The 119,701-nt window shown below is 43.0% G+C and overlaps 1 protein-coding gene and 1 non-coding gene across 3 annotated transcripts; both read left to right on the forward strand.

The window, feature by feature from the left end:
- Positions 1-15,324: 15,324 nt before the first annotated feature.
- ARFGEF2 (ADP ribosylation factor guanine nucleotide exchange factor 2) lies at positions 15,325-116,428 on the forward strand. Of its 2 annotated transcripts, XM_007185339.2 has the most exons (40): positions 15,325-15,634; positions 30,086-30,116; positions 30,781-30,904; positions 38,286-38,432; positions 39,377-39,556; positions 39,917-40,151; positions 51,803-51,871; positions 53,515-53,666; positions 57,334-57,464; positions 58,669-58,903; positions 59,530-59,629; positions 60,350-60,489; positions 61,771-61,879; positions 62,580-62,763; positions 64,853-64,964; positions 65,511-65,716; positions 69,670-69,754; positions 69,858-70,029; positions 71,003-71,154; positions 72,227-72,355; positions 73,397-73,555; positions 77,032-77,179; positions 78,319-78,418; positions 80,303-80,343; positions 80,446-80,615; positions 83,193-83,344; positions 91,109-91,281; positions 93,517-93,677; positions 95,372-95,502; positions 95,661-95,790; positions 99,183-99,318; positions 100,170-100,308; positions 100,417-100,471; positions 101,652-101,766; positions 104,683-104,813; positions 108,222-108,390; positions 110,024-110,162; positions 112,043-112,160; positions 112,716-112,862; positions 114,898-116,427. In XM_007185339.2, the coding sequence occupies exons 1-40, from the start codon at positions 15,514-15,516 to the stop codon at positions 114,907-114,909; spliced, it is 5,340 nt and encodes a 1,779-aa protein (XP_007185401.2). In that variant the 5' UTR covers positions 15,325-15,513; the 3' UTR covers positions 114,910-116,427. The 2 variants fall into 2 exon arrangements, with proteins under 2 accessions (XP_007185401.2, XP_007185400.2); XM_007185338.2 differs by having other exon boundaries at positions 112,716-116,428.
- Positions 109,245-109,317, forward strand: TRNAR-UCU (transfer RNA arginine (anticodon UCU)). The gene has a single exon. It is a non-coding gene; the product is annotated as a tRNA-Arg (tRNA).
- Positions 116,429-119,701: the final 3,273 nt, after the last annotated feature.

The raw sequence follows: 119,701 nt of genomic DNA on the forward strand, positions 1-119,701 counted from the left end.
TAGCAAATGAGGAAACTGAAGCCCTGGAAAGGCTGGTGATTTGCCCAAAGTCACATGATACACAGAATAGGACCTAGAGGCAGATGGACTGGGTTCAAACCCCAGCACTGTTACTGACTGGCCACATGACCATGATCAAGTTAAAGCATACCCCTGTGCCTCAGTTTCCCCATCTTTCTTAGCGTTCTTATGAGGATTGAGGGAATTAATACAAGGAAAGCACTTAGAAGGGTGCCTGGAACCTGGGCTGGGACTAGAGTGAGGCAAGTGAAGAACTTGCTTTGGAGCAAAATTTAAGGGGGCACCAAAAAACTCGGTGATTAAGATAAATGATCTTTGTAATACCATATTTTTAAAAAATCAAAATGAATGTAAAAAATCCATGATGGATAAAAATATCCAACATGTTAAATAGACAGGAGCAGTACTACAGACTTTGCCTCTTGTCTCAGGCTCCAATAGGGCCCCACATGGCACTGTTACTGATCCTGTCCTTATAGAAAATGTTGGTATTTTGTTCATTATGGATTTTTCATATTCATTTTGATTTTTGTAAATACTGCATTATAAATATCATTTCTCCCAGTCATGGAGGTTTTTTGGCACCCCCTTAAATTTTGCCTGGCTTGCTTCCACCTACCTAGCCTCAGGCTTGTTTCGCATACAGGAAGCATCCATTGCACGTTTGCCATTGTTATTGCTACTGATTGCTAACTCTGCACCAGGAGTTGTTGTGAAGAGTTTTATAAATATCTATCAGCTCAACAAGAAGAATAAAAACCAGAAACAAAGTTGAAAACCAAGGGACAGGATGGGAGAAAATATTTGTAGCTTATACAAGCAAAAGATTAGTGCTGAAACTATATCAGGAACTCCTACAAATTCAAGATAGGGGAAGAGGATTAAGAAGTACAAACTACTAGGTATAAAATAAATAAGATGCAAGGATGTAGTGTACAGCACAGGGAATATAGCCAATATTTTATAATAACTTTACATGGAATATCATCTATAAAAATATTGAATCACTATGTGGTACACCTGAAGCTAATATACTATTGTAAATCAACTGTGCTTCAATATAAATAAATAAATAAATAACCAAATAAATAAATACCTTAAAAAAAAGAATTCCTACAAATTATTATTATTTTTTTTTTTTGGCTGCATTGGGTCTTTGTTGCTGCACACGGGCTTTCTCTAGTTGCCGCGAGCGGGGGCTTCTCTTCGTTGCGGTGCACGGGCTTCTCATTGCAGCGGCGCGCGGGCTTCAGTAGTTGCGGCACGCAGGCTTAGTTGTTCCGCGGCAAGTGGGCATGTAGGATCTTCCCAGACCAGGGCACGAACCTGTGTCCTCTGCAACGGCAGGTGGATTCTTAACCACTGCGCCACCAGGGAAGTCCCACAGATTAAGTTTTTTAAAGGACAAATGACCCAATACAACAGCAGGCAAAGGAGAGAAACAGGCAATTCACCGAGAAGGGAAAACAGATGATCATCAAATATATGAAAAACTTCAATCTCACTAGTTATGAAATACACATTTTGAAATTGATGTTATCAGGCATTGGCAAGGATATAAGGGCACGGTATTATAAACTGATAGCAGCCTCTTTGGAGGGAAATTTGGCATATCTAGTAAATTAAAATTACACACACCCTCTTGCTGAGCTATTCCACTTCTTTTTACCCCAGGGAAAAACATACCCACGTGTGCAAGGATGTTTATTGAGACTTTGCTCGTAACGGCGATAAATTGGAAACACCCTAAATGTTCTTCAGGAAGAGAGCTGATTAAAAAAAAAAAAAAACGTGATATGGCCAGCAACACCACTCCTACTGGGGGGCCCAGGTCTATGGCAGCATCTCCTATCACCAGCCCTGATCTACAGAAGCCAGCCCCCTGAGCTTTCCACCACCAGATCTCTCTTGTGCAGATAAGTGGAGAATTCCCTGAGCCCGTCTGCAGAACAGACTGGCAGGGCGGGGTTCTAGTGTCCTCACTCTCACAAACCTGCCTTTCTGGGTCTTGGCTCCCTTCCTGCATGGTCTGCTGGGGCAGTCACACATTTTTTCAAGCTGCCCTCCTGGGAGCATACGAGCATCATCCATCTCCTGGGGATGTGCCAAGGGGTTAAATCACAGGAAAATACTCACAAATGGTAAACTCACTCATACGCAATATCATGTTATCTCCCTACACTCCGCCCCTTGATCCAGCGCCCTCTGGACCCAGTCCGTCCACATTCTCCTGACTCTGGTTGGTACACGTGAAACTGATTGTGCAGCCCCTTCAGTGTCTAATCCCCCTCCTCCCTTAGCAGCCCAGAACATCCCCAAGTCGGGCTGTGCTGCAATGTGGCTCTTGGAGATGGGGGTGGATGCTGTTGGTTGGACCTCCTTGTCTAGAAGTGTTCAAGAGAGTTTGGAAGTGTCCTCGGCAAGATGGTGTCAACTCCAGCCTCTGCAATCACACAGTCCTGGGTTCAAGGTCAGGAGCTCAGCACTTCCTAGTTGTGTGGAAATTCACTCATCCTCTGTGAGCCTCTGTCTCCCCATCTGTAAAGGGCAGGGAGTAGCACCGGCCTCAATGGGTCGTTGTAAAGATTAAGTGAGATAACACCTGAATAGCTCCCCACAGAATGCCCACCTAGCTGGGCTGAGACACTTAGATGGGCCCTTCCAAACTTGAGATTCTATAAATAGGCAGACATGCTTCCCAGAAACCAGTGGGGAATTGAAAGCAATGTCAGGCATTGGGGGAGGGGAGGAAAGAGACTTGAGGGAGAAAAGGAAACGCACACTGGGTTCCGCTGCAGCTGTGGTGTGTGCCTGGGGTTCTCTCCAGATACTTCTCTGTTGTGGGTACCGTCTTGTGCATTGAGGGATTAGTAACATCCCTGGCCTCTACCCACTAGATGCCAGTAGCACTCCCACCCCACTTTGTGACAACCTCATATCTCCTGGGGAGCAAAGTAATCCCTGGTTGAGAACCGCTGCTGCAAAATGAATTAAGCCTCCCAGTAAAACCGGGATAATAACATGCTAATACCTGCCTTGTATGGCAGCGGTACAGATTGTGGTTATTATGATGTGTTTATTGAGCACTTACTACATGCCAATGTCTGTGCTGATGCTTGGCATTACTCAGGTCATCTAATCCTCAAGCCTATCCTACGTGCCACTGCTATCCTTATCCTCACTGTACAGATGAAGCAACTACAAACTTCTCTCTTTTCTTCAAATCCAAATTCAACCAGCGCCTCCCAAAGGCCTGTTATGTGCCGGGACCCGGGGAGGTATTGTACGTGTAATAACCTCACTGGTTTCTGGGTGGATTCTGCCAAATGGGAGGCAGTGGCTGGAGGTTGGAGGGTGAAAGGAAGGGAAGATCCAGAGCATTTTTCTCCTCTCTCCGCCTCCAACAGCATCTTCAGCAGCTACTGTGTCTCCAGCTCCTGCCTTACAGCCCCTCCCTCATGGGTCCTGGCTCCCGCTGCCTGTCAAAGCTTCCAGCAGGTGGCCCAGGCTCCCACGCCACCATTAACGCCAACTCCTGTCTTTTCTCTCCCTCTACAAGGGTGGCAGCCTCTTCCTGCTATGGTTAATCTCCGGGCTGCCTTATATGCCCTGTTTGGCTTCTCAGCTCTTCCATCACCCACATAACCAATCCCCTGTATTATATTCCCTAAGTTTGAATACCTAGAGGTGTTTCTGCTTCTCTGATTGGACTCTGCTACATATAGGATCTGGTTTCCTTCCATGCTCTTAGATCAGAATGATGAGCTCTTGGCAACACATGGAGTATGTCTCCTGAATACAAGAATAAATGTGTTTGATAAATGTATTAGTCAGGACTCTTGATTGCAAGTGACAGAAAACCTAACCCCAAATGGTTTAAGCAGCAAAGGGGAATTTATCAGCTTATGTAACTGAAAAGTCCTGAGGATGTACTGATTGCAAGCACAGTTTGATCCAGGGACCCCAATGCTATTGTCAGCATGAACGTGGATGTTTACAGCAGTGAGAAAGGCCCATATAAACTGTAAAGTGCTGTGGGAAAGGCTATGAGTAGTATCCCAGTGGCTTTTTCTCCCCTTCTTCCTGAGTTAGGCACGGGGCTGTCTGGAATCAGACTACATTTCCACAAAACAAGCGATTTGGTGATCTACATAAGATGGTCTCCTTTTTATACTGCTAAGTAAAGACTTTAAGATAAAAGAAAATTAAAGAATTCTTTTCATCATTACTTCACAAAGAAAGAACATTTTAAGCACCGCTACCCACCAAAAAGGGAAAGAGATTAAAATAGAATAAACAGCAGTTGTTTAAGTTTATAAATTTTTCACTACATTGTTGTTTTCCCCAAAGTACCATGAACTGGTTAAAAGAAAAAAGAACAAAAACAAACCCAAAAAACCCTTCTCATTGTCTAGCCAGTTTGTGTGTGTGTGTGTGTGTGCACGCACACGTAGCAGGGGGATGTAGGGTACCCCAGCTCTAGAAAATTCTGAGATTCGTAAAAAGTGGTTCTTGCCCTAAGGAGCTTCAGGTTCCAAGAAGAAGAAGAAGAAAAAAAAAAAAAAACAGGATAATTGCTTTAATCGAGGCACAAGCAACAAGAGAATTTCTCTCTTTTTCAGAGAGAGAAATTAATCCTGACTGTGGGAAAACCAGGTGGGGAGCAGAGATCTGAGTGGGCTGAGATGAATTCTATGAGCCCATAAGTCTGGGAGATAATTTTTACCAGACCAAAGAGAATCTGCAATTCCTAGAGTCTTGGTACCTTTAGGAGCAGAGATTCTATCACCAAATAATCTCTTCCAGTTGGGGCATTAATGAAAACAGTGGGCGGGTTTGGTCCCCTCTCCTCCTGGGCCCCAGAGGCTCTGAGAACCATCACCTCTGATAGGATCCAGCTTGGAATTTAGCCGGCCAGTGCAGGTTTGAGAGGGAAGCTGCAGCCCCCAGGAGGGTTAGGAGATATATGGGGTCCTCGCACCATCATGAAGGACAATAAGGTACCTGGGACAGCAGACGTCAGAGGACTGGGCTCCGTGAGACTCTGAGACCCTGCAGCCCCCCAACTCGTTAGAACCCCTGGGAGAATTCGGGGGCACACCGGGCAGTTGTAGCTGAGCTCATTTTGAGGAGGAATTATCCTCTTAGCTTTCCAGTCCCACAGCTCACTGCTGGAAGCACAGAAATGAGAAAAGGCAACAAAAGAGAAGGTCATAGATTGCGGGGGCGGGGGGCGGGGGTGGGTCATAGGGAGTATCAGGCAGAAGAGTCAGCGAATCAGAATCAAACCTGACTGATTTTCACGCAAGACTGGCAATGAAAATAAATAAGGAAAAGTCCCCAGACTTTGTAAGATGGGCTCATGGAAAATTGTGGTGAGAGAGATTTTTTTCTGATCAGCTCTGGGGAATAAAATAAGTCGGTACCACACTCACACATGACATAGCTATTAGATGTTCTTCTGGTGCCAAGGTAGCTCATGAGAATGATTCTAAGGCAAGAGGAGGAAACCAAAACCTTTTTCCCTCCTTTTTTTCAGGGGGGTGTAAAATGGGACCAGGTGGTGAGTCTTATCAGAACTGCCAGAACATTGGCGCCCTCTGATGGCCATATATATAAATTGCATGAAGGTTGAGGACGGAGGAGGGGTGGAGGGTCTTCTTTCCCTTTTATGAAAAGAGAAATGTTAGATATACTAAGACGTTTCAGAGAGGTTGGCATTGCTTAAGAGGAATGTCCATTGGAAGGGGTACTCTTGGAGTTGGAGTCTATAACACCCTTCTCCTTCTGAAGCCGCCTTTTCCTGCGTTCCCTGGCTTGGTAAACGGCCTCACCACCAGTCTGGTTCCCCAAATAAGAAACCTGGGGGTCATCCTAGACACCCTACTCTCCCTCATCCTCACATTCAGGTGGTTCCTGAGGCCTGATCATGTAACCTTCTAAACTGGTCTTGAATCTGCCTGCTTTTCACCACCTCTCCTGCTGCGGCTCTGGTCCAGGCCACCAACCCGTCAGCTAGAAAACAGCAGAAGTTTTCCTGTTTTGAGTATTCTCTCTTAGACCCATTCTAGCAGGGTGATCTTTCCCTTTGTCATCAAATTATTTTTGATTAAATAACTGTTCTGGTTACCGAGCTACAGATCAAATCACCTCAAAACTTAGTGGCTTAAAACAATAATCAGTACCTCTCACTGTTTCTGTGGGTCAGGAATTCGGCAAGGGTGTGGTTTGGCAGTTCTGGCTGGAAGTTTCTTCTGTGATTGCAGTGTGACAAGGACTGCAATGGCTGGAGCTGGGACAGTGGGAGCCAGAGCAGTTGGGGGTTGGAGGGGCTCAGCATCTTCCTATCTCCACCTGGGCTCTCCATGTGGGCTGCTTGGGCTTCCTCACAGCATGGTGGACTCAGGGCAGTGTGCCTGATTAAATGGCAACTCAGGGCTCAGGCACAAGCGTTACCGCGAGCAAAGTGGAAACTGAACCACTGTTTATGATCTAGCCTCAAAAATACATAACGTCACTTCTGCCCTACTCTATTGGTTGATTTAGTCTCAAAAGCCCACCTGGTTTCAAGGGTTGGGGACATAGATCTCACCTCTCAATGGGCAGAGTGTCAAAGAATTTGTGGACATATTTTAAACCTGCCACAAGAACTAATACTTGGTAAAAATTTAAAATATGATACAGATAAGGCTTCAACCAACCCCCCCCCACATTAGTTTATGTGTTTATTATCTGTTTCTCCACATTAGAAATGAAGCTCGATGAGGGTAAGGACTTGGGCATTTTGTTCACTGCAGTGTTCCCAGTGCCTAGAACAGGGTTCGAGAACCACAGGGTGATAGGACAGAAGGAAATATCTGTCGCTCTCCTCTCTGCCTAGATTAGGCCAAAGCATCCTCCGCCATCCAGCTCCCTCCCTCCTCTGTGGCTCTCCCAAACTCCTGCCCCAAGTCACTTAGTTGTATACTAAGTTGCCACATCTTAAAACACAGCGCCCTATAGAGATGAGCTCAGCTGTGGGAGCCTGGTAGCCTGGATTCAAATCCCAGCGCTCATGTGAACCTGTGTGTGACCTTGGACAAGAAACCTCATAAAGCCTCAGTTTTCTATTCTGTAAAAAAGCGGTACTATTACTACTTATCTCCTGGGGTAGTGTTGAGTTAATTTAAGAAAAGCGCTTAGGGGGCTTCCCTCGTGGCGCAGTGGTTAAGAATCCACCTGCCAATGCAGGGGACGTGGGTTCGAGCCCTGGTCCGGGAAGATCCCACATGCCCAGAGCAACTAAGCCCGTGCACCACAACTACTGAGCCTGTGCTCTAGAGCCCGCGAGCCACAGTACTGAAGCCCGCGTGCCACAACTACTGAGTCCGAGCGCCTAGAACCCATGCTCTGCAACAAGAGAAGCCACCGCAACAAGAAGCCCACGCACTGCAACGAAGAGTAGCCCCTCTCGCCACAACTAGAGAAAGCCCATGAGCAGCAACGAAGACCCAAGGCAGCCAAAAATAATAAAATTTAAAAAAAAGAAAAGCACTTAGGGACTTCCCTGGCGGTCCAGTGGTTAAGACTCTGTGCTTCCACTGCAGGGGGCGCAGGTTCAATCCCCGGGGAAGATCCCACATGCCACTAGGTGAGGCCAAAAAAAAAAAGCAATTAGAACAGTGTGGCCTGGGGGAAGTACCATGTGTGTTATCCACTATTAGCTGTCATATTTCTGCATTGTTAGTTATTTTTCCAGCATATTTTCTTTATTTTTAAGACAGCTTTGTTGAGCTTTAATTCACAGATCATACAATTTACCCATCTAAGGTATACAATGGTTTTTAGTGTATTCACAGACTTGTGAAACCATTACCACAATCTAATTTCAGAACGTTTTCATCACCCTCCAAAGAAACTCTGTACCCATTAGCAGTCATTTCTCATCCCCCTCTCTCCCCAGGGCCTGAAAACCCCTAATCTACGCTCTGTGTCCATGAATCCGCCTATATCCATGATATTTTTTTTCTTGTATTGTTTCACCCTTGACTGTCTTATTTTCCATCCCCAATTATAATAAAGCATAAGATCCAGAGACTCTGTCTTCTTCTCTTTTTTGTCCCATCCTGAACTTCAAACTGTTCTTCACCCAGTGGGTATCTACTGATAAAGTAATAAACTGGTCCTTTGAGTGAGAACAAATACAGAGCACCTACTATGTGCCAGGTAATGTGCTAGGTGCTTTATATATACATTGACTTATATTATCCTCACACAAACCCACGAGGCAGGCACTTTTATTATCCCCATTTTACTGATAAAGAAACTGAGACACAAGAGGGTGAGTCACTTGCCCAGAGTGACACAGCCAGCAAATAGGCAAAGTCAGAATTCCAACCCAGGGACTTCCCTGGTGGCGCAGTGGTTAAGAATCCGCCTGCCGATGCAGGGGAAACGGTTTCGAGCCCTGGTCCGGGAAGATCCCACATGCCGCAGAGCAACTAAGCCCATGCACCACAACTGCTGAGCCTGGGTGCTGCATCTACTGAAGCCTGCACACCTTGAGCCTGTGCTCTGCAATAAGAGAAGCCACTGCAATGAGAAGCCTGCTTGCTGCAACTAGAGAAAGCTGGTGTGCAGCAACAAAGACCCAACGCTGCCAAAAATAAAAAAAATTTTTTTAATTAAAAAAAAATAAAAAAAGAATTCCAACCCAGACCATTTGTATCTGGAGTCTGCACTCTTTACCACTGCACCGTACTTTCTCTTTTGAGGCCCTTTCACCTGGAAGGGCCATCCTTGTCCTTCTGATTTATCTAAAGATTACCTGTGGGTACACATGTGCCATGCTTTTGGCCACTCTGTCTATATTTGGGGGACTTCCCGCCTCAAGAGTGGAAGGCAGAGCCAGACATGATCTCCAGCCTCCCTCGCAGCAAAGGGGCTGGCACGTGGCCTTGGCTCTGCTAATCAGCCACACCTACACCAGCCTTCAATTTGGAGGTGAGTGACTTGAAGAAGGCCCACCTAAAATCCATCAGGTAAGAGTAGCGGAGAGGCCTGCAGCTTGCAGAAGTGGGGGTCCTGGAAATGGCATCCCATGCCCAGCCTTGGCCGTGGAGCCTGTACCCAGGATGGTGGCAGTGGATCTTTCTGGTATAGCCCAGCAGTGAAATATAGACATTGCATCCGGCTGCAAAGCCTCCAAACCTGATTTTCTGCCCCTCCCAGAGTTTCTATCAGCTTCTTGGTATATTTTAATAAAACACTTTTCTGCTTAAATTATCTGGAGTGAATGCTGTTGTTCACAATTCAGAACCTTGTCTGATACACTCACTGTCTAGGTATTAGTTTCTTCCGGCTGCTATAACAAATTGCCACAAACTTAGTGGCAATACCAGAAATTGATTACCTCACAGTTCTGGAGTCCAGAAATCTGAAATGGGTCTCACTGGGCCAAATTCAAGGTGTCAGCAGGGCTGTGTTCCTTTCTGGAGGCTCTAGGGGAGAATCTGTTTTCTTGCCTGTTCCAAATTCTAGAGGCGGCCCACATCCCTTGGCTTGTGGTCCTCTTCCATCCTCAAAGCCAGCAAGGGCATCGCTCCGACCTCTGCTTCTGTCATCACATCTCCCTTCTCTGGCTCTGACTCTTCTGCCTCCCTCTTTCACTTATAAGGACACTTGGGATTATATTCAGCCCACACAGACGATCCAGAACAGTCTTCCCATCTCAAGATCCTCAATTTATACAACTGAAACTAACACAACATTGTTTATCAACTATACTCCAGTATTAAATAAAAACTAAAAAAAAAAAAAATCCTCAGTTTAATCCCACCTGTAAAGTCCCTTTGGCCACGTAAGGTTATATTCACAGGTTCTAGAGATTAGCATGTGGGTGGGTATCTTTGGAGAGTTACTGGTCTGTCTACCACCGTTGGGTTCCCCAGAGACTCATTCATTCTGAGATAAGGATTTGGATGCACATGGTTTATTTGGGAAGCATCAGTAGGAGAGAGGGGAAGTGAGACAGGGGAGGGGAGGAAACCACAACAGGGTGTGCGGCCAGAGTTGTCTCTTCATCACTGGGTAGCTCTCCCCAGGGTGTCAACCCACTGGCATTTCTGGTGTGCCCTAGGCTCAGCCAAGCACACATCTGGGTCCAGGGAGAGCGTTCAGGCCAAGGGTCTGGCACATTTAAAAACAAAAAATACCAAAACAGCATGTAGCAGACCCTGTCAGAGCTCCAGACGTCTGCCCTGGGTACTCACCTCTCCTGGCTGCAGGAGGCTGCTTTGCATAAACCATGGGGCTTGGCCAGCCTGTGAGCAGGACACAGCGTCAGAGCTGATGCCCCCAGAAGCAGCCCTTAGTCAATGATGGGTGGGAAGTTGGTGAATGGATACACTTGCTTCCCCCATCCCTTGGCTGGGATAACTCTGAGACATGCCTACACTGGCTCCCAGAATTCTCCAATGGGATGGAACCCCAGATGCCCTCAGTGATGACGGGCTTGATAGCACACCTGTGTTGGCTGCAGCCCCACTCCTCTGCTGCTGTGTCCTGGCATCACCTCCCCAAACACACTTGAATCCTTGTCTTGGGGTCTTCTTCTCAGGGAGCCCAAACCAAGATCCAGGGACAGACAAACAACAAAACCCCACAACTGTGGTGTCTTAAATATTTACATTGGGCAAGTGAACACTTTTTTAGTGCAGCTGGACACACGGACACAAACAAGCAGCATACGATTGCCGTATACATAACCTCCTTTGGAGACAATCTTGAAAATCTACATTTGAGGCTTTTCCTAAATACGAGGCCCCAACCACATGGTGCTTCTGCCTCGAGCCCCCTCCCCAGCCGTGCTGACAGGCATCGAGGAGGCTGCACTTGAGTTTGGCCTTAAAGTAAACATGGAAAATAAATTTGTTTCCAGGGGAGCAGTGACACACAGAGGCACTGTGGGAGCGGCGGGGGGTTGGTCGTCCAGGATGGCTGGGCTTATAAAGAGGCTGTGTATCGTGGGAAGAAGCCAGACTGGCAGCTGGAAAGGCAGACTGCAGGCACAGCCACAAGGGCCTTAAATGACTGGTGCTTGTTACCAAGTCAAGACATTACTCAGAGGAAAGCAGGAGTCAAAGCAGACAGTGTGGGCTGCCAACTTTATCCGTTAGGAGTAGGTTCAGCTGCAAGAGATAGGGAACTGAAAATGAAAGGTGCTTATTCTATCTCATGTAAAAGTCAATGGGTCAGCACCCCAGAATTGGCATGACTCTCCAGAATGTCAGGGACTCAGGCGCCTTCTCTCTTGTTGTTCTGCTGAGAAAAACTTCTATCCCAAAGATCGCCTCCTGGGTGCAACGTGGCTGCTGGACAAAATGGGCTGGGAGGAGGATGGCTAAATAGAATGCAACGTATCTCATTAAATTTACGTTTCAGGTAGACAGCGAATTCTTCTAAAAATATAACTATGTCCAAATTATTGTCTGGGACCTACTTATACTAAAAAAAAAAGGATTTCTTGTTTAGCTGAAATTCAAAGTAACAGCTGTAACAAATGACCCCAAATTCAGTGGCTTAAAGCAACACAAATTTAGGCTCTCACAGTTTTGGAGGTCAGAAGTGTAAAACGGATCAGCAGGGTGGTGTTCCTTGTGAGGCACTCAGGGCACTTGTTTCTCTGCCTTTTCCAGCTTCTAGAGGCTTGCATGCCTCGGCTTGCGGCTCCACAATCACTCCAACCTCTGCTTCCATCAACACATCTCCTCCTGACTCTGACCCTTCTGTGTCCCCCTTATAAGGACTCTTATTATACTGAGCCAACAAGATAATCCAGGATAATTTTGCCACCTCAAAACCCTTAACTTAATCACATCTGCAAAGCCCCTTTGGCCCTCTAACATAACATATTCACTGGGGATGAATTAGGATGCGGATAACTTTGGGGACCATTATTACGTTATAGAAAAACAGAAGTTGTGCCCCCAAATAACTTGCTGATTAAATGACTAAGTTCTGTGGCCCCCAATCCAGCTCCCTCCCTCCCTGCATTCATTCATTCATTCATTCGTCCCGTAAGTAGTTATTGAGCACCTCCTATGTGCTCTGGGCATAAAGCCTGTGAACAGAACAGACAATGTCTCCACCTTCACGGATGCACACTCTACCTCCGTTAACTATTCTGAAATGAAATTCATAGATAATGAAACCTTCCTATGCACATAATTTTTTGGAAAATATAATGACCTAATAAAGATGAAACAAAAGGAAAGCAATGTGCAATTTGCAGATTTGATTTCAGTATATAAATGTTTAGGTGCTATTACACTAAGAGATATAATGAAGCAGTCAGCTGCTAGAACCTAAAAGTCGAATCCCCTGGATTACGACAGCTGCAAATGCAAGGGTGTCATTGGGGCAACTCAAATACCATGGCTGGCCTAAATGGTGGCAATGTGGTTTTGAAACAGTGAACAGCATTTGGTAACGTTCCAGACAAAATACCGTTTTCCCTTGAATTATAATCACAGTTGCATTCCCGGAAAATTCAATATATATTTAAACCGCACCAAAAATGCTTTGTGTTTATATGTAGGTTCTAGGTCCAGATCATTATCAATAGGTTTTTCACCTCCAGGAATGTCTAGTCCAACCAAGTGGGACATGTGTAATTCTTTGCTATCTGGGAATGTCCAGCTCTCTGCAGGATGTAGACAAGCATTCCTGCTACCCCTGTCATGACAATAAAAATATTTCCTCCACAAAATTTAAAAAATGTCCCTGGGGGTGGTACTGCCCTCAAGGAGAAGTAATGATTGAGCAGAATGGAGGTGCATAAGTCAAGCCCTTGATGGGAACAAAAAGGAATCCAGAATGGCCTGAGAGTCCTGACAAGGAGAAAAGGGGGAGAGAGATGAAGCCAGAGAAGTCGGCCACAGTGAGATACTTAGACACAATTCCAAGGACAATGGAGAGTGATGGCTTGACCTTGTCATGGGGGGATGGCTCAAAACACCTGTTAGTCAGTGGACTGCACTGCTTTCTTCTGCGTTTCACACATTCATTCATTCACTCACTAATTCATTCAACACATGAGGACTGAGGAGTGTCTCAGTGATGTATGTGTTGCTGTGTAACAAGCTACCCCCAAATGTAGTGGCTTAAAATAACAATCATTTGTTGTTTTCCACGAATCTGTGGGTTAGCTGGGCAGTTCCTCTACTGGTCTCAGCAGGGTTTCTCAAGCTGTTGAATTCAGCTGGTGGGTCAGCTGGGGGCTGGGCTCAGCCAGGAGTGCTGGGATAACGGGCCTGTCTCTCCATGGGCTCTTTCTTCCAGATGCTCCTGCACATCTGAAGACCTCATGATGCCTGGGTTCTGGAAGAGCACAGCCTCACTTCCACCACATTTATTGGTCAAGGCAAGTCACAAGAGGGTAGAGAAACAGACTTCACTTCTTTCTTTCTTTTTTTTTTTTTGAGATAACATTTGTTCATTTAAACGTGATCCTATTCCCAAAAGGCTTTTAAAAAAAAATTTATTGAAGTATAGTTGATTTACAATGTTGTGTTAATTTATGCTGTACAGCAAAATGATTCAGTTATATATATATATATTCTTTTTCATATTCTTTCCATTTTGGTTTATCACAGGTTATTGAATATAGTTCCCTGTACTATACGGTAGGACCTTGCTGTTTATCCATCCTACACAGACTTCATTTCTTAGCAGGAGGAGCTGCAAAGTCTCCAGACAGCAATGGAATTTATGTCCATGAAACCTTCTACCTAGCTCCAGAACAGGCCCTGGGGATGCACCCTGCTCCTCTGTGGCCTAAACCCTAGTCAGACGACAAACAAGTCAACAAGTGAAAAAGGTCAGAAAGTGCTGTAGGGAGAGAGGGGCTACTTTAAACACAGTGATCAGGGAGGGCCTCCCTGAGATGTTTGAGCTGAGACCTGAGCATCTGAGCATGTCTGTGTCAGAAGTTTCCTGAGATTCCAAAAAGACACTGCCCTTGCACGCCCAGAAGCACCATGGCTCCCTTGGGGGAGGTGGGCAGCATGAAAGGAAGGGCTCCAGTGGGCAGCACAGAGCGGGCCAGAATCTGTCTCCTTACCCTCATTGGCAGGCTGTGTGACACTGGCCATCTGTGTTTCTTCCCCTGTCTGATGCCCTCAAGTGTCCCCACCTCACACACTGCACTGGGAGGAACCACAGGTTTATGAAAATAGATGGATACACTCCAGAGGGAGGTGCACTCGGGATGGTCCTTTCTGGCAGCTCCATGCACAGATGTGGCACTGGACACACAGAAGTTCACTGGGCTGGATGCCAGGAGTCGGGTCTACTCCAGGGACGGGGTGTTCTGTGGAAGGTGTGTGTCTTGCCACAGGGGTGGTGAAATCCCATTTTTGGAGAGTGTGCATGAATACACCTCCTTTCAATCTCTCTCTCTCCCTCCCTTTGCTTTCCTTTCACCTGCCCTTTCCCTCCACCCCTCCACACGCCCCTTTCTTTGCTCTCTCCCTCTCCCAGCCTGTTTTCTTGCCTTTCCCGCCTCCTCCCCCTTCACCTCCCTCCCGCACCATTTCTTTTTCCATTCTGCCTCCCTCTCCTCCTAATTCCCCCCCTTCCCTTTCTTTCCCTCCCTCTCCTCCTCTTTGTTCCCCCTCTCCTCTGCTCTGCTCCCGCACTCTCCTCTTCCTCCCTGCTCTCTCCCTATCTCCCCCTCCCTTTCCCCTCACTTCTCCTCTTACCTTCCCGCCTCCCCTCCTCTCACCACCTGCCTGCTCTTCCAATCCTCTAGCTTCCTCTCTTTTCTCCTCACCTCCCCTGACTCCCTAATCACCTCTCTCTCACCAACTTTCTTTCCATCTTCTCTCTCCCTCACCTCCTCTCTTTCCTCCTCTTACACCTTTAGCATCTCTCACTCTCTCTTTTTTCCAGTCTTCTTGTTCCCTTTCCTTTCTTCCTCTCCTCCTATCTCCTCCGCCTCTATCTCTCCTTCTTCATCTCTTCTCTGACCCTGTCATCCCCACTCTCACGCTCCTCATGGCCTTTCTCCTCACCTACTCTCCTCACACCCCCATCACCACCCCTCCTGCCTGTCACCACCTTTCTCCCGTCCTTCACACGCCCTCCTGCCTCCACCCACTTCTACTCACCTCCCAACTTTTCCCCTTCCTTCCTCCACCCTCGCCCCTCCCCTCCTCGTCCACCTGGCCCCGCCCCGCCCCGCCCCCAGCCTAGGCCCCGCCCCGCCCCCCTAGCCTAGGCCACGCCCTCCAGGGTCACGGGGTCGACGGACGCCGTAGCGCCCCCTCCAGTCACGTGGTCACGTGACGCGCTCCAACATGGCGGCGCCGTGGGGCCGCGGCGTCGCTTCCTGACTGGGCGGCGCGGACGGATGCGGCTGGTGCCGGCGTGGACGCCGGGCCCACAGCTTCGCTCGCCCGCCTGCTAGCGCCATCCGCCCGCGGGGCTGCTAGCCCCCGCTGGGCCGGGGTCATGCAGGAGAGCCAGACCAAGAGCATGTTCGTGTCCCGGGCCCTGGAGAAGATCCTAGCCGACAAGGAGGTGAAGCGGCCCCAGCACTCCCAGCTGCGCAGGGCCTGCCAGGTGGCGCTCGGTGGGTGAGCCGCCCCGGCCCGGCCCCGCGCCGGCCTCCCCACGCCGGCCGTTACCCCACGGGGCCTCAGCCCGGCCTCCTGGGCGCCACTTCCCCACGACCCCGAGTCCCACCCTCCGGCCCTCCTTATTATACCCCGGGAGAAACTGATGCCCTGGCAGCTCGGGACTGGCCCAAGGTCACCTAGCAAGTTGGTGACAGCCAGGGCTGGCTCTCCAGCCTCCCAGCCCAGGGCTCTTGTCACGGCTCCTTGCCGTTCTATTTCCTGGTTCCTTCTCTCGTCACCTTCAGAAGCAGCAGCCCTTGCTCTAAGTTTTTTCTTTACCTGGCTTCTGCTGGTTGGAGTTCCCCCATGTGAGCAGAGCCTGTGAGAAGAGCTGCCCAGCTGGTTTAGGGAAACTCCTGAGGCCTGCTTTGGAAGTGCCCAACTGGTGTATGTTTTCCTTTCATTTGGGGATCGCCCATAACTCCCTCCAGGAGGGATGTAGAGGGTTATCCTGCACCTTCAGGTATTGTAGTGCTAAAGAGATCTGCTCGTTCCTTGCGGTTCACTCAAATAGAGGGTCTGTGAGGGCAGAGACACTTGTTTGTTTTATTCACCGCTGGATCCCCTGCACTTGCAACAGGGCCTAACACGCAGTAGATGCTGACTGAATGGACCCACAGATGATTGAAAGAGGGGAGAAGTCTGATTCATCTCTAGTTAAAACCTTGGTAGTTGATTCCATCATCAACATCCTATCTTTTAGTTTGTCACTCAACAGATATTTATCAAACGCCCACTGTGTACCAGGCACGGTGGCAGGCACTGAGGATACAATGCGGAACGAGACAGACAAGGTATTTGCCCTTACAGAGCTTCTACTCTAATAGGGGAGGCAGAATAAGTAAATTTAAAAATGAATGAGACATTTTTGAATGCTAATAAATACTTTCGTAAAAGCAGTTTTTAAAAATTTATTTATTTTGTTTATTTATTTTTGGCTGTGTTGGGTTTTCCTTTCTGCGCACGGGCTTTCTCTAATTGCGGCGAGCGGGGGCTACTCTTCATTGCGGTGCGCAGTCTTCTCATTGTGGTGGCTTCTCGTTGTGGAGCACGGGCTCTAGGCTTGCAGGCTTCAGTAGTTGTGGCACTTGGGCTCAGTAGTTGTGGCTGGCGGGCTCTAGAGCACAGGCTCAGTAGTTGTGACACACGGGCTTAGTTGTTCCGCGGCATGTGGGATCTTCCCAGACCAGGGCTCGAACCCATGTCCTCTGCATTGGCAGGTGGATTCTTAACCACTGTGCCACCAGGGGAGCCCTAAAAGTAATTTTTTCATAATTGCTTTACTTTTGTAAAATTTTTTGTAAAAGTAGATGTGATAAAGAGGGCCTGAGAACTGCTTTCCATAGGGTGGTCAAGAAAGTAATCCTTTCTGAGGAGGTGACATTTGAGCCGAGTACTGAAAGGCAGGAAGTATTCACCACCACGTGGAATTTCAGGAGAAGAGAGTTCTAGGCCGTGAGGATCAATACATTTGACGAGAGTTGGCGTCAAGTTAATTCATCACCCCAATGCCTTTGGTTTGGAATCTGTAAAAAGACCTGTTTTCCCTAACAAGTGACCACGTAAATGGAAAGTTTGATTTTCTGTCACAGAGTTTGAGATTACCATCACCTTTCTCCTTTCATTTGGTGCAGGGTACTCTGGGAGTCTTCTCTTGGGGCCTAGGAATGGGTTTGTGAACTTTGCATTTATTTCTCTGGGAAGAAGGCCATGGCTTTCATCAGCTTCTCAGAAGGGTCTGAGACTCCCTCAAGGATCAAGAACTATTGATACAAAGGTTGTTGTTGCTGAGAAAATCTGGAAACATACTAGTCCTGTGAAATTCAGGATCAATTAGAAGAATTTACTGAGATTTAGATTTGTAAAGCTTTTTTATTCAGGAAACCAAGGCTAACTGTTGGATATTGTTTTATCAGGAATGCAGGATAAGCACTACGAAGCAGTTAGTTAGGCAAAAGCCTGGTACTTACAACTCTGCTTGGAAATCTGCCTGCATTCTATCCTCTCAATGTTACTTTAAGTGAATTGTTGCAGAAGTTTCAAAATAGTTATTTGGCAGAGAAGTTTTCGTTCCCCCTTCAGAACACTTAACATCAAATTTTCAGCAAATTGTATATCACTTTGTTGGAACCTACGTATAAAATCGTCACATGGGTCATAGAGGGCCTTAACACTGAGAGCTTTTTAGATATTTTTGGATCATGCCTTGTTGAGAAGTTCAGATTTTTCCAACCCAAATTGTGGAATGCACATTCAGTGTTTCGGTAGTGAATTGTAAGAAATAGCCTATACTGAAAATATAAATTCTCCATTAAAAATATTTTTCTTGTCAAACAATATAGATGAGTTAAATAAAATATCCCATATGATGTTATTTAAGAAAAAAAAAGAAATAGCCTATAAAGGAAGTAATTTGACCACAGGTTAATTGAATAGCAAATTGTCAAGGTGGCTCATCATCATCAACTTGAGGAATTATTACAAGGGAACCTATGTAAAGTGTTGAGTTAGACTGGCCATCTTTTTTTTTCTTTTTTTAAGACAGTACTTGTGTGTCATTGCTATTAAATAAAAATGACTGCAAAAGAAAGCATATAGCAAAGTATCTGGTGATATTTCACTCTGCATCTCAAGGCCCAGTTTTGTGTCCAGTAAAAGTAGCTGAAACAAGCCTGTGTACGAAGCATTGCAATGTGGCGAGTATTTTAGAGATTGCCATGTGTAGATTATTACTCATTTTGGTAAGAGGAACTGTAAGTGACTGCTCAAAGTTGAAATGCTTGAACGATAGGAGCACTTCCAGGAAACAGCTTCTGTGACCTTCCATCAGTTGTAGCATATTAGGGAGAGGGGATCACGGATGCAGGGGCTGTGTAGCGTAAGGATTTGGAGTGTGTTCTGTGGACTCAAGACTGCCTGGGTTCAGATCGCTTGCCTTCTACTTGCTATCTTTGTGACCTTGGACAGATCTTATAGCTTCCTGATGGGGTTATTATAAAGATAAAGTTAGGGGGCTTCCCTGGTGACGCAGTGGCTAAGAATCTGCCTGCCAATGCAGGGGACACGGGTTTGAGCCCTGGTCCGGGAAGATCCCACGTGCTGTGGAGCAACTAAGCCCGCGAGCCACAACTACTGAAGCCCGTGCGCCTAGAGCCCGTGCTCCGCAACAAGAGAAGCCACCGCAATGAGAAGCCCGTGCACCGCAACGAAGAGTAGCCCCCGCTCACTGCAACTACAGAAAGCTCGCACGCAGCAACGAATAAATAAATTAAATAAATAAATTTATTTTTAAAAAAAGATCGTTGACGTGTGCAGAAAACTTGCCATGTAGTAGGTGCTCTGTAAAGGCTTGCTCTGTTATTTGTTTTTATTATTTTAAGCTGTGAGAAACCACAAGACACTCTAAGCACCCTGGCTTGATGTTAACTTAGGTTGGGTCCTCGTTCAAGAATGACTTATTGCTCTATTTGGTTTGTAGATGCAATAAGTAAGAAAGTAATTACACGACTGAAAGGCTGTGTTTATTAGAGTATTAACTTGCTAAGCTCAATGAAGACAAGGGTTGTTCCTTGTAAAAGCAGTGATGATCAGGATGGAATAGGTTTGGAGTAATCTCAGGGATTCATCTTCACTAAATGCCAAATGCATAGATAGGATCTGCCCAATTAGAGGATCATGGCCTTCCAGGCTATTGAGAAATCAAAAGAGCCTGTGAAAGTATTCATCACCCCAAGGACGTTGTTGCTCTTTACTTTCTTAATGAAATTTTGATATATATTAATAATCTTGAACCTTTCAGCCCTCCAGTTGGGGTACATAATTACATTTTTAAACCTCCCTTTCACAACGGTCTTATTTAAGAGCCATTCTCTCCCATGGTCTCTTTAAATTATATTTCTGGTCTTAAACTCTATCAAGTTTAGAGACTTGAGAAGGTAATCTGAGTGGTTTCAAATGGTGTGGAAAAATCTGGAAATCTCGAAAACTTTAACTGAATTGTTTTCACAGTAGTCCTCATATATTGTAAGAGATTCGGTATCTTATTTAATAATTTAATACTCACAAAGTGCCAAGTAGGGGCTGAGTGCTCTGTAATTGCCAGTTGTCATTAAACATACCTATGTTTTTCATATGAAATTGAGTGACTTTAATTTTTAGAGCAGTTTTAGGTTCACAGCAAAATTGCATGGGAGGTGCAGAGACTTCCCATATTCCCCTCCCTGCCCCAACTCGTGCATAGTCTCCGCATTACCAACATCCCTCACCAGAGTGGGGCGATTATATAGTGACGAACCTAACTCTGACGCATCGTTATCACCCAATTGAGTGAGTGACTTTTCTTTTAATAAATTTATTTATTTTATTTATTTATCTTTGGCTGCGTTGGGTCTTCGTTGCTGCGCACGGGCTTTCTCTAGTTGCGGCGAGCAGGGGCTACTCTTCTTGCGGTGCGTGGGCTTCGCATTGTAGTGGCTTCTCTTGTTGCGGAGCATGGGCTCCAGGCGCACAGGTTTCAGTAGTAGTGGCTCGCGGGCTCTAGAGCGTAGGCTCAGTAGTTGTGGCCCACGGGCGTAGTTGCTCCGCGGCATGTGGGATCTTCCCGGACCAGGACTCGAACCCGTGTCCCCTGCATTGGCAGGTGGATTCTTAACCACTGCGCCACCAGGGAAGCCCGAGTGAGTGACTTTTTTAAATCACATGTTATATAATAGCTATATGATATCAACCATGTACTAAGCACTTCTGTGTTCCGGGCACAGTGCCATATGCTTTACATGCAGTTTAGTTCTTACTATTATTATCTTCATCGAGGCCTTAAGAACTTGGCTGACGTGACTTAACCAAGAAGCAGTGGAGCCAGGCTGTGAACACTGGCAGTCTGGCTCCAGAGCCCAAGATCTTAACTATTACTACCATTGCTTCTCCATAGGAAAGGTCTTGTGTTGTATAAAATACTCACTGGAGTCTTAAATAATCATTATATTGGCAGTGAAGTTTCTATGCAGTGAAGTTTTGGTGATGTTTCAGTAAGTAGAGCATTCAGTAAGTAAAGAGACCGTATTTTTAGTAGTTGAATTTTGAGATGTAGTATATGAAAGCCTCTAATCAAAAAGATCACAGCTTTTTCTCTGCAGCTTTTTACTGCGTATGTCTTTGGTTTAATTTAGGGACTAACAGGAAGAAAGAAATGAAGTTAAAGAGCTGGTTTCCCGCGAGTTTCATTTGCGGTTATTAAATCTTGCTGATTTATGACCTCTCTCTACATCAGCAGTAAACTCCCTCTGTTCATTCTGGAGTTGTGACGTGTGATTGATGTCCGTCTTTGGGTACAGCAGGCAAAGGGAAACCAAAGCTCAGAGGGCAGCTTGCCCACATCTGCACAGCCAGGTGGGCAACAATTACTACGTGTAGCTGACATATAAATCATAAAATCCACTTTTAGATTTGCTACTCTGTTTAATATACGGGATTTAGAGACATGTGGGTCATTGGTGATCTTAGCTTGAGCTGTTTTGGTGGCACGCTGAAGGTGAAAACCAGACTGGAGTGGGTTGAGGTGTGAGTGGGAGGTGAGGAAATAGACCGTGAGCGCACGCAACTCTTTCCCAAAGTTTGGCTATGCTGTGAAGGGGAGGAGGAAGATGTGGATCATGGGGGTTCTTTGGTTTTTTCTTTTTCTTTTTTTAAAGGTAGAAAAGACTCAAACTTGTTTAAATGTCATTAGGATGAAGCCAATAAAGGGAGTATATTCATAAATTTTAGTTGCATATTAATATACAAAAAACATTCAGCATTCACATGTCCATATAATATACGGTAAATGGCTTTTTCCTGCATATGATGTTGTTGTTCTAACTTTGATGTGTTTGAAGTAACTATTCTCATCATTAGGAGGAACGTAAGTGCAAAATTTGAAAAATATCAAAAATATCCCTAAATTGTCATAAAGTAAGGCTTTCAATTGAAACACAAAATAAAACCTTTAATGTTAGCAAAGTCGGGTGTTTTGATTAGACATCTTGTTTATGTGTGCTGTAGATTATAAAAATTTTGAGAAATAATAGGACTTGGGACCCTAACATTACTTTTTGTTGAAAAGCTTTATAGTGATTCTGCAGGAGGAGGTTCTCTGTCTAGAAGCAGCGCTAAAAATTGGATTTTGATTATTGAAAAGCATTTATTTGTTGGATTGGCAGAAAATTCATTGGGAGCTGTGTTTGAAACTTTGCTTATTGATTGGTCTTGTGATCCTGGACTAATCATTTAGCTTCTCGGAGCCTTGGTTTCCTGGGATGAGAAAGGTGATAATACCTGTGTCACAGGATTATTGTAAAGGTTATATGAACTAACGCAATAAATAACTGACACCGTACCTGGCACCTAACAAATGACCTACTAAAATTCAGAGGCATTGGTGTTACCATATTTAAAGGAGAAGGAACTGAATACTTGTTCTTGCTGCCTCCATTATTGGTTGGTTTATGGACATCTTTGCTGGTCTCTGACATTTCGACACCGGTGAGGCAAGTGGTTGGAAAAATTTAGAGCTCTGTCCTGTACTTGTAAATCTCAGGGGAGACTGTAAGCAGTGCTGGGGAAAACAGTAAGACCATTCTTTATGGAAAAGAGCAAACTTGTGAAAACATGTGCTTAATCAGCAAGTACATGGAGTCTCCTATATAAATAGCTCAGAACTGTATTGAGTTCTTTTTCACCAGGCTGAGGGGGCCTGCCTGGAAAATACTTGACTTTCTTTCCAGCAAGGTTATCTTAGAAAATTCTTAACTGTTTGCGAATTCATTCCTGGAGTCTTCCTATAAGAAGCTTCTTTGGGTTTACTGTCTTGGTTGTAAATGAGTCTTTTAGCTTTTTTATTAGGTATTTCATTAGGTTTTATAGACTTGTGGGGAGAACAGCCTTCTTGTGCTAGGACCTAGAATTCTTAAATTTTCCCTCTGTCCTAAGGAGTAGTCAGTGCATATTTGTTCTCTATATAGTCCTTCTGACTAAACCAGGGTGACATTCATTCAGAAGATATTTATTTGGGTGTCATACCAGGTGTCATGATGCAAGGAAGACAAAACAAACAAAGACCCTGTTCTCATGGAGTTTGCAGTTAATGGGGAAGAAGGGGACTATTCAGATGATCACATCCTCTGAGTCATACTAACAACCTGACAACTCCTATGAAGGAGAGAAACCTGGTCCCACAAGGGGAGTGGACAAAGGGATGAAGGAAAGCTTCCCTGAGGAAGTCTTGAGAGCTGAATGATAAATAAAAAATAGGTTAGGGTGAGAGGCATTATGGCAGCAGGAGGGGGGGAACAGCATATGCAAAGGCCCTGTGGCAGAGAGGAATATGACGGTTAAGGAAACTAAACGATACAACAGCCTGTGAATCTATAGTTACCTCAAAATTTTTAAAAAGCTTTAATAATAATTTTTAAAAAAGAAACTAAAAGAAGCCACTGTGTGGTTGGAGCATGGCAAATGAAGGGGGAGAGGTTTGGGGGATAAGGTGGGAGAGGTAGTCCAGGGTCCTACCATGCAAGACCTTGGAGGTTATGTTGAGGAGTTTGATTTTTAGCCCAAAAGCAGTGAGATAACACTGCAGAGTTCTAAACAGGGAAGAAGGTGATGGGATAAACAGGTTTGTATTTTGGAAAGATCACTTGAGCCATTGTGTTCAGAACATCTTCGAGGAAAACCAGAGGGATTGCCCAGGGACCAGTGAGGAGGCAGTTACCATCATCCAGGGGAGAGATGCTGGTGGCCTGGACTTAGAGTAGTGACAGTAGTAACAGAGCAAAGTGAATGTATTCCCCACTTGTTTAGAAGGTAAAACTAAGAAAACCTGGTGATGGATTGGGTAAGAACACGAGAAAGTGGATCAGTAAAGCTGACTCTTAAGTTTCTGACTCACCCAACTGGATGGATAGTGGTGCAGTTCTTTTAGATGGGAATGGGAAGACCATCTAGGGAGAGGTGGGTGGAGGAGCTTGATCTGAGTTGGGACTTGGATGTGTTGAGTTTCACCTGCCTTTGAGCATCCAGTTGGACAGGTGGAATAGGAAGTGGATGGATGTACGAGCCTCGTGTTCATAAGGCAGGCCGGCGCCGGAAATCAAGATTTGAGGGTCATCCGAGCCCAGGTGGGAATTGAAGGTGCAGTTGAGGCTGTGAAGGCCTGTGGGGGAGAGTGTACAGAAAAGGAGAGGCAGGAGAGCCTGGGCTCGAGGAACCCCGGCCTGCCTGGCTGGGCAGAGGAGGCTGAGTCTACCAAGGAAATGGAGAAGAGATGGGACAAGAAGCAGAGGGCAGATGAGAACGGGTGCTTATGAAGCCGGAAGTCGAGAAAATTTCAAGGAGGGGGAGGTCAGTAAGGTCAAATGCTGCAAGGAGATCAGGTCAGATGGCAGCTGGAAAATTACCCATCAGATTTAGAGACATGCGGGTCATGGGTGACCTTAGCTTGAGCTGTTTTGCTGTTGCAGTGAAGGTGAAAACCAGACTGGAATGGGTTGGGGCATGCATGGGAGGTGAGGAAACAGACACAAGTCTTTCCAGGGCTTTGCCTGGGGGTGTGAAGGAGAGGATGGAGATGTGGATCATGGGAGTTTTGGGTTTTATATTTTTCTTTGTTTAAAGGTAGAAGAGGCTTGAACTTGTTTAAATGTCATTGGGAAGGGAGCCAGTTAAGGGAGAGGTTAAATAATGCAAGAAAGAGAAAGGACAGTTTATTCATTCAGCAAATATTGAGTGCCTGCTCTGTGTCTAGGAATTCCTAGATAATCGGGATTCAGCAGTGAACAAAACAGACGGAAGTCTCTGTTATCACAGAGTTTATATTCTACTGGGGAAGATGGAGAATAAGTGAACTGATACAAAGTATGTCAAGGGTGGTAAATGCTGTGATGAAAGACTAGGAAAAATCGGTGTAAAGTGAAAAAATAAAGCAGGTAAGGTGGTCCAGAATCACAAGGAGGGCAGTTTTAAGTGGCGAGGGAAGGCCTCTCTGAAGAGGTGACATTTGAACAGTCATCTGAAGGAAGGGAAGAGTGAGCCTTGTGGATATCTGGGGGAGGGAGGGCATTCCAGGTGGCAGGAAGAGCAAGTGCAAAGGCCCTGAACAGGACAGGCAACAAGTAAGCTGGAGGCAGGGTGGTAGGAGGTGAGATCAGAGGGATAGCAGGGGGCCGGATGTTTTAGAGGCTTGGAGGCCAAGGTCAAGATTGTGAGTTTTTACTCTGTGAGATGAGAAGCCAGTGGAGTTTTGCGCAAAGGAGCAGATGTTAATCAGATTTACATTATGATGGTTATGGATAATCTATTTTGAGCAGATGTAATCTGATTTACATTTTAAGAGAATCCCTCTGGCTGCTGTGTAGACAAAGATGTGGGCCGGGAGGAAGGGTGAGAGCTGAAGCTGTGAGACCAGTTAAGAAAGAGGCTCTTAGTCTAGGTGGGAAATGATGGTGGCTTGGTCTGGGGTGATGGGGGTGGTCCAGCATGTGAGAAGTGATCAGATTCTAGGTAGTTCCTCAGAAGGCAGTAGGGATGGGAGACGGCAGAGTTGGAGGGGCTTGACATTGTTTTCTAGCAGGAGAGAGTGCAGGCTGGGTACAGAAGTAGGTGAGTTTGTAGATTGGCTAACAGGAAGTTGAGGGAGTCTCCTCGTGTTGGCTTCTAATTTCTGCATGAAATAGCCTGCTCCATCGGTTGTGAGTAAAGATGAATGGTGATGACTAGGAGGGAGAGATGGGGTATTTGAAGAGAGTAGAGAAATGTGCAGTAGTCCTTGTGGAGAGTTGGAGGTGGTGAGCTTAACTGGCAGTATTTAGGGTTCCATTGTGGTTGGTGATTAGGGCCTTTATAGACCTACCAACTTGCCCTGTAGTCAGAGGTCTGGTCGTTAGGTGGAGACAGGTCAGAGGAGAGGGTCGTATAATCTAAGTTTGGGATTTTGCCAGAAGTTAAGACTAAAGGTCAGAGAGAGTCAAGCCTATTGTTTGGCTGTCATTCAGAAAACAATCCTGTAATGGGATCCATCCTGGAAAATGAAAAAAGGGGAAAGCTGACAAGTTCTTGGCCTTGTCAGGTCTGACAGGCCAAAGAAGGGTCCTACTGGGAGCAGTTAGTAGGTCATCTGGAAGGAAAGGAGGTTGTGGGCGGAGAACAGGCAGCAGCTAGAAGTAGCACAGTTCCAAACAGGGACAAGATTCAGAGTGTGGCCAGCCACACCAGGCTGACTGGGGTGGAGGAGGAACTGAGGGTAGTGCTGGTTTGCATAGTAGAGAGGGGTGTGCAGGTCAGATGTGTGAGGGGAGGTGAAGGTTCCAAGGGATGTCATGGGGCTTTGGGGGGTTGACCAGAGATGGCGTTGTTGAGCTTGGTCGTGGTCATTGCTGGACTTAGCTTGGGAGTGGAGCAGAGAATGTGAGCTGGTGCCAAAGTCACTGATGAATGAGGAGGTGTGACCTGAGGTTCCTAACTGACAGCCATGCCCAGGAAGGATTTCCCAGGAAGGACTTCCCAGGAAGCCAGCGTGGCTTTTCAGCTGCAGCTGCCCCACCCCACTCAGGTCTCGCTCCTTTCCAGCCTGCTCATTTATTGCTGCTAATTGCCCAGTTGGCTGTTGGGAGAGCGTGCCTGTTAAAAGGCAGGGCAATAAACTGGCGCAGGTGTGCCCCACCATCTGCTCCTCCTCCTTCACCCAGCCTCCTCCTCCTCTTTGGCTCTGGAGCAGACAGCCTGGCTGTGAATCCTGCAGTGGCACTTCCTGACTGTGACTGTGGGCAGGTGACTTCACCTCTCTGTGTCCAGATTCCTCACCTGTATATGGTTAGGAGATGAGTCTGTTGTCTTCCTGAGTTGTAAGGAGGACCAAATGGGCACCTGCCCCTAGCGAATGTCAGCAGTTATTATGATGATTTGTGTTCCACTGATTTTCTTCTTTCCCTTGGCTTTCCGTCGTTCCACCGATGGCACTAGAGATTTTGCACTATTACTGACTGCTGTTTTAAGATAAGAGCAAGAGAACGGACATTTATTGACCACCTGTGTATGCCGGACACTGCCTTAGCCATCAATACTTCCAGTTTGTCCAAAGAATTACCTACACCCAACTGCCTAGTTACAGTGTCTGGAGCATACGGGGCTGCTTTTTATCATCCTCATTTTTCTTAGAGTAGGACATCAAGATTCAGGGAGGTTTAATAACCCACCTGGCATCATTCAGCGAATAGATGTCCATCTTCGTTCAGAACTTCCAACCCATTTCTTGTCTTTCACCACACCAGGCTATGTCAAGTGTTCTGTGGGACCCCATGCCACACACCTTTTCCCTGTTTTTTTTTTTTTTTTCTTGCCTTTTTTTTTTTTTTTTCTTTCTTTTTGGCCACGCTGCATGCAGCATGTGGGATATGGGATCATAGTTCCCTAACCAGGGATCGATCCTGTGCCCCCTGCAGTGGGAGCACGGAGTCTCAACCACTGGACCGCCAGGGAAGTCCCCTGCCTCTTTTCAATGGGAAAAAATATTGTATTATCCAAATATATCTAGAAGCCAACTGTTGGGTCAGACTCTATGGAACTACTACCCTCAGCCCGTCTCCAGCTTTCCTGTGGCTCATGCTCATCCTTCTCTGCCCCCGCCCTGGCCCCAGCCCCCACTGCTGCTTGCCTGGGTTATTAGCAGCAGCCTCTTGATAGGCTTCACTGCTTCTGTGCTGTCCACCCTCCTCTTTATACTCAAAACTGCAGCCAGAGGGATCTGTCCAAACATAGGTCCGCTCAGGCCCCTCCCCCACTGCCCTCCAGGGGCTTCTCATCATCTGGACCCCTACTGGGCCTTGTGGAGAGGATTTTTCAAATTTTTTTTCTTTAACAAAGAATGTTCTAGAGAGTGCAACAATTCCTCATACTTGTGGGAATACTTAAGTATAGATTAAGAAGACTAAAGGAAATCTGTGATCACGTGTTTTGTGAAGATCGCAGTTTCTTGGTCTTCTGCAGTAGGTACTGCTCACTGTGGAGGGCTGTGCCCTGCCCTGCTCAAGTCGCACTGGCCCTTGTTCATTCCCATCGGGAAACCAGGGTGCACCTTCCTGTGGTCCTGTCCCATCAGGCCAGGAAAAGAGGTGGGGGGATTCCAGAGCCTGGGTTGTAAATGGGCTCCCCGAGGCCGGGTGAGGCTCACGGAGCAGTACGAACACCAAGCCTTCCAGCTATGGTTGCAGCATTCATGCTTTGAATTAATGATGCAAAACCAGTGTTTATATTGTTTCGCATTTGTAGGTTACGGAGTAATTCGACATGCTTATTTGAGAGCCAAGTTACCCAAGAGGTTACGAACACAGGCTTGGGAGCCTAATTTTCTGGGTTCAAGTCGCAGCTCCACCTCTCACTAGCTTGTAACCTCTCTGGATCTTGTCTCTTCATCTGTAAGATAGCACAGAGTTTGGCCTCAAGCCCTGGTGCTCTGGCTCCGTAGTTGCTCTTTGTTCTTTGGCCGGGCGACGTTTTGCTTGCACAGAACGAGGATGTTTTGTTTTCCCTGTGCTGGTCATAGTTCTGTATCCCCTGCAGTTAGCTTTCTGTGGCCAGTGAATTACTTTCTCCTCCATTCTTCCCTGTCCCTTAAGGCAAAGGTTGCAAACTGGTAGTCTAAGGTCAGGGCAGCCTGCAAACCAGTTGCATTTGAGCATAATTTTTTTTTTTTTTTTTGGCCATGCCTCGAGGCTTGCAGGATCTTAGTTCCTTGACCAGGAATGGAACCAGCACCCCCTGCAGTGGAAGCGTGGAGTCTTAACCACTGGATTGCCAGGGAAGTCCCTGAGCATAATTTTTTTAAACAGTTGAAATTACTTCGAATTACAGTTGGAGTTTTCACTTCAAATCCAGATTTTGACTTTTGGAAAAATCAGAACAACGGGCACCTCTGGGCTCAGTCAGCTGGGACTGAGACTCTGCTGCACTCCATGCCCTGTTGGGTGGGGAGGGGGTCCTCCCTGCCCCTCATGTCTTATACCCACCCGTGTCTCCAGGAGGTTTCCTGCCTGGCCTCCATAGGTCTTTGGTTTGATTACCCTTAGTGCCTCAGTGAGTAAGTAGCAGTCCTGGTGATTTGTCGACTGGTGGGTTGGCACCAGTGGCATTCTAGAACAGACTATTTTAGAGCTCAGAGGTCAGCCCAGACTCTAACAAAGGCCTAATTGCTTCAGATAGACTTAACATCTAAACTTAACTCTAACAAGGTAACCATGACTGGAAGGAACCCTTGCATTTGAGTTCCGGCATCAGTGCCCCTCTGACACGTCGCACAGCGACAGATGATATTACCACCAAGCAGAGTGTTGACATTATGCATGTTGACTTCTGCAAGCTGAAAGCTTGGCCACCAGCCTCCTGGGCAGGATTTCCCGGGCCACTCCCACAGCCTGGGGCCTCAGCTAGAGGAGGCCAGAGCTACTTCCTGAGTGGATTCTTGTCCCAGAGGAGCGGGAACCTTGCCACAGAGCTCTCTTTAGCAGACCCTGTGTGTCACAGGCCTTATGGTCCATGAGCGAAATGTTTGATATTAGCCATCTGGTGTTCCTCTTCTGTTTTCTTATGTGTGTAGTAAGAGGACCTTGAAAGAGCGGCTTGAAGGTTAAAATTGCCACCTCTAGTGAGTCCAGTTACTCGGTTTTCACTTCCTAAAGGTCAGTCTAGAATAGAGTTGTCCAGGAAAAGGAAACTTGTCACTTCCAGAACTGTGTTCTGGGGTTGCTAGGATAACTAATGCCATATCCAAACCACTGGCTCTCAAGAGATTGTGTGAAGAAGGCTGGCCTTTTGGAGGTTATCTGAATACATGGCATTCAGGTAGACCTGTTTCACTGGCCTGCTTTGATAATACCGTGAGCCTGCCAAACCTGACACGTAGGAATGCATTCGACTAAGTGGCTGTGGGGGAATCTGGCGTGTTTAGATAGGATGTTCTTGTCTCAATGGCACAAAATCTTGTTTTCCTGGAAATAAGATGATCTCTTTGAGACTGTGACTTCTGAGTATTGGCACTATATCCATAACCATAACCATGTAGTTGTTGTACCCTCCATGGTAAAGGCTTATAAATTAACTTTAATTCATGAAAATTATATATGCCTTAGCACAATATAAATGTACTTAATGCCACCGAACTGTACACTTAAAAATAGTTAATGTGGTAAATTTTGTGTTACGCATATTTACCACAGTTTTTTTAAGTGCTAAAGAAAAAGTATATATACTTACAGAAAATGTGGAAAAGAGAAAAAGATCATCATCCCCCTACTTAGATAGCTTTCAATATTTTGTTATATTTGTTTTTTTTAATATACATATTGCATGCTCCTAACATGCCTTTCTTTCTTCCCCACCAGATGAAATTAAAGCAGAAATAGAAAAGCAAAGGTAAGCCTGGGCACGTTCTCCTTGCTGAAGTGCGGTATGAAGGGAGTAGTAGGTGGTGGCCATGGGAACCCCTTTCTCTGCATTTTCCCCATATTTCTGATCCTCAAGGGTGGCACACGCTCTCCTAGCACAGCGCTGGGCACATGGCAAGACTGTATGTGTTTGAACTGATACCGAGTTAACAGGTTACTGCCTCAACAACTGCATATTTGGAGGAAAGGATAAGGAAGGTCAAGTTAATGCTGTTGTACCTTCTCTTGACAGAAGAGGCAAAGCCCTTGTCTCTTGTATGTCATGCTTCCTCAGGCAGGAGGGCAGCTTGTTCTGTTAAGGGGCTGCTCCTCATCTTCATAGTAATGAAGCCAGTGATTCCCATTTCAGAAATACAGCTCTGACGTGGCAGGTGCCAGGATTCAGTCCAGGCCGCTGACGATACAGCTTGCTCATCAGAGACCTTGTTCTCTGCCTGTGGCCCCTTGGTGTTTTTTCGTAATGCATGTGTTTAAACTTTTCATTGTCTAGCCCCACAGATGCAGTTTGCAGGCACTTTTAATTAAATGGTTGCAAGTGGGATGGGAAGTTAGAGTGGGGGGTAGGAAAAGCAAGCTCTTTTTTTTTTTTTTTTTTTCATTTCCCTTCTCCGGCCCTCCTGCTTTTCTCCTAGGCTTGGTGCTACCGCACCACCAAAGGCAAACTTCATTGAAGCTGACAAGTATTTCCTTCCATTTGAGCTGGCTTGCCAGTCCAAGTCCCCACGGGTGGTCAGCACATCCCTCGACTGCTTGCAGGTACCATGTTTCAACTTGGTGGTATAAAGGATGTTCTCTCAAGCCACAGGTAGTCCTTTACACACGAGCTGTGCCCGTGAACCCCTGGTACTCAGAATGCTTCCGGAGGTGATGGAGAAAGGAGCATTTCAGCTCATTCTTTATGGAGGTCTTGTGAGGGAGGGAAGAACGAGAGGTCTGACCTCTTTACCTAAAAAAGAATTTGTTTCTCTCGAAGTATTTTGTTGATCTCTCTTATGTATGTTTTCCTAAATGAAACCTTTAGCACTGATTGGAATATTTGGTACAGATGCGGGCACATAAGATATTTAATGCTACTTTTTTACGGATGGCATTAATATTCATAATGCCAAGTAGAGAAATAGATATTATCAACTCTCATTATTTGTGGTGATGGTCTATAAAGTTGCTGTGAACACGGAATTAGCAAATCCTGAAGCACTGTTCCTGGAGGGAATACAGGGCTAGGTTCCTGTGAGCCTCGCTGGTCGCGTGTTCATCAGCTGATCAATACATCGCTTGATTCTTTGTGTGTTTCTGTTTAAAGACACCTTATTTAATATATATTGTTGATGTGTTAGCACTGAACTTACGGTCAACAGCACTATGACACATGCCGGAACAAAGCTGATCACACGTCATTTCTCTGTAGGGCACATCCTACAGAGACAGCACTAGGCAGCGCTTAGCACCGTGCGTGGGGCCATTTTAAATGGCGAAATCACCAACGAAAAGGACAAAAATGTGAAAACCATGGCAATAAATAGATCGCAAGAAAGACACTGTTTACGATATGAGAGGTGAAACAAGAAGGTAGAACGTCTCCTTGTTTGACCTTAGCCAGGAACTTGTGCATCAAGTGATTCAAATTTTTCACTGCGCTGCAGGTGTCTGTAAGTGACCACAAAAGCGTCCCAAATATTGATTGGGGACTTACAAATTTTAGTGAGCGGGCACATTCACAAGTACAAACCTGTGAATAATGAGGATCGACTGTACTTAGGGCCATAAGTAACCTTATTATAAGTTACTTTTTACTGGTGAAAAAGCAGCAGTGGAGAGGTTAGGGTGACTTGTCCAACGACGTGCAGATAGTGAGGGACAGAAACAGGACTACAACTTGGGCTTCTTTTTTTTTTTTTTTTTTAATTTATTTATTTTATTTATTTATTTTTGGCTGTGTTGGGTCTTCGTTGCTGTGTGCGGGCTTTCTCTAGTTGCGGCGAGCGGGGGCCACTCTTCATTGCGGTGCACGGGCTTCTCATTGCGGTGGCTTCTCTTGTTGCGGAGCACGGGCTCTAGGCGCATGGGCTTCAGTAGTTGTGGCACTTGAGCTCAGTAGTTGTGTCTCGCAGGCTCTAGAGCGCAGGCTCAGTAGCTGTGGCGCACGGGCTTAGTTGCTCCGCGGCATGTGGGATCCTCCCGGACCGGGGCTCGAACCCGTGTCCCCTGCATTGGCAGGCGGATTCTTAACCACAGCGCCACCAGGGAAGCCCTACAACTTGGGCTTCTTAATTCCCAGTCCAGCATTCTTGTATTTTTCCTAAGATCTACTCATGAAACTTCCGGTTACCTCAGAAACATTTGTTTTTAACCCCAGTGGGCAACCTACAGCAATGAAAAGAGCTTGATAAATTTTAAAAAATACAGTGGAGAGAGCCACAATTTACCAGTACTTTCTAGAACAGGAATAGTGAATAGGTTCTATATTATATTGCTTGGAAGCTGTGTTGAAAAAATACCTGGAACCTCGTCTGGGTTTCTTGAGAAAGTGCCATGATTGATTGGTTATGTCTGCTGAGGAACAGGACTGCCGAGTGGCGGTGGGCATGCCACATTTTTGGCATCTCTGGTCTAATATTTACTCTATTAATTTCTCTTGTTTGATATATCTATGCTTGAAAATTGCTGAGAGTTTCTTCACAGAAGCAGCTCTTCCAAATGAAAAGCCATTTTCTCATTCAGTATAATTCTGTACAAATTGTCCTATGTGGAACATGTAATGAGCCAAGAATTTTAAAGTGGCAGGCTCAAATCCTACTTCTATCCTAAAATATTTGTTGCTGTGAACATTTTCAGAGGAAATTTGGCATAATTAGCTGTTTTGTCCTCATGTTAAGGTTTAGTTTGGAAGCTGGTGCTGATAGTTAACATTATTGATGTCCTAAACAATGCCAGTGTATTGAGCACTCAGCCTGTGCTGGGCCCTGTGCTAAGTGCTTTATCCCCATCATCATGTTTAATCTTCCCAACAACCACCTGAGGTTCCTACTCTCATCCTCATTTTAGAATCAATGAAACTGAGGCTTGGAGAATAAAATGACCAGCCCTGCCAAGTTCCCCTGGCCAGGCAGTGATGGGATTGGGTGGGTGTCTAGGACTTGTTTACCCCAAGCCTATGTTCTTAATCAGGGGTCCTTAAATTACGCCATGAGCCAAATCTGGCCTGCAGCCTGCTTTGGTAAATAAAGTTTTATTGGAACATAGCTGCCTTAATCTGTTCAGACTGATATAGCAGAATACCACAGACTGGGTGGCTTAAACAAGAGACATTTATTTCCTACAGTTCTGGAGGCTGGGGAGTCCAAGATAAAGTACCAGCTGATTAATTTCCTGGTGAGCCGTCTTCCTGATTTGTAAATGGCCAAGTTCTCACTGTGTCCTCACATGGCAGACAGAGCAAGCTAGGTGTCTGGTCTCTTCTTATAGCGCATGAATCCCATCATGAGGACCCCACCCTCATGGCCTCATGTAAACTTAATCACCTCCCAAAGGCCCCACCTCCTAATACTATCATATTGAGGGTTAGGACTTCAACATAGGAATTGCAGAAACGCAAACATTCAGTCCACAACACCAGCCATGGCCTTTCGTTGATGTATTATCTATATGGCTGCTTTCCAGCTACTACAGCTGAGTTGAAGAGTTGGAATGGAGACCATATGACCTGCACAGCCTAAATATTTAGCATGTGGTCCTCTACAGAAAAAGGCTGCTGACCTCTGCTCTTAACTATTACCCTGTAGTTCTGGCCTCTTTAATTAAAAATATGCTGTGTTTTCCTGGAAATAATCTGTTTCTGGAACTCTGTGTACATGTGAGTATGGTTTCTGATGGAAACTGACGTCCTGCTGTACTTCAGCGACTTGAGTGCAGTACCTGTCTTGAGGCTTTTGGCATGTGGTTAACTCTCTTTTTCAGAACGGAAGTTCTCTGTAATGTGATAGGTACACTAAGATTTCTTTGGTTAGTATACAAAATGCAAAATGTATCGTCCTTTTTATGACATTAGAAAGTGGCTGGGTGCTCCCTGGAATACTGAATGAAAAAATGCATTTCCTCTTGGGGTTTGTCCTTGCAAACCTGTTTGACTGGCTTTTCCCAGTGTGGGTGATGTGACTTCTGCCTCGGAAATGGAGGGCCAGTGTCTAGGAGTAAAGGTTGGTTTTGGCAGGGTTGAAGCCAGCTGCAGACGCATCCACATTGTGCCCTGGGCATGTTAAGGAGTCCCTTTTTGAGCATGGAGAGATGATGGGGTAGCAAAGGTGCTTCTGGGTTTGGTTTGCTGTGAGTACAGAGCTCAGCATTCCCTCCTCCACAGGGAGAAGCCCAGAGCCTTCCCTTCTCACTTCTCCCAAGTGATAAAGATTCTCCTTATTCCTTTCCTTCAGCACCTGGTCGCCACACACTCCCCCAAGGCCAGGACTGGAGGAAGGAGGGTTAGTTCAGTCTTGCCTAAACTAGTGAGTGATCTTCAAGTTTTTCTGGCAGATACCAACCACATAAATTATTTTTGAGAATATTCTCTCAGAATATTCGTATTTCTTCAATTATAAGATTATATACAGGTACTACTGTTATTAAATTATGTACATTATAAACAATACAAAAACAGACCTTTTAAAAGGGTAGGACAAAAAAGTAGATAGAAACAGACTTCTAATATTTTCTTTCTACGTAAGGCTGTAGGAAACCACTGGTCTGAGCCATCTGGTTTGTACCACAAGCATTATCTTTTTTTAAAAAAAATTAATTTATTTAATTTATTTATTTTTGGCTGTGTTGGGTCTTCATTGCTGTGCACAGGCTTTCTCTAGTTGCGGCGAGCGGGGCTACTCTTTGTTGCGGTGCGCAGGCTTCTCATTGCGGTGGCTTCTCTTGTTGCAGAGCACGGGCTCTAGGCGTGCGGGCTTCAGTAGTTGTGGCACGTGGACTCAGTAGTTGTGGCTCGTGGGCTCTAGAGCGCAGGCTCAGTAGTTGTGGCGCACAGGCTTAGTTGCTCCATGGCATGTGGGATCTTCCCGGTCCAGGGCTCGAACCTGTGTCCCCTGCATTGGCAGGCGGATTCTTAACCACTGCGCCACCAGGGAAGCCCGGCAGGCGGATTCTTAACCACTGCACCACCAGGGAAGCCCACAAGCATTATCTTTTAGCTCTTATTTCTAAAAGACTTTGAATTTTTTAATGCACATTTAAAAATCTATTGTAATAATATAAATTGTACCTGACTACATTCTCTGTTAGAAATTTCTTTTAGAACTTTACAGATTAAGGCTGAAGGCCCTTGGACTGCTAGCCCCAAACCCAGTTGCCTATTTAGGTGTATAATTTTCTCTCTTTTTTTTTTTCTTTCTTTCTTTTTTTTTTTTTTTAACATAAATGATATCATTTATGATATCATTTTTCTGTGGAGGACCACATGCTAAATATTTAGGCTTTGTAGGTCGTATGGTCTCCATTCCAACTCTTCAACTCAGCTATAGTAGCTGGAAATGATATCATATATCATTTATACTTGTACAGATTTTTCTGTGGCTTGCTTTTTACAACAGTGTTTTTAATGCCAGAACACTGCATGCAAATTGAGGGCATTCCTGTGGACTGATAAATGATATGTTATGCAACCACTTTACTTATCCCTCCCCATCTAGAGGGGCATTGACAAGTCGCATCCCTGTGCAAGCAGCCTCCTTGGACACAAGTATCAGTGAGCCAGCTGCCCAGAGGCCTGCCTCCTCCGCCCTTCTTCCCATCCCTGCTTCGCATCAGCAAGGAATAAGACAGGAACTTCTACTCTCCATCTCTGTCAGTCCCTCATGGTCCAAGCCACCAGCATCTCCCCCTAGACAGTTGAGGTGGCCTCGTCATGGGTGCCCGGCTTCCACTGCTGTTGCCCTCCAACCTGTTCTGTACTCAGGAGCCGGGCGGAGCCTTTAGAAATGTATGCCATCGTGTCCATCCTTTGCTTACACCTGCTAGTACTTCCTACCTCACTCACTGTGCAGAGCACCTTCCTCAAGTGAGCCTGCCAAGCACACTTCTGCCCCTGTGAGAAAAAGGACCGTCTTATCACTGTTGTACCCCCAGTGCCAAAACAACATCCAGTACAAGGAAGGGTGAGAAGGCAGAACTAGAAAGACCCACAGGTTGCAGGAACTCTGCTTTCTTCCGGCCCTGCCTCACAAGGGAGTAAAATTATACTTAAAACCCTTTTCCATTGGAACGGTAACGTGCCCTTTAAGGAGTGCATAGAGGGGCGAATACTTCCAATCTTTTTTTATATTTGAATTAAACATCTGTAATTCACCTCCATCTTTGCTTTGCACCATCAGTGTTGGGTTCTGTGGGGCCTGCTTTTCAGCATTCACATTTTAGGAGCTCATAGACCATCCCACTCATAACCCAGTACTCAAAATGGACTTGAGTCCATTAGGAGTAAGGAGTCAGCAGTGTCCAAAACCAGAGCTCATTTACCACGTGGCCAGCACCAGAGCTTATTTACCAGGCGGCCGGCGTTGCCCTCACAGGAAGCCTGCATGGGGAGCAGCAATGAGAGCAGGTGAGGTAAAAGGCATCTGGACTTGTTCTTCAAAAACACACTTGAGCACCTCCCTGCCTCCGTCTGGAGCTCTCTGGGGTTGGTCTTGAGCAGCAGAGTGTGTGCAGGCCTCTCTCTTGCTCACTCGGTCACTTGATCCAGCAGTGTCATATTTGTGCTCTCAGTCACTCTCTTTCCATCTGTTTTTCTTCCTGCTTATTGAATGGCGGCGCTTTCAAGGCTAATGATGGGGAAGAGCCATTGAGAAACGGCATCTGGCCTCCACAGGGCAGCGCATCTTCCTGTTGCAGTGGTGGTGGCACTGTGGATCACCTCAGGAGCTGTGTCACTCTGGGCAGATAGATCAAGAATGTGACACGCCAGAAACCAAAAAGATAAAGAACAGAACAGCATTTGTCAGAGTCTTTACTAAGTCACTGGAAGCAGAGGGTGCCTTAGAATTCACGGATCCCAGAAGGCTTGTAGCAGATGAGTGGTTCTTTTTATCCGGTCAGCCATCAGGATAACCCGGAAGGCTTGGAGAAAAACCGATTCCTGGGCTCCACCCGACGAGTTCTGTTAGAGGAAGTTTGTGTTGAAGTCCAGGAATCTGTATTTGTAACGAGTTCCCTCAGGTGACCCTGAATCTCAGCCAGGCTTTGAAACCATCCTGACCTTTGAGTTCCCTTCCAGCTCTCAGATTGTCCCTGATGAAATCCAGGTCAGGAGTGAGGTGGCCCAGGCAGGCAGGTGGCCCCTGTCCAAACTGATCTGTCACCTGACCGAGAGGGCACAGCTCAAGCAGCCTCTCATCTGAAGAGGCTGCCGCACGGGTGACATGCAGTTTGATAACGTAAGTGCAGAAGTCAGTTAGTTTTTTTACTTTAATTTTTGGAATAGAAAATACACCAACATGATTCAACATTCTAAAAGAATGAAAGCCTGCTCTACAAAATGTTAGTCCCACCCCTGCCTACAGCTGCCTTAGTTCTTCCTGCACTCAAGCAAACCATGTTATCATTAGTTTTTTATGTATCTTACTGTTAGAAAAAAAAAGTTTTTTAGCAGCTTGAGATATAATTCACATGCATACAATTCACCCATTTGAGGTATACAATTCAGTGACTTTCATATATTGACAGAGTTGTGGAGCCCTCACCACAATCTAATTAGAGACCATCTTTATCCTTAGAAAGAAGCCCCGTTTTTGCTCATCAGCAGTCACTCCCTGTTTCCCTGGGATCCTCCCAGGTCTAGGCAGCCGCTGACTACTTTCTGTCTCTATTATGTATAGTTTTTAATCGCTCCATGTTTTCCTCAAGTGATTGTGCGCTGGGGGCTGTTCTACACGTGCCTTTTCCACCGTCGTGGGCTCTTCTGCCATCGGGAGTCAGGCTGGATGCTGCGCTCTCAGGGTGGCTGGGCCCCCTGCACCCAGGAGAGCAGAGGGATCTGTGGGAACCGGAAGTTAAAGGCCGAGCCCACTGCCTGCCTCTTGCTGCTGTGGGCGGCCTCAGCCCTGGCCTGGCAGAAACTTCTCATGTCTGTGATTTCTGTGTTTAGAAACTCATCGCATATGGGCACATCACCGGCAATGCCCCCGACAGTGGAGCCCCTGGGAAGCGGCTGATTGACAGGATCGTTGAAACCATTTGCAATTGTTTTCAAGGCCCTCAGACCGATGAAGGAGTTCAGTTACAAATAATTAAGGTATTTCTGTCTGTCTGCCTGGTCTGGATTTTAAATGAGAAAGCTCATCGCCCTTGGGAATTTGGTTTTCTAATTTACCATGTGTTAGTTGTCTCAGGAGGTGCTGAGCTGGAACAGAAAAATGTAAGCATCACTTAGATCTTTTGTTAAGTGTCAGAACTGATTAGCGTGGACTGAGACAAGAAGAGTGGAACCAGGTGTGTTTTCAAAGTAAACAGTTCTGCTAATAACTACGTAAATTGCTTGTGAATTAAACCAACTTCAAATCCTCTGCTCTTTCCCCTCGAAATTCTGGATTCCCAGACTGCCATTTCTCAGCGGGTCCTCCTGTTGATACTTTTATCACCAATTTGCCCCTGTCCTCTTACCCTCCCTTTCCTTCGCCCTGTTCCATTTCTGCTGCCAGGAATGGTTTGGCGTGGGGTGGTCCCGTCTGCTTGTCAGAGAACCGATCAGGATGGGTGCGGTCAGTGTTTCACATCTTAAATCCTGGATGTATTAGCTTTGTGAGGGAGCTCCCTGTTAGCCACACCTTTCCTGAAGCTCCCTTGAAAACCCACCAGGGAACTCGGAAACTGACCCTCTCCCCCGCATCAAAACATGTATATTTTGTGATTGGCGTAGGTGAGATCAAGTTGGAGCACTTTCCCTCCTGAGAGAAGTGTCTGTATTCTTGGCTTTTTAAAAAGTAAGCTGGTAGAAAGCCCACTTCAACACAACTTATGTACTTTAAATAACTTGTATTCTATGGAGTTAATAATTGTGTTTAAACTCAGAGCAGTAGAGGGTTGGCTTTTGGTACTAATCATCCAGTTTAGTTTGCAGAGCCATCTTCTTAAACCAAACCAAATTGAAAACAAAGCCAAACCCTGTAGAAAAGTTTGGCTGTGAGAGGATGGGAGGTGGGTGCTCGTGAAGGTGAAGATTGCGGATTTCTGTTTTAGGCTCTGCTGACTGCGGTGACGTCCCCGCACATTGAAATTCACGAGGGTACTATCCTGCAGACGGTCAGGACATGTTACAATATCTATTTGGCCAGCAAAAATCTCATCAATCAAACCACTGCCAAGGCTACTCTTACTCAGATGCTGAACGTCATTTTCACCCGCATGGAAAACCAAGTGGTGAGCGGTAGCAGTTATCAGCTGCTGGGGGGGGCGGGACACCATCCCATGCTGTGAACTATTTCATGTGTGGCCTTGGTGCTTGGTGAAGATTCATAGCATTTTAAAATCAGTCCCTTCCTCCTCTGAGTGCTCTGCACTCTGTTTTTATCCTTGCTTTAAAAAGCAGAGAGAGAATCTAGCATGGGTTTTGAAATTTGCATTCAGAATTTGCTTTGAGTTTGCTGAAGGAATTTATTTCCTTTTTTAAATTCTGTCCTTCTGTTTGGAAATTTTTTATGCAACAGGCTGGCGTATTTTCTGTTCCTTATCAAAACACTGGATCCATTTAGATTGAATCCCTTTTTCGTTGCCTTTCAGTTGCAGGAGGCCAGAGAATTGGAAAAACCAATCCATTCGAAACCCCAGTCCCCTGTGATCCAAGCTGCAGCAGTGTCCCCAAAGTTCAGTCATTTGAAGCAGAGCCAGGCACACAGCAAACCAACAACTCCTGAGAAGACAGATTTAACCAATGGTGAACATGGCAGGAGTGGTTCTGGAGAAGTGAGCGCAGAGAATGGAGATGTGCCCAGAGAGAGAGACCCGTCGCTATCAGGTACGGCCCGTGCGCTTCCCTGTCCACCCTGTAGCCGAGGGGCAGGTGAAAGAGTTGTCTGGTGTCATCGCAGGAAACCTCTGATAGCAGCTCTTCTATTTCTGGGCCTCCCCCTTGACTTCCCTTTCGCTTTTCTCTTATGAACCACAGCCAGTGAGGCATGGTGTCGCAGATCACGTTGTCAGTTGTGCAGTTTTCTTTGGATAGTTCCTGGAATGTATTGATATCTAGCCACTGCTATTTGATGTCAGCTTCAATGCCATGGGTTCACTTTGGAGCATTTGTCTCCCAGGAGTTAATCGTTTGGGTGGTTGATTGTTCAGTGTCTGTTTTATCTCCCAGAGGAGGACAAGGACCTCCTCTGTCACGTATCCACAGGATCTCCGTGCTTTGCCCACTGCCGGACAGTTAGTTGCTATTTATGGACATCTGTGAAAGGAGCCAGAAGGTGGGTGGGTGGGTGGATTCATAGAGAAACAGATAAACAGATAGCTTTGTTTTCTTCTTCTGAGACCAAGTACACTATTTGGTTGTGTTTGCTTTTTTAATTGAAAGAGATATTCCACACCTGATGATAGTCTTAAAGTAAGTAAAACATTAGGCATGAAATTTTCGACTGGGTTGTCATATATTTCTGAATGTTTGCATCTCTCTCTGGGCAATTTGTACAAACCAGATCCTAAGTTCATATATTTTTCAAGAATGTACCTTCTTCCCAAGTGATTCTGCCAAATAATTCTTCGCTCTAGCTGACGGCTCTACAGTGAAGTATCTGACCCGCCTTTTTTTTTTTTTAATTTTTTTTATTGTGGTAAAAGTCACATAATATAAAACATACTGTTTCAACCATATTTAACTGTATAATTCAGTGACACTAAGTACATTTCACATTGTTGTGCCACTCTCACCATCATCCATCTCCCGAAATTTTCACCTTCCTGAACTGAAACTCTGTCCCCATTAAACACTGACTCCCCATTCCCCCTCCCCACCCCCTGGCCCCTGGCATCCAGCAGTGTACTTTCTGACTCTATGAATTAGACTATTCTAGGTATTTCGTATAAGTGGAATCGGACAGTATTTTTCTGCACCTACTGTATATTGGAACGCATTTTTAAGGTTAACTTAATATACGTCTACAAACAGATTGTGTTTTTTTTCTCCCCTGTGCTATACAGTAGGGTCTCATTAGTTATCTGTTTTATACATAGTAGCATATATATGTCTGACCTGCCTTTATAATTGGTCTCATATCTTCTTCTGCCCCATTATTGGTAATGATGTCTGTTGGTGGTATGTTGCTACCAGAGAGACCATACTTGAGCAGTTTTTGTTCATCTGTAATTTACCAGTGCTTGGCACAGGTAGGAACAGACCAAGTGTTGTTGCTGGAATGTTGTTCTGTATCAGTTTACCCAAGGCAGGGATCAAAGAAAAAGTTGCCACAAAGAACTGCATGTGTGTCTCGTGTGAACACTGTTGCAGGCTACTCAGTCCCACTGTCATGTGTCTTGGAAGGTGCTCAGGAAGTCCCGGCCCACCCTCTGTATGTGTCATCATCTTTGCCTTATTAACTCTCAGGGCAAGGACCAGGCAGGTTTTTACTGTAGCCTTTATCAGACTGTGTTCAATCAATAAATATTAATATTTAAACAGACCGTAGTAAGCATAGCTGTGCAGATGTACAAGCAAGTCTCTCTGAGCTGTAAGAACGTCCTTCCACTACAGCCCATTTTCCACAAGGCAGCCAAAGTGATCTCTTAAAAGCATGAATTAGATCACCACCACCCCCTCTGCTTAAACCTCTCTGATAATTTCTCATCCCATCCCATTCAGAGTGAAGTCTATGCCTGCCCCATCCCCACAGCTTCCAAGGCCCTGTGTGGTCCGGCCCTGCCCACCTCCCTATACTTTTCTTTTACTTCCTTTCCCCTTGTTTGCGATAGTGTTTCTGGTTCTTGAAAGTGTGGTGCTTGCTCTTGGTGCCTTCGCACTTACTGTCCCTTCCTTGTCCCCCCCCACCCCCCGCTTTGTCTTCAGGTCTCTCAGTTCTAACTGATCCCTCTCTCTGAAGCTCCCCATCACTCTGTCCCATCATCCTCTTTTATTTTCCTCATAGCACTTTTTTTTTTCATCCTTTGTAAGGTTACTTTATTTTGCTTTTAGTCCAGTGGCAGATTTTTTAAATATATATAATTTTATTTATTTTTTGGTTGCATTGGGTCTTTTTTTTTTTAACATCTTTATTGGAGTATAATTGCTTTACAATGGTGTGTTAGTTTCTGCTTTATAACAAAGTGAATCCGTTATACATATGCATATGTCCCCATGTCTCTTCCCTCTTGTGTCTCATCCCTCCCACCCTCCCTATCCCACCCCTCTAGGTGGTCACAAATCACCGAGCTGATCTCCCTGTGCTATGCGGCTGCTTCCCACTAGCTATCTATTTTACATTTGGTAGTGTATATATGTCCATGCCACTCTCTCACTTTGTCACATCTTACCCTTCCCCCTCCCTGTATCCTCAAGTCCATTCTGTAGTAGGTCTGCGTCTTTATTCCCGTCTTGCCCCTAGGTTCTTCATGACCATTTTTTTTTTTTAGATTCCATATATATGTGTTAGCATACGGTATTTGTTTTTCTCTTTCTGACTTACTTCACTCTGTATGACAGACTCTAGGTCCATGCATCTCACTACAAATAACTCAATTTCGTTTCTTTTTACGGCTGAGTAATATTCCATTGTATATATGTGCCACATCTTTATCCATTCATCTGATGATGGACACTTAGGTTGCTTCCATGTCCTGGCTATTGTAAGCAGAGCTGCAATGAACATTGTGGTACATGACTCTTTTTGAATTATGGTTTTCTCAGGGTATATGCCCAGTAGTGGGATTGCTGGGTCATATAGTAGTTCTGTTTTTAGTTTTTTAAGGAACCTCCATACTGTTCTCCATAGTGGCTGTATCAATTTACATTCCCACCAACAGTGCAGGAGGGTTCTCTTTTCTCCACACCCTCTCCAGCATTTATTGTTTCTAGATTTTTTGATGATGGCCATTCTGACCGGTGTGAGATGATATCTCATTGTAGTTTTGATTTGCATTTCTCTAATGATTAATGATGTTGAGCATTCTTTCATGTGTGTGTTGGCAATCTGTATATCTCCTTTGGAGAAATGTCTATTTAGTCTTCTGCCCATTTTTGGATTGGATTGTTTGTTTTTTTGATATTGAGCTGCATGAGCTGCTTGTAAATTTTGGAGATTAATCCTCTGTCAGTTGCTTCATTTGCAAATATTTTCTCCCATCCTGAGGGTTTTCTTTTCGTCTTGTTTATGGTTTCCTTTGCAGTGCTGCATTGGGTCTTCGTTGCTGTACGCGGGCTTTCTCTAGTTGCGGCGAGGGAGGGCTACTCTTCATTGTGGTGCATGGGCTTCTCATTGTCGTGGCTTCTCTTGTTGCGGAGCACAGGCTCTAGGTGCGCAGGATTCAGTAGTTGTGGCTTGCGGGCTCTAGAGTGCAGGCTCGGTAGTTGTGGCGCACGGGCTTAGTTGCTCTGCAGCATGTGGAATCTTCCTGGACCAGGGCTCGAACCTGTGTCCTCTGTATTGGCAGGAGGATTCTCAACCACTGCCCCACCAAGGAAGTCCCCTTCATAGCACTTATTACTACCCCAAATCACTGAAGAGTTTGTGTTCACTTGTTCCCGGTCTAAGACCTTGGCCACCCTGTTCACCACTATATTCCCAACACCTGGTCTGGTGCCCAGCACACATATTCAGTAAGTACATTTTTTTAACTTAAAATTCTGTTCTAACAAAGTATGCTTTACACTTAGTATATTGCTGTGGATTTTGTTGCCAGTATGATATACCCCGTGAGGCTTCTCCCAAGAACGTGGGCATCAGATTGCCTGTAGAAATCACAGCGCAAACCTGCAAATGGTAGGCCAGAATGGAGGTGCACCGTCACCCTTACAAAGAGTGGCAGGCTTCCAGTTCTCCAGATGTGGCTCTAAAGAAAGAACGAGTCCTTCCGGAGAACCGCTTGAGGAGCCTGGGAGACCTGGGAGGAAGGGCAGCCTGCGAGGCAGACGGGGGAGGTGCCGGCCTGGGGGACACTGCACCCCAGGGTAGAGTCCAGGCTGCCGAGGCCCCCAGGCTCCAGTGCCTCTGTGGCAGAGGACACATCCAGCTCTCCTGCGGGTTCCATCCTGTGGAGTGGCCGTCACGTAGCCACCCCTGGCTAGGCAGTCTCTGTGCCAGGCGTGGGGCTCGCTACCTGGGTGCTCCACATACGTTGTCCTGCTTTACTGGGAACCCTTCCTGGGCCTTCTTGGGATAATGTGCCTCCCAGTGAAATTTGTGTGGATGACAGTTCACCGACAGACCAGAGCATCTTTTTCCCCTCAGCAGTTTTTCATCCCGAGTTGATAAATCGACAATTTGTCAGTCTTATCGGCCTGACCAAGAAGTGGATCAGATAGCTCTTTGTAAATTCGCAAAATGAGATCTTTGAGCCTGTGACGTACTAGCTTATGTGAATTTTAGGGCATGGCCAACAGCCTTCCCTTGGGACCTCACCCCATTTGTCCATTCACACCCTTCCGATGGCCCGACTATTCTTGTCAATTTTTTAAAAAACAGCTTGATTGAAATACAATTCACATTCCATAAATTCACCCGTTTAAAATGTACAGTTCAGTTCTTTTTAGTATGGTCACAGAGTTTTGCAACAATCACCACACAGTTTTAGAGCATTTTTATCACACCCAGCCCTGTACCCACGAGCAGTCACTTCCCCTTTTCTTTTAAGTTTATTTTTCAGATTCTGACTCTTTAACTCCCAGCATTAGACTTTAGCATTTTTACATGTATACAGCTAATATATAGCTGTTGTAGGTACGGAGTTACCAGTGTGTTCACAGATTTCTTAGCTCACTTTTTTCATCTTGCAACCCATTCTTTAAGGGAAAAACAACCCAACTCTTAGGTACTACAAAATAGAGAAATGTATCCTCCCTCAGCCAGTGTGGAGGTTCTGATCACACAGCCTGGGTTCAGATCATGACTGACCACTTAGTAGCTCTGTGACCTTGAGCAAAATCTTTAACCTCTCTGAGCCTCAGTTTCCTCATCTTTAAAATGAGAATACAACTGGTACTTACAGTTTTGTGAGAATTAATGAGAACACTGTCTGGCACTTAGGGCTCTATAAGTGTTTGCTGTTATTATCTTTCATATAAGTTTCAGCTTAAAAAATGAGTTAGGGCTTCCCTGGTGGCGCAGTGGTTGAGAATCTGCCTGCCAATGCAGGGGACACGGGTTCGTGCCCTGGTCTGGGAAGATCCCACATGCCTCAGAGCAGCTGGGCCCGTGAGCCGCAATTACTGAGCCTGCGCGTCTGGAGCCTGTGCTCCGCAACAAGAGAGGCCGCGATAGTGAGAGGCCCGTGTACCGCGATGAAGAGTGGCCCCCGCTTGCCACAACTAGAGAAAGCCCTCACACAGAAACGAAGAAAAATTATAAAAAAAAAAAAAAAAAAAAAAAAAATGAGTTAGTTTAGAGAAAAAAATTACAAATATTTCAGATGGTAATCAGACGTGAAGATAATGGGAACAGTTCAGTAGGATAACGTGAGTCTGTTTTCCACATTAAAGATACCAGATCCTCTGCTTTAGGAATTTTATTATTTTTGTCGACCAGAAAAAAAAAAAGGGTCTGGGGAATTCCCTGGCAGTCCAGTGGTTATGACTCCACACTTCCACTACAGGGGGCGTGGGTTCAGTCCCTGGTCCGGGAACTAAGATCCCGCATGCTGCACGGCGCCGCCTGGCCAAAAAAAAAAAAAAAACTAAAATAGCTTTAAACAAACAAAGTTCTCAGGCTAACACTTTATCAAAACAACAAAATGTACCCACAGGTCCCCCTTCTTTCTGACTTGTTTTTGACACAGCCTGCTTTACAGGGAGGCTTTGCAGCTCATTGGTTTATAGCATTTTTATTAGCTGTGTAATGGACATTTATTTTGGGACAATAAGTTGTCCAATGTATTTCATACATTTGAGGAACCGTATTGGTATGTGGCCAGAATGTGACAGCAAACAGCTTTGTGCCTTGGTTTTTCCCTTTAGTTTTCTTACGCGTTACCAAATGCTTAGATGCTGGACATCACCAAAGCCTCGTTTCTAGGAAACAGGTGTATGTCATATTTCATTGTCACCACATGCACACACTTGCCCCTTCTAACTCCAGGTCTCCCTTCTCCCACTCTACTTTTTCCCTAGCATGTAGCAGTATAATTTACTTATTTATTATCCTAGCTAGGATGTAAGCACCATGAGGGTAAGGATCTTTGACTGACTGATTAGTTTTTATCTTTTTAATTGAAGTATAACTGACTTACCACCTGATATTAGTTTCAAGTGTACAACATAGTGATTTGATATTTTTAGAGGTGACAAACTGTACACAGTTATCACAATATTATTGACTCTGTATCCTGTGCTGTGCATTACATCCCTGTGACTTATTTATCTTATAAGTGGTAGTTTGTACCTCTTAATCTCCTTCACCTGTTTTGCCCCATACCCCACCCCCCTCCCCTCTAGCAACCACTAGACTGTTCTCTGTATCTGTGAGTCTATTTCTGTCTTGTTATATTTGTCCATTTGTTTTGTTTTTTATATTCCACATATAAGTGAAAACATAAAGGATTTGTCTTTTTCTGACTTATTTCACTTAGCATAATACCCTCTAGGTCCATCCATGTTGTCACGAATGGCAAGATTTCCTTCTTTTTTATGGACTAAAGGACTCCTAGCTGAGTCACGCCCCTTCTAAGGAGCCTTCCTGGAAGCCTGTGCCATCCCCGTTACTTAGGCTTGCCCCTCATTGGCTAGAACTGGGTCACATGGCCACCCTTTCTACTAGGAAGGCCAGGAAACGTAGGCACAGCCCCTTCCGAAAGGAAGAAGGATCTGAGGTAGGTAACTGGCAGTGCCTGCCTCGGGGGTTGTTGTCTAGCTGGCTAGGGAGGGGGTGGCAGCAAGGGTTTCTCCAATCTGAACCTAGTCAAGGTGTCCATCTTATTTTACTTGGGGACAGAGTCTGTGAAACAGGTAGGGTCTGGTACCTAAATCAGTAACGGCCAGGTGGTGGCCCCTGGACTTGCCCGCAAACCAGCAAAACCAGTGTTTTTTAAGTGTACTCTGAACTTTGCAAGGATTTGATTTGATTTGGTTGTCTCACATTTTCACAGCAGGCTTGAAACTTAAACACAGCAGCCTTCTTAGTGGTCGTTACACCATCCAGGAAAGCCTCTTCTGAGTCCTGCAGGCTGTCATGTGAGCAGGGGAAGCGGCCCAGGGTTCCTGTGTGGAGTCCTGCTGCTTCTGGGCCGCTAGTGGGATTCCTCAGCAGCAGCTCCCTCTGCAGGAACCTTCCGCTGGGGTCTGGACCTCCTGACTCCCCCACCCCTTCCTAGCCTGAGACAGTTTTAATTTTGAATGGGTGCTGGTATGGATCCAGCCTGTCAAGGAAAATAGGTTAAACACTCTTATCCCTCAAAAAAATGGTGATCCTGATGCTGTTTAAATGGAAAAACGACAGTGAAGGAAAGGGGAGAGCCACGTTGAAATGGAAATTTTACTTTTTTCTATAGGAGTGAAAGATAGTGAAGGCTTTAGCTAACTGAAAGTGCTTTCAACATTGCTAGTTGGGAAATTCCAATATGGACTTAGTCTCCAGGGCCAGGCAGATGGCAGAAACGAGAAAGCTTCTATCACCAGGGCATCATGAATGTCTTAACGCAATTAGCGCTCTACATATAAAACACACAGGCCTAAGAAAAATTAACGTTTGAGTGCTCTTCTTTTCAGGCATCATTTTAAACGCTTTACGTATTTTATCTTATCCAGTTCTCACAAACCCTGTGAGGTAGGTGCTGTTGTAATCATCCTTGTTTACTGCTGAGGAAACCAAGGCTCGGGGCAGTTACTTAAGTTCTCACATTGAGAAGTGGTAGAGCGGGATCTGAACCAGGCATACTGGCTCCAGAGCCCTCACTCTTAATCACCGTGTTGAGGAACATTTTCTCTCTGAGGTTCTTAAAACACCCTACCCTGTCAGTCTCCCATTTTTACCACTCTTGTCAGAGACATGCTACTAGGCATGTGTTCCTTTCCTACTCTGTGCTTGACCTCAATGGAGGAGAGACAGTTGGGAGTGGCAAGGAATGAGGCAGCAGGACATCTGCAAGTTCATGCCCTGGCTAAAGGGGACAGCTGCTCCTGGTTCTAGCTGGTTGGGGCCAGTGTTACCAGATATTCTTTCTTTTTTTTAAATAGAAGCGAGATCTGGATTTTTATGACATGTCTCCCAGTTTTTAAATGTTCACAGCTAATTCAAAAGTTTTAGAAAGCAGTGCATAAGCACAGCAAAGGAAACAATCAATAAGTGAAAATGCAACCTATGGATTGGGAGAAAATATTTGCAAACCATATATCTGATAAGGGGTTAACATCCAAAATATCTAAGAAACTCATACAAGAGTAAAAAACCACAAATAACCCCATTGAAAAATGGATAAAGGACCTGGATAGACATTTCTCAGAAGAAGACGTACCAGCAGACATTTAAAAAGGTGCTCAACTTCACTAATAACCAGGAAAATAGAAATCAAAAGCACGATGAGATACCACCTCATGTCTGTTAGAATGACTTTCATCAGAAACAGTTGGAGAGGATGTAGAGAAAAGGGAACCCTTGTACCCTGTTGGTAGGAATGTAAATTGGTACAGCTGTTACAAAAAAACAGTATGGAGGGAAAAAAAAAACAGTATGGAGGTTCCTCAAAAAATTAAAAATAGTAATACTTTATGATCCAGCAATTCTGTTTCTGAGTATGTAACCAAAGGAAAGGAAATCAGGATCTTGAAGAGATAATCTACATTCCCATGTTCATTGCAGCATCATTCACAATAACCAAGATATGGAAACAACGTAAGTGCCCATCAACAGATGAATGGAAAAAGAAAATGTGGTTATATACATACAGTGAAATATTATTCAGCCTTAAAAAAGGATATCCCGCCAGTTGTAACAACATGGATGGACCTGGAGGGCATTATGCTAAGTGAAAGAAGCCAGTCACAAAAAAGACAAATACTGCATGATTCCGTTTATATGAGGTGTACCTAGAGTAGTCAGATTCATAGAGATAGTGTAGAAAGGTGGCTGGGGAAATGGGGAGATGTTTGTCGGGGGTACGAAGTTTCAGTTATGCAAGATGGATAAGCTCTGGAGATCTAATGTGCAACCGTGTGACCAGAGTTAACAGTACTATGCTATACACTTGAAATTTGCTGAGTGTAGATCTTAAGTGTTTTCATCAGAAAAAAAAAAAAGGGGGGGAAAAAAATAAGGTAACTGTGTGAGGTGATGAATATGTTAATTGGCTTGTTTGTAGTGTCTATTTCACAATGTATGCATATATCAAATCATCAAGTCATACACCTTAGATATATATAATTCTTGTCACTTATAGCTCACTAAAGTTTGGGGGCGGGGGGAAGCAGGGTGTAGGCTAAACAGTGCATATCTGCAGACCAGATGTCCCCGGCAGCCACCACTTCCCAGCCTCTGATTTAACTCAGCAAGCCTGCAGCTCCTCTGATGAAATGTATGCATCAGGCTGATATTTCTTGGGCATTGAATGTGTACAAGGGACTAACAGATTAGAAACTGTCATCATAATTCTATTAAATCATAGCATAAGAGAATGTTGGAACTAGAAAGGAACTTGGAAATATCTAGCCACTTGTTTACCAAATCATGGTGTAGATGAGATCTTAGACGGCTCATAGGTGAATGGTTTTTATTTTAATAGTTGTACATTTATTTTAACACGCATTCAGAAAGTATGATTAGCGTATGAGGCCTGTGATTTTGTGAATATTAGTTACTGTTTCAGGTGAGTTAAAGAGCACTGTTAAATATGTACGTAAATACGTATGTAATAAATAAAAATAAATATAATAATATAAGTGGTGCACGAAAATGGCAAAAATTGTGAAGGTTGTGTGAGAATGACTGAAGTATGAGTAACACTGATCTAGACTAAATCATCTTATCTAGATGAAAACACAGGTTTAGAAGATTTTGCCTGTGGCTGCGGACTTTTCTAACTTCCATTCAAGTTCTTTTTTGCCCTCTAAGAAGAGCATATGACATCAGTATTTTCCACATAAATTTACTTACCCATTTAAATAATTATGATGGTTTGATTTGTCAATTAGACCTCAGTAAAGCTAGGGGGTGGAGAATAAATAAATAGTTATGGTGAGTATCGACTGAAAAAAAAAATGCACAGTTGAGAATAAAAGTTGAGAATTACGTTTTATTGGCGGACAAACCTGAGGACTTAAGCCAGGACACAGCCTCTCTGAGGGCCTGAGGTCAGGGAGGAGCCAGAGTATAGAGGAGTTTTTGCAACAAAGACCGGGTAGTCGGAACTTCAAAATATTAGTTAATTAAAGAAAACCAGATATCTCAAGTTAATGAATTGAGTACTTTTCTGTGTATGGGAAGATGCAAGAGTCTGGGCTCATTGAAGTCATTCCTTTGGTGTGCACCTTAACTATCTGGGGCCAGTATCCTGTGCTTTCCCATCCTGTGTCCCCTCAGGGTGCACCCTTTGGAGGTGGCTGCAGTGGCTGAGGGCGTGGTGTCATTTGTCTCCATCCTCAGTTCCCCCAGGGCTCACCGTAGGGGGCGACCCTCTTGGCTTGTTGGCTGCAACATCCTTTGTTTACTGATATGATATGCGGGGCAACATTTTTCTTTCACATGAGTTAAGTGCTCAATGGAAATGAAAATACTTGGTGCTGCTTCTCCAGGATCCAGTGGACCAAGCCCAGAACTCATAAAAATAGTGGCCTGATTGAAAATCCTCTTTAAGGAAGAATTTAAAGGGTTATTTTGGTTTTGTTTATTTAACACGATGGTCTTTTTGTCAGTGATGTTTTATAAATCAGTAATATTTACTTCCAAAAGTCTAGTCAAGTGCTGTTTACTAGTTCTCCCAGAACTAGTTTTCTACAAAAGCAACTGGTACCAAACCTCTTCCACTTAAACAGTAAACATTTTATAGAATAATTCAATTTAAAATTTAGTAAATTCTCAACTGTCACATTAGAAATCTCATGCTAAGTTCTGGGTTTGCAGTGTGGGAAAACGAAGCAGCAGAAGGCATGTCATTTACCAGGGCTCTGTGGTACACGAGGGGAAGGGACAAGATGAAGCTCCTTCTTCTATTCTGCCAGGAACCATAGCTGGATACAGTCCAGCTCCTGCCTCCAAGCCGGGGTGCTAGGGAGGGCCCTGGGCCAGCAGCTGTGACTCAGGAAGGAAGAATGTATAAGACAGCGAGGCCTTAGTGTTCCACAGAGGGAAAACCGAGTCATAGAAGATGTTGCCTGTGAGTTTCCAGATTTCCTGGGACACAGTCAGATTTGGCTTTGGAGAGGGCTTATTTGTACCCTTGCCTTCCGACTGTGACTCTTAATCTCCTTCTCCACCTTCCTTAGTTTTCCCTGGAAATGCCCACACGTATGTGTTTGCGTTTGTGTATTTGGTGTATGTGTAGGGACCAAAGATGGAGCTCAGGAAGTGGTGAAGGAGATCTTAGAAGATGTGGTCACGTCTGCAGTTAAAGGTAAGAACCAAGACCCCAGCCTTTCCTCCTACTCGTTCCTTCACAGAAGTCCCCAGCCAGGTATTTTAGTGCCCACCCCCAGTAAACTCATGGAAACTGAGTCTGCCCGTGTCTGCCCACCTTTCATGTGGAATTCAGAAATTACTTGTCGTTAGTGATTCGTGTTCTTCTCACTCGGGTTGGGTTCAAGAAGCACAGTCTGAAAATGTTAAGAGTGGGGTGCTCCACATGGAGGTGCAGAGGGCCACTCCTGTATACAGCCAGGTTTTTCCAGAAGTGGGCGGGGAGCCCTGAGGTGGTGAATTTTCCTGGCCAGCCATTGATGTATCCAGGGGACTGTCCCCACGTCAGCAGGTATCAGATGCACAGGGAAGCTTTGTTCATTTTGTTAGACTTCATTCTTAACGCCCTCAATTTTTTGTTGTAGTTTCAGTGGAATTAACCTTGTATAGCTCAGAATGACTATCAGATGATTTTTCCTTTGTTTTTACCCAGAATCTCAGGTCAGTGGTTATGTGCTGAACACTCAGCTCCAGTGCCAATAAACCATTAATGGATTGAGAAGTCAATAAATTAGTGGGTTGCAATCAGCGTTTTCTAAATGGAAGAGAATAAATGAAAATAGATGCAAGCTGAATGTGACTCATATAGTAATGTTAAGCATTGTTTCATGAAACATGTTTCAGTGATTTATTTATGTGCACACGTGTATACTGGGTCATGACTGTTAAAATGTATTTCTTAGTGAGGGTCATGGTCAAAGAAGTTTGACCCACTGCTCTAAGCCTTATCCTTTTATTAATTTAGGGTACCACCAAACTATATTCATAGATTTCATTATTTAACTTTTTATAGAAATGTCTTTTAAATAAAATAATTTTATTTCATACCTTTAGATTTTTTTTTTTCTGGGACCAATGCACGAAGTCCTCACATAATGAACACTTATCTGTCTTGTTCACTGCTATATCCCCCAGCCCCTAGCACAGAGCTTGGCACATAATAGGCACCTGATAAATATTTGTTGAATGAATATATGCTTCAAAAACCATTATGGACGATTATGCTTATTAAGTTGTTTGGTGTCCCTTAAATATATAATGATCCACATGGTAAATTCCTCATAGAGTTCAGCTGTTCTGCTAATCATCAGATGTGCTTTCTTTCATTAAATGATGGAATCTATTTAATTCTTTGTCTTTTCCTTTTCCACATGGCTGCCAGGAAGCTCAGGTCTACATTTCTTTTTTCCTGTGACTGAGGTTTTCTATCATAACTATCAAACTCTTCTCATTTATGTAACTCTTGTTCTCTAACCCCTGTATTAGTAGCCCTTTTAAAAAAAAAATCTGTGCTTTTTATGTTTAGCTGGTTCTAATCTTCTTCGGAAGTAGGTAGGGGTGGGCAGGACTGCTGTATTGCACAATTCTGGAGGCACCATTGACCTGGACCACAATATGAAGGAAGCCACCTGGGAGTGGGGCTGTGGGTAATAGACACATATAGCCAGAGCAGGGCAGTGGCTCAGGGAAAGGGAAAAAGCAGTAGCTGGAAGGTTATGTAAATAACTTCTTCTTGGTGTGAGGCCACCTCTTAGGGTAAGTACTAATAACTTGGTGATGACTTTTGCATTGTATTTTAAGAAGCAGCACAAAAGCACGGTCTGACGGAGCCTGAGAGGGTCCTGGGTGAACTGGAGTGCCAGGAACATGCCGCGCCCCCAGCGGCTGACGAAAACTCACAGACCAATGGGATAGCGGACGACAGGCAGTCCTTGTCGTCGGCAGATAATCTGGTACGTTGGTGATCTTCCTATCTGGCTCATTTTGGTTTTTACTTTTTTAGAAGATGCAGAATTAAATCTCTATCAGAAGAAGCGAGTGAAAACCAACAAGCCCTGTTCAATTCTTTAGTCACACCATCCTGGCCTGATAGTCTTTGTGCTAATAGGTTCCATTCTTGGAACATGCTAATGGTGGTGGTATATAATAGGGTTGTTAAACCGTATTTATTCAGACTTTTAAAAACTTATATTTCCTGCCCTTTTTCTTTTCTCTCAAAATGGTGTACATTCATTATAGAAAAATAAGAAAATATAGAGAGGGAAAATAAGGAAATAGAAGTCATCCATAATCTTCTAACCCAGAGATAACATTTGTTAACATTTTACTTATACTCTAGATTTTTCTCTCCCTCCCATGTTTTTTACCACTTAAATGTAGTAACACAACGTACATGCTGTTTTGTAACCTGCTTTTTAAATTTAAGGTATATTATGAACATCCTTTCAGGGCCCCCCATAAGTGTGTCTGCTACATTATTATTATTTTTTTAGGTAGCTTTGTTGTTTTCTTGAAAACACTATATATAAACATTCAAAACAGGAAGAAATGATATTAACATCCCACCTGAACCCACTCTCTCACTGTACCTTTTCACCAGTGTTTCTCAATCTTTTAAATGATCTCTCTCTCTCTCACACACATACACACACACACACACACACACACGGGAGCCTTTTTATGTATTTCTTTTTCCCATTCATCACCCTGTTTCATGAAATTTTAAAGCTATTGGTAAACTAGATACCTGTTTATGTACTGTATGTGTATCTGTGCTTTATACATAAAAAGAATGATTTTTTTCCACACCCATTGCCCCCGCCCCCAACCAGTTTTTGCCCCTGTCTTAAGTCTGTATAGGCTGCTATAACAGAATACTATTTACTGGGTGACTTGTAAACTACAGAAATGTGTTTCTCACAGTTCTGGAAGCTGGGAAGTCCAAGATCAAGGTACCAGCTGTTTCAGTGTCTGGTGAGAGTCTGTTTCCTGGCTCACAGATAACTGTCTTCTTACTCTGTCCTTCTGGCAGAAGGGGTGAGGGAGCTCTCTGGGGCCTCTTTAATAAGGACACTAATCCCATCCATGAGAGCTCCACCCTCATGACCTAATCACCTCTCAAAGACCCCACCTCCAAATACCATCACATTAGGATTAGGATTAGGTTTCAACATGTGAATTTTGGGGTGGAGACTTCCAGTCTATAGCAGTCCCCTTGGGGTTACGTCATCCCCATTAAGAATGCACTTATATAGGGATGTCCTTAAATCCACACTAGGTGTTTGTGTGTTATGTACTAGGCTGCAACTTCGTTCACTCAACACTGTTTTATGGACATCTTTTTACATCAGTAGTACATATATGTCTAACTAATGTTTTTAATGGCCATGTGAAATTCTATCATGGATTACCATAATGTAACAATTCCCTATTAGGTTTTTGGGTTATTTTCAGTTTAATCACAGGAGACAGTTCTACAATGAACATCCTTGTAGATAGATCTTATGTCCATCTTTAATTCTTTATGGTGAATTCATACAAGTGGTATTGTTGGGTAGGATTTGGAAGCTTTAAGGCTTTTGTTCCTTAACATCAAATTAGGTGGCCAGGAGGGCAATGGTCGAATTTCTACCCTCTTGGAGGCTCTCAGCACTCATTTTCCCATTCCCTCATTAAAACTGGGCAGTAGCATTCATTCAAATCTTTGCTGGTCTGATGGAAGAAAGATCCTGCCTTAATAATTAGTAGTAAGGTTATTTTGGTTTATCTGTTATTTGCATTTCTTGGTGAATTGCTTACTCATGCTTTCTGCCTGTTTTTCATTTGGGAGTAGGGTTTCCATATTTCCTGAATGAATTATGAGAACTTTTTGTATGTTGAGGATTTAATCCTTGTCATATGTTGCAAATATTTATTTTAAAAAAATTTTAATGTAGCTTACTTTTTTAGTTAAAGAAGTTTATTTTAAAACAAAACACCTGTCATTTTTTTCCCCCATTTATCCTGCAATAATATTCTTAGAAATACCTTTTTTACCCAAGCTAATATAAATAATTACCTATATTTGTTTTGGGTTTTTTTATGGTTTAACCTTTGCTCGTTTATCATTTTAAACCACCCACACCCACTTTTTGAAGGACAAGGAACAATTTTTAGAATTGCTGTAATGACTCCCCCATAAGCTCCTGTTTTGACATATTGTTTCCTCCTCCACATCCCTCACTTCCCCATTGAATAAATATTGGGTGGGCCAAAAGGTTCGTTCAGCTTTTTCCATAAGATGGCTCTAGCAGCACTTAGTTGTCTTTAACTTCATTTGAAACAGGTTTGTTAAATTGTATGTGACAGCTGTCATATCAGCAGACATTTTAAAAAAAGACATCAAAATTGGTGAATGTTTGTGTAGCCATTTTAATATTGAAGATGGAAGAAAAAAAGCAACATTTTCATGCTTTATTATTTCAAGAAAAGTAAAAACGCAGCTGAAACGCATAAAAAGATTTGTGCAGTGTATGGAGAAGGTGCTGTGACTGATCAAATGTGTCAAAAGTGGTTTGCAAAGTTTTGTGCTGGAGATTTCTCGCTGGACGATGCTCCAAGGTTGGGTAGACCAGTTGAAGTTGATAGCGATCGAATCAAAACAATAATTGACAACAATCAACGTTATACCACGCGAGAGATAGCTGACATACTCAAAATATCCAAATCAAGCGTTGAAAATCATTTGCACCATTTTGGTTATGTTCATCGCTTTGATGTTTGGGTTCCACATAAGTTAAGGGGAAAAAAACGTTTTGACCATATTTCCACGTGCGATTCTCTACTGAAACGTAATGAAAACGTTCCTATTTTAAAACAAATTGTGACGGGCAATGAAAAGTGGATACTGTACAACAGTGTGGAACGGAAGACATTGTGGGGCAAATGAAACGAACCACCACCAACCACACCAGAGGCCGGTCTTCATCCAAAGAAGGTGATGTTGTGTATATGGTGGGATTGGAAGGGAGTCCTCTATTATGAGCTCCTTCCGGAAAACCAGATGATTAATTCCAACAAGTACTGCTCCCAATTAGACCAACTGAAAGCGGCTGTCAAGAAAAAGCATCCAGAATTAGTCAACAGAAAACGCATAATCTTCCATCAGGATAACAACCCAAGACCGCATGTTTCTTTGATGACCAGGCAAAAACTGTTACAGCTTGGCTGGGAAGTTCTGATTCATCCACCGTATTCACTAGACATTGCTCCTTTGGATTTCCATTTATTTCGGTCTTTACAAAATTCTCTTAATGGAAAAAATTTCAGTTCCCTGGAAGACTGTAAAAGGCACCTGGAACAGTTCTTTGCTCAAAAAGATAAAAAGTTTTGGGAAGACGAAATTATGAAGTTGCCTGAAAAATGGCAGAAGGTAGTGGAACAGAAGGGTGAATACGTTGTTCGATAAAGTTCTTGGTGAAAATGAAAAATGTGTCTTTTATTTTTACTTAAAAAAACCAAAGGCACTTTTTGGCCCACCCAATAATTTAAATTTTCATGAGATAATTACATTTCTTATTTTTGAAGAGTTATCCTTTGGTTTGGACCCTTTGATTTTTCTCATCCTTGTTCTACTCTTAGGAATCAGATGCACCAGGACATCCAGTGGCCGCCAGGTTCTCGCACATTCTGCAGAAGGACGCCTTCCTGGTGTTTCGCTCCCTGTGCAAGCTGTCCATGAAACCCCTGGGCGAAGGTCCCCCAGATCCAAAGTGAGCAGACAGCAGTTCTTGGCCGTCTATAACCCAAATGACCCAGGAGGATCTTGGGGGCTCCAAGAAACCCCAGGGCCTTGTCCCCTGGTTGGTGTAAATTCAGGAATTTACAGGATGGTTTTACAACTTTTTCAGGCTCAGGCAGGTCCCCTAGTCCTTTCATCATGAATTGTCTCTGTGTTCCCACCAACCATGATTAGTGTGCCCAATTTTCCTTTCCTCGGTTTACGTGCTAAAAATAATCAGTCTATTGAACATTCATCTTCTTTTTACTGACTAGTGAATTAATTTAATCTCCTGATCTGGGCGTCCACCATCAGGATGCATAGAAACCTCAATTTCTTACCCTGATTGGAAACTTCTGCTTTGTGGATACAGATTTAAGCCCCAGATTCAACTCAGGGAAGCCAACCCCGTAGAGTCCAGGATGTGCCACAAGGACGGTAGTGCTGTGGGGCGTCAGAGCAGGCGTGCTGGGGCCGCGGGAGCCGTGGTCAGCCCCGGCTTCCTCGAGGCCAACTTCATGGCCGTGTGAGCTACTGAACCTCATCTGAAAAGTGGGAATACGGAACATCACCTCACAGGATCGATGATATGAAATGATAGACTGACATCCCAAGCATAGGGCCTAGTGCTTTATGAGAGTTTTATAGTTACTATTACGATTATTGTTATTATCATTATTATTAGTCACTAATAATAGTCCTCACTCTTCTGTTAAGAATATGATGACCGTTAGGGAAAAGACTCATGAAAGTTTCCCAATCTTTGCATCCCTTATGCGCAGGGGTGGGGAGCGTGAGGCAGATGGGTGAAGAGCACTGTTCTCCTCGTCTCTGCAGGTAGAGCGGGACAGACGCTTGAGGCTCACATGATTGATGTGAAGTGACTGGTTCTATTAGATTAGTTGCAGAACCAGCTTTCCAGAGTCAGTGTGCACTTATTTTGCTCCTGCTCGGTTCTGTGCTTTATGACGGGGAGTTGGCAGCTCTCGTTCTCCCAGGGCTTGCAGGTTCTGTGAGAACCCACCTCATGCCATCTGCCCTCATTCTCTTGACATTTAGGTGCTGTTGCCAGTTCTCAACTCCCTGGCTTCTCAGAAAATCCTGCTCACTGGTAGAGGAGTGAGACCTTCTCAAGAAACATCCTTTCTAAAATTTCACCTTTCAGCTCTGTCCTTGTTTTCCATTTCCTTTGCCAGATCCCACGAGCTGCGCTCCAAGGTAGTTTCCCTGCAGCTCCTCCTCTCCGTGTTGCAGAACGCTGGCCCGGTCTTCAGGACCCACGAGATGTTCATCAATGCAATCAAGCAATATCTCTGCGTGGCGTTGTCCAAAAACGGCGTCTCCTCAGTGCCTGATGTCTTTGAGCTCTCTCTTGCCATTTTTCTTACTCTTCTTTCAAACTTTAAAATGCACTTGAAGATGCAGATAGAGGTATGGACTCCAAATTGACTTTTTTTTTTTAAGTTTGATGGCGCTTTTGCCTAATGCGTTAACTGCTGGCAGCATAGTCCCCAGGAACTAGAGTTACACAGTCTACTTGCTGGTACCCCAAAGAAGAATTTTTTGAGCAAGAGAACACCTTTTCATAAAAAGTTACTGCCCCCAAATCTTGTATACCTTTCATTTTAACCAAAGGTTTAAATCATATGGTCTGTGTGTTGGGCTCAGTCCCCAAACATGTGCCTATAAGTTGTTTGGGATAACTTGAATTAGTTTCCAAATTGAGAAATCAGATTCTCCATGAAAATCCAGATTTGTGATTTCTCTCAAAAAACCACAACCCCGGTCCTGCCTTTCCACGTAGCAGCTCTTGGTGGTTTCTCAGGAGCAGCTGCTCCCTCTGATGGGGCCGTGTTCTCGGTTCACTGTGGTCCTGCCCTATTAGCTCTTCCCACCCAGGGTTCCGGTGCTGGTCAGCAGTGTGTGGGCCTCACCTCTTCTCCTGCCCGGGCTGCTTCACTCATAGGCTCCGCCTGTTCTTCAAAGGCTTTGGGGGTTTTGAGCCCTAATTTAAACTATTAATTGGTGTTCTCCTTTATCTTTTTCTTGTCGTATAGGTCTTTTTCAAAGAGATTTTCCTGAACATTTTAGAAACATCAACAAGTTCTTTTGAGCACAGGTGGATGGTCATTCAGACCCTGACAAGGATCTGTGCAGGTATTTTCACCCTGAGGGTGCTCATCTATTTGACTTGCCCAGAAACACTTTTGATGCTTTCATTCTCCAAAGTCCAGATTAAGACCTTTAACTCCTCCTTTTAGAGTTTTAATGAAGTGCTGAGGAAATCATTACCTTAAAGACTACTGCTAACCTAATGACCAACTCAGACTGGTTTGCCCAGGACTTTCTGATTCTAGCATGGAAAGTCCCACGTCCTGGGAAACCCTGTAATCCTGGAAAACCAGGACACTTGTCACCCTACCTACAAGCTGAACATGGTTTGTAAGTCACAGGGTCCTGGGTCTTGGTGCTGCCAACCCTTGATTGGATGCTAAGGTAAATGTGGATTTCCCTTACACCGTACAATTGTGTAGCTATAAACCGAGCATCTATTTGTTATCAGAGTAACTGCATAAAAGTTACACAACTTTAAGAATTGGATCGGGCAGTTGTTCTCCCTTTCTTTGATGAGGAAAGCGAGCTGTAGAGAGGTGGAAGCAGCTGCCTAAGATTTCAGTTAGTACCAGGGCAGGCCTAGAAAGAGGGCCTTCCACACTCCTGGTCCTTCCAACATGCATTTCCAGAGTGAGGTGTGTCCAACCTGAGTTAGTAATTCACTGGGAAAAGTTTTTGACCAAGAAATCTCATTTAATAAGATAACGTAACTGCTGTCTGTGTTCAGTCAGAATTTCTAATATCCATGTGTTATTTTCCAAGATGCCCAGTGTGTTGTAGATATTTATGTCAACTACGACTGTGATTTAAATGCTGCTAACATTTTTGAGCGCCTCGTAAACGATTTATCCAAAATCGCTCAGGGAAGAAGTGGACACGAGCTGGGAATGACACCTCTGCAGGTACAAACACTGAGAACACTCATTTATATTTAAAGTTCATGCATTTCAGTAGACATCTGTCAAGAGTCACCCCGTGCCAGGCAGTGTCCTTGGTGCTGGGGATACAGCAGTGAAAAAAACACAGACACGCACCTCCATGTGCACAACTGCTGTGGTCCCAACACTTAAAAGCAAACAGCGAAGAAGTAAGCCACAGAGAAAAACAGAGCAGGGACGATAGAGACGGGATGTTGGAGGTGAGGGTGGCGCCATTTTTAATGGGGCATCAGGGTAGCCTCCCTGAGAGGGTGAACTTGAGCTGAGACCTGTAGGCAGCGAGGTCACCCTGTCACCTTCCCATAGACCATGTGAAAACAGGGTCCCAGGCTCCAGTAACGGCAAAGGAGATTGCTTCTTATTAGATTCCCTCATTATTAGAGTGCCTACAAAGAGAATAGGATTCTTAACCTGAGGTCTCTGAAGAAACTGGTCAGAAGGTCTGTGAGCCACCTGGAATTATATATAGAATTTTGGTGTATGGGCATTTTTCCTAGATGAAGGTCCGTAGTTGTCATTAGATTCACAGAGAGAGATCCATACTATTTTAGATGCTGTTTTGCATCTAAAATATTTGCTTTTTTTTTTTTTTTTTGGCTGCGTGTCTTGTGGGATGTTCCCCCGACCAGGGATTAAACCTGGGCCCTGGCAGTGAAAGCCCGGAGTCCTAACCACTAGGCCACCAGGGAACTGCAACATTTTTTAAGACATTTACAACTTGCATTCAACTTTTAAGAAATGCTACTTAAAAGGGAAAAAACCCAGTATTTTTATTTACTTGCAGAATAAGCCTTAAAATGGAATGCTTTTGTGGGTGTTTAGGGGATAATGGTATGTCCACAATCATTCATCTGCTGCATAAAATTCTTTTCTCTTTTTTCAGGGTCACTAGTTAAGACCCTCTTAGTTATTTATTTTTTTAAATGGTATTTTTAAGTGTTTTGTTTAATTTAAACAAGCAATGAATGAGAACTTTCTTTTAAAAAATCCAGATAATACTCTGTTTTAGGAATGCACACATCCCATATTTTTGCTGCTGGGGAGTTTGTAATGAACACCTTTAAAGATGTTCATGGTTTTTGCAGTGAGCCATCAATATTTATGTCACCCGTTAGCTTTTCCTTGGGTTAATAGCACCGAATGTCAGTGCTTATCTCGTGTCGTCACAGGATTCCCGGAGCCCTCTAGATGTCGGCACTTAATTTATCTGCTGAGTCTCTGTGTCGTGTCACTTTTGTCCTTCAGGAGCTCAGTCTGAGGAAGAAAGGCCTGGAGTGCCTCGTGTCCATCCTCAAGTGCATGGTGGAGTGGAGCAAAGACCTGTATGTGAATCCCAACCACCAGGCCAGCCTCGGTGAGAGACCCCTGCTGCAAACATCCAGCCCTCACCCCCACCACATACGATAGGCTACTCACGTCGTCGGGAGAAGCTATCCTGATATAGGTGTCTTAGAGTTAGCAAAACACTTTCATTTGCAGACTATGTGAAGTATTTTAAATGTTCTGTTTTTTCATCCATCTGGAATTTGGGGGGGAATAGTGTGAGTTGTGCTCAAACTCCATTTTTCCAAAAGGGGAGCCAGTTATTCCAACAGTTTTTTAGTAGTCTCTCCTTCCCTCACTGATTTGAAGCACCACTGATTTGGTTTATGATATACCAAATTCTCCTGTGTGCGTAAGTCTGTTTCTGAATATTCTGTTCTATTGATTTGTCTGTTCTTGCACCAATACCACGCCTTTCAAATGCCTAGAGTTCTTAGCAGTGAGTTTTGATACCTGCTAGGACAGGTCCTCCTGTTCATTGTTCCTTAAGTGTCTTGACTGGTTTTGTACTTTTATTCTTTCATGCGAATTTTAACATTAGCTTATCAAGTTCCACAAACAAGTAAGTTGTTAAGTAAAGTAACTGAGTGATATCAAGGTGCTCATGACCCTTACAGTACAAACTTTATTGTTACAGGTCTGGGAAAGGGAACTGCAGAGCCAGACCTCACCTCAGCCATGTCTCTGTCCCATCTGTTTATTTGGTTTCCTTTGCTTTTGTGTCATCGCAGGTCAGGAGAGGCCCACGGATCAGGAAATGGGGGACGGGAAAGGCCTTGACATGGCGAGACGGAGCAGCGTGACATCCATGGAGTCCACGGTGTCCTCGGGGACTCAGACAACTGTCCAGGATGATCCGGAACAGTTTGAGGTCATCAAGCAACAAAAGGAGATAATTGAACACGGCATTGACCTGTGAGTGTGGCTGTCGCTCTAGCTGAATCTCTTGGGAACCTGGCACTGACTCCTCAAGACGAAATGCCTGTTTCCAGAGACCAGTGCTGGCACTTGTGGCCAGGCCCGATCAGGCTGGGCTTGGGCTGAGAGTGCGTGTGTGTGAGAGAGAAATTTAATAGCTTTGTGTGGTTGATGCCTGGTCTTTTTTTCCCCCCTAATTAAAAATATCAAACCAGTTTAGAAAATACAGAAAAACATAAAGCAAGAATGTTAAAATCACTCATACAATTACTACCTAGAGGAAATCACCATTGGTAACATTTTTTTCTAACTGTGTATTGTGAAAAATTTCAACATACAGAAAAATTAACTTTTGCCATATTAGTGTTATCTGTGTATTTTTTTCCAGAACCATTTGAAAGTAATTTGTAGCCATCATAATATTTCAGCTGTACATAGCTGAAAAATAAGGACATTCTCCCTTATAACCACATCATCATCATTACAATCACTGGTAAATCATCATGTTTCTTTTCAGTTTTTTTTTTTTGTTACTATTTATTTATTTATTTATTTATTTATGGCTGAGTTGGGTCTTTGTTTCTGTGCGAGGGCTTTCTCTAGTTGTGGCAAGCGGGGACCACTCTTCATCGCGGTGCACGGGCCTCTCACTATCGCGGCCTCTTCTGTTGCAGAGCACAGGCTCCAGACGCGCAGGCTCAGTAGTTGTGGCTCACGGGCCCAGCTGTTCCGCGGCATGTGGGATCTTCCCAGACCAGGGCTCGAACCCGTGTTCCCTGCATTAGCAGGCAGATTCTCAACCACTGCGCCACCAGGGAAGCCCTCTTTTCAGTTTTTTATACACAAAAGTACATACACACACAATCTCACATCCTGTCCAACTTTTGAATGATTAGTTAATTTTGTAAACTCAATTTATTTTAAAAGTTGATGTTATAATACTCATTTATTAATTAAAATGTTGATCTCCTCATTTCCACTCTCACCATCCCTGCATCCCCCCCCCCCAGTCTGTTCTCCCATAGCAGCTAAAGGAATCTTTTAAAAACTTAAATCAGGTCTTGTCACTCCCTGCCTACAGTCATTGCAGGTTTCCCATTTCCTCCCCACAGCCCGATCTAGCCTCCAGCCTCCCTCACTGACCTCATCCCCTTCCAGTGCTCCTGGGTCACAAAGGGCGTTTCAGTCCCTTGAACACCTCAAGCTTTTTGCCCTATTGCACCTTCTGCTTAGAATATTCTTGGATCTTTTTCATTCTTCGGGCTTGGCAAAGCATCTCTTCCTGAAAGAGGCCCCTGTAACCACGCTCTCGGAACAGTTCCGAGGTGTTCTCTGTCCCTGCACCACAGTCACAGCCTGTCCTCACAGTCCTTGCCACAGTTTGTGCTTATACATGAAGATCATTCCCCAGTGCATGGCCTGGTAAATAACAAGTTGAATTTATATGTCAATTAAGTTTGCCTGCCTTTAACAGAAAATCCAGAAATAACAGTGCTTAAGCACCATTAAAGGAAATCCCAAAGTGGACGGGCTAGGACAGTTGCAGTGGCTCTTATGGACGTCAGAGACCCAGGCTCCTTTTATCTTTCTGCTTCACCATCTTGAATACAGTTTTCATTTTCAGTGTTGCCTCATGGTTTAAGAGGACTGCTGGAGGTCCAGTCATCACACATATATTCTGGGGAAGAAGGGGAAAGAGCAAAAAATGTATACCTCCCTGCCAAGTCAGCTTTGTTTAAGGATCCTTCCTAGAAGTACCCACACCACTTCTGCTCATCTCTCACTGGCCGGAACTTTATCACATGGCTGTACTTTGTCTAAGGGAGGCAGGGAAATGTAGTTCTTATCCCAGATAGTTGTGTGCCCAGCTAAACATCTAGGTTTTATTAGTGTTGGAGAAGAGGAGAATGGATATTGGGTGACAACCAGCAGATTCTGTTAAAGCTAGGTCAAAAATTAAAAGTGGAATTGAGAAAAACTACCAGGACACACAGTTCATGGTGTTCTGTAATTTGCCTCAAATGCTAGCTTTTTTCTATCCTCCAGAGTTTGAAATAAGCAACCTGTGTCCCATCTCTTGAAAAAGGTTCAACAAGAAACCCAAGAGAGGCATCCAGTATCTCCAGGAGCAGGGCATGCTGGGAACGTCAGTTGAAGACATTGCCCAATTCCTGCACCAGGAGGAGCGCCTCGATTCTGTAAGACTGGGGGCTGGGTACGAGCATGTGGGTTCTTTCGTGTGATTCTGAGACCTTACTGGCTTTAACCTAGAGACTGGCCGACCCTGAGTGCAGTGCTGTTGTCCACACCCCTGCTTACAGCAGTCCTATTTATCCCTTTGGCCAGTGTTGCAAAAAGTGCTTTAAAGGGAATAAACCAGCCTCCTGACAGGTGGTAGTGTACTTGGTGGGACAGTGTCAGAGCTAAAAGTGTCCCTTGGCTGCTAGGAATTGTTCTGGGTGCTCGTTGGCAGCTCACCTCCCGCCTGAGTGTGCCCCATCATTCCTCCCCTTTTCAGTCTCCTGTGCCTCCCCTGCTTCCTTCGTGGCGGGACACTCTGAACCTGGAATGGTTGGGTGGGTGGGCAGGCTCAGGGAGTTGCCTAACTTTTCTAGCAGTTCAGCCCATTCTGGGTGTTTAGAGCCGGGGCATTCAGGGCCCCCGCCCCGCCTTTGACTGAAGTGTCTTTCACTGGGTGTTAATATTTGACAATTTGTAGGTATGAGTGAGTGTGTATGTTTCAGACCCAAGTAGGTGATTTTCTGGGAGAAAGCATGAAGTTCAACAAGGAGGTGATGTATGCCTACGTGGACCAACTTGACTTCTGTGAAAAGGAGTTTGTCTCAGCCCTGCGGACGTTTCTAGAAGGTTTCCGCCTACCTGGGGAAGCTCAGAAGATTGATCGGTTAATGGAGAAATTTGCTGCAAGATACATAGAGTGCAACCAGGGGTGAGCACCGTGTTTAAGTCCCTTCTGCACTCTCTTTTTGCCTTCCTCAGAGCACCAGTCTTAGTGTGGTTGGGGTTTAATCCGCGCCAGGCTATTAAAGTTTCTGTTCACTGTGTCTCACGTAAGACCTCACCTCGACCGTTCATGTCCCCTCTACAGGAGGTTGAGGACCAGAGAGGCTAAGTAACTTACCCAAGACTACACAGCTAGAGCCCACACTCTTACTTATGACAAAAGAGCAGTTCTGTGGGTTGAGAAGAGGCACTCAGGCATCTCTTCCCTAATCAAGAACAGCTCCCTGACTTAATATATGGGGTAGATCTGAAGAATTTTCATTTTTCTTTGATTACATACTGATGAGCAGGTTACTGAAATGGCTCTGTAACTAATAAAACCCCACCTACGTACATGATTTCATCTTGGGGCCTTTTTTTTTAACTATTATTATTTTTTTAATTAAAAAATTTTTTAAAATTATTTTATTTTTAAAATAGTTTATTTTCCCTACAGTTCAATTTTTTAAATTATTATTTTATTTTATTTATTTTTGGCTGCGTTGGGTCTTCGTTGCTGTGCGCGGGCTTTCTCTAGTTGCAGCAAGTGGGGGCTACTCTTCGTTGCGGTGCTCGGGCTTCTCACTGCGGAGGCTTCTCTTGTTGCGAAACACGGGCTCTAGGCGCGTGGGCTTCGTTAGTTGTGGCACGTGGGCTCACTAGTTGTGGCTTACAGGCTCTAGAGCACAGGCTCAGTAGTTGTGGCGCACGGGCTCATTTGCTCTGCGGCATGTGGGATCTTTCCCAGACCAGGGCTCAAACCCATGTCCCCTGCATTGGCAGGCGGATTTTTAACCACTGCACCACCAGGGAAGTCCCTTGGGACCCTTTTTGATAGGTAGTTCATTTTTGTGTAGGAAATGGAAATTGAAAGGAGAGCTAACCTTTATTAAACACCTCCTGTGTGCCAGCCATGCCATGAGTTTTACATGCATTTCATCTAATTAACGGTAAGCCTGGGAGGTAGTATCCCTGTTTTGTAGGTGAGGAAACAGGCTCTGAGATAGTGAGCAACCTGTCCAGAAATTAATCAGCTAGAAAGTAGCAGAGATTGAATATGAATTTGTCTGACTCAGAAAAGCTCATGCTCTTTCCTCTGAACATGAAGTTAAGAATGTCTGAATATACTGTGAACGTGAAGTGGAAAATTTTCAGTGGGAACATTTTGAGAACAGTTTTGCCTCTTAAGTCAGCTTGGTTTTCATATTAATTGGTCCCAATCCTCCAAGTGCACAGCAAGCTGTCCCCATGAGATGACCTGGTCAGCAAAGGCAGCCTCTGGTCATTTTAACCAAATAGGTATTAGAATTTTCTGTGAAGACACAATTAGATGTTATTTACTTTAAACATATCTCTTATGTGGACCTAGAGACCTTGGTCTGTGTCCCCTAGTCGGTAAATATGTGACCCAATTAAATGTCACGTTAGAATGTAGACCTTTTACTGTGTTCTTCAGAACTTCTCCTTCTCCTGTTGGGGGCAGTTTGGATAGACAAGTTTTTCTTTAGCCTCACGTATTACAAGGCTGTGCATCCCCAAGTATTTGTTTTTCTTCTCTTGCCTGAGGCAAAAAAAGTCAGACTTCACCAGCATATTGTTTATTAAAGCAACATAAATATTTTTCTTTGTATTTCTGCTGTTAAATATTATAGTGTATAATGTAAACTTTAAATGGCTAATAACTGGACAGGAGTTTTAGTCATCTTTCCACCTGGTGCCTAGCACACAGTAGATATTCTAAGGAACAGGACCAAGGTGAGGCAAGCGAAGCACTAAAGGTGCAGACTGTAAAGGGCCTCGCTCAGAGTCATGTGCTGTAGGGTCGGCACCTGGGAGTAGGGGGCGCCTCGCTTGCCTCACCCTCGTCCCTGGCCCTGGAGGCTCCTTAAGGATTGGATTGGAAGAATCAACATTGTGAAAATGACTCTACTACCCAAAGCAATCTACAGATTCAATGCAATCCCTATCAAACTACCACTGGCATTTTTCACAGAACTAGAACAAAAAATTTCACAATTTGTATGGAAACACAAAAGACCCCGAATAGCCAAAGCAATCTTGAGAACGAAAAATGGAGCTGGAGGAATCAGGCTCCCTGACTTCAGACTATATTACAAAGCTACAGTAATCAAGACAGTTTGGTACTGGCACAAAAACAGAAACATAGATCAGTGGAACAGGATAGAAAGCCCAGAGATAAACCCACGCACCTATGGTCACCTTATCTTTGATGAAGGAGGCAAGCATATACAGTGGAGAAAAGACAGCCTCTTCAATAAGTGGTGCTGGGAAAACTGGACAGGTGCATGTAAAAGTATGAAATTAGAACACTCCCTGACACCATACACAAAAATAAACTCAAAATGGATTAAAGACCTAAATGTAAGGCCAGACACTATCAAACTCTTAGAGGAAAACATAGGCAGAACACTCTATGACATAAATCACAGCAAGATCCTTTTTGACCCAGCTCCTAGAGAAATGGAAATAAAAACACAAATAAACAAATGGGACCTAATGAAACTTAAAAGCTTTTGCACAGCAAAGGAAACCATAAACAAGACCAAAAGACAACCCTCAGAATGGGAGAACATATTTGCAAATGAAGCAATTGACAAAGGATTAATCTCCAAGATTTACAAGCAGCTCATGCAGCTCAATAACAAAAAAACAAACAACCCAATCTGAAAATGGGCAGAAGACCTAAATAGACATTTCTCCAAAGAAGATACACAGATTGCCAACACACACATGAAAGAATGCTCAACATCATTAATCATTAGAGAAATGCAAATCAAAACTACAATGAGATATCATCTCACATCGGTCAGAATGGCCATCATCAAAAAACCTACAAACAATAAATGCTGGAGAGGGTGTGGAGAAAAGGGAACACTCTTGCACTGTTGGTGGGAATGTAAATTGATACAGCCACTATGGAGAACAGTATGGAGGTTCCTTAAAAAACTAAAAATAGAACTACCATACGACCCAGCAATCCCGCTACTGGGCATATACCCCGAGAAAACCATAATTCAAAAAGAGTCATGTACCAAAATGTTCATTGCAGCTCTATTTACAATAGCCAGGACGTGGAAGCAACCTAAGTGTCCATCATCAGATGAATGGATAAAGAAGTTGTGGCACATATATACAATGGAATATTACTCAGCCATAAAAAGAAATGAAATGGAGGTATTTGTAGTGAGGTGGATGGAGTTAGAGTCTGTCATACAGAGTGAAGTAAGTCAGAAAGAGGAAAACAAATACAGTATGCTAACATATATATATGGAATCTAAGGGAAAAAAAAAAAGGTCATGAAGAACCTAGTGGCAAGACGGGAATAAAGACACAGACCTACTAGAGAATGGACTTGAGGATGTGGGGAGGGGGAGGGGTAAGATGGGACAGGGTGAGAGAGTGACATTGACATATATACACTACCAAATGTAAAATAGATAGCTAGTGGGAAGCAGCCGCATAGCACAGGGAGATCAGCTCAGTGCTTTGTGACCACCTAGAGGGGTGGGATAGGGAGGGTGGGAGGGAGGGAGACGCAAGAGGGAAGAGATATGGGAACATATTGTATATGTATAACTGATTCACTTTATTATAAAGCAGAAACTAACACACCATTGTAAAGCAATTATACTCCAATAAAGATGTTAAAAAAAAATCGACTTGAAACTGCTTTATTCAAAGAAGTCTAAATCTGACACGTATTCTTAACTAGCTTTTTCTACACTCTGGATCATTAGTTATCATTCAGTGATGATGAAAGCATCCCAAAGAGCAGTTGGCCTGCTCTGAGAGAAGCACATCTCCTTGAGCACTGTACCCTTCCAGCCTCGGCTCCGTGTATGTTCTCACATCTGGAATCTTTTTTTTTTTTTTTTCAGGCAGACTCTATTTGCTAGTGCTGACACTGCATATGTCCTAGCATATTCAATTATTATGCTAACTACAGACTTGCACAGCCCTCAGGTAAAATATTTTAATGATACATATACTATAGTGGCTAAATAAGGAGCTTTATTTGGGCCATTGGCTGTCTTCTAAATGGGTTCTTAATTTTTTTAAATTTCAGGTAAAAAATAAAATGACAAAAGAGCAGTATATTAAAATGAATCGGGGTATCAATGATAGTAAAGATCTGCCTGAAGAATATCTCTCAAGCATCTATGAAGAGATAGAAGGCAAGAAAATTGCGATGAAAGAAACAAAAGAACACACGATTGCAACCAAATCTACTAAGCAGAGTAAGGTCTAATGGCAAATTACTTCTATTAATTCCAATTTTCGAGTGTATCAGAATGCATGATTAAATTCCCTGGTGATAGATTTAATTTGCATATCTAGCTATCTGAATAAGAAATGTGATTAAATTAGTTATTATGATTATGTTGGCACTTTCGTAATATCATTTATCTTCTTGCTAGATTTGTAATTAGTTACAAGAAGGAATTTAAAATAATCTGAGAGCTAAATTATTCCCCAAAAATGTTCCTTAAAACTCTGCTGTAATACCAGTGGTGATTGTGCCAACCTTGATTAGAATTCTCTGCGTTAACGCCCCTGTGAAACTATCAGTTTCTTTATTTGAGAGGCAGCAGTGTGTATGTTTAGAGCAGGGCTCCCCAACCCCCGGGCCACTGACTGGTACCGGTCCGCAGCCTGTTAGGAGCCGGGCCGCACAGCAGGAGGTGAGCAGCGGGCGAGCGAGTGAAGCTTCATCTGTATTTACAGCTGCTCCTCATTGCTCGCATTACCGCCTGAGCTCCGCCTCCTGTCAGCATTATGGTGAGTTGTATAATTATTTCATTATATATTACAATGTAATAATAATAAAGTGCACAATAAATGTAATGCGCTTGAGTCATCCGAAATCATCCCCTCCCCCCAGGTCTGTGGAAAAATTGTCTTCCACGAAACCCGTCCCTGGTGCCAGAAAGGTTGGGGGCCGCTGGTTTAGAGCACGGGCTCTAGAGCCATGCTGCCTGGATTCAAGGCCCAGCTCTACTGCTTATTAGTTGTGTGACCCTGGGCAAGTCACTTAATGTCTTTGTGCCTCATTTGCCATCAGTAAAATGGCAATAATACTTGTAACAGACTCGTGTAGTGGTCCTCATGAGCGTTTGTGAGTTAATTGTTGTAAATCTTTTGAAACAGAGCCTGGCACATAGCAAGCACTCAGTGAATGTTAGCTGCTATTATTCTCTTATTTCTTTGTAGGTGTCGCTAGTGAAAAGCAGCGACGGCTACTATACAATTTGGAGATGGAGCAAATGGCTAAAACAGCCAAAGCCCTGATGGAGGCTGTGAGCCACGCCAAAGCTCCGTTTACGAGTGCCACTCACCTGGACCACGTCCGGCCAATGTTCAAAGTGAGTATCCTGAGAAGTTAGGACACAGCTAAGCCTGATTCTAGAGCTGACCAGCCAGAAGCTCACCAGCGAGTATATAATGGTGAAGAGATTGAGGAGAGGAAAAGGCCAAGCCTGGGTGTGTCTTTCTGGACAGCAAGTAAAGCAAGTCCTTCCTAGAAGCCCTGTGATGATGCTAGGGCTACGTCAGCCTGGGCTCTACCGTCAGAACGTCTGGTTTAAACCCTGCTTTTGCCACTTTGTCGCTCTGTGACCATGGTGAGGTTATTCAGCCTCTCTCTGTTCATCGTCTGTGAAATGGAGACAAATACAGAGTGCTACAGGGCTGCTGGGGGGATTGAATGAATTAATAATTATTCAGACATAAGAGACAGTTTTATTGTGACATCTCATCTCAGTGGCCTCAGGGTTAGTTTATCAGATGAAATTAGTTAGAAGTAAAAGACAATATCCTAAGGTCTCTGTTTTTTAAATGTCTAGAAAAGGTACACTTTCTAAATACATAGCACTCATGTTTTTCTCTAAGATGTTTTTATAGTAACTGTTAATATCCTGTTAGCTGATCAATTCTAGATTTTTGTGAGCTTTTATTTTCAGGGAATTCACAAGAAACTTGGAGGAAAAGTAAAGTCTAAATAATTTGAATTAGGAACCTTTTAATAAACAAAGTTTATAGAACACAAGTTGCTTATAGATTTCACCTTGCATGCCGGCCTCTGATTAGTGATGGATGCCTGCTGCACTGTGTAAAGGATTCTCGAGCCCTGATTAGACTCAGCAGGGAGTGGGATCTCTGACTGATCAGTGATGTCTGCCATGAGCACAGATAGGTGTGGCGGTGGCACACTAGCCGCATGTTTGCCATCCTTCCTTTAGAACTGTCCGTTTAGTAAATGGCATATCTATAGTGACAGCTTTGACCATGGTTTAGGAGGAATTATTTTACTTTGTGAATGAATCAAAGTAGCAGTGAACTTGGCATCCTGGCTATGCTCATAACTAACAGTGTGGCCTCTAAGTGCTCTTCCACACTGAGATTCTAGACGTTATTGAAACCTTCCTTCCTTGGTAGCTGGTGTGGACGCCACTGTTGGCAGCCTACAGCATCGGACTGCAGAACTGTGACGACACTGAAGTGGCCTCCCTGTGTTTGGAAGGCATCCGATGTGCAATCCGGATTGCCTGCATCTTTGGAATGCAGGTGGGTATAAGCACAGCTCCAGAGATACTGGTGGGCCGTGTTCTTTCAGATTTGGCAAAATTTAGAAACTATCAGACATTTCCAATTAACCAAAAACATCTCAGCAAACTCCGTGCTCATGCCCACCGAGAGGAAGCCCACAGATTTGTGCTGGCAACAGCCTCATTAGGGGAAAAAATTGGAGATTTGGATTAAAACATTCTTTGAAGGTAGGTGGGGTCCAAGCTACTTAATTGGATTTGACAAAACAGCCTTCCTGTCCATCTGGCTAACTGCCTGCCCTGGTGCTTAAAATATTGTTTTTCCTTTTAAAATCAGCTTATTATTTTAATTTCCCTTATTTCTAGGTCTTCTCTGGGGGAAATAAATAGTTCAATGCACAATGAATATGTCTGTAAATCTTTTGAATCTTGAAAAATTCAAATAAGCAAATAAGCAAAATACAATTCTCAAAATGTTAGGAAATCAGGAAGTTGTCAGTCCCATGTATCATTTTCTAAATCACTAAGAATTGGTACACATTTATGTTGAAAAACTCAGTCTTCTGTTCCCATTTATCTTACAGTTAGACATTTTCTTTTGTACCAAGATCCCGGGCTTTGACATCAGACAATCTGGGTTTCAAACCTCAGCTCCGCTGCTTCTCTAGCATTGGTCTAGCTAACTTCCCCCTAAGACACCCTTTATTTCCTCATTTGTAAACTTGAGAAAACAGACCTACCTTGCAGGATTGTTGTAGAAATTAGCATTTATGTGACAACCTTAGCATTCGGCAGATTCCTCCCCTACTCCCTCCGAAGGGAATGGAACGTGAACATCAGTCTGAGGTCAGCTGCAAGGGAGAGACTAGTTCTCAAACATGAGATGGGCTGTTCAGGTAGCGGGAGGACAGCAGCGTGGAGTAACTGGTGTGTTCATGTACGTGAAGCCTGTCGACGTGCGTACAGGAGGCAGCAGAGGATCCAGTGCTCAGTCCCTTCAGTGTGAAAACAGTCTTGCTCAGGGCGGGATCTCAGCGTTCCCTCTCGGCTTCCCTTACAGCTGGAACGAGATGCCTACGTTCAGGCCCTCGCGCGCTTCTCCCTGCTGACGGCCAGCTCTAGCATCACAGAGATGAAGCAGAAGAACATCGACACCATAAAGACGCTCATCACGGTGGCTCACACGGACGGCAACTACCTCGGGAATTCCTGGCACGAGGTGTGTGTTTCTTTGAAAGCCTGGTGGTTGCCTTTTCTTAGTGAGGATGAGTCCCAGCTTTCCTTTGATTCAGAGCCAGTCTCTCTTTGGTCGATTCCATTTTTCTTGAAGTCAAGCCTAACTTTAACTGGGTTTTGTCTCATTCCTCAAATACATCATGTATCAGAAAAGTCAGACTCCCTGGGGCATGGTGGCTGAAATGCCTCAGATGTGCCACCTCACAAGGTGCTCCTGTCCCCGGTGGCCAGTGTCCACACGGAGAGCACTGCTGTTGTGGCAGCTTTCTTCCCACTTTTCCCAAGTCCTTATGTACCTCCTGAGAGCTCCTACCACCAGGGAGTAGGTTTAAGGCAAAGCCAAGGAGCCCGATTTCTCCTAAGTGTATCAGAAAAGAGATGGTCAGCATCTACAATGAGCCATTAGGGAAATTGCCAGTGGTTTCACGTTTTTATTTAACTAAACCATATTCTAAGAGTTTCACGTAAGGATATAATTATCCATGTGCACAAACCGGTGTTTGAAGGGTTGTTTATCGAAATTTTAGTTGTTGAAGGGAAAAATTAAGTTAGAAACAGCCTAGATGTCCCAACAATGAGAGATTGCTCTTTTTTTTAAAAAAGTGTGCTGCACCACTCCTTAGAATTCTGTGTGGCCATTTAAAATGATGTTGCTGAGGGACTTCCCCGGAGGCCCAGTGGTTGAGACTGTGCCTTCCAGTGCAGGGGGTGCAGCTTCGATCCCTGGTCAGGGAGCTAAGATCCCACATGCCTTGTGGCCAAAAATCCAGAACATAAAACAGAAGCAATATTGTAACAAATTCAATAAAGACTTTAAAAATGATCCACATCAAAAAAAAAATCTTAAAAAAATAAAGAAATAAAACCAAACCAAACAAAATAAAATAACGTTGCTGAAGGGAGAGACAGCCGGACATGACATGCTCCCTGATGGAAGCACACAATACCTCCTAAGAAATGTTTTTGCCCAAAACTCCAACCTGAGTCAATTCAAGCCTCCACTGTCAGTTTAAAGGAAATGTAGGGGACAGAGGAGCACTGTAAATGGTATCATGAGAATGCAGCGTGCAAACTCTAGGATGTGACAGAGCCTCAGAGCCAGTGACCAGGTTCTTCAACAAATACATTGCATGGAAAATAGTAGATGGTTGGGGACGAGGCGGGGGCGGGCCTGTGGATTAAAAGAGACTTCAGAGAAAAAGGTAAAGATGTTATTAAACACTGTAACACTGTGGGAAGGTGATCACAGTATATTAATAATGAAAATATCGTTATAAACATTGTGAGGCTTCGTCCCTCGTGCCAAACGTACACAGAAAATGGATTTGAAAAGATAAACAGGAATGTTAACATCCTATCTGTGTGATAGCATTATAGAGGCGATTTATTTTCTTTTTTTCCTGAAGTTTTCTAATTTCTCTACTGTCTGTACGTATTACTTTTTGTTTTAGAGAGAAAACTGAAAGAGTAGAGGTGAGGGCATGGAGAGTGGTGGGGACTGTGGTGACCTAGAAAGAAAATTGCTATCAGCCTCCTCCTGCCATGGGGGTCATGTGGTTCAGGGGGAAGGCCTAGAGCCAGACGGCTGGCATCCAGTCTGGGTATCACCCTTTTCCTGCCTGTATGACATGGCAAGTTGCTTAGTCTTTGAGCCTCATCTTCCTCCTCTCTACAACCTTCATAGGGTTGTTCTGAGAGAAAAAGGGGGTTAACATGTGGAAAAGGGCTTACGACTGCATTTGGCAAGTAGTAAGAACTCAGTAGATATTAGCGGTCACGGTCGTCATGATGCTCATCATCATGGCACATGCCTCAGTCCCTTTTCACCGAATGTTCCCTTTCTCTGTCACCACTCTGGAGTATTCCATATTAGAAAAGGGGGGGGGGGCAGTGGTGGTGTTTTGAGTTGTGTGCTTTTTTAAGAAATAATTTCCTGTTTTCTGAGGAGTCGTGATACCTAGTGAATCAATAAATAGCTGCTTTCTCTCCTAGAACTTTCTTTTTTCTTTAACCTGAGAGATATGGTGAAGGTGGGGTTCCTGCCAATTGCCAAGTATATAGCAGCATCTGGAAATGTTAAAAATGAATCAACCACCTATTCGATATGCAGAAACCCTGAGAAATCAGGTTGGAATCAGTAAGTCCTCGGCCACAAGTGTTATTGACATACTTGAGATTCCAGCTTCTGGAAAAGGGAGGACACTAGCAGTTTACTAGTAGTAATTTAACAGTATCATGCCATGTGGAACAGTCAGGCGTTGGCTCTCTCTGGCTGAATTAAGTACCTTTCTCAGTCAAGGGGAAAGCAGTTTATAAGTGAAAATACTCAGCAGTGCTCAGTGGTATAGTGGAGTCCCATACTCTGGGATTGGATTGTAAGGTCACCATGAAAAGCAAAACTCAGCTTTAGTCAGAAGTCCCCATGGAAATTCCTTAGGAAGGGTTTACCTGGAGGTCTACATGCCGCCATCCCTCAGTAAGTTTTAAGCAGCCAGTTTTTGCTCCAGTAGAAGTTGAAACCAATCTCTGTTTCTCAGGGTAAGCTCCAGGTGAGAGACAGCCCATGCGAAGGGACGCGTTGTCAAGCACCTGAACCACCCCGTAGGGCTGGGAGGTAGTCTTTTCTCCTACTGCACACCATTCCAGGGCACATTCTCATCTATTTGATTAACCAAATAATAATCACCAACTATTTTAAGCACTGGGGATTCAGCAGTGAATAAGACAGAGTTAATGCCCTGTTGGCTCTTAAGACAGAGAACAAACAAATACCTGGCATAATGCCAAAAAGTAGTAAGTGCTAAGGAAAAAAAATATGCGTGGCCAGGGGAGGGTGTGTGATCTCAGGGCGGTCGAGGGAGGTCTGTCTGAGGAACACATGTCTGAGCTGAGAATCTAAGGGGTGAGCCATGGGGAGGAGCATAAGGAACACGTTCAAGCATAAGGAACAGCGAGTGCAAAGGCTCTGGGGTAGGACTAGACGTGTCGAGGTAAAGGAGCAGCAGGGAGGCTGGGGAGGCTAGTGTGTTGTATATCTGAGGGGTCGAGTGGAAGGGAGATAGGGGTGGCTGAGTCAGACTAGATGGTGCACTTACTGAGTGGCATGGTGGATGGAATCCCCTGCTCCAATCAAGTGCTTTTTCTTTCTTTATTGAGCACTTATTAAATTTGCATAACTAAACATCTGTGTAGCATAACTCTACCGTACCAGTTTTTCTTTTGCTCGTTTTCTCTTTCCCTTTTTAATAGTTAAAAAAAAATAGTGAAATCTGTCTTCCAGACCCACACTCAGAGGGTTGCCTAGCTGGAACTAGGGAAGCCAGTCTGAGACCCTCAGATTTTATTCTCACCTAAAAAGCTGCTTGTTTCAGAGAACTCTCTAATGGCTAATTTAAGATGATAGTGCCCTTTTCAGCCAATGAAATGGGAACTCATCTCTTCACACCTTCTTTTCATCAGATCTTGAAATGCATAAGCCAGCTGGAGCTCGCTCAGCTGATAGGAACCGGTGTGAAGACGCGCTACCTGTCTGGGTCCGGGCGTGAAAGAGAAGGGAGCCTGAAGGGCCACACGTTGTCGGGAGAAGAGTTCATGGGCCTTGGCCTCGGTAAGATACCAGGCCCCCCCGCCAGCCGTCACGGACTCACCAGTTAACCGGCATGAAACCCTTCTCGTCTCATCAGGACTGTCCCGTAGATCGTCTCTTCCTTACGTGTCAGCTGACAGTATGTTTGTTGATGGAAGCGGAAGTGCTGCCTCAGCTCTCTAAATTGTGATTAAACTGTCGAGTAAATGCCTATTTTATCAACATCAGCAGGGTGCATTACTTTTCTTTCTATACATATAAGTATGTTGGAGGGAAAGCCATCTGGTATTCGAGGAGTGGGTGTGTGTATCTCTAGATTTTCAAAGGTAGATTCAACCTCTCTTCCATGTTCATCTTTTGTTAACTGATGTTCTTACCAAAGTAGAATTATTTCTGGCGATACAGTGAACTGAGAGACTCTCTTGTCAGTGATGTAATAATAATAATAGTAAAAAGGGTAAACAAACGTGCCAGGCCACATTCTAAGCACTCAGTTAATATATTTTAATTCATTTAAACCTTGTAACAACTCAGTGAAATTGGGGCTGTTATCATTCCCATTTTGTAAATGAGGAAAGTGAGGTACAGAGGGTGAAGTGACTTGAACAAGGTGAACATTATGAGGAAGTGGCAGAGGTAAGTTTCAAACCCAGGCCATTTGATGCAGAGAGCAGGTTTCCTAGGTCCCACATACAGTAGTACAGTATAAAAGCACAGACTCTGAAAATGGGGGAGGGGTAATAGCACCTACTTCTTGGCGTGTATATGAGGGTGACTGGAGTGAAATCCTAGAGAGCTCTCCAGACCTTCTGCTTGTGGAAACCATTATGTGTTCTAGGAGCTCTGAGTTAGTATTGATCAATTTGAATTTGTTTTCGTAAAAAGAGACATTTAATACTATAAAAATGTAAAAGACGCTTAAGAAAGGGAGATGAATGGTACAAGCCAGGGAGCCTCTAATAAGAATGTATTCTGAATGCCAAATGCCAAAACCTGAGTTTAATTTTATTCTGTCATCATTGGGGGGTTGTTTGTTTGTTTTGCCTGCAAACCATTCTCACTTATGTTTCTTGTCTGTGCATATTGGATATCACAGGATACTTTGTTCTAAATACTTCACTGTTTTGGAAACACCGTTGATTTTGTGCATTGTGTTTCAGGTAATTTGGTGAGTGGTGGAGTGGACAAAAGACAGATGGCCAGCTTCCAGGAATCGGTCGGTGAGACCAGCTCACAGAGTGTGGTCGTAGCTGTAGACAGGTAATGATTTTCTTCTCCAGTGAAGCTGGGCTACCCAGTGGCTTGGCATCTTCTGTATATTTACTGGGTATGAATGATCACTAATTTGTTTGACTGTTGTAAGTGTTGTCAGTTCTAGATTACTCAAACTAGGAAAGATTAAAAGTGGCACACATGATCTGCAACTACTAATTACCTTCACATTCGTTTGGATTTTGATCTTGAATTGTATCGTAACCTTTTTTAAAATTATAACTGTGACCAAATTATGTCAAAAACAAGAGTTTTTCCTGGTGCTAGTGTTTTAAATCACCTTGTTTCCTTAGTGTAGAAATTAGTTTTTAAAAAATTTCAAGAAGAGTTTCGGGTTTAAAGCCTACCCATGAGTGAGAGTTGGCCAAGCTGACATTTCCATTTCTTTTTCCTCAAAACCTTCCCACTGTTTCTGTTCACTTAAAACTTGACCTAAACATCCAGGAGAAATACAGGTATTCCCATTTGAAGATATTCATTATATATGAGGGCTTAAAATAGGAGTTTTCTTAAAATCAACAAACCTCTGAAAATTACCATTGATTAATCATGTACATTAAATATAGATAATTCTGAAATGATAGCAGTATAGAATTTATGACATAATTTGTATTGCTCTCAGAACAATTTTCCTAGTATTTTAAACTCTTCATCAGCATATTTTGATCACCTTGCTCTTGTTGCTTTTCTGCTTCTCTCCAGCAGAGATATTGTCTGTAATGTACTTTTGATGAGTTTTCCCTACTTTTCCCCTTAGGTTTAGGCTAATACAATAAAATGTTTGTTGTACCATTAACCGCACATTTCTTTCCTGTTTTTCTGCCTTAGCCAGATAGTGTGCAATAGTAACTTGCCTAGCACCTTTTTGTGTGCTGTTTCATTGTTTTAAGTTGAGATATAATTCATACACCATAAGATTTACTCTTTTTAAAATGTACAGTTCAGTGGTTTTTAGTATATTCAGAGTTGTGCAACCATCACCACTATCTAATTTCAGAGCATTTTCATCACCCCCATAACGAAGCCCTGCATTTATTGCAGTCACTCCCCATTTCCTCTCCCGCCGTTCCTGTAACCACTGATATACTTTCTGCTTGTGTAGGTTTGCCGATTCTGGACATTGTTGAATTGTCTATTTCTCCTGTTTAATTCTGTGTTTTTTGCCTCATGATTTTGGGGCTCTGTTGTTAGATGTATATATGTTTATAATTGTTAGGTTTTCTTGACAGATTAAACTTTTTATCATTATAAAATGTTCTTTGTCTTTAGTAATGATTTTAGTGTTAAGTCTACATTGTCTGATATCAGTGCAGCTACTCTTGTTCTCTTTTGGTTACTGTTTGCATGCTGTGTCTTCTTTCATACTTTTACTTTCAACCTATTTGTGTCTTTGAATCTAAAGTGAGATTGGCAGGATGGATTAAAATAAACATGATCCAACTCTATGCTGTCTAAAGATTCAGCCATTCTTCTTGAAGGAACATTTTTACAAGCCTTTGGTAGTTTCCAGAGTTCAGGTCTGAAAAAGTTGATTTTGTTGAATTTTTGCCAGTTTTCTTGGTTGCTCTTATGGAGGAGCAGCTTTTTAAAGGTCCTCAGTCTGCCATTCCCACTGTCGTGACATTCCATGCTATCATATCTTGACTCTCCCCCATCTTTTTGATGTGTCACTTTCTCTTCCTATCAGTATAAGCATTTCAGCTCTCAACTCAGCTCACTGACCAGTTCTATTCCTCTGATGCCTCATTGTTTATATTAGTGGAAGTGCCAGACCTGAAATGTTTCCTTTCTGTCTTTTCTGAGTGTTTGAAATTGAAGCTGCAGCTTCCAAGTCTAATTTTTATTTTATTATATCTGGAATTTTCTTCCTAGAATTTTTACTGGCTCTACCCGACTGGATGGAAATGCAATAGGTATGTATTTGACTCACCTGTGACAACTACAGAAGCCTCCTATCATAACTGTCTGACCATTACTAACGAGGCCTCGCGTGTGTTGTTGGGTCTGGCCTGTAGTTGACTTTGTCCGCTGGCTGTGTGCCGTGTCCATGGATGAGCTGGCTTCCCCCCACCACCCCCGCATGTTCAGCTTGCAGAAGATTGTGGAGATATCTTACTACAACATGAATCGGATCCGACTACAGTGGTCCCGAATATGGCATGTGATTGGAGATCACTTCAATAAGGTAACTCTTCAAATTCAAAAGCCCCACTCCATCAATGTCCAAAAAAAAGGCAGGCAACTAACTTCAAAACAGAAGTGATTGAGCGTGTGGGTGCGTATAATTCACTTTCCCTGTGGAGTGGAGAACAGCTCGTAGCATACCTACATATTGATAGAGCTCATGGAGAATGAATTAAAAATCCATTTGTATCTAAAATACTTTAATATCCCATATATAGGAGGCAGGCTCACACCACAAAAATCATTATAGTCACTGGACAAACCTTGGTGTTTGAAAGTATTGCAAAATCCTGAAGCACCTTCTGAATGACCAAAGATTAAGTTATGTTCTATATATCAATAGTTTCACTCTAAATGTCACTACTTCTTGTATTCTGGCTTCCTTTGCCACCTCTCTTCTAAAACCTTTGTTGAGGAAACTAACATTTATTTAAATCAGAAACAAGCCAGAGACTACTGTGTTCGAAAACTGAAAACTATGGAGAGAAAACCAGATTTTTCTCCACTCGAGGTTTCGTTATATACACATAGGCACGTGCACATGTAAATTGAACAAATGAAATTAGAATATATTTTATGTATATGAATGTCTGTATCTGTAATGTCATTTGCTTTTTAGAGGAAAACTAATAGCTTAACAACACTGTTTGCTACCAAAACACATTTCATGATTTCAAAAAAATTTTCTCGGGCCTGGAGATAAAGAGTTGTAATAGAGATGCTTAAAAATAGTGTTAATAAAAGACAGTTTATCCAAAAGAGAATTGCCCTCTCTACATTGAACAGGAGAAAATCATAAGAAGAAGTAATCTGTCATTGGGATATAGAACAAGCAGTAGAGCGCTGGTGAATGATTTGTAGCGTCTGCTGATTTCTGTGGTTAAAACACCACCCCATGATCGATGGAAGGTTAGCAGTGTGATGTCACTAAATGTGAACTGGGAAGAGTTGGGTACTGTTGGCTTTTCTGGGCAGCTGGGGAACCCCACTGAAATGAGGCATTGTCACATGTAGTCTTGCTTCTAACTTGGTCCATCAGCTAATCAGAGCTCTTTGTTTACTTTGCTTCCTTATCAGCTCTAAGTAAGGTACCTCTCAGCACACCATCTGTTTAACAAACTGTCTGAGTGCCTTGTACCAGGTAGTAGACAGATGAGGTCCCTGCCCTCCTGAAGCTCACTTGGATTTTATGATGAAATAACTGATGGTAAAGGGTCAGGCAGTGCAGTGTGTCAGGCCTCTCTGGAGGTGACCTTTCTGAACCCTCAGTGAGGAGGTGGCCATGAGAGCCTGCAGGTGCCCCAGAGTAACTGTTTGTTGAGTGAGTGGTAACACTGTCATCTAAAGTAATCAGTCAGCTCAGCAACCATCTTTCCCACTATTCTGGGTAAATAAATTCTTAATGGACATCACTGATATAAACTTGTTTGAGAGAAAAAAATGTGAACCATTACCATAACTGTACCTTGTATTCTTGTCCAAGCCTATGACAAGCTTCGGATCTAGGCTGGCGGGTAGTCATTAGACATGTCGTGGTTGTCAACCTCATTACAAATGTCCATTCCATCTCATCAGTGCTGTTAAGCACAAAGTTGTGGAAAACTCAGTTGCTCACTCTAGGGTTCATCATTCTTTCCACCACCTCAGAAGGATGTTCCGCTTCCCCCTGGGAGCCAGAGCACATGAAAATCCTGTGGGTTTGAAGAAGTAAGTGGCCGAGTAGAGCTCTCAGGATTCTCGGACAGTCATTGGGACAGTCACATGTTTCTCTTCTTCTAAACTAGGGCACAAATATGTCCTGGGGTGTGCAAAGCTGCATAGTAAGCGTGGTGTGCATTCCTGAAGCAGCCAGGGATTTTTAGCTGGGGAATAATATTCTTATTAGTCTCTAATTACATCAACATTACACGAACACTTAAAAAAAATTACAACTAAGAACACCTTTGACCATTAGCACCCCTCAACCAGACCCTCCCCAAAGCTAATTATTTTTTATCCATTCAGTATACAGGCCGACCTCAGAGATATGGCGAGTTCAGTTCCAGACCAAAGAAATAAAGCAAATATCGCAGTAAAGCAAGTCACATGAAATTTTTGGTTTCCCAGCGCATAAAAAAGTTATGTTTATACCATACTGTAGTCTATTAAGTGTGCAACAACCAAAAAAATGTACATACCTTAATTTTAAAATAGTTTATTGCTAAAAAACATGAACCATCAGCTGAGCCTTCAGTAGGTTGTAATCTTTTTGAAAATAGTAACATCAAAGAACACTGATTACAGATCACCATAGCAGATATAATAATAATGAAAAAGTTTGAAATATCGCAAGAATTATCAAAATGTGACACAGAGACACAAAGTGAGCATATTTTGAAAGCATGTTTAATTAAATGTGTTTCATCATTAAACTTAAAACTGTCCAGCTCATGCCAAGAAATACCTTTTTCTTCCTCTTGAGGTGTGTTTTCCCAGAGCATTTGTTTTGAAGGCAGGCTGTCCATGTTTGAGGTCCAGAACCCCATATCCACAGTTGTTCCACTGTGCCTATTTCACCTCACCTCCTGTTCCTGCTCAGGTTGGCTGTAACCCCAATGAGGATGTGGCTATCTTTGCTGTTGACTCATTAAGGCAGCTCTCCATGAAGTTTCTTGAGAAGGGAGAATTAGCCAACTTCCGTTTCCAGAAAGATTTTCTGAGGCCCTTTGAGCATATCATGAAGAAAAACAGGTATGTGCATTATTCTGGAAGACCCTTAGTCAAATCCCTGCTGGGGGTCTAAAAAGGTCTCCTAACACTAACCACACGATTCGTTTTTTTTTCTCCTGTTTGGCGGAAGCAAATAAAATGAGCGTACTTTGATTCACACCTATTGTCTCTAAGTAAATCACACTAAGATCTGTGTGTAACCTTTTCCAGAAGGGCAGATCATACAACTGCAGCTAGTAGAAGTACATCATGCGTCCTTACCGGGGAGCTGGGTGCTGAGGGAGTTCAGAGAAAGAGCCACTGCCAAAGCAGCCTTGCACAGGGTCAAGAACTGTGTGACCCAGATTGGTTCAAGGTGGCGGAGTAGAAGGACGTGCTCTCACTCTCTCTTGCGAGAGCACCGGAATCACAACTAACTGCTGAAAAATCATCGACAGGAAGACAGTGGAACTCACCAAAAAAGATACCCCACATCCAAAGACAAAGGAGAAGCCACAATGAGACGGTAGGAGGGGCGCAATCACAATAAAATCAAATCCCATAACTGCTGGGTGGGTGACTCACAAACTGGAGAACACTTATACCACAGAAGTCCACCCACTGGAGTGAAGGTTCTGAGCCCCATGTTAGGCTTCCCAACCTGGGGGTCTGGCAACGGGAGGAGGAATTCCTAGAGAATCAGACTTTGAAGGCTAGCGGGATTTGATTGCAGGACTTCAACAGGACTGGGGGAAACAGAGACCCCACTCTTGGAGGGCACACACAAAGTATTGTGTGCATCAGGACCCAGGGGATTGAGCAGTGACCCCATAGGAGACTGAACCACACCTACCTGCTGGTGTTGGAGGGTCTTCTGCAGAGGCGGTGGGGGGTGGCTGTGTCTCACCGTGAGGACAAGGACACTGGCAGCAGAAGCTCTGGGAAGTACTCCTTGGTGTGAGCCCTCCCAGAGTCCGCCATTAGCCCCACCAAAGAGCCCGAGGAGGCTCCAGTGTTGGGTTGCCTCAGGCCAAAGAACCAACAAGGAGGGAACCCAGCCCCACCCATCAGCAGACAAGTGGATTAAAGTTTTACTGAGCTCTGCCCACCAGAGCAACAGCCAGCTCTACCTACCACCAGTCCCTCCCATCAGGAAACTTGCACAAGCCTCTTAGATAGCCTCATCCACCAGAGGTCAGACAGCAGAAACAAGAAGAACTACAAACCTGCAGCCTGTGGAAGAAAAACCACATTCACAGAAATATAGACGAGATGAAAAGGCAGAGGGCTCTGTACCAGATGAAGGAACAAGAAGAAACCCCAGAAAAACAACTGAATGAAGTGAAGATAGGCAACCTTCCAGAAAAAGAATTCAGAATAATGATAGTGAAGATGATCCAGGACCTCAAAAAAAGAATGGAGGTGAATATCGAGAAGATGGCAGAAATGTTTAACAAAGACCTAGAAGAATTAAAGAACAAACAGACAGAGATGAACAACACAATAACTGAAATGAAAAATACACTAGAAGGAATCAATAGCAGAATAACTAAGGCAGAAGAACGGATAGGTGACCTGGAAGACAGAATGGTGGAATTCACTGCTGCAGAACAGAATAAAGAAAAAAGAATGAAAAGAAATGAAGACAGCCTAAGAGACCTCTGGGACAACATTAAAGGCAACAACATTCACATTATAGGGGTCCCAGAAGGAGAAGAGAGAGAGAAAGGACCCGAGAAAATATTTGAAGACATTATAGTCGAAAACTTCCCTAACACAGAAAAGGAAATAGCCACCCAAGTCCAGGAAGCGCAGAGAGTCCCATACAGGATAAACCCAAGCAGAAACACACCGAGACACATAGTAATCAAAATGGCAAAAATTAAAGACAAAGAAAAATTATTGAAAGCAGCAAGGGTAAAACGACAAATAACATACAAGGGAACTCCTATAAGGTTAACAGCTGATTGCTCAGCAGAAACTCTACAAGCCAGAAGGGAGTGGCAAGACATATTTAAAGTGATGAAAGGGAAGAACCTACAACCAAGATTACTCTACCCGGCAAGGATCTCATTCAGATTCGACGGAGAAATCAAAAGCTTTACAGACAAAAGCTAAGAGAATTCAGCACCACCAAACCAGCTCTACAACAAATGCTAAAGGAACTTCTCTAAGTGGGAAACACAAGCGAAGAAAAGGACCTACAAAAACAAACCCAAAACAGTTAAGAAAATGGTCATAGGAACATACATATTGATAATTACCTTAAACGTGAATGGATTAAGTGCTCCAACCAAAAGACACAGGCTTGCTGAATGGATACAAAAACAAGACTCATCTATATGCTGTCTACAAGAGACCCACTTCAGACCTAGGGACACATACAGACTGAAAGTGAGGGGATGGAAAAAGATATTCCATGCAAATGGAAATCAGAAGAAAGCTGGAGTAGCAATACTCATATCAGGCAAAATAGACTTTAAAATAAAGAATGTTACAAGAGACAAGGAAGGACAGTACATAATGATCAATGGATCAATCCAAGAAGAAGATATAACAATTATGTATGCACCCAACATAGGATCACCTCAATACATAAGGCAACTGCTAACAGCTATAAAAGAGGAAATCGACAGTAACACAATAATAGTGGGGGATTTTAACACCTCACTTACACCAATGGACAGATCATTCAAACAGAAAATTAATAAGGAAACAGAAGCTTTAAATGACACAATAGACCAGGTAGATTTAATTGATATTTGTAGGACATTCCATCCAAAAACAGCAGGTTACACATTCTTCTCAAGTGCGCACGGAACATTCTCCATGATAGATCATACCTTGGGTCACAAATCAAGGCTCAGTAAATTTAAGAAAATTGAAATCACATCAGGCATCTTTTCTGACCACAATGCTATGAGATTAGAAATGAATTACAGGGAAAAATACGTAAAAAACACAAACACATGGAGGCTAAACAATACATTACTAAATAACCAAGAGATCACTGAAGAAATCAAAGAGGAAATCAAAAAAATACCTAGAGACAAATGACAGTGAAAACACGACGATCCAAAACGTATGGGATGCAGCAAAAGCAGTTCTAAGAGGGAAGTTTATAGCTATACAAGCCTACCTCAAGAAACAAGAAAAATCTCAAGTGAACAATCTAACCTTACATCTAAAAGAACTAGAGAAAGAAGAACAAACAAAACCCAAAGTTAGTAGAAGGAAAGGAATCATAAAGATCAGAGCAGAAATAAATGAAATAGAAACAAAGAAAACAGTAGCAAAGATCAATAAAACTAAAAGCTGGTTCTTTGAGACGATAAACAAAATTGATAAACCATTAGCCAGACTCATCAAGAAAAAGAGGGAGAGGACTCAAATCAATAAAATTGGAAATGAAAAAGGAGAAGTTACGACAGACACTGAAGAAATACAAAGCATCCTAAGGAAGAAATAGAAAATATGAACAGACCAGTCACAAGTAGTGAAATTGAAACTGTGATTAAAAATTTTCCAACAAACAAAAGTCCAGGACCAGATGGCTTCACAGGTGAATTCTATCAAACATTTGGAGAAGAGCTAACACCCATCCTTCTCAAACTCTTCCAAAAAATTGCAGAGGAAGGAACACTCCCAAACTCATTCTGTGAGGTCACCATCACCCTGATACCAAAACCAGACAAAGATAACTACAAAAAAGGAAAATTACAGACCACTATCACTAATGAATATAGTTGCAAAAATCCTCAAAATACTAGCAAACAGAATCCAGCAACACATTAAAAGGATCATACACCATGATCAAGTGGGATTTATCCCAGGGATGCAGGGATTCTTCAGTGTATGCAAATCAATCAATGTGATACACCATGTTAACAAATTGAAGAAGAAAAACCATATGATCATCACAATAGATGGAGAAAAAGCTTTTGACAAAATTCAACACCCATTTATGATAAAAACTCTCCAGAAAGTGGTCACAGAGGGAATCTACCTCAACATAATAAAGGCCATATGCAACAAACCCACAGCAAACATCTTTCTCAATGGTGAAAACTGAAAGTATTTCCTCTAAGATCAGGAGCAAGACAAGGATGTCCACTCTCACCACTATTATTCAACATAGTTTTGGAAGTCCTAGCCACAGCAATCAGAGAAGAAAAAGAAATAAAAGGAATACAGATTGGAAAAGAAGAAGTAAAACTGTCACTGTTTGCAGATGATATGATACTATACATAGAGAATCTTAAAGATGCCACCAGAAAACTACTAGAGCTAATCAATGAATTTGATAAAGTTGCAGGATACAAAATTAATGCACGGAAATCTCTTGCATTCCTATACACTAATGATGAAAAATCTGAAAGAGAAATTAGGGAAACGCTCCCACTTACCATTGCAACAAAAAATAAAACACCTAGGAATAAACCTACCTAGGGAGACAAAAGACCTGTATGCAGAAAACTGTAAGACACTGATGAAAGAAATTAAAAATGATACTAACAGATGGAGAAATATACCATGCTCTTGGATTGGAAGAATCAATACTGTGAAAATGACTATACTAACCAAAGCAATCTACAGATTCAATGCAATCCCTATCAAGTTACCAGTGGCATTTTTTACAGAACTATAACAAAAATCTTAAAATTTGTATGGCGACACAAAAGATCCCAAATAGCCAAAGCAGTCTTGAGGGAAGAAAACGGAGCTGGAGGAATCAGACTCCCTGACTTCAGACTATACTACAAAGCTACAGTAATCAAGACAATATGGTACTGGCACAAAAACAGAAAGATAGATCAATGGAACAGGATAGAAAGCCCAGAGATAAACCCACACAGCTATGGTCAACTAATCTATGACACAGGAAGCAAGGATATACAATGCAGAAAAGACAGTCTCTTCAATAAATGATGCTGGGAAAACTGGACAGCTACATGTAAAAGAATGAAATTAGAACACTCCCTAACACCATACACAAAAATAAACTCAAAGTGGATTAGAGACCTAAATGTAAGACCGGACACTATAAAACTCTTAGAGAAAAACATAGGAAGAACACTCTTTGACATAAATCACAGCAAGGTCTTTTTTGATCCACCTCCTAGAGTAACGGAAATAAAAACAAAAATAAACAAGTGGGACCTAATGAAACTTAAAAGGTTTTGCAAAGCAAAGGAAACTACAAGCAAGACGAAAAGACAGCCCTCAGAATGGGAGAAAATATTTGCAAACGAATCAACGGACAAAGGATTAATCTCCAAAATATATAAACAGCTCATGCAGCTCAATATTAAAAAACAAACAACCCAATCCAAAAATGGGCAGAAGACCTAAATAGACATTTCTCCAAAGAAGACATACAGATGGCCAAGAAACACATGAAAAGCTGCTCAACATCACTAATTATTAGAGAAATGCACATCAAAACTATAATGAGGTATCACCTCACACCAGTCAGAATGGGCATCATCAGAAAATCTACAAACAACAAATGCTGGAGAGGGTGTGGAGAAAAGGAAACCCTCTTGCACTGTTGGTGGGAATATAAATTGATACACTATGGAGAACAGTATGGAGGTTCCTTAAAAAACTAAAAATAGAATTACCATATGACCCAGCAATCCCACTGTTGGGCAATATACCCAGAGAAAACCATAATTCAAAAAGACACATGCATCCCAGTGTTCATTGCAGCACTATTTACAATAGCCAGGTCATGGAAGCAACCTCAATGCCCATCGACAAACGAATGGATAAAGATGTGGTATATATATACAATGGAATATTACTCAGTCATAAAAAGGAACGAAATTGGGTCATTTGTAGAGATGTGGATGGCTCTAGAGACTGTCATACAGAGTGAAGTAAGTCAGAAAGAGAAAAATATCATATATTAACTCATATATGTGGAACCTAGAAAAGTGGTACAGATGAACTGGTTTGCAGGGCAGAAATAGACACAGATGTAGATAACAAACATATGGACACCAAGGGGGGAAAGTGGTGGTGGTGGTGGGATGAATTGGGAGATTGGGATTGACGTATATACACTAATATGTATAAAATGGATAACTAATAAGAACCTGCTGTATAAAACAATAAATAAAATTCTAAAATTCAATTAAAAAAAGAAATTTTATAACATGGGAAATGCTTAGTCGCTTAGTGAAAAGAGCCGGTTATAGAATTGGGCAGTCAGTGTAATAATAAAGATTGTGATATAGTGTATCTCTCCATAAGAAATGCCATAGCATCATATAAAAGAATCTTTTTCTTTATGTTTTTCCCTACATTTTCTAAAACATTTATTGTCATCATTTATTACTTTTAACAGTCAGGCAAAAAACATTTTAATAAATATGTATATTTCTTGCCAACAAGTTGCTTTTTTTTCCCGGGAGAGAAAACTATGAATTCATTGGTATTATGTGTTAAAGTCACCTAGGTATGTAGTCAGTCCTCCATTATCTGCAGGTGGCAAATTTTCTTTGTGGACTTTCAGCTAATTTTTAACTTTCTCCTTGCCTTCTCTAAACAACCTTTCCTATTATCAGTTAGTATAGGTCCAGCAGACAAGCATGAATGTTATCCTAAGCTGGATGAAATTTGCAAGCCAAGTTTCTCCTCCTAAAACCACTCTAATGACTTTCAAAGCTAGTGCGATAGAAGCATTAGGTTTGTGTTGCCTTGCTTCTTGCTATTTGTGAGATAGTAGTGTTCACCCCATAATCATATATGTCTAAAAGACATATGTGCTAATCTGTTGTAAATATCCAGGTCACACCATGTTGAACCTTGCAGCTGCTTCAGAAAATGGACCATTTTTTCTGTCTTCATGTTTTGTTTTTTAATAATTAAATTTAAAATATTCATCTTAAGTTATATATGTATGCTCCCATCCAAGTGTATGTGTTTGCCATCCACAAATATCTCTGCCCAAAAACCTAAGAGGGTATGCATTAAGAATTTAGGAATCGTTATCTCTGGGTGGCAAAAGTATGAGTATATTAGTCTAAATGTTTTGGGCCAGAAAAATTGACCAACAATGGCTTAAACCACAAGTCTATGTATTGTTTACTTAACAAGTCAGAAGCAGGCAGTCCCAACTTTGGTTCCATAGCCCAAATTGTAACCAAGGGCCCAGGTTCTTTCTGTCCCTTTGTTTGGCCATAAACAGGTTGCTTTTCTTCCTTGAGCTTACTGTTTCATGATTGCTGGACAGAGACTTTAGCTCCAGGCATCATGCCGTGTTCACAGTGGGAGCGATTAAAAGAGGCAGAGCCCACCATCAGAATGGGAACAAGAGGAAAAGGGGCAGAGCCTACCAAGTGTATTCCTTTTAAGACAAAAGCAGAACCTTCCTAGAAATCCCTCCCCTCCCACACCCATAGATTTTCTCTTACATCTGATTAGTTAGAACAGGTCATGTAGCTCCCCTAGCTGCAAGGGAGGCTGGGAGATTGAGGTCCTGGCACATGAGACAAGATTGTCATGTTGTCTTATATTATTTATGATCGGTTCCCTGAGGTCGGGCATGTTGCTGCCCAGATGAAATCAGACTTACTAAGGAGGTGGGAAGATGACTGCTGGGCAGGCAACTAACTGACATGTTGACTGTCTTACTATTTTTTCTTTTTGTTGTCTCTAATTTTTTTTTAATGAATGTGGATTACGACATGCTTTAAAAAATGTTTTTTTAAAGTGCTGCTTCTAAGCAATGAGCTGTATTCATTTATCTTCCCACTGTCCAAAGTACAGATGACATAGGCTGCCCCATTCTTTCCTCAGGTCTCCAACCATCCGGGACATGGTGATCCGCTGCATCACCCAGATGGTGAACTCCCAGGCGGCCAACATCCGCTCCGGCTGGAAGAACATCTTCGCCGTGTTCCACCAGGCCGCCTCGGATCACGACGGGAACATCGTGGAGCTGGCCTTCCAGACCACAGGCCACATCGTCAGTAAGTGTCTCTGTTCCCTCCTGACTAATGTCCCACATACAAGTCTAGAAGGGTGATCATTTCTTTCCCATCTATTTTACTCCCAAAGGGGACTTCCTTGTTTAGCTACACTGTGACGTGCTAACATGCCAGGCGGTGTGCTGGGCTCTTGACATGTGCTCAACAACCCTAGGAAGGAAACACAGTCGACCCTCATTATTTGCAGGTTCCATGTTTGTGAGTTCACCTACTTGCTAAAATTTATATGTAACCCCAAAACCAGCATTCCTGGCCCATTTGTGGTCATTTGCTGACACGTGCATGCACAGAGCAGCAAAATGCTTGTCACCCAAGGCACACATTCCCAGCTGAGGTTGAACAAGGCCTTTGTGTTTCAGCTCTCTTACTGTAAATAAACAGGTAGCCTTTCTGTGGTAAAAACTTACTGCCACGTTTTTGGCATCTTTGTCTTAGTTGGTGACTTTGCCATTTAAACCAGTCCATAGCCCAGTGCTGAAGTGCTGGCCGGTGTTCCTAAGGGAGACTGTGGTGTACTTTATGGAGAAAAATAACATGTTTTAGATTAGCTCCGTTCAGGCATGAGTTATAGAGCTGTTGGCCATGAGTGTAATGTTAATGAATCAACAAAATATATTAAATAAGTTAAACAGAAACACATGTAAAACAAGGTTGTGTGTTAATAGGTTGATGAAAGTATTGTAACCAGAGCCTCACAGGAACCTAACCCCTTTTTCCCCTAGGAGATGGTTCAGTATTTGCTAATTCATTGTTCACAGCGACTTTGTAGAACACAAGTACCATGAGTAACAAGAACTGACTACAGTCATCCCTTCATATCTGTGAGAGACTGGTTCCAGGACACACCTCGGGTACCAAAGTCCACAGATGCTCAAGTCCCTAAGATGAAATGGATATAATCTACACACATCCTCCTGTATACTTTAAATCATGTCTAGATTACTCATAAACACAACGTAAGGCTATGTAAATAGTAGCCGGTGCACAGCAAATTCAAGCTTTGCTTTTTGGAACTTGCTGCAGTTTTTTTTTTCCTGAATATTTTCGATCTGGGGTTGGTTGAACCCACTGATGTGGATACCATTATTTCCCCCTATTTTACTGAAGAGGAAAACAGGCACAGAAAAGTAAAGTAAGACGACTTGTCTGAGGTCATGCAGCTGGGAGGTGGTGGAAGATTGACAGCTGGCAGTCCAGCCCGGAGCTGGTGCGGTGTCCCTCCACTCTGCACTGACCACAGGTCCCCAGTCCTGCCTGTCATCACGTCACAAGATGTTTACTTGTCTTGGTTTTTGTGGAAATTGTAAAGCAGTGGGTCAGCTTTGATTTTTTGAGGTCGTTTAACTTTTTGTAAACTTCTCGCCCCTCGTATTCTTCTCTTAGCTGGTATTTGTAGGGTTTTGAAAACCTTCAGTTTCTAAATTGCCTGTCACCTTTAGCTCACTGACTTTCTTTATCTCACTTTGTCTTCATAAGGCTCCAGTGAGGTAGCATGAGGTGTGGTCTTAGGGTGGAAACGGCTGGGGAATTAAGGGACGTGCTCAGAATCACAGAACTGGGGCCAGAGCTTTGCTCAGTGCTCAGCTTCTGTCAGGCAGACTCTCTGGGCCAACCCCCCCCACACATCCATGTTTATATCTTATATGGTTACGCAAGCTCCATCCTAAAACGGACACCTTGGCATCCTGGAGAAACTTGGTTTTCTCTTGGTTGTCCTCTCTCACTTCCTTAGGGCCACTTCTCAGAAAGGACCTCTTCACAGAGTCCCCCTTCCCTCACCACCAGCCTTTTCTGTCTTCTGTCCCCTTACTCAGCACTTACCCCAGCTGAGATGATCTTACATATCTACAGATTTAGGTGATTATTGTCCATCTTGCCCATTGGAGCAAAGGCAGGAGATTTGGTTACCTCTGTGTACCCAGGGCCCACAACCATGCTTTGCATGTAGTCAGCACTCAACAAATGTTTGTTGAATCAATGACTGTTTAGGCCTTTACATCGTTGCGTGAGCTCAGGAACCAGTGTAGTTTAGCCCAAGCTGTACTCAATGCATTCATTCCTGAATAATTTAATAAGAAATCCTGTCTTCCAGAGACACTGACATGCTTTCCTTAGATTTTCATAAAAGTAATCATCCCTGGTATACATATGTGTGTGTGTGTTTAATCCCCATTTCTAAATCCCGGGCTTATAAAAAATGTGCCTTTATTTCCCCAGCAACCATTTTCCAGCATCATTTCCCTGCAGCCATCGATTCCTTTCAGGATGCTGTGAAGTGCTTATCAGAGTTTGCCTGCAATGCTGCTTTCCCTGACACTAGCATGGAAGCCATCCGGCTCATCCGCTTCTGTGGGAAATACGTCTCCGAGAGGCCTCGGGTACAGTTTTCCTCTCTTCACTCATTTGGGCTGTGAGGGGGGAAAGGAGTTGTAGGCAAAAACTCCTTGCTCCTGGCAAAGACCGTTCCAGCTACTCTTCTAGAAACGCATGTTTCCCCTAAACTAGGTGTTTATTTCAGAATGCTGCCATTACAGGGGTTATACCTTTTATGTTATTTTGTATGTATGAAGTTATTTTATTCACACTGAACTTTTATATGGTATTCTACAGATTGTTTTTGTAGATGATAATAGTTTAGCTATGAATTTTGGCAAAGCTGAAGAAGCAAGACATTTCTATTTGAAAGAAAACAAACCTCTCTTTTAGGAAATGACGTTATGCCACTGTGATGTGGTTGAGAAATCACATTTAAAGATGACCTTTTGTTTACTTCCGAAAATGTTTAGGGTTTTTCTGTTACATCTCACCTTTCTAAAGAGGCCTGCTTGGGACTTCCCTGGCGGTCCAGTGGTTGACACTTCACCTTCTAGTACAGGGGGTGCAGGTTCAGTCCCTGGTTGGGGAGCTAAGATCCCACATGCCTCGCGGCCAAAAATCCAAAACATAAAACGGAAGCAATATTGTAACAAATTCAATAAAGACTTTAAAAATGGTCCACATCAAAAAAAAAAAAAAAAAAACCTTTAAAAAATAAAAAAATAAAGAGTCCTGTTTGGTTCAGCTGACTGTCTCAAAACACTGAAATTGGGTGGAAATGAACACAACTAAACTGATGGGCTGTATAGATCTCTTCTTAAGCATTCTTTACAGAAGTGTAAACCCCTAAGATGATATGTCTGGTCCCTACAATGGTTCATTAAGATGTGATGATAATGAGAGCCGCTGTTGATTGAGTACTCGCTACATGTCAGGCAACATTCTAGGCATTTTGTGTGTGTAGATTTGTTTAATCCCACATCAGACCTACGAGATGGGTAATTATATCCCCATTGTACAGGGGAGTTAACCAAAGCAGAGAGAGAAATTGCCTAATGTTAAATAACCGGGGTTGGTTAAAGAAATTCCATTACCACAGACAATACTATTTCAAGAGTGGTTAAGGAGCAGAGGGCTCAAGATCCCAGAGATAGGGCAGAAAGTAGGGCTTCCTACTTAGACTGTGGAAAGATTGCCAGCTCCCAGCTGCATGACCTTGGGCAGCTTACTTAATCTCTTAGTGCCTCAGTTGACTCATCTGTATAATGGGACCATTATTTCTACCTGCTTCATGGAATTGTTGTGAGAATTGTTAATCCATGTAATGCACCGTCACAGTTCCTGAGCCATAGCAAGCATTTAGTAGATAGTAGCTGCTGCCGCTATTAAGTAATACGTGTTACACTAACATTCCAGAAAGACCTAAGATATTGAATCATCCTGGATATTTTGCTATCACCATTTGACCTTTATTGCTTTTCTTAATGTACCACCTCCTGCCCCCAGGACTCTTGTGGTCAGCCCCACTCAACTTATTCTAAAGCCTACTAAGTTCCGAAGGTTCACAGGGGAAAACTGCTCATGTGCCCTTGGAACAGGCTTGTCTCTTGTCTCCTCAGGATTTCCCATCAGACCCTTGCTGAATGGGTATTTTCAGGAGAGGAAAATGTGCGGGGCTTTAATCTTCATGTAGTTCTGTTTCAGTTCCTTCCTTTCACTTGCATAGTCTGTCTCTGAGAGGTGATTCTCACTGCAGGTGCTGCAAGAATACACAAGCGACGACATGAATGTGGCTACTGGCGACAGAGTCTGGGTCCGAGGCTGGTTCCCCATCCTCTTCGAGCTCTCCTGCATCATTAACAGATGCAAGCTAGATGTACGGACAAGGTAACCGTGACCCAGGGTGGTGCCCCTTCCTTCCATCACTGAATGAGCCTCCGGCCCCTGCTCCCCCCGCCCCCCCGACCCCAGGCTCTCCCACTGTCTTCTCTGCTGTCCTCTTCCCCCACCCGTTCCCTCTTCCATGCTGGCTTTCTTTCCTGCAGAGGGCTCACGGTCATGTTCGAGATCATGAAGAGCTATGGCCATACCTTCGAAAAGCACTGGTGGCAGGACCTGTTCAGAATCGTGTTCAGGATTTTTGACAATATGAAACTCCCCGAGCAGCAGTCGGAGGTGGGTGATGACTAAAGCGCTGCCCTGGGGAGATGGGAGAAGAGCCCCTCCAGCCTTTGTCTGCGTCTGGTGTTGCATCGTCATCCACAGCACAGGGAAGTCTTAAATACTGAGCCATTTCGGGTCTGTTTTGAAAATGGAAACACCCTTCCTGGCCTTCTTCTACCAGTATCGAGTAGTGCTAAGAAACTCTCCCCATCTGGGGAAGAGTGAGGGGAAATAAATCACCACCGTATGCCTACTTGGCCCTCGGGCATTGGACTCGCAGGCACCCCACTGGTCCTCTTACTTATTTGCTTCGTATGGACTTCTGAACAGTTGGTAAAATGTGGAACATCTCTCCTCCCTTTAAAAATCCATTAAAAGGATTTTTAATGAGGTTACAGCTGGAGATAATGTTGGCAAATATTAGGCCTTTTTTTTAAAGAATGTTTGATACATCTAGGAGTCTTTGTTATTTCTCCCCTAGGGACAAGGGGGTCAGGAAAGGATGTTCTATTCCAAGATTTTTAGTTAGGAGTGCAACATTTTAACCTTCTTTTAGGAACAATGTTTCCTCCCTCCCCCTGGTATAAAAGTACCATATGCTTAATAAAGAATATTAGGAATATACAGAAAATTCATAATTTTACCATTCCAAAATTAGACTTAATGCTGTGGCAAACTTCCCTCAGTCTTCTACATGGTTCAGATGTGGTTGAGGTTATAGTATACATACAGTTTTCTAATCTTACTTTAAAGTTTTCTTCATTATAAAACAAGAAACAGGAAAACAAAGAAAAAAATTTAAACACCCACAGTTTCAGTCTTCCACTGGTAACCACTGTTACCCCTTCAGATAGTTCTTGTGTGTTTGTATATCTCATACCTTTTTTCTTTTGACAAAAATGGAATCCCACCTCACATACTTTTTAACTTAATACATGAGTATTTTTTCCACAGCTGTAACTTTTCTTCTACAATGTTTTTAAGGACTGCAAAACATTCCTAGTTGTGGATGTTCCATAGTCCATGGAAAATTCTTTGCCGTTTTTCTTTCTTTAAACAGCACTAAAATGAACATTTTTTCCAGCTACACTTGTACTTATTTCTTTATTTGTTTAGGGCAAGTGGCCTGACTGTCAGGTTTGGGGTATACATGTTACTGAGGCTTTTGATATATACTTCTGAGTTGACCAAGTACATATGTAGTCATTTACACTGCTGTCAGCAAATGCAGGAGAGTTCCTGTTTCTCCACACCCACTCCAGCTCTTCATATTTTAGTTTATTTAATCATCAATTTGATAGACCAAGAGTAAAACATTTAAAAGTTTTTTAACTGCTGGTGCGGTTCTGTTATTTTCCTTCACGTCACTGATCATTACATTTCTTCTTTTACAAATTGCCTTTTCATATCCTTAGCCCATCTATTGACTTATTCATCTTTTTCCTATTGATTTATGAGTTTTTTAGTATAAAAATAATACAGCATATCCTTACATAAATTACAGATGATTTTGCCCACGTGGTTTCTTTTTTGTTTTGGAAAATTTTAGCTTTTAAGTAACCCAATCTATTAGTTTTTTACTTTATAGTTTCCACTTTGGAAATCATGCTTGGCAACCTTTCCCTTTTCCTTAATTTATAAATCTCTCTGTATATTTCCTTTGGTAATTTCATGACATTTTTATTTTTTTTATTTTCAGCTTTCTGAGATACAATTGGCATAAAGCACTGTATAAGTTTGAGGGGTTCAGCAGAATGACTCAATTTACATGTATTGTGAAACGATTACCACAGTCAGTTGAGTTAACATCCATTATCTCATGTAGATAGAAAGGAAAAGAGGAAAAAACTTTTCTTTTTCCTTGTGATAAGAACATTTAGGATCTACTCTCCTAGCAACTCTCAGGTATACCATCCGGCAGTGTTAACTGTAGTCATCATGTTATGCATTACATCCCCAGGACTTATTTATCTTATTACTGGAAGTTGGACCTTTTAACCCCCTTCATCCAGTTCCCCCATCCCCATCCCAAACCACAAATCTGATCTTTTTTTCCTGAGTTTGGTTTTGGGTGTTTTTTGTTTTTTGTTCTTTGGGTTTTATTTTTAGATTTCACATACAGGTGAGATCATACAGTATTTGTCTTTGACTTATTTCACTTAGTGTAATGCCCTCAAGTTTCATCCATGTTATTGCAAATGGCAGGACTTTCTTTTTTATGGCTGAATAGTATTCCATTATGTGTATATATATCACATTTTCTATATCCATTCATCTGTTGATGGACACTTAGGTTGTTGCCATGTCTCAGCTATTGTAAATAATGATGCTGTGAACTGGGGGTTGCATATATTTCTTCAACATAGTGTTTTTGTTTCCTTTAGGCATATACCCAGAAGTAGAATTTGCTGGATCATATGGTAGTTCTATTTTTTTTTTTTTTTTTTTTTTTATTTATTTATGGCTGTTTTGGGTCTTCGTTTCTGTGCGAGGGCTTTCTCTAGTTGCGGCAAGTGGGGGCCACTCTTCATCGCGGTGCGCGGGCCTCTCACTATCGCGGCCTCTCTTGTTGCGGAGCACAGGCTCCAGACACGCAGGCTCAGTAGCTGTGGCTCACGGGCCTAGTTGCTCCGTGGCATGTGGGACCTTCCCAGACCAGGGCTCGAACCCGTGTCCCCTGCATTGGCAGGCAGATTCTCAACCACTGCGCCACCAGGGAAGCCCTGGTAGTTCTATTTTTAATTTTTTGAGGAACCTCCGTATTGTTTTCCACAGTGGCTGCACCAATTTACATTCCCACCAACAGTGCACAAGGGTTCCCTTTTCTCCGCATTCTCCCCAGCATTTGTTATCTCTTGTCTTTTTGATGATGACCATTCTAATAGGCATGAGGTGATATCTCATTGTGGTTTTGATTTGCATTTCTCTGATGATTAGTGATTTTGAGCACCTTGTCTGTTGGCCATTTGTATATCTTCTTTGGAAAAATGTCTATCTAACATCATTTTTAGTATTTAAATCTTTGGTGTGAGGTGTGAATATTTAGCATAATAAAAATTTTTTGGAAGTATCACTTTGAACGACTGTTAATATTCTGTCATATGGATGTACTCAATTTAATTGCCGCATTACTGAGCATTAGTTTATGTCTGTGTTTACAGTATATAAATACCAGTGTTGGTAAACATCTTTATTCATAAACCTTCAGCCACAGATCTTTGATTATTTCTTCAAGGTCCATTACTGGAAGTAGTGTTATCGCATCAGTGGATGTGAACATTTTAAGACAGTTGCTACCTATTGCTGAATTGCTTTTCAGAACACTTTGCCAATGATATGTGAGAATGCCCATCTCACCGCAGGGAGAGTGGCTTTTAAACATTATCTTTTAATTGTTTTTCCAGAAATCTGAGTGGATGACAACAACTTGCAATCATGCACTTTATGCTATTTGTGATGTATTTACCCAGTTCTATGAAGCTTTGAATGAAGTTCTTCTTTCTGATGTATTTGCACAGTTGCAGTGGTGTGTAAAACAAGGTACTCTTTATGTGGTTAGGCATCATTTTTCTTGACATAGTCCTTAACGAGAGATTAATTTTTTCAGTATATAAAAGCATGGATGTAATGCCAAGGAGTACAATGTATAATTTAATTGGTGAAAATGTGTATTTTTAAAATTTAATTAGAACATAAAAACAGTCTCTCCACCAAGTCAGTTTATAAGCATTTCTTTTAAGGTGGGATATAGTAAATTTTATATCTCAAAAGATGTACCTTTGTATATTACTATTCTTTCTACCTTTGTGTATGTTTGAAATTTTTTAAAATAAATGTTTTTTAACTGTACTGTGAGAATCAAGATCAACAGCTTCATCAATGGACTTTTTTTATTTTGAGTACTTACGTGTTTATTTTAGTATGTATTACGAAAAATACCCACCTAGCACATTAGACCTGGATCCCATAGATAAATTTGGCTTAGGACAAGGTTTAATTTAGTTAAGTTTTTCAAAGAGTACTCAGTTTTCAAGTAACTGATAAAACAGTTGATACACAGCAAACATTGGAAATGTAATGTTTGACAAAGTTTTCAGAAACACTGGTCTAATATTTTCTGTCTTTACCATTTCTCGAACAAGGAGCCAGTTAATTAAGTAGCAAAATGTTGACCTTCTTCCATCCCTAGCAATATAGCATGATAAATAATTCTGCCTCTTTATAGCCTACTTAAACTCTGAAAATTTTACCGTCCGTAGCAATGCTTCATTAATTAGAAGCCAACAAGCCCAAACAGTTGCATTGTCTCTACCTCACGATAGGAAGCATCAGCAATCAGGTTGGAATCAAAACAGCATTTGAAGTTTAATGATAGATGTTTTATTTTGCAGATAATGAGCAATTGGCTCGATCAGGTACAAATTGCTTAGAAAACTTAGTAATATCCAATGGAGAGAAATTCAGTTCTGACGTCTGGGACAAAACATGCAATTGTATGTTGGATATTTTCAAAACAACCATCCCACATGTGTAAGTGTTAATGTGATTACTGCTGTTTATTTCTACTTTCAGTGGTTATTTTAAAGCTCCGGGTTGCCCTTCACATTGATTGATTTCCTTCTCTTGCGTTCCCTTTAGTTTGCTGACATGGAGACCTGTAGGAATGGAGGAAGATCCATCAGAAAAACATTTGGTAGGATTTTTTTTCAGTTGTCTGTTCTCTTATCACATATTATAGTAAAAAATTAAGCAGCCCAAAGGGTTTGTGCTTTTCTGATGGGAAGTGAGTAGAAAAGGTTATAAGAGCTAAACACTGTGTATGTTCATTAAAATATTTTTTAGAGAGTACAGAAAAGTATTAAGGAAATAAGTCACTTCACTCAATAAAAACCACAAAACACTTCTAGTTTCTTATTCATGTGACTGAGCACACACAACCCACATGTTTGCAATTTGGGCTCACTTTGTACATAATGTATTACTTAACACAACTGTGGGCATTTTTCCATATTCCTTTTTTTGGGGGGGCCCTCTGCGTGGCATGTGGGAGCTTAGTTGCCTGACCAGGGTTTGAACCCACGCCCCCTGCACTGGAAGCGTGGCATCTTTACCACTGGACCCCCAGAGAAGTCCCTCCATATTCTTAAATATTCTCTGAGAACAGCCTCTTCGGTGGCTGCACATTACTGTAATTTATTTAATGAGTTTTCCCTTGTTGGACACTCTCGTCAGTTCTGGTGTTTCACTGTTATAAATATCGCTTTGGTGTCATTATCCTTATTTATTGCCCTCCTACGTATGGAGCACCTTCCTCTCCACCAATGAAATAGTAGTTTTTATGTTTTGTGTAAGGCCCCATAAAAAAGTTCTAATTGAAGTGTCACTTTAAAATACTTTGGTTTACAAAGGGGGTTTGTCTAATTAGCTTCTATTTCCAAGTACCTATAAAGCCATTAGATTTTAAAAGGCATTTGGGATATAGCAACTTAAAAATGAAGCACATTATATAAACATTCTTTGTTTTTTAACTTTCTGCTGTCAACTTGAGAAGAAAAAAAAAAGCCTAGCTACCGTGCTTGTTTATTTTTGAACTAGAGCTCATTAAAAATCTGTCACACTCATCATGAACTCATAGTATGTGGAGAAATGCCGTCTAAGTTGGAGTCAGAAAATGTGAAATTTTAATGGGAGGGAGAAGTAATTGAAATTTGTAATCTCTCCCCTGCAGCCTCTGAAAAGTGCTGCATTTATACTTCAAGCTGAGCAGACAGATTCAAGTTGGGCCAGCAGTGTTAAAATGGGCTCATCTCTGCCCAGGTACTGACTTGTGGGCCGAGAAATGAACATTGTGCTTCTGTCTGGTTTACTTCTAGGATGTGGATCTGGACCGCCAGTCTTTAAGCAGCATAGATAGAAATGCCTCTGAGAGAGGCCAGAGCCAACTCTCTAACCCGACCGATGACAGCTGGAAAGCTAGACCGTATGCAAGTAAGACCACTTTCTGTATTGTTTTTGTATTTATTTATTTATTTATTTTAAATAGGTAACATGTTTACATGATTCAAATATTCAGAAGGTGCAGAAAGGTAAACAGGATATAAGCCTTTCTTTCACCCCTGGGCCTCAGTCTGCCTGTCCCTTCCCTCGTGGCAGCCAATGTCACCAGTTTCTTATATACCTTTCTAGAGACATTTTGCTCATGTGCAAGCAAATGCATATCCACATACACAAGCATACAATATGTATCTACATTTATATATGAATTCTCCACTCCTTTTTATACAAATTATAGAATACTATGCATTATTCTTCTTTCACTTAATATAGCTTATAGATCATTCAAAATCAGTACCTAAAGTGCTTTCACACTCTTTTGTACTATTGTGTACGTTGCCCCAGGTTGTAGATGTGCTATTATTTGCTTAATTCGGTTCCTACCTGGACGTTTATGTTATTCCCAGTCTTTTTCTGTTATAAACAATACTGCATTGAATCACCTAATACATGTGTTATTTGTGAGTTTATCTGTTTGGTAAATTCCCAGAAAAAAAGATTGCTAGGTTAAAAGAGAAAGTGCATTTGCTATTTTGATAGATAATTCCACATTGCTGCCTATTAAGCTTGTACCTATTTACGTGATCTCGGGGAATACGTAGGTGATATTTGGTATCTTTTGAGTAGTTTTAATTTGCAGTTTTCTAATTATGAGTGAAATTGAGCAGTTTTTCATGTGTTTAAGAACAATTTCTATGAGCTATCTATTCATAATCTTTGTTCATTTTGTATTGATTGTTGTCTTTTTATTGGTTTGGGTGGGGGGCTTTTTATGTGTTAGATATCCCTTTTCTGGATATGAATTTCAAATTACTTTTACTAATTTATCTCTTAATGTTGCTTATGGTGTGTTTCCCTGTCTGTCATTTAACCAAATAGGTTTCACAGTTGCTATCAGCCAGGCACAGTACTGTGTGTCCCTTGTGTGTGCTCTCATGTGATCCTTATGGTTGCCCTTTGAGGCGGTACTGTTTTACATTTGAGTGAACTGGGCCTTAGATGACATGACTTGCCAGTATGTAGTAGAGTTGGGATTCAGACCCTTTTGGCTGACTGAGAAATTGGAACTTTTCTGGTATTAGTCTGGTCTTCTTAAAGTTGTGGTCCCCATTATTTTTCTTCATAGCAGTTTCAGCCTCTTCTCAACATGCCAGTTTGTAGGTGTTCCCACTGACATTAAACTTCTGAAGCAGCACATTAGACAAAGCCCGGTGTGGTCACTGTTATCTTTTGAAGGCACAAAAAATATGGAATCCATTCAGGAGGCGCCATGTTGGAGACTGACGGGCTGCTCCTCTGTGTCTGCAGCGTAGCCGGTGTCTCTCCGGTGTCCAGGGAGAGAAGCTGTTTCCTCATCAGCCCTGATAAAGGGGTTGGCTTGTGTGGGAGGGGCAAGTGGGCATTTCTTTAAATGGAACCACTGAGTGCAGCAAGATGTTTATGCTCTAAGAGATGCCTGGGGCTTGAGACCCCCGCCATTCCTCCAAGGAACCGTGCTTTGTTTCTCCCGGGCTTCCATCTCAGCCTCCCTTCTGGGCATGAGCTCAGTGAATAGAGCAGCAGACAGAATCTCTTACACCACTTGTATTGTTTTTTTTCTTTTTCTTTTTGGTCCAAGATGGTGTCATTGAATTGGCATAAGTTAAATGTAAATCTGTTGCAATTCCACTGTATACTTTTTCAATTAAAACTAATTCTGGGGACTTCCTGCTGGTCCAGTGGTTAAGACTCTGCCTTTCCACTGCAGGGGCCATGGGTTCAGCCCCTGGTCGGGGAACTAAGATCCCACATTCCCTGCGGTGCGGCCAAAAAAAAAAACTAATTCTGCATGGAGAATTTTTATATGTATATATATAATTTCACAGTCACTTTCAAAAGCTTGAAGATGACCCAACTCCTTGTTCTTATTTAATGTTTATTTAATATTTTCAACATTCTGATTCTTTAACAAGTTGAAAAGGAAGCTCTACTTTTACTGTAGTCAAATCAGCCAACACTTACAAAGTGCCAGACGTGGGCTGTCCCTGAGCCCAGGGATTGAGAAGATGAGACGTTAGTCAGAGTCTAATCAGTAGGCAGAAACCACACCAATAATTTGAACAGGGAAAATTCTACATAAAAAATTGTTAAAGAAAAATTAAAATTAAAATTAAAAAAATAAAATAAAACAAATTTTTAAAAATTAAAAAAAAAAAGAATTGTTAACTAGTCAAAGAGGGCTAACCACTGAAAGAAGTAGGAGAAGACCCTGAGGGATATGGAAGCAGAAAATGTGGGAAGCAGCTACTACCTCCAGGGCAGACAGAAAGTGATCCAGGAACTAAGAACTTAAATAAGCCGCACCCTCCTCCCCCCCACACCCCCCCCCACCGCCACCCCTCAAGACTGAGGTTCAGCCCTTTGGAGAGTCGGCTACCGCAGGAACCTGTAGCCTCTGTGGATAGAGCACAGTCCCGAGCTGGTCTGCAGGAGTGACCCTTCAGGCAGCAGAAAAACGTGCCAGAGGACATGGGACCTGCATCGCTGACTCCCTCCCCGTCTTCAGCTCTTTGCTCAGGGAGCTCATTTTCAGAGAGAACCTTTCCTGACCAGCTTGTTCAAATTTGCATCCCCACCTTGACACCATCCCTACCGTATCCCCATCCCTGCCTGATGTCCTCATCGTTTAACGTACTACATCTTAAGTAGCTTGTTTACTGTCTGTCTCTGCCACGGAAGTAGGGATTTTTGTCCAGCTTATTCACTGTTAGTGCCACAGGATCAAGAACCACGCCTGGCACATAGTCGGAGCTCAGTGAATTCAGTACTGGCTGAATCATTATTAGGGTTAATCTTTATCATCTAATATAGATCAGAAACTGTTTGCCAGCCTCCTCATCAAGTGCGTGGTCCAGTTGGAATTGATACAGACCATTGACAACATCGTGTTCTACCCTGCAACGAGCAAAAAGGAAGATGCAGAGCACATGGTTGCTGCCCAGGTGAGAGTGGCCTGAAGAAGGGCACCTGCGGGGAGGTTGTTCAGATGCAGTGGTGTGCTGGAGCCAGTGAGACTGGCTTGCAAGAGCCCAGCATGCTCATTCCTCCCAGGCCCACGTTCAGTGACAGGGTACTAGTAACTTAAAATTGGCCACGATGGGAGTATTTACACCACTGAAATCACCGAATGCTAGAAATCAGGCATTTTCTCCCCCCGCCCTCACCAGGAGCCAGTTTACCAGCATAGTACTGCTTGGACTCCACTCCCACCTTGGTGCTTTGAAAAAATGTGTCATTAATCGCAGGGACTGTTCCTTATAATTGATATACAGTTTAACCGTGAATCACTGAGAGGGAAAATATGTGGATAAAGGTACCAATTTTTCCTTCAGGAAGTGCACTTTTTTGTTTTCTGTGTGCAACCTTTTTTTTTTTTTTTTTTTTTTTTTTTTTTTTTTTTTTTTGTGCAACCTTTTATAGACACGGTTTGCTTGGAAACAGAATTTGGTGTCCAAAAGTTGGACAGTAACCTTACACAGTGGGCTGCAAACTTAAGTGCTTCAGGGGCTGGGAGATGCTGTGAGTGCGGGCGGCAGGCTGGGCGGGACAGTGGGAACCACCGAGCTTGAGGCCCGCCGGAGGCCAGCCACCTCCAGCTCCGGGGGCAAGTTGCTGTCAGGTGGGTCAAGCTGGGATGGTCTTCCAGTTTTTCAAGAGGAGTCAGAAGTCAAGATTTTTCTCATATAGGACATCTCTTGTTTATTAAATACTATAATTATTGATCAGCAAAATACATCTGTTGGCCAGATCCAGCACAAAGGCTGTCCTTTTTTGGTTTTTGGTTTTATTTTTTAAGTATACAATTCAGTGGCTTTAGTATATTCACAGAGTTGTGCAACTATCCCCACTGTCTAATTCCAGAATATTTTTTTAACATCTTTATTGGAGCATAACTGCTTTACATTGTTGTGTTAGTTGCTGCTGTATAACAAAGTGAATCAGCTGTACGTATACATATATCCCCATATCCCCTCCCTCTTGCGTCTCCCTCCCACCCTCCCTATCCCACCCCTCTAGGTGGTCACAAAGCACCCAGCTGATCTCCCTGTGCTATGCGGCTGCTTCCCACTAGCTATCTATTTTACATTTGGTAATGTATATATGTCAATGCCACTCTCTCACTTCGTCTCAGCTTACCCTTCCCCCTCCCCATGTCCTCAAGTCCATTCTCTACGTCTGCGCCAGAATATTTTTTATCACTGCAAAAGGGAACTCCCTAACCATCAGCGTCACCCCCCACTCCCTCCTTGCCCCAGCCCTCAGCAACCATTAATCTATTTTCTGTCTCTATGGATTTGTCTGATTCCGGATATTTCATATTACTGGAATCATATAATATGTGAGCTTTTGTGCCTGGCCTCTTTCACTTACATAATGTTTTCCAGGTTCATCCGTATTGTGGCATGTATCAGTACTTCATTTTTATATATGGCTGACTAATATTCCATTGTATGGCTGTACCACATTTTGTTTATCCATTCATCAGTTGATGGACATTTAGGTTGTGTCCATTGTCTGGCTATTATGAATAACGCTGCAGTGAACATTTTTATACAAATTTTAATGTGCACATGTTTTTAATTCTCTTGAGTATATACCTAGGAGTGGAATTGCTGGGTCATATGGTAACTCAGTGTTTACCTTTTTGAGGAATTGCCAGACTGTTTTCCAAAGCAGCTAGACTATTTTACATTCCCACCAGCGATGTATGAAGGTTCCAGTTTCTTCACATCCTCACCAATGGTTGTTACTGTCTTTTTTTTTTTTTAATTATTATAACCATCCCAGTGTGTGTGAAGTAGTATCTCTTTGTGGTTTTGATTTCCATTTCCCTAATAACTAATGATGTAGAGCATCTTTTGTGCTTGTTGGCCATTTGTGTATCTTTGGAGAAATGTCTATTCAAATCCTTTGCCCAGTTTTAAGTTGGGTTATTTATCTTTTTATCATTGAATTGTAAGAGTTTTTATATATTCTAGTTATTAGTCTCTTATCAGATAGATGTATGATTTGCACCTGTTTTCTCCCATTTTGTACATTGTCTTTTCAATTTCTTGATGGTGTCCTTTGAAGCACAAAAGTTTTTAATTTTGATGAAGTCCAAGTTACTATTTTTTCTTTAGTTACTTGTACTTTTAAAGTTATTTCTAAGAAAGCATTGCCTAATTCAAGGTCACAAAGATTTAGGCCTACATTTTCTTTTAAGAGTTTCATAATTTTAGCTCTTACATTTAGGTCTTTGATCCATTTTTGAGTTAATTATTGTATATGATGGGAGATAGGGGGTCTGCCTTCATTCTTTTGCATGTAGATGTTTAATTATCCCAGCACCATTTGATGTAAAGACTATTTTTTCCCCATTGAATTGTTCTGATAGCCATGTTGGAAATCTCTTGCCCATAAATATGAGGATTTATTTCTGGATTCTCAGTTCTGTTCCATTGATCTATATGTCTATCTTTATGCCAGTACCACACTGTCTTGATTACTGTAGTTTTTTAGTAAGTTTTGAAATAGGGAAGTATGAGTCTTCCAACTTTGTGCTTCTTTTTTCGAGACTATTTTGGCTATTCCATGTCATTTACATCTCCATATGAATTTTAGGATCAGCTTGTCAATTCCTGCAAAGATGTCAGTTGGAATTTTGATAAGGATTACATTGAATTTATAGATCAATTTGGGGAGTGTTGCAAACTCTGCCCTTTTGTAACCTCTGGCTTCTAGGGAGGGTTGTGGTCCATTCCTAGAGGGCTCAACAAATATAAAATCCTTAATTATGTCTAATAATCCCTAATTATTTTAGGCAACATGTTCAATAAAAATTTCTAGCATTCCATACCTATTTCTATGGTTTTTCCCTTCACATTTGAAAACACAGTTGTCAATCTTATTAAAGTTCATTAATCACCTGATTAGGCTAAAGATGCCCTTGGGCTTTGCTTAACAATTTCTTTCTTTTCAGTGAGTATGTTTTGAGACTCACACCTTCTATCACACGCACTACAGTTTGATTTTCTCATTTTCCAATTTCTTTATAAAATAAAAAGAGGACAGTGCAATCCTGTAGTGAAATAATTGGAGAAGTACACACTCCTGTTCATGCAATGAAGGCAGTACTGACAAAACTGAAACTCTGGCCAGCAAAGCCTGCCATCATGCAAGAGCTCAGCATATTCTTTCACCAGCCAATGAGCAGAGTCTAAATGGAAAACATTTCAGGGTACTGAGGAATGAAGTGTACCTTATAGAGAGGAGGACTTCTGGAGAGTTGTGATGATCTCTGTCTGATACCACAGTGTCCAAATCCGTTCCATCTTCTTTACTTAGCTCTCTTATCCTCCCCTCTCTAGCAAGACACGCTGGATGCAGATATCCATATAGAGACAGAGGACCAGGGCATGTATAAGTGCATGTCTTCCCAGCACCTCTTCAAGCTCTTAGACTGCTTGCAGGAGTCCCACTCATTCTCAAAGGCCTTCAACTCCAATTACGAGCAACGGACTGTCCTGTGGCGAGCAGGTAAGGGAGGAAGCACAGCAGATGCGACAGGTGGTCACACTGGTCACCATCCTAAAACATTAAAGCCTTTGGAAAATTCCTGGCATGGTACACGCAGCTGGAATAACTTACCAGATATTTCATGCTTGAGGGAGAGAGAAGGGAAATTTCATCCTAGTACCAGGAATATTGTCTGGCACATGGGAGACTCTCAGTAAGTATTTGATGGAAAAATGAATTGGTTGAGTTTAATTGATCTAGCAAGGGCAAGAAATTTTACATTAGGTTAAGATTGTACAGTTAGGGACTTCCGTGCTGGTCCAGTGGCTAAGACTCCACACTCCCAATGCAGGGGGCCCGGGTTCGATCCCTGGTTGGGGAACTAGATCCTGCATGCATGCTGCAACTAAGAGTCTGCATGCCACAACTAAGAAGCCGGCATGCCACAACTAAAAGATTCCACATGCCTCAACTAAGACGTAGCGCAGCCTAAATAAATAAATAAATGTAAAGTTAAGCATGATGATATAAAAAGTGTGGTCGTCTAGGAGCAACAAAAGCATTCGTACATTTTTTTGAGGCTTTTAGGGGTTTTCTCTCCCACGTGTACAAATAAATATATAAGTCCCAGAAGTGAGTGATATGTGTGTGCGTGTAGACACACATGTATGTGCAGGGGTGATGGTAGGAGTCTCATTTTGTGAACTGTGTACAAAAGTGATACTTTATATAATTCTTGTACTGTTACCATTACTTGAATTTTCCACCAAAATGCCTATTTTAATCCATAATTCTAAAATGTCATTTTTCTCTATAGCTTTAAACTATCTAGGTGTTTTATGTCTTTGCCTGTAATAAGATTTTGCTTAGGGACTTCTCTGGTGGTCCAGTGGTTAGGACTCTGCACTTCTACTGCAGGGGGCACAGGTTTGATCCCTGGTCGGGGAACTAAGATCCCACATGCTACGTGGCACGGCCAAAAAAAAAAAAAAAAGATTTTGCTTATAAGAGTGGTTTACACATCTCTGTGGCTGATTGGTATTGCTTTGTTTAAGAAAACGTGTTCTTCAGGGATGAGATACAAAGAAAAGGATACTTATGGAAGATTGTTCTGGCAGGTGTGTGTGGGATGGATTGGCAGAGGGAGAAGGGATGACAGAGACGCACTGAGAAGCTATTTCAGGAACTGCTGTGAAGTTTTCATCTAGGGCAGTGGTCCTTATTTTCAAATGATAAAATGCTCTAATGGAGGGTCTAATTTGGAAGGCTAGAAAAATAAAATAATTATCATGTTGGTTCTCAAAAAAAACCCAAAAAAAAACGTGTTCTTGTATGTGGTTTGTGAAAAATATCTAGGAAGTCAGAGACATGCTAGAATTCTTAAGCACTGTTACGCTTGAGAAGATGAAATGAATGGCTTCACCAGCCAGTGAGCAGAGTCTGAATGGAGAACAGCTCAGGGTGTTGAGGAGCAAAGTGTACCTTATAGGGAGGATGAGATGTCAGGGCTGCCTTGTCTGGTATCACAATTGAGCCGTATTAAAAATGTGAGATCTTTCAGTATTTCCTAAAGTAACTCAGTTAGTTTCCCACGTGATTTCTCAGCATTACCCTGGAAGTGTGCACTATTTATATGACTATTTCTGATCTCTAGGTTTTAAGGGCAAGTCTAAACCCAACCTTCTAAAACAAGAAACCAGCAGCCTGGCCTGTTGTTTGAGGATCCTGTTTCGAATGTATGTCGATGAGAACCGCAGGGATTCCTGGGAAGAAATACAGCAGCGACTTTTAACGTAAGAAGAATGATTTCTGATTAAATTTCTTACCTGTAATACACAGATGCTTCATAACAATACTATGATTTGAAAAGAGTAGGAGAAAAATACCTATATGCTGACACCCTCACCAACTGTTTTCCTTTTTGTTTTTTCATCCTATCTGGTTCTTCTATTTCACTTTTCTTAATGCCCTGAGGAGGGCAGGGCTTCATTTCTTCCATTCAACATTGCTTAAAGCACAGAAACATAGGCAGGGAAAAGTGCTCTGAGCTCAGAGTCATCCAGCCTGGATTGAAGTCCTGACTGCATCCTCTTTAGAGCACTGTCAGCTCTAACATCCCACCATTCCTTCTTCCCAAGAGGAACATATTAGAATCGTGTGGGTACCAGGATGTACTTACTTTGTGTGGAAATGCAGCAGCGGGCCGGCAGCGGATGGCATTGAGAGAGCCCCCTGCAAAGAACTAGATCTTTGCCACCCAGTTTCTTGGGCAACTGTGAGCAAGATGCTGTGTCTAAGCCTCCTTTCGCTCCTTTAAGATTTGAAAACATTAACATGCAGTGCTGGCAAACACGAGATAAAGACACTCACTCTCCGATTTCTGGAAATCAGGGGGCATTACATATATATCAAGAGCCTTAAAGTATTCAATCTCTTTCTTTGACTCAGTAATCCACTGTTAGGGAATCAGGATTCCCACACAGAACATTCATTGCAGACCTACTTATAAAGAGAAAAAACTTAAAGCAGCTTGACTGTGGAATGGATAACTACATTGTGGTATATCCTATGATAGAATATTATGCAGCCTTTAAAAATGAAGTTTTGGGGAGTTCCCTGGTGGCCTAGTGGTTAGGATTCCGGGCTTTCACTGCCGTGGCCCGGGGTTCAATCCCTGGTCAGGGAATTGAGATCCCACAAGCCACACGGCGTGGCCCAAAAAAAATAAAATTTTTTTTAAAATGAAGTTTTTAAAAAATAATTTTCCTTGATGTGGGAACATGCTCATAATACAAGTTTCACCACAAAAAAGCAGGATGTAAAACCATATATACTTGTGATTTTTCAGTAATGTTTTTTAAAAATCACAGACAAAAAAACTGGAATATTTCCTATTCCAGAATATTGTTATGTGTCTCTTAGGATGACGGAATTATGGGAATTTTTTTCTCTTCTATAATTTTTTGCACTTTTCAGTCATCTTGCAAGGACAATATATGACGTCATAAGCTGAGAAATGCATTAATTAAAGAGGACATCAGCAGCTCATTTCAATTTACATCAGGCCCAAAAGAGAACTACCTACATAGTCTCATAAAGTTTCTCTAAAGGAGATACATAAATGTTTTTAGCACAGCATGTTTTAAAAATAGCCGTTGTGTGTGATGTGGGAAAAGAAAGGCAGTTCATGGTTAACTGTGGGTAACAGGCTCTCGTGCTGATTGTGCTGCAAACCCTGATTGAGCCCCAGCCACGTGCCAGGCCTGCGCTGGCTAACGTTTAATGTACTTGCTTCATTTCATCTTCACAGCAGCCCCTTGAGTTTGGTACAGTTATTTATTCCCATTTTACAGCTGAGCAAACTGAGGCTCAGGGATTCGTTCAAGATGGCACAGCCAGAGCAGGTGTTCACTAAATACTCATCGCAAGAATAAAGAGTTCTTGGGACTTCCCTGATGGTCCAGTGGTTAAGACTCCACGCTTCCAGCACAGGGGCCGTGGGTTCAGTCCCTGGTTGGGGAACTAAGATCCCACACGCTGCACAGCGCAGCCAAAAGATTTTTTAAAAATAAATGAATAATAAAAGAATAAAGAGTTCTTCACTCCATTGGAATGTGAGATGTTCCTTTTATTTGACATGTGCCCCCCCCCACCCCACCTCTGATTCTTCTAGTGTGTGCAGCGAGGCGCTGGCCTATTTCATCACGGTGAACTCTGAAAGCCATCGGGAGGCCTGGACAAGTCTCCTGTTGTTACTTCTGACAAAAACCCTCAAAATAAACGATGAAAAGGTATAAACAAGTAATGTCTCCACTGGGATTTGGTTTGGCTTTTCATTGAGACTTTGAAGTAACTACTTTCCTCATTCCTCCAAGGATGGTTACATAACTAGCACCATTCTAGATGCATCGGAGAGAAGTTAATTAATTATGAACAATGGGTGCCCGGGGTTATTGGGGCTTTTTCTCTCAAAGAGCCCCAGCGGAGAAAGGCTGAAGTTGAAGCCAGGCAGGTTGCTGTTAAACAGCTACCATGATTTTCAGTGTGGCTTTGTTGGAAGAGAGGGTTGAGATTGTGAAACACTGGTTTAGAATTGGAAACTTGATTTACTAAAATGAAAGTTGACTTTGGTAGCAAGGCTGTCCCCAAATAGTTTGTGTTAGGAGTTAAATATAATTAAAAGAAGTTTTAATTTGCAAATTTTTTGCATCTACTTTATAATAGCCAGAAAAAACACCAGTATTATTTGCAAGAAGTTCCAGGGTGAGATGAATACTTTTGAAAAACTAGTGCCAAAAAATAGTTCCATGTCTAATTTTCTCTCTCTCTGTTTCTCCCACCTCAAGTTTAAAGCACATGCTGCAATGTACTACCCCTACTTGTGTGAAATTATGCAGTTTGACCTGATTCCTGAGCTCCGAGCAGTTCTGCGGAAGTTCTTCCTAAGGATAGGTGTTGTGTATAAGATATGGATTCCAGAAGAGCCATCCCAGGTACCAGGGACCCCGCCACCAATATGGTAGCCCTGGCCCCTCCGGGCCACTGCTGCAGCCCTGCAGCCCCGTCACCACGCCGCCTCTGCCTGGCACATCTCGGGAAGGGTCAGACCGTAGAAAGTCGGCATCCTGGCGCTCAGAATGGCCTGGATAAAGACGGTTCCATCAGAGTCCCCGACTGAGGCGTTGTGCTATTTCCCTAAACTGTTGCGCACCCAGTTAACACAGTAGGTGGGGAGTCAGTCTCATCTCTGTCATTCCACTTTACCGACTGAACTGCCTGTCACATCTGTCATTGCACTTGCCGTCATTCTCAAGCAAAGTCCCACGATTGGCTGTAGATGTTCTGTCAGAGGAAGTCGCTCTCCTTGATGATACTGAACATAGCTGTATAGGTTCGTGATTATTAGAGAGTATGTTAATAAAATTTCTTGTAACGGCTAAGTGCCACCTAAAATATGCTGGGATCTTTTGTTGTTTGAGTGTGCTAGAGAAGTTTGAGTGTTTTTGTCAGTTGTGAGTCAGCTGTAGTTACATTAGTTTGGGGAAAGGTAGGGGGAAAAGGGTTGGGGGTTTTTTGGGGTTTTTTTTTTTCTGTTTCGTTTGTTAACGTCTGGGTGATTTTTAAAGCATTTGACAAAAAAGATATTACTGAGGATTTGATTGAAGGCAGAGTTTAGTAATTAAGTTAGAATTAAGAGCTTGCAAGGTTTAAAAAACAAATGTAGTGCCTCCTGGCTCTCCCTGTTTTAGTAACTGGGGGACAAAAAGGCTATAGGAAAAAGTCAACAATTGAATGAAGATGATTAGTCTTCATTGAAGTAAGTATTTGTGGAGGAGTATTAAAATTTCCAGAATACATTGTCCATCTAATCTATGAAGCAGTAACAAAAGTGAAGTAGTAATTTAAGAGAATTAATTTATATCTGAGTAGCCCTTTTCTTTGTACCTCGGGATAGTGAGTGTACCAGCGGTTAGTGTCCCTGCTTGGGCACCGTCCCCACGCAAGGTCCCTCCAGAGAGAGGGGCTGGGGGCTCTGCGTGAGAAGGGTGGCTCCTGTGAGCCTCCCCCAGCCACGTGTCATGGGTAGAACCCGAGCAGACCTGTGCTATTGTGGGCCAGCACAGCTGACCGTGACCTTGGCAGGAGGTGGCCTGCGTTCAGTGCTTCCGTTAATTTGAACCAAGGAGCTGAGTTCTTTGGAAGGGTTACATTCTGGGGTCCTATCACGTGAATGACGGTGCAATACTCTCAGCTGCAGTAGAACTGGATTCTGGTGTAGCTTGTGTGGAAGCCGGCGGTCTAGGAATACAGCCCGAGGCCTGCAAGCAGTAGATGTGGGAGCTGAATTTTACTCTGAGTCAGTGAGAAAGAACACAGGCTTCATCTCTGCCCTCTCGTCCCCTGCTCACCGAGAGCAGCACTCAGCGTTAGAAGCGTCGCAGGGTTATTAAGACATGGAGACTGCTCCCTGCGCCCTGTAGTCCTGTAAATTGGGTTGTGTTGATGTCAACTCTGGTGCCTTAGAAGTTAGTAAGTTGGGAACCTATCTAAACAATTGGATAGTTTTTCTTTATAGAGAAGGATTTCTGGTGCTTTTGTTTACTAAGAGACTGATTTCTTACATTTTTTGTGTTCTAACAGCCTTGAGCAATGTGTGGTTTTGGCCAGCAGTACTCTGTCTACTTTCTTCTTTCCTCAAAAGTGTTTTAATTTCTCTACCAAAGAAAAAAAAGAGCAGGTTTAGGTTTTTACGTTATTTACATACATGAGAGAAGAGGGGCTACGGAATTTAGCAGGAAAGGACCTGCTAAATATTTTACCGTGAATGGAAAATGTCAGCACGTCTGACGTCCTGGTCCTGGAATCCGTTACGTTTTTACGCTGCAGCATGGACCCCACATGCTGAGACGTCCTCGCTGGTACTGTGGTGGTCACAGCCTCCGCCAGTCAGCCGTCTCCATTAACATTTGCACTAAAGGTATAAATGGGGAGCATGCGGGTTTGTTCATACTTACATTTTCTGTCCAGCTGCGTCCCTAGGTGGAGATTCTTCCTTTCCTTCTGAGGTTCTCATGTGACGTTTTCTTCACTGAATGTGACTGCAAGACTTCGCCCACGTGTTCCTGCCTTCTCTTTCATTTTTGCCCCCTCTCGCAGAGTAGGAAATGTGTAAGCGCGTTTTGTCACTTGCCGAAACATTCAGGTTTGAATTTCTTTTCAGCTGTGTTTTTTAAAAGATTCGATATTCTGAATAAGGCATTTGAATTGTACCAGCGTGGACCTTTTAGAAACTGGATGTAAAACCATTTAGGGTGAATTTTCTTGTCTGTGGACTGTGACGTCCAGAGGAGATCCCTCACTCCCAATGGTAAAGCCACTCAGCCCGAATTCTCTTTTGTGACGGATCTGTTCTAGCGCACGGTGAACGTGGCTTGTGCCACTCACACACCAGTGAAAGGGGTGTGTGTGCCCCTGCAGCACCGGGCCAGGGGCCATTCATTCACAGGGTTATGGAGAAGAGCGACACATTTCCAAGGCCTTATTTCTTTCTCAGCATGCTTTAAGTGTTGATTTTTTGTGCTGAGTCTCTGGAGAAGTTTTTGTTTGTTACAGGACTGCTGCTTTGAGCAGTTTTGTTTTTCTTCATTGTCCTTTAGGGAGATCACCAGCTTTGGCATCTTAACAACAAACGGTGGATGGGAAATTTTATTTCTAATATGCATCTTTAGAGTCAAATACACCTTTTCCCTGTTACTCCTCATGTACAAGCAAAGAACATACATAATGGGAATTGTATAATAATATCTGGAAACAACATTTTCCTCTGAGAGGTGACTTTTGTACAAAATGCAAAAAAAAAAAAAAAAACCCTAAACTTTCTCGTCATTCTTTTGTGATTATGGCTATACATTTAGTAGTCTTTATAGTTATTAAAGGAACCTGCTGACAAATGCAAGTATGGCCATCTCATTCAGACGTTTGTTGTTATGATGCAAATGGGTATTGGTTTAAATAGAAGCTGGATCCTTAATACTGCATTTTCTGAATTCTGTTTTAGTATTTGTGTTAAAGTAGACATAGCTTGAACTCATGTGAAATCTTGGAGTTTTGCTATCGGCAGCTTTGTAGTTTGGGAAACAAAGAAACCAAAGCCGAATATTTAAAAGAATGACTATATATGGAAATCCTTGCTCTCAAAAAAAGACACTCATCAAAAGTGTAGTTTTTCTCAGTGTTCTAATTTTTAAAAAATTTTATCTGCATATTTGCATCAAATATTTCTTTATGTGCAAATGTATGTTTTACCTCCTTAAAAATGCCTAAAAGTTAGTTAATAGCTACTTTCGTTTAATCTATCCACGATGATTAAGTGCATTTAATATTGGTAATTTAATGAAAAACATTCCTTGCCCAATGGATGTATACATTTTTGAAAGAATAAGCAGAATTATATAATATGAAATGCTATGTAAAGTTTTCTATGTAAAAATATTATGTATAATACTGTTAAAATAAATATCCCATGCTTTAATCAGGTGGTAAATCAATAAAGTTTTAAAAAGTAAAGCTGCTTTTAATGTAGTAATTAATGTATATCAAGCCATTATGTATATCAAACTTGATAATGTATATCAAGTTTTGGGTTAGTTTGTTCTTGTGGCAGGTATTGGTGGTAAAATTTGGCCTTTATGTTTAACTATTATAATTATTAATGGGAGAATATTAATTGTGGGTTCAAATTCTTTTAAGTAAAATTCCCTTCATTCACTTTCCTCCCCCCCTGTGAAAGGGAAGAATATCCAGTTATGAGGTCATGAGAAGATTCTTATTTATCTCATTAATTAGTTTGACCAGTGGGTTAGTTCCCAAGAAAGACAGACATCTCCTCCTGCTGGCACTGAGGGCAAGATCGCAGAGGAAGACTCACAGGTAAGCCAAGTGGGCATTGAGCGGGAGACGATTCTGAGGTTCACACAGGGAGCTGGCCTAGAAAGACAGTGAGCTCTAACCTTGCCTTTCCTGCCTCCAAGCGCAGAATCCATTCCTTCTGAAATATGTAAAGTTGTAAATCATGATTATATTTAAAATATTCCACTGCTGGGAATTCCCTGGCGGTCCAGTGTTTAGGACTCCGCGCTTCCACTGCAGGGGGCACGCGTTCGATCCCTGGTTGGGGAACTAAGATGCCACGTGCCACGCGGCACGGCCAGGAAAAAAAAAAAAAATCCACTGGTGAAATTGACTAATACATGGTCGTCTTTATTAATTCACTGGTATAAAACATCTCTCTCTGGTGCCACATTTCAGGTGCTTCCAGGGAAGAACAAAGGGACAGCGCTCTCTTTTGGAAAAGTCTTCTGAAGAGTCTTTATCGCTTCAGAGCAGATAGTGCCTGAGTTTTATCTAGAGCAGTGGTTTTCAACCTGCTGCCAACCAGTGGTTTTCAGTTCTGCCCCCAGGGAACACGGGGGACACTTGGCAAGGTCTGAAGACATGTTTGGTTGTCACAACAGCGTGGGAGTAGCTGTGCTACTGGCATCTAGTGAGTAGAGGCTAACAAACAGCCCGACCCCCCGCCCCACAAGGAATAACCCAGCCCCAATGTCAGCAGTGCCAAGGTTGAAACACCCTGAACTAAAGTGACTTCTTTCTTCTGAGTAACAGGGCTCCTTCAGCATGTGTTACAGGACCTAAAAGTCCCTTTGTGGCAGATACTTTCAGCTTTCTTTGGCCTTCCTGTAAAAAAAAAAGTCTCTTCTGCTCGCCCCTACGGAGGGCATGCTGAGGTCACTGGTTAGGGAAGGGCCAGCTCCACCTTATTTCAAGTGCTACTTATTTAAGCTTTTTTTTTTAAATTAATTTTTATTGGAGTATAGTTGCTTTACAATGTTCTGTTAGTTTCTACTGTACAGTGAAGTGAATCGGTCATACGTACACATATATCCACTCTTTTTTAGATTTCCTTCCCATTTAGGTTACCACAGAGCATTGAGTAGAGTTACCTGTGCTATACAGTAGGTTCTCATTAGTTATCTGTTTTATGCATAGTAGTGTATGTATGTCAGTCCCAATCTCCCAATTCATCCCACCCCCCCGTAAGCATTTTGAAAGGTAATTTTAGCATTATTCTGCATTTGTACCCTGCCAACAGACTGGAACACATTTTAGGCAAAAGTACGTTTCCTTTTTCAGAGGACCAGAGTGGTTCCCGGGAATTTTTGCAAACCTGTGTAACATGCCTGTTGTCCAGTTTAAGAATTATAAGTTGTCCTTGGGTTAGTGATTTGTATCACATCTTAGGAGCGTCCAGCTTAGTAAATGCAGCTACATGCCCACAGCAAGAGGAGGAGGAGCAGGGATGGGGACTCCCCAGAGGTTCTGGCAAAAATGATTTTAGTATTTTTTTAAATGCCTATTTCTAGACACAAGCCAACCTTATCTGGTACTCAACTGAAGACTGAGCCTCTGAGGATAATTTTATGTAATAGTCAATTTTCATCTTTCCCAGAGACTCCCAGTCTTTACATGAAGCTTGTATAGCCTCCTCTCCTTGAACCTAGTTCAGATTTGCCTAAAGAATTTATCTTGATTTATGTCCAAGAAATACCCATATGTTCTAATAAACTTCTTAGCTTGAGTGAATTTGAGCTTAAATAATGGCATATTGATTTCCTTCTCCAGAGTGCATGGGTTTCTGAGAAGAACCAAGCACCACGCTGTAGGAGAGGCCAGTGGTCAGATCATGGAAGCTGGAAGGAAGAATTCTTTTGTTCTGTTTTTTTTCATATCTTTTTTTTTTATTGGAGTATAGTTGCTTCACAATATTGTGTTAGTTTATACTGTACAGCAAAGTGAATCAGCTATACCTGCAATCCCACTACTGGGCATATACCCAGAGAAAACCATAATTCAAAAAGACACATGCACCCCAATGTTCATTGCAGCACTGTTTACAGTAGCCAGGACGTGGAAGCAACCCAAATGTCCATCAACAGAGGAATGGATAAAGAAGATGTGGTACATATATACAATAGAACATTACTCAGCCATAAAAAGGAACGAAATTGGGTCATTTGTAGAGGCATGGCTGGACCTAGAGACTGTCATATACAGAGTGAAGTAAGTCAGAAAGAGAAAAACAAATATCGTATATTAACGCATATATGTGGAATCTGAAAAAACTGGCATAGACAATCTTATTTACAAAGCAGAAATAGAGACACAGATGTAGAGAACAAACGTATGGATACCGAGGGGGAAAGTGGGGTGGTGGGATGAACTGGGAGATTGGGATTGACATATATTATATACACTATTGATACTATATATAAAATAGATAACTAATGAGAACCTATCGTATAGCACAGGAACTCTACTCAGTACTCTGTGGTGACCTAAATGAGAAGGAAATCCAAAAAAGAGGAAGAACTCTTTGTGTAGAAGGATTTGTGCTAACTTTCTGCCCTTTTGGGGTATTAGCACTGAGCAGGCTATCAATGTCATTCATTCATTAACATTAATGATGTTAATTAACATCATTTTAAAATTTATTTACTTATTTATTTTCGGCTGCATTGGGTCATTGGGTCTGTGTTGCTGTGCACGGGCTTTCTCTAGTTGCAGCGAGCGGGGGGCTACTCTTCGTTGCGGTGCGTGGGCTTCTCATTGCAGTGGCTTCTCTTGTTGCGGAGCACGGGCTCTAGGCACACAGGCTTCAGTAGCTGTGACATGCAGGTTCAGTAGTTGTGGCTCACGGGCTCTAGAGCTCAGGCTCAGTAGCTGTGGCGCATGGGCTTAGTTGCTCCGCAGCATGTGGGATCTTCCTGGACCA

Source organism: Balaenoptera acutorostrata, chromosome 15 (genome assembly GCF_949987535.1).
Source record: "Balaenoptera acutorostrata chromosome 15, mBalAcu1.1, whole genome shotgun sequence".
Classification (NCBI taxonomy): Eukaryota; Metazoa; Chordata; class Mammalia; order Artiodactyla; family Balaenopteridae; genus Balaenoptera; species Balaenoptera acutorostrata.

Coding starts and splice junctions, on each gene's coding strand:
- ARFGEF2 (XM_007185338.2), top strand. CDS start 15,514: ATGCAGGAGAGCCAGACCAAGAGCATGTTCGTGTCCCGGGCCCTGGAG. Junction 100,472..101,651: donor ATCCATCAGAAAAACATTTG/GTAGGATTTTTT, acceptor GTTTACTTCTAG/GATGTGGATCTGGACCGCCA. Junction 112,161..112,715: donor TCAAAATAAACGATGAAAAG/GTATAAACAAGT, acceptor TCCCACCTCAAG/TTTAAAGCACATGCTGCAAT.